At 40.8% G+C, this 144,179-nt stretch overlaps 2 protein-coding genes across 2 annotated transcripts in view; one reads left to right on the top strand and one right to left on the bottom strand.

The window, feature by feature from the left end:
• Positions 1–39,791: 39,791 nt before the first annotated feature.
• CPXM2 (carboxypeptidase X, M14 family member 2) lies at positions 39,792–119,618 on the top strand. The gene is made up of 13 exons (XM_009934612.2): positions 39,792–40,188; positions 66,491–66,600; positions 73,620–73,759; positions 88,080–88,164; positions 88,705–88,855; positions 96,629–96,717; positions 102,772–102,895; positions 104,354–104,550; positions 105,437–105,616; positions 106,598–106,895; positions 111,016–111,155; positions 111,677–111,776; positions 116,730–119,618. Exons 1-13 carry the CDS (start codon positions 39,861–39,863, stop codon positions 116,981–116,983), a joined length of 2,196 nt encoding a protein of 731 aa, XP_009932914.2. The 5' UTR covers positions 39,792–39,860; the 3' UTR covers positions 116,984–119,618.
• A 16,502-nt stretch (positions 119,619–136,120) lies between these two features.
• The window catches only part of GPR26 (G protein-coupled receptor 26), a 22,649-nt gene continuing 14,590 nt past the window's right edge, over positions 136,121–144,179 (bottom strand). The window contains exon 3 of the mRNA XM_009934597.2: positions 136,121–144,132. Coding sequence (XP_009932899.1) covers positions 143,901–144,132 — 232 coding nt within the window. The 3' untranslated portion in view covers positions 136,121–143,900. The remainder of the gene's footprint in view (positions 144,133–144,179) is intronic.

Raw genomic sequence — 144,179 nt, 5'->3', positions numbered from 1 at the left:
AGGACTTTAAGAGGCAGCAATGCTTCTTTCCAGCATCTACTATCTCGTTTTTATAATTTATTGAATATATTTGGGAAAAGAGTAGTTTTCAGGTTGTTCCAATGTGAAAATTAGGTGAAACGCACCCCTGCACAGTGGAGCTGAAGCCATGCACTCTGCTCTGCATTGCAGCGATCTGGTTTGCATGTGAGAGATTTTTGGCTTCTTGCAGTGTCCGAGGCAGTCGAAGAGAAGCACAAAACTATCTTGCATCCTCCCGTGTGATGGGCACCGCGCAAAACGAGGGAAGAGGCATTCCTTTCAGGCTGCTCCTCTAATCTGAACAGTCGCTTTGCTGGGAGTTTTTTCTCAGCGGAGGGAAAATCCATTTGGCTGGTGTCGTTTCCTCAAAGGGCCAGCTATTTGTCGTGCTTTTGCATTTGCAGGCTTTATGGCACTCGTGTAACGGGCGGTTGGGTTTCAAGGCACTCTCACCAGAGGCGGCAGATACAGAGTGCACCACCGGTCGATCCCGTCTTGGATCATAACCTCATTAGCTGCCTCCGTGCAGCCACAGCTGAGGCTTATGCACCTCGAGCTGATTTTATCCTCTCCATTTGCACATGCTGCTCCAGTTAAATGTTTGCCACCCACCACCCCTGCCAGCAGGGAGAAAAGTGGGACCTGGGGACATCCAGTTGGGTCCCCACTGACCTCCGGAGCGCTGAGTGGAGCTGAGGGGCCACACATCAGCCTTCACCTCCCTAGCCTAAACATGAGCTGGTTCTTGCTCTGGTGGTCCCACCCTGGAGGGGAAGAACAGCAAGAAGGTTTCCAACAGAAGCAAGTTGTGGAAATGCTTTGGAGCAGGGCTCTGTGCAGACAAAACAGCAACTCAGGTGGGTGACATCCCCTGCAGTAAGGATTTTGTTGGTTGGTCTGAGGCTGGTATTAGTGGGACTAAATCGAGCAAGGTCCTCTCACTGTTACTCCTCTCTTTAGAGCAATGGAGAAGCAAGCAAAACTAAAGCCAAAGCCTGAGCAGAGTATCTATCCAGAGCTGTCAGGTATCTAGCAAGCAAATCTGCAATTTCTGCTCCGGTACATTTGTCTGCTATCTCTCTGATTATTGTGTGTCCAGATCAACCTGCAGAGAAGCATAGTTCTGCTACTTCAAAGGATTTCTTACTGGCTAAGGATTAAACAAAAAATCAGTCAAAATCACAAGACAGTATTTCAGCTGCAACTGCTTCAAGTTCCACTCTGAAAATAAAAGCTACACAAAATAACACTGCAGACTTTGGAATGAAAAATTAAAAGATGCAATACAGTCCCAGTGAAACAAGGAAAAAGAAGATTCCTCTACATGCCACCCCCACAGACAGAAGCAGCAGTGAAGTGCTGGGGTCTGCAGGGTCTGTTTCTGCCCTCTGATACATTTATGCACGCTGGGACATGCTTTGCGGAGTTGTATCTTCTTGGCCCTGTAATTATTGCTCAGGAAATTATTCCACTGGCAATCCACCAAAAGGAACAAAATCCCCCTCTCTCCCTCCTGAGTGCAGGTTGGTAAAAACCAGCAGGCAGAACCAGAGGGTGGGTTACCAGGGTCTGGGAGTAGAAGCTACGGTGTTCCTCCGTTATGGTCATCCTGGCTGCTACATATGCGCAAATCCCCTGTCGAAATGGGGAGACATGGTGCCATGGCATTGCTTCCCACCAGCAAGGACATACCTCCCATGGATAAACCCCAGATGTGCTCCATGGGGTTTGAGGGGTGGCTGCACAGGGACAGCAGGAGAAGGTGGGTGAGTGCCAAAGACAGCTGTGGAGAGAACAGAAGCTCCTGGGAAGCTCTCCAAGGCTCTGACCTGGGCCCCCTCCGGGTATTTCTTTTGGTAGAAAGAGACTTTCTTTCTTCTCTACCGATGTGCGAGGGTGGGATGGCACGGAGCCCTCTCCCTCAGTCTGCAGGGACCGGGTGCTTGGCAGGAGCAGAACATCCCAGCTGTGGGAGCTGTTTCCCCAGTGGTGGTCCCACCAAGTGCCAAGGGAAGGTCACAGCTCAGCAGGTCCTGAGCAACCAGATGTGCATCCAACAAATCTGCTGGGAGCCGTCTGGTGGGTGGGAAGACGCTTGGCCGCTGCTGGAGGGGCACTTCTTCAGCCAGAAACTTGTTCTTACCAGCCAGCAAATCCAAACAGAAAGCGTGGGTTGCTGTCTCGGCCATGTGAGTCAATAGGCTGAAGTGGCCTAGTTTGAACAGAAGAGGCACTTTCAGGTGAAATGTTGAATCTTCTCACCCCCAGGAGAACATATCTCATCAAAATTTTATATGGCCTTGGGATCTTGGTGCTTTATAAACAAGGTGTTTCCAGATGCATAAATGAGAAAAGACTGTAGTATCACTAATTGCTCATCCAGGGAAAAAAGTAAAGGAAGAAAGAAAAACTCCGGAATTTACTTAAAATATATGGGAATTTATACACACATTTGGGAGCTTTATCCAACAGCACTACTGTTGCTCTTGCAGGGAACTAGAGTAACTGGGAATTTCCTACGTCATTCCTTCTCTCTCCCTGGTGTGCTTTACAGCACCACCTTTGAACAGATGTCCTGAACATATTGCTGGGATAGGTGGTGTAGTCTGCAGGGTGTAGGCCACCTCAGATGGGGCTTTAGGGGTCCTTCTGAACTAAACATTAATTTATGTGACCACCTTGCATTACATGGGAAGGGACCTGATGACCCAGGTGGTCCCTTTCAGCTTCTCATGAAAGAAAACTAGTGAAAGAAAGTTTATAGTTCCAGGGCTCTTTTTAATTGCCATGAGGAAGCTCTCATATAGTAAAGAAAAGTTTATTATCACTTGTAATACTGTAGTGCTACAAGAAGGTTTGATCTCTTTGTACTTATCGTCTGCCTCCCCAGTGAAAATAATATGCTTTTCCTTTACATAAAAAATAAAACAAAACAAAAACTACTATTTGTGCTGGGTTTTTTTTCCAGTCCATCTATACAAAAAGTCATTTTCCAAAACTACAAAAGTATTTTAAGTCTTTAAGGAAAAAATGAGAGATCTTTAGGCTGGTATTGTTAAAGTACTCTAGGGTTTTTAAAACAGTGCATTAATTCCTATGGAATCTTGTCCATCCTTCCCGAATATCCTTGTAATGATTCTGATTGCTTTCTCTACTGTGTATTGCTATTATTCGTAGCCAGGGATGCTAGGGAAGGAGTGAGACCCTGCAGTGGTGGTTGTTGGGCTGACACGCAGTGCGAGAGGCAGTCCCAGCTCCGGGTGTCCCGCAGCCTCGACACACACACTCGTACACACAAACACACACCAGGGCTGATGCTGGCGTTTCCTAACTGCTGAGACTTCTTAATCACAGTGCTGTTTCAGTGTGGGGTTTGGTATGCTGTAGCTGTGTTATCCTTCGCAGGCAGTTGTATAAAGACCCTGATCAAAAGATCATTGCAAGTTCTGGAAGAAGATGTTTTCCTTTTAGAAGAACAAGATCCTTGACTCCCTTGAATAACCCACTGCCAGCACCCACCGGTGAGAGGCTGCTCCCTGCTCTGGCTCAGCTCTGGTAGTATTTAACAGGTACAAATGCTCTTCTAGCAGCAATATTGCAGTTCCTCACAATTTTCAGAGCCTCTGCTATACTGTACTCCACACAGCTATTTAGTGAACCTGGAAGTTATGGAGCGCCAAAAATCAGGGATACGCTTGGAAGTGTGCTTGCTTGGAAAGGCTGGGCGAGGTCTCCATGTCCTGCTTCCTCCACATGCCGCTTGTCATTTGACAAAGTTCTGACCAGGTTGTTCAATCACTCCGATGCTAATGTGGTCCGGGTGGTCCTGCGCTGCTGGGATCTGACATGTGTTTCATCACGGAGAGACACAGCAGTAAGTGCTTACAAAATGGAAACACTGCAGAGGCTGCCAGTTGTCATTTGTTCAACAAGCGAAGGGCCAGTGCTGATTATAATGCACCACCACACCTCCGGTGCAATCCCTGAGCCACAAACGGAACCCCTGCGATAAATACAAATAAAGCCGAGAAAGGGCTGCTGAGATGTAAGTAAATAAAACCATCTGCTAAAAATTGACCTGACCTCCCTTGCAGAAGCCCTCCCTAAAAAGGAGGGTGGCTGCCAATGCATGCGTGCTGCTTGCCTCTGTGCTTAGGGAACCGTGATGAACAGCGTTTACAGGCTCAGAGTGGAACTCTCTGGGGTTGCTGGCTTTGTGAGTGGATCCTTTGTGGTTCTGTGCTTGAGCCTGAGTCGAAGCACCCTTCTGGGTCACCTCTGCTGGACACTGGAAATCAGAAACGGGCAGTGGGATGGCTTGGCTGACAGCAGGCTGTATGCCATGGCCATTGCAGTAGAAAGCCTGATGTGTTAACTTTTCCCTGCAGATGCCTGGTGGTCAGTCCCACTGTCTGATTTCTTTGCAGAAGGCTGTTTTCCATAGTGTGAGTGGATGGGGTGTTACTTACACCTTGGTACCTTGACAGGAGTTATCCCAACATCATTTAAGTCAACAGGAATATCATGTCATAGAATCATAGAATCATAGAATCATAGAATCATAGAATCATAGAATCATAGAATCATAGAATCATAGAATGGTGAGGGTTGGAAGGGACCTAAAAGATCATCTGGTTCAATGAGATTTGTGTGCATTGGACACCCATTGCCTTTTGTGTAGCATGGGATGTTCAGTGCCAGCAAAGGTCTGTATCCTTTGGCAGTCTAAGCCCTTCAGATTTGTAGGAATGTTGTATGGAGCGAGAAGAGTTTAAGAAACTGCTGACCCATCTGGCTCTCCAGAAGGAAACCACAGATATTTGTGATTGAGAAACTCAAGGCCCATTGTTACAAAAGAAGTATTTTTACTCAGAGTCTTTAACTAAGATTTTCAAGGACATGTAGGTTCTGGGGAGGACTTCTAAGATATCCCAAGCAGCATATAGAACTGTGTTTCTTGTGAGTGGACTAGACTTAAGCTGCAAACAGATCCAAAAGAGAACAAAAAGAGCTTTCTGATGGGAGGTGTGAAGTACTTCAACTTTTCTTCTAAATATGACCCTTGGCAGGCAGCTCTGTCTGGTTGAACATTAGCTGGAGGATTAGGACAGGAACAGGCAGCAACTGGGTAGATGTATTCTGCACTTTCCTGGGTCTTTCCCTTTGCAGGGCTGGTGGTTGGTCCTGCAGCCAGAGCACAAGTTATGCCCTGGGGAGGTTCAGACACCTCGTGACCACCTTCCCTTCCTGTTGTCTATCCATACCTCATCTTGGTGTGTGGGATAGATTATACAGCCAGCACGGAGATCCGAGCACTTCCAGTAGGCAAAAAGTATTTCATGGCAATCTCACCACCCAAATGTAAAATCTTTTAACAGAGGAAACAGCCATGAGAATCTGTGTCCAAAGGCTTTTTTAAGATTCAGAATATTCTGAGCTACCCAGTATCAATGAGGGAACAAAAAATATCTGTCCTTTGCCCTGGCCTGATGTTAGTGGATAATTTTAATAAATTTCTTGCTGGAGCTTCTGCACCTCCACAGTGTGCCCATGCCAGCATGGGCTTGGCCATCTGAGTGGTGCATATAGTCATGGCAAATAAATTCCTCCCCCCTCCCATTTTCTGATTCTGGGGTATAGCTCGGCTGACGGGGATATACCACAGCTGAAAGTCTCAGCACCTTAGGGCTGAAAGATGAGGCTAAGCAAAGCTTTCCCTCCCCTCCTTTTTGTGTGGGAGCTTTTCTTTTGTAAAGAAAGATAACAGAACATGGTACACCAACATATCTAGTATCTCGTCCACTTAGCAACAATATGAACAGCGTAATTTTAATGTTGAGTTGATTATAATGGTTCCTCTTCTCTATTAAACCTCATACTGCAGCCCTAAATACTGAGCTACCTTTTCAACCACCGAATTCCCCCCTCCCCTTCTGAAAGTATCAAAAAAGTCTGTTTGAGCGAATGAGCATCCAAATGTTTTCCAACTGTTTCACTGAATTTGTCAGCTTGCTGCTGAAAAATCTTTGAAGCCAGTATTTGTTTCAGTCACACTGGAAGTTCATTTTTCATCAGTTCCTCTCTGCTTATTTCTGGCATTGCAGCTGCTAAATTTAAACTACATTTCTCAGTCTTTTTGTAAGAAGTTCTTTTTTTTGGCTTCAAACTGTTATACTAACTAGCTACTGGAACTAACTGCTATGCAAACTATTGTGCTAAAACTAAAAATGGACCGTTTGTTTATGTCACTGTCTTTAGAATAGGGGATCTGTTGAACCAAGGGATAATTTTCTATTGAAATCTCACCAGTTGGAGAAAGTTGTCACTGTTTCTGTTTTTATAAGCATTACAGCCAGGCTGAAGTTTTCTATTTATAAGGAAGCACCTTTCTCCAGGTCAGTATTTGCTTGTTTAGATTTGGTCTTATTTCTCTTCTACTCAGAATTCTCCTCAGGTTATTTGAGACTCATCATTTTCTTAGCTTAATTTTGATTGAGTACTGTTATTACCATTTCCAAATATTGTTTTCATCATTATAATTATGCCTCTCATCCTCAATGTACTAGTCATTAGTGTGAGGACTTATACATAATTTCTACACTAAACAAGTATTTTTCAGATACTCCTGAAAAAAATTTCAGACCTCTGTGTGTAACCTAACTGAAAGCACTGTGCCAGCTTCTGAGTCTTCTAAGAGGGAAAGAGGAGAGCACTTCCACCAAAACTGTACATGTTCTGCATCTTGAGATATTTATCCGTTCAACTTTCTCCTCTAATAATCCCGTTTTTCATCTACTGAATGTTGTGTCTTTACAGCTGACAAAGAGTCAAGTTCTGCATCTTTTCTTTTTTGGGGTAGCATTACCACTAAGAAAAGAATTGCACTTCTGTTTTCAAGGCCAATTTATCCTACTGTAGCTCCATGCTAAGTGATTAATAAGAAATCCAGTTTAATCCATTGCTTTTGGAAGAAAATCCAACTGGAATTTTAACTAGACAAGGCAAATGTGTATTATTTTGCTGCTTCTAAGTGGACTGCACACAGGTCCAAATTAAACAACACCTTTGAAGGTTGACTTGGGAGTGCTGATACTAGACTGATTCTATCCATCCATTTCGAAATACTGGATTTTATTGTCATTATCAAGTACCAGGCTGATGTTTCTTACTAATCCTCAGCTCTTAGCAATCTTTGCTGTCACACAGCACTCTGGGTTTATGTGTGAAAATCCAGGAAGACATCTTAACTTTTACAAAAGTTGTATTCCGGCCAAAGCACCAGTAGGACATCTCATTTAGCAAAAGGACTGCTTCAGACCTCCAACAGATGTTAGTTTTACTGAGCACTCCGGGATAAGGTTGGGCATTTCCACTCTTGGACCATGGTGTATCTGCAAGAAAATGGAAAAGCTCTAAAAACATTTGGTCACACAAGATCTCCTATACTTTCAGTTAATTCAGGTATAATTAAAAGAAAAAATACTATATATTGCATATGAATTGCTGCTAATCCCATGTGTTGAAAAATGTGAGTCTTATCACACAAAATCCAAGATTAATTAAAGTAAAACATTTGGGCTTTTTCAGAAGCTGGTGTTTCCCTGTTATCCAAGGGTTTCCTATTTCATTTTCATGTTTGCCTTCCCAGCCATGTGGGCTAGAAATGAACGTCTTTTAAAAAGTCAAGACTCTCACACATTAAATAATTTTAGCTGATGGATCTCCAAAGAAAATATTCATTACCAGGCAACTCGTAATAAAATTTCATCAGCGGCATGGTGTGGGCAGTGTTCTTCACTGTGGGGTGGCTTCTTTGAGTGTTTGGTGTGTGATGCTCTTGGGTGGCTGGCTGACCTCCAGCCCTCTTCCAGGGACAAGGTAAACACTGGAAGCCTGCGCAGTGGACGCAAGTCCATGGGTTTGCCTCATTATTGCTGCAGGTGAGTTGGTGACTCTACAGGTAGTGTTCATCTATTTTCACAAGAGTTTCTGCTTCTACTTTTGACCTTAAAACAATGCCTTTCTATGCTTTTACCATGACAAATGCTGTATAAATAAAACACATTTTTTGTTCCAACGCCTGAGACTCTTAGGAAATACCAAATCTATGCTGAGCTGAAGGAGAAGGAACTGCCAACACAAGAAAATAGAGCAGGCCTTGAAGCAATTAGAACCACATGTTTTCATTTAATATATTTATTACTGTTTCTATCAAAAAGTCAGCACTTGCCCAGTTACATAAAGCTATCATTCTGTGGATGGCAGGACTGGAACAATATTTGGCACTGACAACACCAAGCTGTGTGGCGCGGTTGACGCACTGGAGGGATGGGATGCCTTCCAGAGGGACCTGAACAGGCTTGAGAGGTGGGCCCGTGTGAACCTCATGAAGTTCAACAAGGCCAAGTGCAAGGTCCTGTACCTGGGTCAGGGCAATCCCAAGCACAAAGGCAGGCTGGGTGAAGAACGGATTGAGAGCAGCCCTGAGGAGAAAGACTTGGGGGTACTGGTGAATGAAAAGCTGGACATGACCCAGCAGTGTCCATATATATTTCCATATAACATACCACATACATTTCTAAACCTTGACTTGCAAGAAGAATAAAAGGAACAAAGTCAGGTGTTAGATTAAAATTTTCAAAGTTTCATTTAAAAAGTAAAGGAAGAGTACACATATTAAAAAAAAAAAGACTGGAAGAAATTACATTTCAACACATCGTTCTGAAATCACCTGTATCTTTGTCCTGATTCATGGCTGAACAGTTTGTCAAGACCCTCTTCAAAATGGTCTTCTGTAGATCTGCTCTTTTTGCCAAGCTGGCATTTTAGATCTGCAAACAAGCACAGAAACAAGAGTTTGTGCTCCTGTTGAATAGAGGACCAATTCCACTGATTTCCACGGTATTATTTGAGCAATAACAGACTGTTTGATAATATTTTTTTTTAAAAAGGAAAATTTAGATCTAAAATCTGAATTGAGATCTTTTTTTACCTAAAAAATACTTTCAATGTCTGATCTTATTCTGCTTAATGCTTGACAGTGATATAGACTGAGTCCTTATTACGAAGAAATTGTTTATATAAATCACCACAAAACTGCAAATATCTGCAGATAGAGTACTTGAGGTTTTCTGCTGTTCAGGACAAGGACGACATCCGCAATGGCCTGAAATCTGAGTGTATGATTTCTTGGCCGTATCGTTCTAAGTTAGTTAAATAGAACAGTGGGGTTTTGAGGATATCGTCTCTGGGAATTCCTGCAATACTTACTGTGGATTAGCACATAACATAATCACAGTCTTATAAGCGTTAATTTTTCTAAAAAGTAGGATAAAGACTATATCCCTGACACACAGCCAACTAGAAAGTTACCCTCTTATTAATGCTCTAACCTGAGAAGAAAAAAACTGTGACCGAGGACTCATTAGAACCTTAAGAAATATAGTAGGATCTTTTCTTTTTTTGTTCCCTCTTTCTTTCAGTGATAACAATAATAATAATAACAACACAGGCTCTACCATTTATAAAATTAAATAGATTATCTTGGTTGCAACACAATGACTTTGCTTAGCTTGCCTGGACTCAACAGGGCATTTGTTTATGTAAATTTTTATTAGCATTTAAGGTTAATAATTTTTTTAATATATTTTTCGTAATCAGAAAATTGGATCAATTTTTCTTCTTTTCAAATGAAAGCCCTATCCAGATCAAGTCAACAGGACATGTGTCACCGACTACAGCACTAACACCACCAAATTCAGTACCCGTCACCCGTGTTATGTACCACACAGCACAGTTATGGCATGAGGACCTGGTAACTTGAAAAGTGGAGCACCAACCTGTCCCAGGTCCCATGTCTGTGGTGATCCACATCCTTGCCCCAGCAGAAGGAGAGAAGGATGTTGAGTAACACCATGGACTTGTTCCTGCAAAGACGGTGGCCTCTGCTGCTGGGGAATGCAAGGCGATGAGCACAGGGGTCAAGTAGAGGAAGGCTTTGGGTTAGGTCATCACCTTGGCTCCACAAAGCCCTAAGTCTGTGGGTACTGCATTGATCCCTTCTCAAGCAATTTTCACAAAGGCACAGAGTGCATTTCTGCAGCTGGACTAGGGGAATCAACAGCGATCAGGATTCAAAACTGTACAGATTAAGCAGTGCCACTGAAATCTCTCTGCTGGGCTGATCTTGTTGGTTTTGCTTTACTTCACTTAAAGAAGGTATCTGGATGTGCTTTTGTTACTGGAACAACCTCTGGAAAGTGTACGGTGACTGCAAGCACCAAAACATTTTATTAATGTACAGTGGGTGATTACCAAGACATTGTCACAAATTTGGAAAAGTCTGTTCTTATTTAAATATAATAAAAAAGCTGGGTTTGCAGAAACTGTTTAATAATATTTATGCCTCTGAGTGTGCATTTGTTCATGCTGACAGATATGAAGAATAACTTTATGGAAGTTGCACTGGAGAAAAATAAGTGTAGGAGGAGAATTAAGGAAAGGAATCTGAAGCAGAAACCACAGCCTCATAGTATGGGAAAAAAGGAAGTATCTGTTGTAACTTGTAGGGGAAATTTATCTATTGCACTGACATTTTGAGGCTGTAGTTGGAGACGGCTTGACAGTAAATATTATTATACAAAGAAAAAGAGATTGTAGGGTCTTGACAAAACTAGATGCCAGGAATTTGATTCATTACCTCACGTAATTCTTACATGTAAACAGAAGCCCCCAAACCCACTCCTACATACTACTGAAAATGTTCACTGTTTTGTTTTGTCAGCTGGATGAAAGTCATGTCACAGTTTGTTTAAAGAAAAAGCTTTTTATTTCAGAAAACATATTCCCCAAGAAGTCACAAGAGACTAGTCTGTATGGCAGAAAGTGCAACAAACTGAGATCTAGGGTAATCCTCACCCTGAGAATACAAGGCTAAACAAAATACATTTTCTAACCTGAAAAATCCCTGCCTTTCTAGGACTTCTTGCGTGAGCAATCCACAATGGTTCCACCTTCTGAAATATGAACAGAACTCTGTAAGAAAAGAGTGAAAGGCTTCCATTAATGTTCTTTCTCCTGAGTCTGTCCTGGGGATGTTACTTATTCTTCGCCTTGCCTCATCTACACCAGCAGTGTTTGAATTCAGCGATACTTGCACACAAAATGTATCTACCTTTTCTGAGAACTCTAGACGTCTGTCACAAACGCACTGGTGATGTTTTCCCAGGGACTTGTGATATTTTGCTTTTAAGCCCTCTCTCCTCCCAATATTTAAATTCACATGCTCTTTGTGATCTGCTATACACACTTCAGATGCATTCTTTACCACTTATTGTGACCACAAAGAAGAAAAGAGAAATCAGGAAAGTCCAGCTCCTCCAATAGAACGGTAAATAGGACAACTTAACTTCCATTACTCTGTTGTATCTTAGGAATATTTTGAATACTTCTGGCTTGGTATTTTCCCAAAAAGTCAGCATTGTCCAGACATACAAATACAAAAATAGAGAACAATCCATTTCATTTCTAACTGGAGCAGATCAGAAAACACTCCTGCACTTGTTTTTCTTGTCCGAGTCCCAGACAATGTCCCTTAGCTCTGTGTTTTGGTTTTGTGAGACTGAAGACAGACAAAGAATGAAAAGCAGACAAATATTGAATAAACATTTTTCAGGGAAGGTGACTGTGATGGTCAGTCCATGGTAACTCCCTGTCTTGCTCACTTTTTAAATGAAGGGGAAAGCGTTTTGTTACATAGTAATTTTCTACAGATTTTTTATAAAAATAATATACAAAGCCAGTGAACATCAGTCTTTTACATTTCTATCAAAAATCTCTAATTTTAAAGATGTCTTACATACTCTCTGATTAGCTGGAAATAGAATCACGTGAATAATCTTTTTCTCGATTAAGATGTGATTTTTATTAAAAATGGATGCTTCCATTGCAATATTTTCAATTTTCTCTCTTTCCTTTAAGACCAGTTCAATGCCTGTAAAGGTAGATCTGTGCTTGTGGGCTGTGTGGGCTGTGGCCCAAGACAGAGTTCTGCCAGTTTACCATTACAGTAAAGCACTTTTATCAAAATATAAGGTACAGACACACAAAAAGAACTCTATTTTGATGTTTCTGAAAAAAACCCAACAATTAAGATGACAGTTTGTCCAGGCTAAAGAACAATGACCAGACTGAAGACACTAAAATTAGAGCAGGTTTCTCATCTTCTCACCTGGCACAAAGTCTAAGCTGGCAAGGCTTTGCTTTCATCAGTTTGTATTCAAAACACAAGATTGCTTTTTTTGCAAAAAAAGTGGAATGTTTGGCAAATAGTAGATTAAGTCAGCATCTTGCTAAGCCTTTTGCAACAGTCATCTTTGCCACCATGTACTGAGAAGGTGATTGTCATTGCCAGAGAAAGCAGGAGATTGCTGTTCAAACACAGCATTCTCTGAAAAGGAAGCTGCAAATCCTCACCCAACTATTTCTTCCTTTGCTCTGAACCTGAGATTTACTCATTTTCTGCTTATTTACCCACTGGAAAAATCTCCCAACTTCCATAGTTAAAGCATTTTAGCCAGAGAATGGCAGAGACAAGAAAACGGAGACAGAAGAGGAAAAATACTTTGCCCAACCCTAATTCATTAATTGAGATGAAGGCTGTTGATTGCCTCACAAGGTCACACCTTCATGCCAAAATCACAACCTTTCTCTCAAACCCTGTCGAAGCATCAATCAGCTCAAACAACGTCAGCTCTTATGGCCTCCCCCTCCATCATGGCCATCTCCGCAGATCTCCCACGGTTGGACGAGTGGAGGGACATCCTGCGCGGCTTTATCCCCTCCGCTTCCTTACACTTAGTGGGTCAAAAGTGAACACGCCAGAAGTCAGAGAATTGCTCTGAGTGCACGTGGTGAAATCAGTGGGTCTCAGCTCAGCGCCCTGACCCCACGGCACGGGAGAGGCGAGGTTCATCGAGGCACAGCGTGGCACAGCTGGCTGATGTCGACAACCACAGCAGCACAAGGTTGACCGTGGACGTAAAGGAATATTTCCTGCACGTTGCAAAACCTGTGCCGCTTTGACAAAAGTTACCATTTTCTTTCACGCTGGCTGATACTAGAGAGTCCCTGGAGCCTGCTGGCTCTCCAGGCTGGTGAGTTCATGATACTTTTAATAATCAGAAGTTATTCCCATGTGGCTCAGTTGATAGACAGACTGACAGAATCTACCTTCAGGGTAGGAATTGCTCTGAAACAGTGACAGCAGCATAGAGGGATTGAAGTGGAGAGGTGCTGGGGTTTCATGGCTCCCCTGGAATGTGCAGGAGAAGAGGTGGGCAGAGCAACTGGGCTAGAAACAAACCCAGTGTTTCTAATTTTTGCTCTTTTTCCAGGAAGCAAGCACTTCTCAGCTGGGGGCTTTTGCTGGAAGGCATTCAGTGCAAAGAGATTATTTAATTTGGGCTCACAGCAGTGTCTGTTGGGGGATCTTCAAACCACCATGGACTGCTATGGGTACAGGAAAACCATCAGCCCTACTCATTGGGCACCGATTTCGGATGCCGCAAACAGGGAAGTCTGTGATCTGCAGTCAGGGTTGCTCACGGACACAGATTACAAAGCGGGGTGGGATGTTGCTCCCTTCTCCATGCCCTCTGCCTTTGTGCCCAGGCCTGGTTACTGGAAGTGGAAACTTTCCTTTCCTCAATTTGTTCCTTCTATTTTTCACCATTTTCAGCATGTGGATTTTACCATTAATGATAATTTTATTGTTTCTTCAGCTATGCTATTTTCTTCTTATCCCCTGAATTCCCAAAGCTTTACATCCTAGAGGGGTAGCTGTACACTTTGTTTATGCTGGTAAATCTAAATTATATTTCTTAACCTCATTTGTATGGAAGATTAGTAGCAAAGCAGGCTGAAGAGAGGCGGTAAGTCAATCAATGAATTAACCTCCTGGTTAAATGCCATAGCATGTGACAGGACAAATGCATCATGATCCCTCTTTGGTTTAGAAATGTAAATTTCAACAAGGGAGATTAGAGCAGTTTACAATGACCTAGAAAGTTTGCCTTAAAAAATGATACCCCAGATGTTGGCCGGCAGACAAGGATTCAGCCTCTAGAGTCTCAACAATATGCTTGCAACACGAAAAATGTGCTCTTATCAAGGAGTGGAGACTCCAGGCTCAGTATTGATTTAAATTTATGAGCATATTTCAAAGGCAGCAGAGGGTTTATTTAGTGCAGATGACTGGCTGAAAACAATATTTAGCTTGCTTCCCAGGGCCGAGCAGAGAGGTGTATGTGCAAAACTGTACATGTAAAGCTGTTCCCACGATGTACGACGGGGGAACCCAAATCCTTCCATCCAAATGACAGAGAAGACGGATCGCCCATCAGCCGTGAAGGAGCCCCTCTGGCACAGGAGCTTTGATTTGAGTCCACCTGTGGTACTGGGGGATTAGCTGTGGTGACAAGCTGGGGTCTGGGTAACATTTCGGTTTTGGAAGGAGAGAAGATAGCTGATTCCCAGTGGCACCTAGATGAGCTTCTTGCTCATTGATGAGGGCTGAAGGGCATCCTATCCTTTTCCTTGCATTCTTGAAGAAAAGACAGCTTATGGGAATGACTAGTGAGGATCAAAGGTTTACTGTAAATGTTCCTGTTTGCCTGTGAATTAGCCAGCTGTGGCAGGGAACTCTTTCCGAGGAGATGTTCTTCCCTAATTGTCCGTCATGAATTGTCTCACGACACCCTCTGGCAGGCTCACACCACTTACTTTAGCTGCATGTAAACTCTCTCACAGGTCAATATGGCAAGATTTTAGCCTAAGGCAAAACCTTCAGCTTGCAGAAAAGTCCCTCAGCATTTTACTATTCATTGACTGTCCCAGACTTCTTGTTTCTATTTTAAGATGAATGTTATATATATATGTAGGAAGGAATTCTAAACTTGCATGTTGATTGAAGCTTGTACATACTTACACACATTTTTAAAGCTTAAGCAAGAGATTTTAAATTTTCTTAAAATATTAGAACATTTCCTTTTACTTTTCAAGGTCTTCAGCCACTGCTTTCTCCAAACTCTTCAGCTTTCTAGACGTGCCTTATTTCTCTCCATCAGATGACATGTAGGTTTATTAATGATAAAATACTGGAGTTGAGTTCTCAAGGATTAATCTGACTGTTTTTTTCCTTTGAGTTGCATTAGAGAGAGAGAAACATAGAAGACAATGAATGTAACTGAAAGAAAAGAGAGAAACTGTAGAAATAAACTATTAATGAAACAGCCTTGACAAAAATTATGTGGCCCTTTAAAACCGTGAGACAGTTTTCAGGAACAGAATCTTCTTGGCTTTTAGAACGAGATTACTGTAACATTTAAGCGAGATTGAATTTGTCATGTTATAAAACTAGAGATACATAAAAAGGGACAATAATTTAAAGGAATTCAGTTCCTAATGGAGTCTTCCTGGAGAAAAAAAAGTCCAGTCTTGCCCCAGTAAAAGCCCTGGCATCTACTAGGGAAATTGCCTGAAGGAGTTTGAAGCTAGAGCACAATCATCGCTGTACGTCTGCCATTGACATTCCTCAGTATCCAAATAAAGACATCCACCCCAAACCACAGCAAACAGTAACTATATCTATAATATAATTAAAGTTTGAATTTAAAAATGTAGAATTAGAATTTTAAAATAAATTTTAAAACATTTAGGAGGAGATTTAAAGACACAGTTATTTGGTGTGTAGCAGTCACTCACCAGGTTACAAAGTGGTTAAAGAAACAGTAGTGAAAAGTAATACAGTAATAAAAAAATAAAATGTGGTGGATGATGCTGAGGTTGTACATAACTAAATGAAGAATCCCTTATTCCATGCCTTTTGTGAGACCTCTAAAGGTGAAGCTTTTATTTGTAATCACTTTGCCTGTATTTATGTTGCTGCATTTATTATCACAAATTTCTGCCTGAAGCTTTGTAGATTAAATATTTCTCAACCCTTCTGCAAGTCAGAAAGCATCGACTAAAATTTGTCTTCTGGTCTGAGTGGAAATCCATTGCTGCTTTACTAGAGAAGCTGCACTTAAGCTTTCTTGAGGGTTTCTACCTGTCTTCTGCATAAGAAAATTTTCAGTCCCTTTTAGATATGTCAGAGGCAATAAGTGGGAGAAATAACAGGAGAAAATTCATGGTTTGGATCTGCACTTAGATTCAACCTCTGGTAATTTAATCTGAATGAAAGCTTTTGGAAAAACAGAACATTATTATTAGAAGGTCTAATGACTCTTCTAGGTTGCTCTGGATTATTTTAATAATTGTGCAAGTATTTATCTCCATTGCTTACAACTAGGAAAAAAAATCTGGCATCATTTTAAAGGCATATTTTCTTGTCTCAGATCCATCTGCAGTTAATACAAATCAAAACCCCCACAGAATTCTTCGTGGCAATCTAGGTTTAGAGGAGCAGACAAATTGAGATTAAAAACATGGCATAAAAAGTTAAGCTTGTTACTTAACAACTTCATAATAAAGGACTTTGCTGCTCGTGTGATGTTCATAAGCAGGAGAATACACCTCTGTGCAGCAGTAAGTATGAAGTGTCTGTCTTTGAAGTTGGGACCTTTCTCCTAACCTGGGAAGTGTTACAGCATACAGACACTCCAGATTGAGCTATGCAGAGGTATGTACATTATATACTACGTTCTGTTTTGCAGATAGACCCCGAAGAAAGAATTTCTCACTTAGAGGGAGACTAATTATATGACCTTTGTGTTTTGAGAATCTATCTGGAAAATTTTAATCACTCAGACAGCATGAATGATTCAAGTCAGCTCTACTTACAATCAGTTACAACATGTAAGCAGTTTTATCATTAGCACAAGCCAGCAAAAAAGACACCTAGGTAGAAACAATGCTGTTTGCACTGCATGCTGTAATATCTATTAAGATTTATCTTTTTCCTGATATTGATCAGGAAAGCTGGAGCTGGATATCAACCCAGATCAAGAGATGGCAGCAGGGACGTTAGAACAAGTTGGGACTGAGAACCAATGCAACGTATCTTCCAGTTTAAGACCACTGGTTTCTATTGACCATTTTTAAAACCTTTGTGCTCTTTTACACAGCAGTCCAGTGCCATAAACCTCTCCAGCATCCTTAGTAAAATCATCCTGTTACTCAGGCCACAAAAGTCAAAAGAGTACAAAGGAGTCAGCACTGATTAGAGCACCTTGAGAAGGAGGCAAATATGCTCTCTGAGGTTTGCTCTGAAGGAGCTAGAACAAAGAGGTTTTGCAGGGTCATCTGTCAGCGAAGATAGATCTAGGCATCCTCCAGGCTCTGAATTACACAGAAGCACTGCCTGTTGGTCCCTTTTGGACAGAAAAACACAGTCAGGTGAGAAAGGTAAAGAAGGAGATGAGATGCATAGAAGAGAGGCACTGAATGGAGAAATCGCAATTTGGGTGGCAACAGAAAAGGGAGAAGATGAAAGACATTAGTGGAAGTGTTATGCAATGCTTGTGCTACCTTCACTCTATGGAGATTTTATGTGTAGCTGTGCATTTCTCACAGTCATTAATAGTCACCAGACTCAGACAAAAAAGCTTTGTAGGTCTTTTCATAGGCTTTCCGGCTGAAGATACCACTAAGAGCACTTCTCCCTTTTCTAACGTAGAATAGAGATAACTTGATTATCTCTGTAACTTGCAAAGATGGTTTCAATGCAAACAAGAGACTCTCAATCTTCACTTTGTTAAGCAGAACAATGTGGAGTTTCTCATTGTAAGGTAGCTCTCGTGGGCTGTGAATTACGTATTACTTTATAAAAGTTCTGCTTCTTTTCTTTGCTTTGCAGAACTTACATTTTGCTATGGAACAGCTGACTCCCAATTTCCATTAAAATCAGAGCATCAAACTACTTCTGAAGATCCTGGTTTAAGAGCTTACAGGTTTCACCAGTGACTGTTATATTCCGCCTGATTTATTGTTCTCTTCTCATACCTCATGTTTGATACTATCCAGCCACCTCAGCCACATGGTCTGAGATTCATTGAATTATGACTGTTTAGCTTATTAAAAGCTATAACAGATACTGTTATGGCAATTGCTTAACAGTAGGTTATTACGGTTTTTCATTTCTATTGCCCTGTCAATTTTATTTCTTACTAAAACACTATAAACAGTTATGTATAGAAGGCAAAGAGCCTTTTACACCATCAGAAATGCAAAATAGCTGCATTCTTTTGTTCTGGAGCATTTCAGTTAATTTTTTTAAAAGACTAACTTGGCTTCCCTATATTTATAAAGATGAATATATTTTACTGTTCATTATCAGAGAAGCAAATACTGACTCAGTACTGACTCACAGATAAGAGAAGCCCACAAAAGGACAGTTCAAAGCTTTGGCTTTATTGGGAACTTTAGGCATTGAAACTCTTGCATTACTGTTGCATTAATGATGAATATAGGTTTTAAGAAGCACAAGACAGGCAGGAGTGTATGTGCAGCCCGAGTAGATTGCATATTGAAATACAGAAATAGAGCCCAGCTCAGAAATGGCAGTTATCTCACATTCCAGACAAGGCAGATCCTTAGACCTGGGCTCGTGTGATGTCTTTTCTTCCCAGATGAACCTAAGACCAAAAGGAAAGTATAACACAATTCTGAAAAAAAATTTAAAAAAAAAAACATTTTGGAGACATTATTATCATTATTTCAAGAGTTAATTTTGATTCCAGTATCTGAGGTGAACAAAACCATTTCCCCTAATTATAACTCCATGTGAAGATATTTTGCCATCCTGTAGATAAACTGACACAGAGCCAAAGAGTCTCTACCTCTGCATATCTCTTCCATTTTCTGCTTTTCTGCTGAGAACATCATGAGGCAGGACAGGAAGAGGTACAAATACCTACAGATGGTCTCTGAAAATTCCTGTGGTGATCTAAAAGGTTATTACTTTGTCTGTCCATTGTCTCATTTGCTGTAAGAACTTTCCATAGCACATTAGTAGGCTTTTGCCAGCTCTGCTGCAATGACAGTGATCTGCACTGGCTGTAGAGCCAGCACATCTTGGCCCCTGCAGAGTCTGTGGGGTGGAAGTCTCTGGGAATCACCTGGTCTCAGGTATCTGCATAAATATGCAGACACCAGCAGCAAAAATTAGGTGTGAGGATTCCCTGGATCAGGGCATCAAACCTGTTCAGATCCAAAAAGGTATCACTTCTCCTTACTGAATCAGTGACTTTGCTTTGATCCACTTCTACATCCAAACCTAAGACCAGAAATTCTTGCTGTGGTCTTAGGGATATCTATAGTAGTAATAAAAATAGTAGCATGTTGCTAATTCGAAATGTATTATGATTTTATTTCCAGAGACAGACTCTGCTAACCGATGGCGATAGACACGAGTGAAGCCGGCAGGTGGTTAAAAGCAGCATTTGTGGGAGAAGCATTACCTAAGTCTTATGCCCCTATTGCTGATCATGTTGAAAAACATGCTGGTATATAGCGGGGGGCCTTACAGAAATTCGAGTCCTATATTCCTACATGGGAAAATTAAATAAATAATTTTCTGTTTTGGCAGCTGTAGGGAATGCTTAGATGTACCCTTTAATTTCCCTCATCAATCAGTTCAGATTGCTTTTAAATGGGGATCATAGGGGAGCCATATGCTCAGAGCTATTCTTAACACATTGTTCAGTCGAACAGAACTGAACTTGCTCCTTAGGAGGCTAATTTTTCACTGCGATTCTGCATTCTGATTGAATTTCCTAGCAGTTGGTGGTCTGTTACGTTGTACGACAGGGGCCATTTCAATGAACTCAAAAAGAAAGTGGCAGAACAGCTCTTGTCTCACTTTCTTCTAATTGCTTAAAACATCTCCATATGCGAACGGGCAGCACAAAGGTTTTGCAGCGAGCAGTGATAAAGGTAGCTGATCAGATCAAAGCAGGAGATTGTTGTGAGATACTGTATTCGTTATTTGAAGAAAGTCTTTCCTTTGTCACAAAGACTCAGAAACGTGGCTGCATCCTCCTTTCACTCTCAGAGGACGAGTCCTTCTTAGGCGGGTTCTCACCCCACTGAGCACTCAACAAAGTCTGTGAGTTCCCCCCTCTCTTTTCCTTTAATCTGTCAGATCCTCTTCTGTGTGGTACAAGCTCTGCAAAATTCGTAATTTGAAGGGATTGTATGTGCAGGTCCTGCCTCAGATCGCTTTGTGCATGAAAAACTCTCTGCTTCCAAGAGGAGCAGTCAGCTCTCAGAAGCTGCTGTAATTGAAATGCCCACAGTCATTTTGAGAGAGATTTCTTCACAAATTTCCTGTTTTTCCCTCCAAGTCTTTTACTGTTTATGAAGAAGGCCCTCAGGAACAGAGAGCGAAAAATCACTTATCAAATTAATTACAAAGTGTCCATGTCTGTTCACTAAAGCCACCCCCTCATCCTGGGAAGGTTAAAGACCCGGGCAGATCTTCAGCTGCCGCCTGGCTTGGCAGCTCTGGCCGTGGAGGTGGCACACAGGCGGCAGCTCTGCGATGGATCAGGAAGGTGCAAAGTGTGGTGTCAAGTCATCTGCAATGAAATACCACAGAATGGAAAATTTTCAGTCTTCCTGGTATTACTTCTTTGTGTGAAAGCAGAGAAAGTGAGCCCAAGAACATATACCGAAAGAATCAGCAACCAAGGCGAAGCTGGTGTCCCAACTTCAGACCAACGACTGGTTCATTTCTGGAGACGTGCGTTTGCACCCCGTTACCTGGGCAGGGTAGCCCAGGAGGGAAGGACAGCCGTTCACTTGCTCTTGCGAGGGAACAGTTTCTGCCTGAGCATGAGTCCAACGCTGGGAGCAAAAAGGTGACATTACCTCGAAGGAAGAGGAGAACGAACGGTCTTCAAGGCTAATGGAAATGCTGGCACTGGGCATTGCGTAAATATAGCCTGCTGCTTCTTTCAGAAGAATGTAAATCAAGATGGAATCTATTCTGAGTAAGAGCTAAAATGTTCTAAGCTGCTGTACATAGAAGGAAAAAAGGCAAGAACACTGTTTCTTTTGCTAACGGCATGTGCTCTTTGCAGCCTCTAGTAACAGCTCTCAGCATGGGAGATATTTTATATAACAACATCTGGTTACATAGTGCAAACAAAACAACAATTTACACAAGGGCATGTGAAAAGGTTTGACATATGGTATTTATTTATGAATTTCAAAGAGCTGCCTGTATTTAGTTTACATTCAAATATTCCCAAAGTCCCATGAAGAGACCCCACGTATAGGCTGTATACATGATCGGATCATTCTGGCGTATTTACGCATGATGCTGAGCTAAGGTAGCCTCTAATTGACAGACTCAGATTAAACAGAGATTAATCGCAATTTCCACACAGTACAGAGAGGTGTGGCAATGCTTTCTACAATAAATAGCTGCAACAAATTCAGAACTTTCAGAGAAATTCAGAGAAATTTAACCCAATTTGTAGAAAAGGATTATGCACCAAATACATGCTATTCACTTTACTGTAAGAAACTTCTTGACATGACGTTAAGCATGTCACTTCTACCTAATACCAGGTCCTACTAGTAATACTAGATACTAATACCAAATTTTGATCTAGAAATGATGTGGAGTATCCCATTAAGTAGGACCACTTTTTGTTGTTTAGATGGAACACATATCAGAGCACTTCCCTAATGCTTGCCCTGCTGAGAGAAGATGAAATCTGACTAATAATATAGAAATCATATCTATACCAGTCATTGGGTTGAGATCATGATCAGCCACTGCAGGAATATAAACTTTCTGCATGTACACGCACATCTGCTCATTTCTGCTGTGGTCTTCCAAGATCCTGAGTGCATGAAGTGGCCTCAGGAATAAAAAATACATGACTAGGTAACTTTGCTGTTGCTGAATTACACATCTATATGGCCACTTCATGCCCTCATTGGAAAAAAGTATCATTTTCCAGTGACCAGGAACCCTAAGTTATATGATTTCTACTACTTTACCCTAATTTCTCTCCAAATATTAAATTCAAGCCTCAGAAGCTAGCTCCAAACACTTTGCAAACTTACCAGGCTGGTGAACTTCTGTAACTAAAACCTAATCAAATGTGAAAAATTTCTGGACAGTATTTCCATCAAAACATATTGCTAGAATACCAATGTATAAAACTAAAAATTAGAATCATGTTAACCCCCCCATCTTTAGCTTATGATATTTTGCACAGAAGAATGAGAAGCTGTAAATTTGGGATGGATTTTTGTGGTAATCCATTTTGATCCACTACAAAATACTGGCTAGGAAGGGGTTTTGATTAGATTATTTCTACACCAAAATTCATAACTTTTAAACACATTCTCACTTCTCTGTCACATCTGTCATCAGTTAAGTCATTCCAATAAAGTTCACCCTTGCCATTAAAAATTTGCAGCTCATTTCTGTTCTGCATTTTATTTGTTTTATCGGTTGCTTTCAGGTACTGAAGCTGATATTTCCATCATTTGCTGAGCCAGAAGAGCCCTCTGCTGTTGGAAACCTGCTTCCACCCAGGGGACTTCTAGCCCCCAGTCAAGTGTTTGGTTGCACAGCACAGAAAAACAGAGGGCTTTCAGTTTTTGGAAGGCAATATTTCTTATGCTGGCATCTTTCTTGTAGCTCTGTTCTGAAACATTTCTAAAATTGCCAACAGTTGCTTGGGTTGGCATTGCAAACACTGGCATTTCAATTGTGGTGAAATTCAAAAATACTTTCTCTCCTTTCTCCCTTTCTCAAATTTTTTAAGTCTCAGATTTCACCCTGAAATAGTTACTCTTCATAACAGCATTGAGAAAAATGACTTAAGGTGAGATGCTGTCTTTAGTGTAAACCAGGCAGCCGCAAGATGTGGATGAGACACTCTTCACACTTATAGAGAAGGCATCTTTCTGTGGCATGGTTGGTATTGTTTTGGAGTATATGTCATTCCATAACCACTTCATCCAGAGCAGAAGACAGACTTGAAGTTTAAAAAATGTAAGATGATAGTGCCTGCAAATGCCATCCAGGCTAGCAACAGTCCAAAGGCTGAAGTTTTCTAATTTATTTTCATGGCTCTCGTAAAAATATGGCTCTCATTAAAAGTGTGGAAAGGGACCTTTAACAAAAGCTCTGCTTCTGCAAAGTGAAAGCAATTTGCTGGTTGAAACTCCAGGTTTAAGTTCTTTGAATGCTAGCTATGAGAGTTATTTCTGTTCTGGCTGCTGCTACCCTCAACCTGATGGCTGGACCTGGATCCCCTTGGGCTTTCCTTTGCATCACCCAGCTGAATGCTCCCTCCTGCTCTGGGGGCTTCCAGAGGCTGAATCATGCAGAGCAAGCCATGGAGAAGCTTGCAAGGAGGAAGCAAGGACCCTTTCTGACAGGCACAAGGAGTGTCACAGCCTGCCACATCCCTCTGCCTACCACAGTCATGACGGGGCACAGCAAGGAAGAGAAAGGAGGAGTGGACAGGGCAAACAGGCTGCAGACACTTCGTCAAGGACGGTCTTTCTTCCCTCCGACAGCTTGGAGAGTAAATTCACTTAGTGGAAACCAGGACTGGATCATCTGTTCTGGAAATCCTAGGCAGCCATGATGAAATACTGATTTTCTCTGCGCCAGATTTACAGCAATTGATACCTACACGTGCTGCAGTCTTGTACGATCAGTCCAAACCAGCATGCCTGGTGTACATAGCTGTGGCAGCACTGATGGGTCTCAGCATGAGCCGTGCTGGAGGCTGGGTAAATGAACATGTATGGTCCTTGCAGCTGCTTTCATTATTAATTATAGTGGGCATTTATGTACAATCTCATTTAAATGGATCCGTCACATTTGAGATAATTTCAAGGAAATGTTCCAGAAGCTGAAAGTAAATCGGGTCCCTAGAACCATGCAAGCTGACCTGGGTTCAGTCACCACTGGCACTGCAGAGATCTCCATGGATCTTACTTTATAGTGCCTCCTGCATTAATTGCTGCCCTACAGTTGAGCTGAACCATGGCCCGGTCACAAGATCTTCCTCACCTTTTCCTGGTGGTCAATGGAGACTTCAAAGATATAATCTATCGGCTCAAATCTTCACAGTATGTTAATTGTGCACATGTGATCAATTTTATCAGTGCTTTGGATGCTGTTACCAAATCCCAGCTTGATTCTCTAATTAGCCTGTTTTGTTAATTAATTAGGCTTTTATATCCTTACTGTGAGAGTGTTTTCTCTAATGACTTTTGTTCCAGTTGGCCTGGCTCATTGGACTTTGACAGAAAGTATGGAGGCTGCGGAGATTTAAAGTTATTACTGAATTCCTTTCCCACGTGCTTCTTCTTATGAAACAGAGATTAGTGATGCTCTGGGTAAGGAGCAGCCCACAGCTTGAACTGACTTGTTAACAGACATCAGAGAACTTACGTGGGGAGATACACCGCAACTAGCTCCGTCACCACAAAATGGTATCAATCTTAATTTTTATTGCAACAGGTAACTATGCAATGGAAACTGTCATAGTTTCTGTTCTGGTTTTGAGGCAGATATTTGGCCTGATCTTGGAACACAGCTACTTCTTGGTGTTTGCCTGTATGCAGCTTTGCTCAGCATTGCCCATGAATTTCAGGGAAAATCAGCGATGCTAATGCACCTGGGGAGCTCCAAACCACATCTGTCCACGTGATGAACCCCCAGAGAGCAGAGGGCAGTACGTAATAAGATAGTAACAGAAGAGAGAAGTAAAAAGAAAGGAAAAAGAAAGGAAAAAAAAAAATAACTGCATCACAACTCAGTATTCCAACAACACAGGGGAAACGATGGAAACCTGGTGTTTAGCAACACAAACCGTGAGCTGCTGCCATTAATTGCTGTTGGAACAGTCAGGAGTAGTGAAGTGGTCTGAAAGAAGTGACAGTGACTCTGCACAGCACATCTGCCCCAAAACACGTACCGAGGTCCTGTGAAAGCTCGGCATGGTGACGGACAGACAGCACTCTCGGGGAGGCCCTCAAAAGCAGACAGGGTTTCACACTCCTGCAAATATTGTCACATGAAGATGGCTTCTAGGCTGTTCACAGGGCTGATTCACTCCCTGTCTGGGTGATACGGTAGCATTTTCCACTTGTCTTCTAAAAATTCCATTTACAGTTTAAATCAATCCATCAGCTGTGGGCTTGTCACAGGAAACATGCTGGGGGGATCCGGGGTCTCCGACAGGTCTGGACAGGAGGGATTGTTTTTAGAATACAATAAAAAAATCAAGAAACCCGCTGAAACAGCATCTACCTGTACAGGGAGGGACACACACACCCTCTTAGTAATGACCCAGGCTAGCTATATCTATTGAGCTCATTAGCATTTTGTACTTACAGGTTGGCTTGGCCGTTGCTGCTGTTTATTTGGTGTTATGATCTGCTTTTCTTTAGAGATTTAACAGTAGCAATTTGAGATAATCCGTTCTGACCACTATCATGTGACAGAAGTGTTAATCGTTAACTATCCACAGCCACGCGGTAAGAAAAGTTAATTAATACTGTAGGCACCCACACATATGACCCTTTTATTTAGAAAAAGCTGCATGGTGACATCAGCCTTCGAGAATGTCAACAGAGATTTTTAAGAGCTTCTGCCACTTTTGTCCCAGACTGTTCAGCTCCTCTGAGCTTCTGTAAAGGGAGTTAAATCTCCAATTGTAACAATTTTTACCATCCAGATCATGAGTCTATTCTTCAGAATTAGCCTGAATTAATGCTAAGTGTGGAGAAAGGGGAAGTTACACATCATTATCAGCTGCATGTTTTTCTGGACTGAAACAAATCCCTGACCTCATTTTTAAACCCTCATTAGCAGCACTTGCAAAGGAGGTCAGGCTGCTCCGCATCCAGCAGCAGAGCCCGTCCCAGCAGCCAAGGCACAGCACCCAGCCGGCTGCTCTCGCTGCAGCACCAGTTCCTGACGCCGGGCAAAGGCTCAGCAACCTGTCTTACGTCTAAAATGACAGTGATCCATGGCCAGCACCTCTGAGAAAACAGCACTGACAAAGCCAGCTACCCATGAGAAGTCCACAAATGCGGTCGTCTTGTGATAGTGACCCTAAACTCAGGAACCGGAGAGCTTTCAGGAAAATAACTTTTCCCTTTCCCTTTTTTTTATATCCAGCTCTTGCTTCTCCTGAAGTCTATCAAAAAGCCTGTTTTCTGACAGCAGCCTGGATGACGTGATCAGCTGGCGAACACAATCTGTGTGCTCCTACATTCACCCATACCATTTAGTACAGATGTGTTTCCTAATAGCCTATATTATTATGTTATTATATATAGGGCATTCATTATACATTGCAAATAAAAATTTACATATATGTAAATTTCAGCCACCATCATATAATTAAACATTTGAGAACACTACACTTCAGCAACTTTGTAGAAACCTTATAAAGCCACCAAGTAATCCTACACCTTTCCTTAAAAACGTATGCATACAGCACAATTGCTATATGCAGAAAGTTATATTCTGAGTAGAATTCAAAATGTGCATGTGAATTTTCTCCATTAGGGAAATATCCTAGTTTCAGTGAAAGGTATAAACATTCAAGTTTGCTTCATTTCCTTTGGAAAGCACCATTTATACAAATCAACTCTTAATACAGCTGACATCTTACCTGTTCTTTTTTTTTGTGACAAAGGAAAAGCATCATTATGCTTTATCATCATTTTAACCGGGAAATTTGCACTGAGGTGAGACCTCAAAAGTTGTATTAACAGGAGAGAGACTCTTACAATCTCTTTGACAAACAGGAAGCCTGTAAAACTGGTTGGTAGTTTACAAGTAGGTTCTTCAAGAAATAATTTGGAGAACAGACTGAAACCAGGTGACATTGTTTGAACAGATGCCATGGTTTTTCCTGCCTTCTCCTTGTTAGGATGGTGGAGAGCTATTCATAGTCAACTTCTTAATTAAAGTTCCTAATAAAAATTTTTAGAACCAAAATTATCTGGTAATATTCACCCTGTATTCAATATATAACATGCACATGAAATTACAAGTGAATAATGCTAATTGCTCTTATCAGCTCCATAAAAAAATCACTTTTTTTCTGAGGAGGATAAACAGAGAAAGTGAGTTACAGAAAGTTTAAGCGACATGGCCAGGTTCACACAGTGAATCAGTGCCAGAGTCCAAAGCAACACTCAGCTCTGCTATTCCTCAGCTTTCTGTGCTCATGGCTGCACTACATGCTGTTGCAGGTACAAAGAAGTTGGACAAAGGGAAAATATGCAAGAAGCACTTCTGTGCTTGGGGGGAAGAGAGAAACGTAGAGGAAAAAAATGTTTTCCTCTCTCTTGTATCCTAAATCTGATTTTGAAAGAGCATCGCTGCTTATCTGTTTAAAGTAGCTTTTTGGATTTTATTTGCAGAAGCACAAATACAATCTACTCCGAAGAGGACAGAACCACAGCTGTCCCATTTTAAACTTTTCTTTATAGTGCAGACATTTATTTTCTGATATGGAAATGAAAGAGACTGACAGACCAAGCAGATGTGTCTGTCTCTAAGGGCACTATTACCTCCATAGATTGCTGTTGGGCTGACAATAAAACCTTTATGCTATTTTCTTAGCAAAAACAGCTATTGGAAAAATTTGAGGACCTGAGAACACCAACACTGTAATAAATGGAGTAAGGAGCCATGCGAAATGATGGCTCATGCATTAAGGACCAAGCTACAAAATGACTGGGTTGCCTGAAAGTGGATTGAGATAGAGATTTAGGGAATCATTAACTGATGTGGCCTGAAGAAAGTCTCTTTGGCCTGATGGAACCTGGAGCTGGCTGCACGCCTCGGCACCACGGGGCTGCCGGCCAGGCAGGGCTGCACCACCGGCTGCCGGGCTCCCTGACACTGCCGGCGTGCGCAAGCAGGGCTCTGTAAACACCATCTCATTAGAGCTTTTTGGAAAAAAATCATTGTTGTAAATTAAAGCTGGGAGTGATGTTTGCACAGGGTTTGTAGCCAGTGGGCTTCACATTCCCAGCAGGTCGCAGGTGGGATGAGGTTGTGGTTTGCATCAGAACCCTCCTCGCACGTGGTTCACTTATCTGCTGTGGTAGATGAGGAACGGCAATGCTTTTAATGCAGGAGTAAGCACTGAAATACTAGAAAGTTTAAATCAATAACAACCGACACCCTCTTCCAATAATCTTAGAAATCTCCAGGATTTTTTTCCAGCTTAATGATTTTCTGTGGAATTTGGCTGGCTAGCTGGAATTTACTGTGTCTTGCTTTACCTTTTTCTACCCTACTGTTTTGTTCTGAGCTTCTGGTGTTTTCCAGGGCATTTTCAACATTGCCTTTTAAGTATTTTTTCTTTCGTGACGGTCTTAGACAGTAGGCAGGAGGAATTCACACATGGTTGGGTGAAGTAACAAGAAACAAATATTTTCCATTGCAATTACAAGGTTGGCCTCCTCATACAAATTATTTATGGAAAGAGACTCTTAATACCATTACCCAGATTTTCCAAGATAAAGGAAGATGAAGTTAATGTTCCTGCACCATAATCCATCAGTCTGGTATGTATGATGGATCACAGTTAGGAGTGAACCACGCAGAAAGTAGCTGTAAGTGATCCTCCAGCTGACTCGAATGTTTGGAGCTAATTTTCCACTACCAAGGTGAAGATACATCTGCTACAGCAAAAGAAAACTTTCTAGTCACATCACATCCTTCTTCCCTGCTGTGCTGGCCCTCGGGTGGCTCAGATGCAGTTCGCCTTGCAGCCTTGCAGGCAGTAGTTATTTGTGGGTAAGACAAAACTTGTGACACGGAACATTTCATGCAAGGAAGTACAATACTGGAAAACCCTTAATTTGTCTGAGCGGATTCTTGAGTGTCTTGAATAACTAACACTGCCCTGCAGTGAATTGCTGAGATGCGTGAGGAGGTGTACGGGCTTGTAGGGGAGATGACCACCGATGAACCTCACGCCTACCTGATCATTTTCCTCCTTGTGGCTCAGAGCCCTTCACCCCTGTTCACAGACTGCCAAGGGGCTCAGGACAGAGGAGGACTTTCCCACCCTGCTCAAACAGCACTCACTAAGGACTCAAAGCAAAGTGCCTGCTGAATCCAGAACCAAAATAATTGCAACTCTGGGATTAAAGAAAGAAGTGGCTGACAGCTCAGCTTCTCATAAAAATTCAGGCAAGGTGATCTGCTGCCAAAGACTGTGTTCGCATTCATTTATGAAATGAATCATGACGCATACTCACAGCTGTTAGAAAGCTCAGAAGTCCTTAGCTGCAACCTGAATTCCACATACGGCAACTTCATTGGTAGGACAGGTATTATGAGTGAAGTTTCCTTTTTCCTCTGTGCTTAAGATGAGTATATATGATTTAAATTAAATGTGCCTATAAAATTCCCTTCCGTTTGGTGAGGTGCTGCCTACGTGCCTGGAAGCTCACTCAGGAAGAGCTTTCAGCAGTCTGCCCTCCTCCCCCGCCTGATAGCCTGGCAAAGGGTGTGGAAATCACACACCAGAAATGTTGGTGGAGATATGGCAGCTTCAGACCTTCGTTGCCTCTTGCATGCAAAGAGCAGCAGTACCTCCTCTCTACTGATGGTGCGTGCTCCCCCAGGGGAGAAGTACAACACAATGTTTTGACCAGGGGCAGAGGGACTACAAGACCACTGCAGTCTTTGGGAAAAGTGAGGTTGATGTCGAAATAAGAAAAAAATACTTCAGCTTGCAGAGAGTGTCTTGGAGGAATTTGAGACACAGGTAGCAAGTGTAGGCAGAAAAGATGCTGAGCATAATTTCTTCTGTATCTCCATCCGACATTCCCTGTATGGCTCTTCTCTAATAATTTGAGTCCTATGACTGCTCATCACAGCGAGTTCAGTTTTTCTTCATATCTCCTGCTCCCCTATCCTGGTAGAGTACCTTTGGCTCTCTTCGACACCCTCAAATTTTGATCTTGACAAGAGGCTTCATGTGCTTGGGTTGGTCTGAAGCTATCTGTATGTTGAAAAATCAGCTAGCTAAACAGAACAGAAAAGCGTTAAATTCACAGTGCAGTTTTCCATCTCTGGGGTTACTGATTCGGCCATGTTTCACTATTCAGCCAATTTTCTTACTACGTGAAGGGAATTTATTTCCCATTTTGATTTTTCCATTCAGTTCAAGTGAAATCCATCAGGAATTCCAGCATCACTAGCGACGAGGGCCCTGCAGATGGGCAGACATCTGGGAAACTGAGCGGAGAGACAGCTTGGTGACAGTGTAACTCAATGGGGCAGGCCTTTGCAAAGCCCCTACTGAATAAATTATTTTTCATGGGGCTTGAGGGAGTAAGGGAGGAAAAATTATACTCCTGTAACACCCACAGCAGTTTGAATTTGTTGGAGATAATCCAGACTTATAGGAAGGGTGTGACATTTCTGATATAATCACAGTTTTCAGATGAGAGTTTGCAAGTGACTTCTACAATTTATAAAATATCATGACCTCAAATGACTGTAATATCATCTAAAATACATGTAAAGTACCCTTAAAAACCTAGAGCTGTCATTTAGCATTAAATAATCAAAATATATGAGTGCATGATGGAGTTCTCCGGAGAGAGATGAGCTAAGTTTTCATTTTTCCTCATTTACTGGCAAAGAAGCCTTCGGTAGTGTTTCCTGCAAATGATCTGGAGCCTCTTGTGAGTTTCTGCTGGGATTTTGTCTGAAGCAAATAAAATACAGATGATGAATGCATTTGAAAATGCTTGGTTACATTCGGAAGAAGATCATGTTTAATATAGCTTCAAATCACTGGTGAAACTAGATGGGAAAGGTAATTACGGTGCAGTGTTACACCTGTACAAGTATCAGGCCAACATCAAGCCTCTTGTCTGCAGCTGTCCCATTCCCCGGGTTGCCAGCCTTGCAGGAGGCCTTCTGACTTCGTTCTGAAATCACTGCAAATCTTCTAAGATCTCCCGTGAAATGGAGCCCTGAGACTGTGACCACCGAGAAGCAGAAAGGAACGATGAAGCAGAACCCAATCACAAGTGCGAAGGCAGGTCTCAGTAGCAATATTTGTATTAAAACCTGGGAAGGTGACCCTGAAGAATCGGGGAGCCTGCTTGACTATATAATGCTTCACCATCTGGAGAAGCAACATGGTCCTTGCTCTGCCAGCCCTCTGGGCTCAGCCTCTCCCCAGATGCGCTGCGGTCAATGCCATAGAAACGTCATGGCCAAAGAAGAGGACCCCCTTCCCAAGGCAAACGCGTAGGGACCACGAGCAGGAGAGGAAGAGTAGACCATAAGCAGTAACCATACATAACAGAAACCTTAAAATTGCCAGGAGAATTCTGAAATCGCTTTGTCCCAGTTTTGTCATCAATCCGGTTCCAGCAGCAAAAAATAAGTAAGAAACTACTTTGTCTGGATAGCGTTGCAAAGGAGACGGTGGTTCTTCTTACTGTTAGTTACAAGTGATTTCCTTTAAAAAATATTGTTATTATTGTTCTTATCATTATTTCTGAGATAAGCCATTTAAGTCCTGATGGATGCTTCTGGAAATTACTCCCTACTCAGCTGACAAGCTTATCTGGCCTGAAGTGAAGCCGAGGTATTTTACTTGGACTGTGTTTGCCATAATCAGTACAAAGCCAACAAAACCAATCTGAACTGCACTATGGGGTGCATTTGGCGAAGTTTCAATATTTCCAAAACTCCAATTCAGTAACCCAGATGTTAATGATATTCTTTATGATATAACTCTGTTGAAGTTAATAATATCTCTAACAGTGTTGATCCCATTAATGAGTGAGATATGCAACCACTCTGTGAGAAGTAAACTCTGTCTTGGGGGTCTTATAGATTAGGCATATGGAGGGGATTAAAAAGGGAAATGCTCGTCTCCCAGCGGTCCCTTTGAATCTAAGGTACTCTGTGATTTTGGGAAACTAAATACTTAAGAAGAATTTACAAATGCAAGGCAATTTTCACCATCCCTCTTCCTTGGCAGAATTAGTGCCAAGGATCTGTACTGAAAAATATGTTAGTGCATTAGTGCATACAAACTGAAGCAGAGGAAGCTCCAGCTGAACATGAGGAAGAACTTCTTCACTCTGAGGGTGATGGAGCCCTGCCACAGGCTGCCCAGGGAGGTTGTGGAGTCTCCTTCTCTGGAGATATTCAAGACCCGCCTGGACGCGGTGCTGTGCAGCCTGCTGTAGGTGACCCTGCTTCGGCAGGGGGTTGGACTAGATGACCCACAGAGGTCCCTTCCAACCCCCACCATTCTATGATTTCAAACAGTTGGGCATTAGTGACATGAGCTGGCAAAGAAATTCTTTGGAACTTTGTGTTTTACGTTATGTCACATATTAGTGAACATCTGCACAGCCTTAAAGCTTCACTGCATCTGTAGAGCCTAGCACTTCACCTTTCAAACAGCTTTATCCAACATGCTGGCACAAGCCCTTTTTAAATGGATATAAGTCAAGTTCAAACAAGTTTATTACACAGCTGTGAAATCATATTGGCATATCCGGTAATGTAAGTCTGAAATGAATCTTTGATGCCTTTCGTATGACAAGTGAAAACTCATTTAATAATTTTTCTTTCCCCCAGATTCTTGCATTTCTACTGTGTTAATAAGTGCATGCATTGTGGAAGGTACTTACAGTTTATTGTCAAAAACGTGATTATGAAGATAAACAAAATCAGCTCTTGCCACCTTCAAACAAGTACATTAGCTATAAGTAATGAAACTTCACTAAATTACAATGAATCTGTTCAGATTTGGACATAAACTATGCAGAGACTTAGCTATATGAAGTATCACATTATGTATTTATTCACCCAAATGAATCACAGCAATGATACTGGTTGTATACGAAAGGACTAATTCCTTGCTATTCTGTCTTTAAAAAGCAAACCTTGAATACTACTCCCTGATGATGTTGCATTTGCCAGCTCTACTGTGTTTAGCATGACAAAGGCTACTATTATGTGTCACCTTCATTTCCCACCAGACTTTTGTCCATGACTTCTCAGGCTACGTTTAGGCCATCGACTTTGAAGTAATCCTGGGAAAAATGGCCTTCGAGTAGGTTTCAGACAAACTGCACATTGCCTTTCCCTGCTGCTGCCTGGGATATGTTAAACGTACTGCACACACTCTGCATGGCACACGTACAGCGATTTTGGTCCAGGAAATACCAGACTGAAATGCGAGAGTCATTACTTTTTGAAATTCAAATGTTGGCAGGTAGGTGATGTCCATGGGAATTTGCTGGAAGTGGCTCTTTTCATACAAGCAAACCGAAAAGGACGTTCCAGCTGCACATCACCCGCAGCCTGGCTGTGTGCACAGCAGGGGCATTTTGTCCCATGTTCTCCAGCTGTGCCATAAAACTGTTGTCATCCTGTCATCCCTGTTGTCTTAATGCTGCCTCAGTCTTACACTTAAAATAGAACGCATAGAAAATTTGCCCATTTTTGAACAATGCAAAAAACTCTAAGCCATTGACTAATGCAAACCTATAGTTTTTCAAACGCTGATAATCAACAAAAATAAATAACATTAGAAAAAGATATTATTAGTTCTCCTTTTTGTACTGCTAGCATTACAGACTTTTTAACCACAAGGCAGCCTCCTCGGTCCCTTTCCTAGCAGTAATCCTGCTGGCTTTGATCCAGCAGTGGCTGCCAAATGCCAGGGCAACGTGTTGTCAACATAAAATCTACAGGCATTCTGGGGCATGAAGAAATGTAGTTCCCATCATAAAAAAAAAGCACTATTACATTCTTTGCAAAAATGCCAGAAATTCTTTTTGGCTTTGTTTATGTCACTGCTTAACATTGTCCTTCTTAAAATGTTGTTTCTTCCCATCTGTTCAGCATGGAATGAAAAAATGAAGAGAACTCTGGAAAAGAGTACATAGAGATTTTTAATTTCATCAGCAGAAATGGGCTGATGCAGATGTATCTGATCTAAATATCCCTAAATAATAATGATGATGGGTGCAGTCTCTGCTCCACACTCCAACACTTCTGCAATGAACTCAGCAATCACCCAAGATGATGACTTTGGTATGCTCAAATCATGAGAATCCCACATTTCCATTTCTTGCTCGGAAAGGGGTTGATACAGTGAAAATGATATCATAGCACAGGGAAGTAGAAGAGAACAAGGAACTTTTGTTTCCATGGCAATCCGAGCTCCTTCTTCAGACACAAGCACAAAGGCAATATGTTGAATGATTATCTGAAGGTCATGTTGTTCTTCCGAGAAAAGTTAGAGAGAATACGCTAGGCTAATTTCCCCAGTCCGGATGGATGTTGCATTTCTAGCTGGTTAAAATAAACAATTGCTCAAGGAAATAATTGCCTTTATTAATGTCATCAGTTTATTGTAAAATCTGTTTTCCTAAAGGAAACAGCAGCCTGCTCGTGAGGGAGGGGAGTAAAACTGGCTGTTCCTTGCACTTACTCATACTTTGTGTCGTTATTTGACACGTTCAGAGACAAATGCAAAGACCCCGTGTATTTTTGGCATCTCTCACCGGGTAAAATATTGACATGCCCTTTAAAGTCAAATGCTTCTTCAAAATGAGTAGAATGTCTCCATAGGAGAGATTGTTTTCTGTTTCCGGTAATTTTTGCAGTAACAGACACTCTTTCAAGGATCTGCCTTCTCAACAAGTGCAAACAGGCTTTTAAACGCCTGGATGCCCCAGGGATGCATGGAGTGTGCACAGGTAAGCAGAAGGACAGCTAGCTGGCATCTGCCTCTGCTACATGTGTAAGAAACAGGCATCTAAGAGACGCATAAATGTTGAATGCAGTTTAGTTTGTAGTTCCCAATGTCAGTTTTAGGTTTCCATTTCCTCTGAGATGGTTTGACCTTGTTGACTGCACAGGTAAATTCTTTCTGCGGAAAAGAAAATGACTGTTTACAAAGTGTAATTCTATTTTCTTGCTCTATTCTGTGCTCCACGATTTACTACAGATCTGAAGTACGAAGGAACAGAAACTTTACCGGTGTTAGGAGCGAGTTATTTTTAGTGTTGTTTTGTTGCCAAGGCATATAGAAACCTTATGTGCTACCTCAGAAAGTTACCGTGGAATGGCAAGGAGAGAGTGATGCCTATTTCTTAATGTTTTCTTTCCAACCACAAAGCTTTTCTCCAATTAAAAAACGATGCACATGTTCCAAAGGAGAAGTTGCAGGAGTCAGCAAGCAGTTTGAAGTTGAATTAAGCACAAACGTTCCATCATTGATTGTGTAGTATAAATACAAATGAACATCTTGAACCAGGACAGTGCTTACACGTACAACTCTACCTCTCTTCAGTAAAACCACATTCCTGAATCTGAACTTTGCAAAGTTAGGGTTGTTGACAATCAGAGTGGTTTCCCATTGAATAACCCAATGCTCAACCAAGTTCTGCACTTCCCTTCTCTAATGCAGCTGGACCCTCTGTGCTGCACCCATGGGGGTTAAGAACAGTACATGTTCTAGCAGGCATGGTGGTGATGGGTTGACGGTTGGACTTGATGATCTTAGAGGTCTTTTCCAATCTTAATGATTCGATGATAGGGAGAAACAAGGCTGCAGAGGTGTGAGGGGAAGAGCGTGGCAGACAGAGCCTAGCTCTCCCAAATGCCAACCACTAGTTCTGCTAAAGTTGTATATTGTCAAACGGTATATATGAAAGCAGAGCTGGGAAATACCATCTCAAGGCATAGGAAAGGCAAGAAAGGGTGGCTCATGCCTGCCCTCCCACTGCTGGTACCCGAGCATCCCCCGCTCGGGGTGACACAGGGACTGGCCAAGGCTAAAAACAACTTTTTTCCTGGGGCTATGGGCAAGGGGGAGCTGGGAATGCCTCTTTTCCCAGGGGTGTTGTTGAAGCTGGCCCAAAATACACAGCCTGAGAAGTGTCAACTCAGCTTAGAGGGTAAATCATCATCTTTCAAACAAATGCTTCTTGGCAACAGAGGGGGAAAGCCCTGCTCGTTTGTGGATAACAGCATGTTGTGTTTCACTTCAGCAGGACAAAGACTCAAAGCAAAGTGTAGCATGACCTACACCTTTCCACTGGCGTTGGTCCAGGAGGAGAGGATAATGCTAGTTACAGTTGTTCTACAAAAATATTAGTTTACTTTATCTGCTTCCCCATCGACTGCAAGTTTTAAAAAACTATTGTGATACTTCACAGGCAAAAATAAGGAACAGCCCTTAGACCAAAAATATCTGAACCCTCAGTGAACTCGGTACTCCTGTGCCGCTCTATGAAGAAAAACCATCTCCTTTCCTGTAAGTTGTATGTTGCTAGGACGCTGACTAGGAGAAAAAAATGGAGAAAATATGGTGGGGAAGACCAAAAATCTGCCTGGAGGCAGGCTTCTGCATGGTCCCAGGTGATTGGATGCATGCACACCCCAAAACCAGAGGAGGGTCTGGAAGGAGTAGCAGCTCATCCATACCCATACCCACAGAAAGTATTAAAATTCACAAGAAAGAAATACAGGGGAGCTAGCTATTGAGACAGGCTGAGACCCAGGAATTGATAGGTATGTTTGGGTGAATAAACCTTCCTTAAGGCAAGTACACAAGGAGTAAAAAGGGAGAGTTGTTTGTGGTGACTGTGGGAGGTGCAGCAGTGGGTACGGCACTCCTTGATGTTCTGTGAAGTTCTTAACTGCAGAAGTGGAGGTGTGCAAGCCAACCTGCCGCTCCTCAAGTCCCTCACTGTGTCCTGCTGGGTATGTCCACGTGGCAGAACACAAATTCCTCACCAGCTTCTCTTCTGGCTTGGGTGTCCCCAGAGGCACACTTGGCATGGCTTCTCATCTTCCCAGCAATGTGCAAGCTCATGTGGTGGCCCTTCACCTCAGATCACTTGGTGGGGAGGCCCTTGCAGGGACTCTCAGCTAACTGCAATGCATGGAAACTTCACTGAGATCTTCACTGCTTTGATGCATTTTCTTGAAATCTGCCAGCGAATTCCGAAATTGTTAGGGAGGAGATGAAAGAATGGGATGAAACCCTACTGGCACATGATTCGGCCCCTAGTTCTACCACTAACACCTCACTTAAGCAAGATGAACATACAGCAAGGAGTTGTTTGGTACATGAACAGTAAGCTATTGCGATGGGTGATCTGGGTAACGTTTGGATGGGTATTTGTGTCACTTCAATCTATATTTTTGCATATGTTAAACAAATACAGGTCTGATATTGGCAGGAGCAGATTTTTGCCGCTATACTGTATGCAGTTATAGTTATGCACCTACAAGTATACAGCTATTGTACATATTCACCTGTTAAAGAGGCCCAAATCCAATATGACAGGTTGTTACAATATATAGCATAAATTAAAAAAAGGTGCACGCAGTTGTCTCTTTTTAGAAGAAGTATTGTATGGGAGAGAAAATACATGATGTTTGCATACATACATTATTGAAATGTACACACGTAATGTCGCCAAAAGCAGATAATATAAAATTCACCCAAATCATGTTCCTCAGGTCTTTAATTAATGTATGCTTGACTCTGTAGTTTATGAAAATATTTCTTGTTATGCTTGGAAATGTAAATCCTCTTCTGCTTCGGTGTATCCTTCTTCAGCCACTGCAAGGAGTTAAATAATTTGCAGCTAAACCTCCTCTAGTTACCAAAAAACAGGTCATTAATGATGTCATGGAAAAGTCTGTTTTTCTATTACTTCTCTAGGTATGTGAATGTCCACAGTATTTGCAAAAAAAAGTGACTGTGCTGCAAATGGTAACAAAATTATACACACTTTCTGTAGATTGTGCTTTGCCCTCAGAATTAGAACCAAGGGAGGAGAGGGCTGGATACTTTGGAATGGGAAAGGAGAACATCTGTGAAATTGTTAAAATGGGATATCCAGGATGTTCAGCCTGCCACTGAACACAGAGAACAAACAGCCTGTTCCACACACCATATCCAGTGGGTCTTCGCTCCCTCACTTCACCCAGTCACTGCACATGCTGTGTCAAAGGTGACAAAGCCATCCATTCCAGATAAAACTATCTGACAAGTGTCATGGGAAGCAGTTTTTCAGTAAAGGATTATTTAAAAAGCAAATTCTAATTCAGTAAAGCAATGAAAAAACAAAGTATCTTCTATTCTAGTTTTAGAAAATGATAATTCCTATATTTAAAATAGAAAAAGTCATAGTCTTCAGATTTAAAAAAAAATGTAAAACTGAAGAATGAAAATAGAATTGCTACTAAAAAGATATTTTAATTTGTCCGAAAGGAAGGAAAACAGACACAACATAATCACTAAATTACTTTTGAGATAGTCACTAAGAAAGCAAGGATGATCATTACATATGCAGGCCTGGATAACCCACAGTCTGGAAACCAAATATACCAAAAGATATAGGTACTGAGATACGAAATTATGCTTGTTATGGTGTTAAAATTATGAGAAACACACACAAAATGTGATTGCAAAGGCAGAGTAAAGAATGGGGTAACAGATGTAATACTTTCTCCTAACTGACTGGAGAATGGCAAGAAATACAATATACATGATGAAAATCTAAGCTGGTATTCTCAACACGGGAAGAAGGATTCATATTTCACGCGAGCCAACCGCTGCACATTTTCTTCAGTACTGAGTGTTATCTTAGAGATATGAAAAAGATGAAAGATAAGGTTTTATTGGCAGACAAATTGATTCCATTAACAATGCTGGGTTGCATGTGTGCAGCTGCTAGCACAACCCGTCCTAATCTGTTTGGAAGATGTTTCAGAGAGAACAAAAGTCAGGATCATTCCAAAAAGAGTGAGAAAAAGGGCCACTGATGAAACAGGTCCTTCCTGGTTTTCAGCTGGGCTGAGTCCAGGGAGTTCCCATAAACCCTAGGAGAAGCCTTTTATAAACTGGCACATGCTATGTGCTGAGTTATATTAGTTATATGTAAATAACATATAGTTTATATATATATATAATAATATATATCTATAAATATATATATAAAGTAGTATAAGCTATATATCAAATATATGCAAGTTATATATAGATAAACTAATTTAAGCAAGGGAGGCTGAGATCGGTGCTGGAGGGGGATCCTACATTTGAAAAACTAAAAAGAAAATGAAGTGCTATCAAAGGGGATAGCACAACATACATGGAACGAGGATTATTTGCTGCAGACCCACATCACACGCATCTCCCCGTACGCCCAGTGTCGAAGTGCAGGCAGATGGACCCTGCCAGATGCAGGCAGGGAACACCCCCGGCTCCGTGTGCCCACCCCCATCTGCACAGCATCTCCAGGGTGAGGGAAACACTTCTGCACAAAGGCTGGCTGCCAAGTTTACTTTTCTTTGAATAAATGCTCTCTTGGATCAGCTGCGCGCGGGAAGACTAAAGAAACTGTCAGGGGCTTTAGAGGAAACTGTCTCGTAACTCTGTTATTGGAAGAAAGCAGCAGCAACAACAACAAAAAAAATGCAAGGCAGGAGAGGAAAAGCAGCAGGCTGACCGCGCTGGAGATCCCACCTGCCAAACGCCGTCGGAGCGGAGCGCTTGTCCGTCCGTCCGTCTGGCTGGTGAGCCCGGCGATCACATGCAGCCCCGTCCAGCCCCCTCCCTGCGCAGTCCTCCGTCCCGCTGCGCGCCTCGCAACTTTGGCAAAAGTCTCCCAAAGCAGAGGCACTTTCCGCAGGCGGGCTCCTGTGTCCTAGGAGGGGCTCGCCAGCTGCTGAGCCTCGCTGTTTTCCCTGTGTCGAAATAAAGTTCTGGGACTTGCAAAGGAGATTTCTGCAAAAGCAAAGGAGAATGATTGCCCTTAGCAAGAAAGGCTCATGTTCTTCTCAGCTCTGCCTCGCTCTCTGCGCCTTCGGGCTGGCGTTGCTGGGGGATGTGTCCCGGGCTGTACCCATGGACGATCAGGATTATTACCTGCAGGAGATTAGCAACAGAGATCATTATTATTCCTTTCCATATCCCGGTGAAGAGTTTTTTCCTTTCACGGAACAACCTGGAGAGGAAGGACCTATCCGTGCTGCAGAGACTGAGGAGCACCCAGGGTTCAAACCGAGCAGGAAAGAGTTAAAACCGAAGAAAAGCAACAAAAAAGGAAAATCCGTTCTTGAAACTCCACCAGGTAACTTTCCACCTCCTCCTCCAGAGTCTGGAGTCTGCTGAATCTCATGCTGACTGTGACTTTTAGCATTAATGAATATCCAGTTAATGGCAGCCTTGGTAGCAATAACAATAAATGTGCTCGTGGTGATGATGATGACAACACGTTAATTTTTAATGTCCCACAGAACTGACCTACAGAACTTTTATAGGCTTTTTAACCCTTTCCTCATCAAGTAAAGAGATTTCAGAGGGGTAATGTCTTAATTATGCTGCACTCTAGCTAGGATATGGACTTTGCCTTCTTAATTACTCTTGACAATTGGCTTGCTGTTAAAGCTGCTGTTTTATAAGCAGAAGAAGAGAGACAGACGCCGTAGCAAAAGCTGGTTGTATATGGTGACACCTTACTTTATCCCTTGTCATTTTAATCTGAGAGGTTCCTGAACTAATTTTACTTAGAAACCTGTGAATTTCTTTGAGATTTCACTTTAAAACCCTGCAGAGGAAAATATGTAAACAAAGATCTTCTTGTAAAAGACTAAGCCGTAACAAGCTCAATTTAATTGCTGACCTGTAAAACTAAGAAAGTAAACAGCAACAAAAATGCCTTAGAATAAAAAAGGTCACCCTTAATGCCATTATCTATTTTCTGCATTTGAATGGATGAAAATATGCAATTCTTAAACTTTGCAGAAACTTGATTAGCTTTTAACTGTCCAGTTGTTCCCATTAAGAGCTAATTGCACCCCCCTGAAAGAAAAGCAATTTCTTTCTGTGTTTCCCAGATGCATGGCAGGTAGTTTACTGTTTTGGGACACTGAGGCGTGAGTTTGGCCCATGCAAGTTACAGTTGTAGAATATGGGGCCAAATCCCACTCCCCTACATCTGATCTCCCCTCGACTTCAGAAGGAAAGGTTTAATGTGAACAGCTGGGGCATACGGCACAAAGTTTGCGAGTTAGAGCCATTAATACACTCAGTACAGCAAAACAGGATCAAGGGTAGTAGAGCGGTTTTAACTTTTCCCAGTTACTCCTAGCAGATAGTAAACAAAATATTTTCAATTCATGTTAACACTAACAGAAGCTAATTAGCCTTGATTAGCAAAGACATGAGCTTTTATAATAATAAATTGTGATTAAAAAATACAAATTGTGAAAAGTGGAGAATTGTTGGTGGGGCAGGCAGTTTGGATTGCCAGTGCAACTCTAGGCAGAAATTGAGAATGACAGCAAGTACACGTTGTCCGGGGAAGCAGAGACACGAGACATCTGTGCCCGTGGCTCCCTCAGGGGCCAGCAGCTCAGCAGCAGCTTCCCAAGCAGATGATGCTGCCTGGGAAGTCTCAGGGATTGGCTGATTAAGTTTATTATCTAACCATGGGCAACCACATGGGTTTTAGAGGTACCTAACTAGGCACCAGGCTTTTTCTTCTTCAGTGTGGTGGAGAAAATACAGATTTCCAGCCTGTAGTGGGATGTTCTGCAGTTCAGCTCTGCTTTCACTTTCCCCGTTGGCTTCTTCGCAGTTTCCCCAGCACCATGGCTTCACACATACTCCACCAAACATCACAGCAATAAGGATACCATCCAAGCTGTGAGGGCAACATTCATTTATCTTTACAGACAGGCATCTTCCTTGCTCCCCATCCGCTGCACTGAGCACCTTGCAGGTGCAGAGAAGGCAGCAGCCGTACCAAGAATTATGTCCTTCATTGTGGAGCCTTCAAACCTGGCTTGGTTTATGCATTGTAGACACAGCAGTACAAAATTCAAACTGTATTAAACTGCTGACCTACTGGGGAGCATACTGGGGTCTTACAGGCAGTCTGAATTTGGTCGTTTCCTAAGAACGTTTGATTTTACAAATGAAATCACATTCATTTTTCTATACAGGAAATTATGGAATTTGAAAGAGGAAAAAAGGTCCTTCTCAAACCTTCCCCGGAAAACACTCCATTGTGTGCCAACCCATTGACATGTGTAGGATTAATCTTCTGATTTATTGCTTTTTACTTTCTACTTTACCTGAGTCTCTGAGTTGAGGGAGTCATTTTATTTCTGCTTTCAGCCAGGTGAGGTCCTTCCTCAGCCTCCTCCTCTTCTTTGGCACGGCCAAGCACAAGGTCAAGGGCAGCACAGGAGAGGCTTGTGACGCACCATCAAAAGCAGCTGGAAATAGCTCAGCCCCTCCTGCTACAGCAGGCACACGTTCTTTTGACATCGCTGAGCTACCAAGCTCCAAGCTTTCACCAGCCATGTGGAATAAGAGGTTTTAAAGCCTATGAGCTATTAAAAAAACAGACAGAGGCACCACAAATAACTGCTCCCCTCCACCAAACCTTTGCTCCTTGTTCCAGCACAAGGAAGCTTGACACTAACGCAACAAACTGACTGTTAGACTTACTTTAATATGGGAAAATGCAGTGTATTTCCTCAGGAGCAGCTGAACTATTTTAACTGAAATAGGAATAATAAGCCCTAAGGCAAAGGCCCAGCAAAGAGAATGGTTACCATTTGTTCAAGCCATAACTGAAAACAGGAGGTTTTTCCAGGAAGTGTCAGGCACTTTTAACTGCAGAGGGTGTTAAAAGTTCTGGCTACGATATTTGAAATTTCTCCTTTCTCGTCTCCCTGAGGCAGGCAAGGGCCAAGTCGTGCTGGTGTGGTGACTCCAATGCTTAGTGCCATGTCACCATGTTACTGGGGATCGGTTTGAAATGAAGATCTGAACGCCTGGCCCCTCACTGAAGTCTCTAAATTATAACATGTACCTATAATTTCTTGCATTTGGCCTGTTAAGAGGACTGCTAGAAATAATAATAGCCGTTGCCAAACAGATATCCGTGAATAGTGACTATAAATCTGGCTGTGTAAATGTGTGATGTGTACATATGTGTACATTTATGTGTTTATACATATATCCAGAACTGGAATTAATTTAATGGAGATTTAGTAAATACAAAAATTTGCTTTTTGTGAGGCTCACTGGCAGCCGGGCATGCGGGATTAATTAATTGTAACAAACAATAGTCTGGCTAGGAGCTGGGATGAAGAAAGCGGAGGAACGGGAACGTGTGATCTGCCCTTTGGCTGAGCAGCTGGTACTGATCAGCCTCAGCTTTGAATCAACGTTTAAATCAAACACAACCATCTGAAAGACGCGGCACACAGCAGATGACACGGACTCGATTTATTTAAGCTAATTACTGAAGGTGGTGAGAATACAGATATTTTCAGTCTGTGAGATATTAATATCGATAAAAAGCCTATTAATGCCAGTGGGGTTGCTTTTTCTTTTTGTAAAAAAAAGAAGTATTATTAGAATCAGTATTTGCAAATACTTGATTCCGACAACAGTTGAAAATCTCAGCCTGCCTCCTTGCCCTCTAAATGACTCATGAAGGAAGTGGTACTAGGTCATCCTTGGACGATAAGCAGTTGGATTGACAGGTTTCTGTGTATACATACTCTCATTTTCTAATTCCATACTTGTTTGTTTAGGCCTCTATCCAAAGCCCATTCAAATCAGTGGAAAGAGTCTTGTTAATGTCAATGTTTTTATTTTATGAGGACTTTAATAGAGTTCAATATATGCCATCTCAGCTACCATCTGTGGGGCAGACCCCTACAAATGCTTTGGGGGTCTGTCTGCCTGCACGGGAAGGTTTGTGGGTCTGAGGTCCCCACGAACACTGCTCCGTGTTGCACATTGCTCGGGGATGTGACTGAAGAGCTCTCACTGTCAATCCTATTTCACCCAAATCTGCCACGATTAAATCTGTAATTATTTTGGTATTATTTACAAAATTTATACTTGTTGTAGTAGTTCTTGTTCTGGCTCTACCTCAATCCTGACTGCCTTTAGAAAATCAAGGAGTAATGTCTATTTATATGGCAGTGATCAGCATAGGTTTTAATGCACATTTATTTTGCAATTCACAGGTCTTCCAGCATTAGATCTCTCCGCGATCCAACATATGTGTGTGTGTAGTAATCATGATTTCCTTTGTCTTGTCCTATCTGTTTCTTCCCCCAGGCTTGATGAAACTCTTCAGATGCATCACTGTTTACTTGCCCCGTATTTATGTATTTTTGCGTAGTGTTGCCACCTGTTCAATAACGTAATTCTTAAGGTTTTTGGTTTGTGGTTTTTTTTCTTTTTTAATTTGTGTAGTGCATAGGAATCTCTTGGATGGGTCAGGATCTCAGACTGGACCACTTGTCTGAGGAGAAATCAGTAAGGGAAGGCAAAAAGAGGACAAAATGGCCAGTGCAAGCAAGCAAGCATGAAAATTACCTTGCAGAAAGAATTTGAATGTATAAATATAGACTGGCGTATATGAAGATATGAGATAATGAAGGCTTGGAGAGAGATCAATGAGTGAATAAGGTGGAAAAGCTGAATCATAGAGATGTTATTCAGGAAAAACTGGAAAGCTTTTCATGCAAAATGGTGATGAAGACCTGAAGAAGGCATGAAGTTAAAAACATGACAAGTTTACAGTGTTACTGGCATTTGAATAGTGAATTTGTTCTCTAGGAACAAGATATGAGAGAGTGAGATGTAAGGCATTGAACAGAAAGCTGAAAGCACTTAAGAAGAGGTCACCAAGATACGCCAGGTTTCCAGCTAGAGCAGAAGGAAATAGAGAAGGAAAAGGTAGCCTGCAAATCTGCGTTGCTTGCCAAAATTGTGGTTTTGGACAGGATTATCTAAAGGCGGAAAGGTGGGAGGCTGAAAACAGATGGGCAGGCTGAAGGCGTACCTCGAGAGTTAGGAGGAAGTCTGGGAGCAAAGAGAATGATCAAAGTCAAAGTTTTCCAAAGACATTTGAAGTCCAGCATGTTGAACTTTGCTGGCACGTTGAAGATGGGGTAATGCCTCAGAGCTCTGGCTAGGAAGAAGCCATTAGAAACATTGGCAAGGTGCCTCTGAGGGGGACGTAAGGAGGGGGCGGGCAGCTGGCGTGGTTCTGGCAGGGAGCAGAGCCAGCAGTGGCTTTCGGCAGCTTGTCAGGGAGTTTAGAGGGAAAGGTGTGAAGGGAAAAGGGGCAGGAGTTGGAAATACAGAAGAGATTGGGGGGTAACAGGAAACAGGCTTTTGGATTAGACAATTGGATCAGAAGATAAAATGAAGGTTGGGCACGACTGCATACATGGGCTGGTATTTAAGTGGAGGCTATTCAGTGGTAAATAACTCATATAAGAACGAATAAGAAATAAGCACAGAACTAACCGTATGCTGGGCAATTACCAGTGCTTCTGTTTTCTAACCCATTGGTATCCTCTCTCTTAAGCCTTGTAGCTGGCTTCCATTCCTGAGAAGCCCAGAGAAAGCGGAGCACTCCTGTGACCTAGAATGTAGATTGTCATTTTAAAGCTTTTGCTTAAACTTCTTATACTTGCAACTTTTAGGAATGAACTCCTTGGCCCTAGATGTAGATCCTGGGAATTTTAATATGACCTGTATCACATCCTAATTGCCAGATGTGACAAGCAAAGATGACAACGTGTGGCTTTTAATGAGCTTTCTTTCATCTACCAGCTTCTATTTTCTCCTCGGCACTTTTACAAATATGTAGAATAAGGAAATGTAACATAGCCATTCCATTTAAGAGCCCATCCTTCAAAGAATGTCACAACAAAAGAGGACAAAGGATGACTAAGAGGGAATAATGAGCCATGCCCTCAAAACTGGCCAGACCATTTGATTAACATCTTTCCTTACCCATGGCTTCAATGAATAAGGTAACATGAGAAAAAAGAATTAGAATAAACACATTTGATTATGCTAGAGAAAACCGTTTTCTACAATAATTCTCCTAGCAACCTTCTCTGAATTGAAACTAATTTTTAAGGTGAGAAAAACATCACTTTAAAATAAGGATGGTTTCAATGAATAGATTTTAATAGTATGAACCTGAGTCTAGATTTGTTCCTGAAATGTCAGCATATTAAAAGTCCCTCATTATTTGAATTCATTCTTGGTTTTTCATGTTATTCTCTGTTCAGTGAGCTGGCTAAGCAGGTCAATCTGATGGTTCACAATCATATTTCACTTCTTTTTGGTTTTGGGATGAGAACAACTTTCAGCTATGTGAACTTAGAATCTGTCTAAAAGATGAATTAGTGGCAGGTATGGTGCAGAAGAAGCAATTTCCTGAATATTCATCATCTAAGTCTTTTCTTCCTGGGATTTTCTAGCCTTACCCAATTCATTGTCTATGTAAAAAGCAGACTGCCAAAAGTTTTGCTGTCTGGGAACAAAGTTGAGATTTGATGGTCATATTCACACACAGTGGTTCTTTGCGCTTGTATCATTCTTATGCAAAGGATGCATCAGATCTGATCTTCTTGTCAGGCCGCTGGTGAGGTTCTGTCTCGTGGTACTGCTTGTTTTATAAAGCAAGGCTTTTTGAAATGAATGTGTAAACATACGCTTGTAACACTAGTTGTTTGGGTACTCAGGGAAAATGGGAACAAGCAAAGCTCCGATGTAGCCAAAATTATTTGCGTTTTAGAATCCAGTGACTGCACTTGCAAAACACTCCATAGCCTTTACTCAGCTCAAACAAATGTTCTTCAAGAGAAAACAGACGTGATGGGAATAATCACTCATGTTAGAAACAGACTATCACCTTTAAACTTTCTGTCCCTAGGAGATACCCTAACAGACAGTTTGGGCCTATTTAGTTCAACAGACCATGAATCAAAGACGGAATGTGAGTTTCCTTCATGTTTACATTGGATTTCATTCAGGGATGGTCACAGTTACATCTCCAGTGTAGAAGTTACTCCTCGGTAACCTGCCTGAACACACCACCTGTGTCCAAGCAAGAATAAAGGGCATGGACAATAGAATAAGGGTATTTAGAGGACACTGTGGCCAGTCCTGAGACAGGTATCTAACACTGTTGCTATCTGATTATTTTCCTGATGGGGACTTCTTTTTCTGAGCCACAGATGATGCTGATCACTAAACACCACAGAGTTACCTCTTTCAGGAGCTTCCCTAGCTCCTCTGGAAGCCTTTCTCTGGCTATTTCTGTTGACTTCAAAAGGTGTTGGGGTTTTTCCATATCTGATCAAATAATGAAAAACACCTACATTAAACCCTTAGTGAAATACGCTGCGATGCTAATTTGTTACTTCTGATGCAAACACATTTCTAATTTCCTTGTAGCACAGCAAAAGGAGCATTTATGATTCCTTTCCCCTGTGGTTTTATCATCCCAATGTGGGGAAAAACAGGGTGCTCTGGGTGTCTGCTGTGTGCTGGAAGGGGTGGAGCACCATCAGAGAGGAGTAAAGCGCTTTATTCTTCTTGCAGTCACCAGGCAGTGCTAAATCAACTTGACAGGTGTAAAAGGAAAACTGTTTCTCTTTTCTACCCATAGCTAAAAATGGCAACAAAAAAAAGGGTGAGAAAAACAAGAGGGGGAATGAAGAGATGCCAGATGGTGACTCTGAGAGTCAGAGTGCCTATGAAGACGTCAGAGGAAGTGTGAGGGGATCATTTAAAGCATCTTTGGAGTGCTTGGGTTTAGCTGTTAATCTCTTTAGCCCTGTTTCAATTAAATTACAAAGGATAGTCTGGAGGATCTGCTGATGGATACCTAAGTCCTCTTTTGGACATAAAATGATGAGTAACATAATGGAATTGGCAAGCAAGGATTTGCACCATGTTATTGGGAGTTGGACTCGAAGACCCTTTCGAGTCCCTTCCAACAGGAGGTATTCCATGATTCTCTGATTACAGGTAAAATGGAAATGAGGAAAGATAAAGATTTCCTTCCTTATTTCCAGAGTAATCTACATCATTTTTCTAAACAACAAGTGGCTTTGAAGTGACTTTCTCGTTCTGGAGGGGTGTTTAAAGGAGCTGTCTTATAAATGGGACTCAGGCCCAATATGCTGTGCAGCGTATTTTACAAGAATGTCTCAGAAAAAATTGTACGAGGCACTACTAGGTCAGAGCTGGAGAAACGCATTTGAGTCTTGGATTAGGTAGAGCGAATGATTTCCTATTCTGACACGAGTGAGCCCCATACCTGCAGTGCATGGTCTGTGTGGGTCACAGTGGGTCCACTGGGGTTTGACATTGTAGAAAATCACAGAAAAGCTGTCAAGCTTCAGCGGACCAGAATGACTTCCAGTAACTATTGCTCATGGGTGAGGATGAGCATCTGATTTAGTAGTGAAAGCACCCAAATACAGTATTAATCTTCTGTTTGCTTGTGGTTACTTACAGTATTGGCATTAGCAGGGTGCTGCTTTTGCAGATTTGCTGCTGCATCCAATTGTCCAAACAAGGAATATAATAAAGGTTTTTGTATACAGAAGTTAAACATAGTTCATGTACTGGCAGCTTACACTTTGCTATTTTCTGCTACACAGTGTATCTACTCTATAGTTTCTAGCTACTGACATAGAAAACATTACTCTTAAAGTGAGTAGTGTACTTGATTAATGTAGCTCTTTTTTTTTTGTTAATCATTTAAAGACATGTTTTCGGATTTTTTTTTTCCTATTAACAGGAGTTGCCTGACAGACGTTTTGTATGACTATGTGTCAGCCTTGGGCTGCTAGTGAATTATGTGAGGTGTGTACCTGGCAATAGCGTTGTTCTGCTGTGATCAACACGATTCCCAAGGACCAAGTTCACCTAAGAACACAACTTAAACCTTCATGAAGTAGATATTAAAGGGTTATGTGCATTTTTATAGTTGTAAACTTCTAAAAATAGGGGAGTTTTGAAAGAGGTATGGTCTCGTGCTTGAGATGACAGATTAAAATCTAAGAGAGAAGCTCCTGTCCTTAGAAATATGGCCCCAGGTAATGGTCATTTTGGTAGTCATGATTGAAACTGTAGTCCATCTTTCTCTGTTTCATTCATTGTGGGTTAATACATATACCAAATAATCATCAGGACAGGAGTTCTCATCTCCTAGCCCTTAGGCTGGAGAAGCATGCCCATCTGTGTTCTCCAAACCCTCTCCTGAGCTTTATGAAAAGAGGAGTATCTCCTGCAGCATGGGCGGAGAGCAACTGTGTACCTCAGTAGCTTGATGTTCAGCAACTTTCCCTGCGAGATGTCTTCGTGTCAGTAGGGAGTGTGCCTTAGCCATCTGGGCAATCGTTTGAAGTCAGATAAGGTGAAGCATCCTGTTCTGTTGCCACGTCTGGTGGCCACGTTTTACCCAGAGCCTGGAATGTTGGATGAGTTTGCAGTGTACTGATCTGTTCAGGAGATGTGGACAGACAAATGCTTAATTTTGAATGCTAGTACGTGGCAGACAGATCTTCGCCATCCAGAAGGAGACACTACTAGATATGCCCCAAAGCTGAACCTTCAGCATTCATCTGTTCTATTACAGGACTCAGCTGGCCTTAAGCACAAAAGTCCTGTGGACACCTTATTCCTTCGGACCTCAAGAGCTCATCCAGACAATGGCTAACAGAGCTTTTTTAATCTGATTTGTTTGCCTTGACTATGGGACTTGAGAGCTTCCTGTAGATGATTTCTTCCTCATGCTCCCACATAGCACAAATTTAGTAGTTTTTTGTCATTCCTCCTTTTTGTTTTTTGGCTCTACAAGATTTATCCTTCTGGTTGGGAACTGAAAGAGAACTTGAGGGGGAACTGCAAATGACCCTGCTTGACTTCCAGAGTTTTCTTTGGCCTATGGAGGTGCTTAGGAGGTCTGCCTTCTCCATTGTCCCCGGTTTTGTCTTTTACCTGTTTCCTCACATGAACTTTAGAAAGCAAAGCAGTCTCCCATTTCAGTGGGAGTTATGTTTGATAGGAGAGTGCAGAGCAAGGCCAAGTATCTCCTTCCTCTGACACATCCAAGATTTACTGTAAACTGCCCGAGTGCATTAATCTTTGCGGTGTGCTGGGAGATGGTGTTGTTTGCAATGGGAGCAACTGAAAAACCTCTTCCTCATTCTTTCCCAGAAATTAGAGTATTTTTAGGTTCTCCTTTTCAGAGATACAGTCTTTTATGGTGACAGGTTTATGGCTCCTCTCTGATGTCGGGGTCCTCCTAAAACATCTGTCACATGAAGGGAACAGTTCAAACTATCTTTGAAGAGCTGATCTCAAATCTGGATGTAAGCACTCGCTACCACCACCATTATGACCACCCCTTATGCCAGATTTGGCTTTAACACACTTTTTTTTCCCCAAGACAATTTTCTATACTGTAATGAATTTGCCCTATGCGGAGAGGGAGAGGGAGAGGGAGAGGGAGAGGGAGAGGGAGAGGGAGAGGGAGAGGGAGAGGAGAGGAGAGGAGAGGAGAGGAGAGGAGAGGAGAGGAGAGGAGAGGAGAGGAGAGGAGAGGAGAGGAGAGGAGAGGAGAGGAGAGGAGAGAGGAGAGGAGAGGAGAGGAGAGAGGAGAGGAGAGGAGAGGAGAGGAGAGGAGAGGAGAGGAGAGGAGAGAGGAGAGGAGAGGAGAGGAGAGGAGAGGAGAGGAGAGGAGAGGAGAGGAGAGGAGAGGAGAGGAGAGGAGAGGAGAGGAGAGGAGAGGAGAGGAGAGGAGAGGAGAGGAGAGGAGAGGAGAGGAGAGGAGAGGAGGAGTAGTCAAGGCCAGTCATAGCCAGGTCCAGCACACACCCCAGCTAAGACAAAGAGAAAAACAGCTCTTTTGGCAGATATTTTTTCCTCAGGCTCCTCTGGATGCTTTTGGATCCCAGCAGAGGACTGTAGTCCAAAACTCTTGCAGGCAACTCACATGAGTGTCTGACGTGGTCCAGTTCCTTTGCATCAGGTGTTTCATTAGATACAAGTGAGTGACAAAAAGAGGTCCCAAGAAAACTAGTTTCCATCTTGTAGTGGAATAGATGATTGGGGGATTGTAAATAGAGACAGAAAGCTATGAGTCTGCTTCCAAAGACCTTTGAAAATGCTGACAAAGTGAGCCCAGGTACTCCAGAAGCCCAGAGATGGATGGGATGCACGAGGCCCAGAGAAGAAGATGGATAAATTTCTCAGCTGCCAAACTTGCAGCCCAGGAGGAATGAGGGTTGAGGTATCTGGTCACCAAAATCACAAGGTATAGCATTTGTTCTCCGAGTTCTTTATTTAAAAAGAGAGTAAAACATGAAGGTAATATACACTTGACTCATTTTTTCTGTAAAATCACTGCTCGTTGATTAGGGTCTGAAAACACTTCCACAAAAAATAAGGGGGGGAGGGGGAAGTCTCATAGGTCTGCTTTCTAAATAATCCATATCCATGATGAATATCCATGATGAAGGCTAGTAACCTGACAAATGTGAAATAATTGCAGACACTTCTGAATTGTTTGACTTTGCTAATATGTGAACATCAAACATGTAGTTGGGGTTTTCTGACAGTTGAATGCTAGTCAAATGGCAATCATACTGACTGACTGAGAGGGAGCCCCTACACTGTGACAAGAGGAATAAAAAGGGAAACTTTTCAAAATATGATAAAAAAGTGTTAGGATGGAGCTATGGCTAAAATGCCACAGAGCTCTTTGAAAAAATGTGGGGAGAAAATAGCACAGAACTATTCCTCTTCAAAACCATTCCATATTTCTGTTCATTAATCCCAAATCAGATTTTTTTCTCCTAATCAGCAAGTTGAAAAATGGGGATTTTTTTACATTCAGGGAAGCTTGCCTCTGAGCTTTCTCTGTTCCACCTCTTTTTAAGTGCAGAATATCTGTGCTTGCCAAATACTTCCAGCTCCTGTGGGTGGGAAGGAGGACTGGCTCTGCAAGGCAGCAGCTGAATTAATGAATAGTCCCAAATCCTGGCCAGCACTTTTCGTATGAGCACGTTGAAGTTTTGCAGTGGAGACAAGGGCTCTGTTGGTGCAACATGGGCTATTGCTAGCACGACACTGTGCTCCAGGGAAAGGATGTCAAACCCCACTGGGCAAGTAGTACCACTTAGGTTTTATTTTAATGTTTTCCTGAGAAGTCCTCATGAAGTCCACAGGCTGGTAAGTGCGTTGCCTTCAGTTTGGATCTTTGGGCTTTCAGGGTTGATCAAGCAGACCTGCATGCACACAATTTTGAACTCCCTAGTAACTCACATTTCATCTCATTTGGAACTCCTGGCAGGCTTAGCTTTGAATCAGTGAAACCTCCTATGTGCTAAATGTTTAGCCTGTGAGTGTGAGCCTTTGCTGGACCAGGGCTGAGTTGTGAAACAAAGCAGAATGGATGTTTAGACAGAATGAATTTTGGGAATCTTTTGCGGGCTGCATAAACCTTCAAGACTGCAGGAAGCTGGAATAAGGAGGAAGGACCTCTGAGCACTCAGCCATTTGAGTTGGAGAGGTGCCCACCCTTTGAGATATTTGTCTGAACCTTGCTTGAACTGTTGCAGCTCCTTCGCTCTGTAGCATGGAGCTGGAGCTTCATAAGAGTTTCCCTGCTGAACCTCCAGCTCTTCCTTCCGATCGGCTCGGAAATATCAAGAGCCATGTCTTTCTCACGGTATTTTGAACATTTCTCTTTCTGCAGCCTGGAAGATCAGAGAGTTGTGAAAATGCTGAGTACTCAAAATTTAAAAGATATTCACCAAGTGTTTAAAACCATGGAATCCTGGTGCTTGCTTGGGCTAGGGGCATTTTAAAAATTTTTTATTATTATTATTATTATTATTATTATCTTTTAATTTTTTTTTTTTTAGTTCCCTAAACTGGCTTTCCCATAACTAGCTTGAGGGCAGGTAGAGAGTGGGAAGTAAAAACGGACGGACTGTGGTATGTGCCATTGCTATTTTGACAATGAACATCTGAAAGCTCAGAAGTCATCTGGAAGCTGAAGTCCTTTGGGAAGATGAGCAAAAGCTTTTTCTTTTTTCTTTTTTCCTTTTTCTTTTTTCTTTTTCTTTTTCTTTTTTCTTTTTTTCCTTTTCTTTTTTTTTTTTTCAAGTGGGTGTAGTCTCATTTCAATTCAGGCCTGGATATGATTTTCTCAGATCTTCAAGATTTAATTGTTTTTTTAAAGGTTTGCTTCCTTTTGCTTTGAAGTCTTAAACACTCTGCTTTCAGGGTGCTTCTCAAGGGTGCAACAGCTTGGACATAGGATGCTTTACAGGAAAGAGGAAAGCTCTGTTATATGAGTGCCTAAATCTTTTGCCTTTCAGGACTTCTGGGTATAGCCAAAGAAAGTCTGGTTATTTTTTATGTGTGCTTGGCCATTTTTTTATCCCTTCACTAAAACAGTTATCCACAGTTTGGGACTTTAAATATATTACCCGCTTCTAACTTTTTAGTACTGTCTTAGAGATGAGCTTGAATCAGTCATGAAATTAAAAAAAAAAAAAAGTCCATTAAAAAGAACAATTAAGTGAAAAATAAAAAAGTCAACTAAACTTATTTCTTCTGTGCTTTAGAAAATAAAAACTGATTCCTTTTTCAGGGTTGGGAAAGAGCACAAAGTTTGAGTTCAGATTAATGGTAACAACTTTCTTCTGAAATCGTTGTCTGAGCAATAGCTCCAGGCACTACAGTGACTTCTACTCTTTATGAAAAGTGTTTGTTTTTGTTCATTCCTCTTAATATTTCAAATGAAATAATAACAGCAGATGTGATTTTAGAAAAAAACTTATAAATGTCTAAACTCACTGCTAGAGAAGACACTCCAGGTCTCCATAAAACCGAGACTTACACTTTATAAAAGGTTTTAAAACCAAGTTGGATTGATTTTAGGTATTTCCTGTCACAGGCTGTCTATATAGGTCAAGTATTTAGCCCAGATGTGCAACCTGGAGGAGGGCTCAGCAGCAACTGGGACCAGCCTGTGCAGGGTGAGGACTCACAAACAGACTCTGAGGCTTGAGCAGCCGTTCCCACCCACTCAGTGATGCTCCCTCGTAGTGGGCAGCACAGTTACTGCTGCCAGAGGAGGATGGATATTAATTGCAAGGGGTATAAGCACAGATGGGTGCTGGGGTGTGACTCCTGGCTTGGCAATCTCTGCTGAAGTGGTTAGCCTGCCTTTGAGGGTCTTCTTGCTTGTGCATGAAGGTGTGTTTGCAACTATGTGTTTGTCTACAAGCGGAGGAGGCAAATTTGGATGTCACTTCTGATTACCAGCATATTCTTTGGAGAGATTTAAAACTGGCAAAGATTAATTTTTCACAACCCAGCAGGTGAAGAATGAATCTCAGAAAGATGATCCTGTACTATTCATCTAGGTCTAACTGCGGATGCAGACTACTTCTATTCTACATTCTGTTTGTAAATGTGTATTTTTAGTTTTAAAAAGGAAAGGTGATATTTCAACTCACAGCTAAGATGACTAATGACTGTCTGCTGCCTAAAGGCAGAACTCACACTAGATCATGCTGGCTCTGAAGTTAGCTGGCTCCCATCAAGGGCTAAGTCAGAAAGCTAAACTGGTAGAAAACAGCCTACTATGAAACCCAAAACCAAATAGCAAAATAATTCTGTCTTCATCCCTGAATTAATTGTTTTAGGCTTTGCACTGCTTCATGAAAGGAAGCTCATGCATCTCTTTCGCTGTCACTTTCAGCATATTTTCCACCTTACAGAAAAGTGAAAGAAATATAGTTTGATGTATGCTAGAGCTTAGCTTGATTGAAAGTTGAATAACATTAAGCAGTACTGACCGGGAAGTGGCTGATTTCAGTCTTTCTCCAGTGTAAACTTAGTACTTGGGAATGGATTTAGCTATAGTAGTGGCGATAAAATTTAATGGCTCATCACTGCTAATGAGACCTCCTTTACTCTCTCAAGCTTTTCCTGCTTTATGTGTGTGGGCTTCGTGAGTGTGCTAGGAAGAGTGAGAAGGTGAAAACTGGGTGATACCTGAGCAGTGCCACCTATTTCAGTGAAATTAGGTGTTTTTAGAGAACCACCGAGGCTGTTCATGTATTTAGCCCCAGATGCATAATCCTGATCCTCGTGATGGAGGACACACCACCCCTTTCCTACATCCTCCCACTTGGATACTTCCCTTGTGCCACCTGGGATCCCTGTTTTCCTCCAAAAGAGTGACTCTGCTGCAAAATCCTTAAAGCTGGCAGAACTCTTGGTAGATGTATATTTCCAGGACCCAAAGTTATGGACGTTTTCCAGGTTATTTATGTTCAAGAAATTCCTGACTATGCTGTCACTCTGTATAACTGCATAGTATAAGTGCTATACCTAACTGTGGATATATTTGCTTCTGTATAATGTTGCTACTACAGCTTTCGGGAAGGTGGGGGGACGAAAATCATTAGATCATAAGCCAATTTTATACAACTGGTTTTATGCAGTTCTACTATTTTTGGTAAAATACACTCAAATGGAGTTGTTAAAGTGGTTAAACTTTAGCACTTTTAAGGTGTCTCGTTTGTTGGGCCAAGGTAGTGTTTTAAGACAGTAGCTATTTTTTGTACTTTTTAATGGTATTTCAAGTTTCAACATTTATTTTTTATGGCTAGACTTAATGTTCTTATTGTAGAATCTTTGATCTTGCAGTATGCCTCAGTGATTTGATATTTTAAGGTATTTCTGGCATGAAGACATTGGCCAGATATGCTTTTTTAATGATCATTTTAGTCCTACATCCAGCTATTGTGCGAGCGCTTTGTCTCATTTTTTTTCTCCATTGTTTGGCTAAGTCTATTTGTTTGGCTCTGGAAAAAAAAAGATGGTTCTCATTTTTGATTGCTGTACTCAGTTTTGTGGCTTTAGATGGAATTACAGAAAGTCTTCATCCTGTGCTTCAGAAAAACATCAGAAGAGACATTTTAAAATTAATAGCACAGAAGTCAGACTTAGTCAAAGCTCATAATAAAAAGTTAAGAACTGATATGATATTTTTCAGGCTTTATATTTTTGGCCATTAAAGGGAATAATATGTCTTCTTCAGAGTGACTAAATACACAAATTCCTTTGTAGAGAAAGTGGAGGACTTGTCAGGTTTGGATACAAATGAGAGGGTACCTTCTATTGCCAGCATCTGGAAATTCTTCCTGGGGCCATGCCTACAGCGATACTCAATGCTGCTGTATGCTGATGGTCAGCACTGAATACAGCTTGTCCTCGATGGATTCTTTGGTTAATGGCCTGGATGCCATGACCAGGTTTGCACTATGATTTCCATCCTTGTCCTTTCCCATGTCAGGTCAGCAAGGTGGCATTCCCATGGGTAGTAAGGAAGCAACTCTGGGGTGCCTGCCTGCACCCCCCTTTCCTCTGCCTTGCTCTTCTCCTAAAGAGATGTGGGGAAAGAGACATGAAGCTGGTTGAAGACATGCAGGAGCTATGGGCAGTGTTTCCATACCTACCCACCTCCCAAGTGGAGAAGGCTGATGCCTGCAGGCACATAGGGGTATGGTTGCTTCTTCCCCCTGGGCAGCAATAACCAGAGCCAGGAGGAAAAATGGGAAAAGTCTGTTGTGCTCAAGCATGCTGACTTCGTGCATGTGGGGTTGGGCTCCTGTATTGTCACAGAATCACAGAATCACAGAATAGTAGGGGTTGGAAGGGACCTCTGTGGGTCATCTAGTCCAACCCTCCTGCCGAAGCAGGGTCACCTTCAGTAGGCTGCACAGGACCTTGTCCAGGCGGGTCTGGAATATCTCCAGAGAAGGAGACGAGGTCCCAGGTCCCTCTCCGCAGAGCTGCTCTCCAGCAGGTCTACCCCAAACCTGTAGTCATGCATGGGGTTGTTCCTCCCCAGGTGCAGGACCCTGCATTTGCCTTTGTTGAACCTCATCATGTTCCTCTCTGCCCAACTTTCCAGCTTGTCCAGGTCACCCTGAATGGCAGCACAGCCTTCCGGTGTATCTACCACTCCTCCCAGTTTTGTGTTGTGAGCAAACTTGCTGAGGGTACATTCTAACTCTTCATCCAGGTCGTTGATGAAGAAGTTAAACAAGACTGGGCCCAGTACTGACCCCTGAGGGGCACCACTAGTTACCAGCCTCCAACTAGACTCAGTGCCGCTGATGACAGCCCTCTGAGTTCTGCCATTCAGCCAGTTCTCAATCCACCCCACCGACCACTCATCTAGCCCATACTTCCTGAGCTTCCCTAGGAGGATATTATGGGAGACTGTGTCGAAAGCCTTGCTGAAGTCTAGGTAGACAACATCCACGGCTCTCCCTTCTTCTACCCAGCCAGTCATGTCATCGTAGAAAGCTATTAGATTGGTCAGGCATGATTTCCCCTTGGTGAATCCATGCTGACTACTCCTGATAACCTGCCTTTCCTCCATTTGCTTGATGATGGCCTCTAGGATAAGCTGCTCCGTCACCTTTCCTGGGATGAAGGTGAGGCTGACTGGCCTGTAGTTTCCTGGGTCCTCCTTCTTGCCCTTTTTGAAGACTGGCGTGACATTGGCCTTTCTCCAGTCCTCGGGCACCTCTCCTGTCCTCCAGGACCTCTCAAAGATGATGGAGAGTGGCTCAGCAATGACATCCGCCAGCTCCCTCAGCACTCGTGGGTGCATTCCATCATGGCCCATGGATTTGTGTACATCCAGATCGCTTAAGTGATCCCTCACACAGTCCTCCTCGACCAAGGGAAAGTCGTCCTCTCTGTAGGCTTCCTCTCTTACCTCCGGGGCCTGGGATTCCTGAGGGCCAGTCTTAGCACTGAAGACTGAAGCAAAGAAGACATTCAGTAGCTCTGCCTTCTCTGTATCCTCCGTCATAAATCACATCGTCTAGGCAGGCTGTATGATGGCAGCAGTAGGCAGCTCAGGGAACGTCATACGGTGTCTAGAGTTTAGATGAGCCTCTTGAGTCTGAAATCTTGGCCAGGGAACTCCCAGAGAACAGGCTTTCAGGAAATTCCTGCTTCCAGCTCTGCCAGGAGTAATAGAAGCTTTTCCTGCTAAATGTGCATCTAGAACCAGCCACAACCTGGGTTTGTGAGGGAGCAAAACGGTGAAAAGTAATGAAAGAAAAAAAAGTACACTTTCTGAATCTCAGTGATGTTTAGATTCATGTCAGACCTGACCTAAAGGATCAAGATAATTTTTAATTTATTCCTTATTTGCCTTTAATTGCTGAATTTTCCCTCAACCCTGAAAGCAGAAGAAAAGACATTTTTACCCTTGCATAGAGTTTGTACCCTGCAACTTTTCAGGTTGTGCCTAATCCTGTCAGATGGTGAAGAACGTTTAGGTGGCATACAGAAAGCATGGAAGCATTCAGTGTATTTGCACCATGGGAGGGATCTGTGTGTCACTGGTATCGGATGTGGTCAGGACACACCTTTTGTGGCCTTGGAACTGTCTCAGGGCTTTCACTCTTGTCGGCTGTCTCTGACTCCAGTGGACACCTTCCCCATCCAGGACTGGCTTTGTGCCATCAGGCAGGAGCTATTTGCAACCTCTCTGCAACTACCTCCTTTCCTAAAGATCTGGTTCAGTTTTTGAAGCAAGGGTAGTGTGGGACACATGAAAGGCCATTGCAGCAAATCTTTGCTGAGAGTCCTAGCAGGGAAAGGCGTGAGTTTACATGGAAGACAAAGTGGTGCCTGGCAAGCGAGCTACAAGTAAAAAGCACCTCCACAAGCCAAGAGGCTGTGAAAACAAAACTCCTTGGCCTGGAGGCCACCCCTGGAGAAGATGGTTGCAAAGAAGAGGCATTTCTGGTCATCAAAAGCAGCTCTTAGATATCAGATGGGTAACATTTGTGGGAGCCTTACTTAGGCTTCGACCTCACCTAGAGCCCATGAAAGTGTTCCTCCAGGTTTAAGGAGGCTTTGGATTAGACCTGTAACAGACCTGACTTTTGTAGCTTTTAACCAAAAGTATATGGGGCCTAATTTCTTTAATCTTCAACAGGAACCATAAAGATAAGTATATGTTTCAGTGCTGCAATAAATATTGCCCTTTCCTTCTGAAAGAAGACCCCAATGTCTTAAACCTCTGTGCAGTATTTATTGCTCGTCCTAGACAAATATACAGTTTTAATGCAACATTAAAGAACAATTAATTTTGTCTTAGGATATAAAATTTTGGCATATATTTAATCCTTTATTTGATCGTTGTTCTGGGACTATAATTCAGTATTTTATCTTTTATATAGGGGATTTATTGTAAGTGCACATTTCTTGCTTTGTTCTTTTACTGCCCTGCGAATGGGTTTATAAGAAAAAGCAAAGAAAAACAAACAGTATGTGCTTGAAAAATCTTCATCTTCCTGTACTGCTTCAATTAATCTGGGGTGCATGGAGGCTGGTGGCCTGAATTCAGGCCAACAAATAAACTCATAAGCATTGCTAGCAACACTTTGGATGTGAACAAAGTCAGAAAACCGCTCTGAGTGAAATCCATGGACCTGTTTCCAGGGAGAATCTGGACTGTACCAAGTATAGAGTGTGACTCATGAACATCTGTGGAAATTTCACACTTCCATGATCACATCGTCAAAACAGCAAAATTTAGCTAGACCATCATTCCCCCCACAAATGCCCTGAGACTGTAAATATAACAAATTATTTAGAAAATGAAGAATCTTGTTCTGTTTAATTCAGCCCCCTTAAAGGCTGTCCATCATAGAAAAGCAATCAAAAGATATTTTCAGCAAGTAACAGGTCAGCAGAAATGTGTTTTTACTGTTATTTCACCTTTCAGGTGCACCGCAGTATTAAAATTCTTTGCATACCTGTGACCTAATCATTACTTGAGACACAGGAATTGCGCTGTCGGAGTTTCCACTGAAAGTTTCTGCAGTTGGAATATGAATTATCAACCACAGTTTTTAAAGGAAAAGCTCTATATTTATTAAAATGTATTATATTGAACTCATTAAGATTTTTTTGTCCAAGACCATAAATATCTAAGAATAGTATGAATAGTATATTAAGCGTTAAAGTCTTCACCCCAAAAAATAGATGGTTAATTGTGTGCTTAACCTACTTATATGAGCAGCTTCACAGATTTGCATCTTCTTCAATAACTATACGTTTAAGTGTTTTGTTTAAACAAGGCCCACATTCTGCATCTGCCCTGGGATGGCCCAGAAAATGGAGCAGGGAATCAAAACCTCTTACTAAATCTGTCTTACTACACGGGATTTTGCCACGGGGTACCTGACCATACTGTGTTGGCAAGATGTGTGTTGAGTCCCCAGAGAACAACAATGTCTCCAGAGAAGGGATGAGTCTATAGCCAAGTTTGATGGGCAAATGACTTTACAGAAAGAAGAAACTGGTATTAATTAAAACAATAGACTGTTACTGGAAATAGAAATAACATCCTAGAACACATCACACTGGCACCATACCTGCTTCCCTTCTGACAGTGACAGATCATCTCTGTTACTGTAGGTGCCTGCTGGCCACTGTCATCTCCTGACCTGCACAAACTCTGGCCACACTAAGGCCATGGTGCGCAAAGTGGTTTTGACCCTTTAAACTGACCAGTATCGCTTTTAAAGATATGTCAGGGTCTGTTGTTGCTGCTGAATGCATTGATAACTTGGGGTGTGTTGCATTCCTGAAAATCGTACTGGCAGCGTATGTTTTGATGGAAAATGCATGACTTAAATCAGTTACTCCAGAAGGGTGATGAGATCTGCATATTTATTATAGGGATGTTCTTCTGTTAACTTCGATCATGCAAGCTCCACCCCCAAATGCAAAAGCTACAGATATCTACAGCAACTACAAATGACCCTGGCACTAAAACCATTCTTTGTGTAGAGAAACGTCTGTGTTAACTCACCATCAGTGCTGCCTTGACCTCCTCTTCTGAACTTCTATATCTCTGTAGTGTAACATCCTTTCTCCTCAAACAAAAGTTTTGAAGTGCAAGGGGATTCTTACGTATTTAAAAATGACAAAGCTCCTGGAGCTAAAACACATTTAGAATCATAAAAAATAATTAGTCAGAGTACATTCTGCCTCCAAATGTTGAGGAGACTGTCAGACTGCACAAGGCTGATATTTCCCCATTTCTAGATCTAAGTATCACTGTGCATGAGGAGTCAGACAAGCACAGACTTGTGGGTATTGAAAAGGATTATAGGTATGGCTCTTAAAAATAGAAGTGAAGAGGAAATATGACGCTTCTTCTTTTTTTTCATTTGAAAAATCTGAACATATTCCTAAATTGATGGAAAATATTCTTTAAATAAAACAATCCTGTCTGCTGTGCCTCCAAAAGAACAGCACAGCATGATTTCATAAATGCATCCTTCTTAGACACAATAGCTATAAAGACAATTTGTGCTTATCTGACAATCTTTAGTTAGACCAGAAGAAAATAAAAGAAATGAATAATTTAGGCAATAAAGATGAAGAGAAGAGTTTTCCTTGCCCTGCGCATACATATATCTTCTATTTATGGAATTAATATATTTCTAAGAATGCCTGCTAATACAGTTTTATCATAAAGAACAGCTCATGTTGCAGCAGAGCAGCTGTAATTATACTGCAGGTGTAAAGACAACCAAGCTGGCTCTGCAGAAGGTGTTTTTTTTGACCAGAGTTTCAGTGGAAGATGCTGCATCAGTAGGACACAGCCATTATGAGGCTGAAACTGCTTTCAAACCTGGGCTCATCTCCTTGCACAGAGCCACGTTGAGATTGCGAGTGGAGTTGGTGCTGGCTTGAGACGGGAGCTCAGTAGCTCCTTCTTTCAGGTAGCACTGTCAGTATAGGCAAGCCCTAAATTATAACTGGTATATTCAGATTTCAGGAGACGAGGTTGTGACTAAAGTAATTTTCAAGTGTTTTGCTCTTCTGACTTCAAGGGACAGGTGATTGCTAACAGTGCCGAAGTATTGGCAGCGCCTTGCTGCCCTTAACTGGGATGCAATCATCTGTCTGGCTAGCAGAGCATAATTGGACATGGACACAGAGATATTGCCATTTATCACAGCTAATAGGAAAGCTCTTTTGAAATGAAAACCTCACAAGAACATTGTTCAAGATACAAATGTTATTAAGCCTGAATCCAAGCCCCGTCTCTTTTTAGGTCTTGGAATTAATTAATTTGATCCAGACATCTTATTAATGGCTTGTTTCTAAAGTGAATACCTATTCATGATTGCAAATCACAAACAAAATCGTGGTTGGATATGGGCCAGGAAGAGAGAAATGTCCATAACTCAGCCTCTTCCCTGCACCTGCAAGCTTAATGCTTGCTTTTTGGTCACTTTAAAACATAAATGCTCTAGTTGCATTTTGTTAATGAGTCTTTATGTGCATGGTATGTGGATTTAAATGTCTTGTGAAGCCATAGATGAATTTCCTGTATTTTATAATGGTTATTTTTTCAACCAGCTAAAGAAATGACCAAATAACTAGGTCATTTCCAGTTGAATCTATAAGGCATGAACTGCTTTGATTGATTATTCATGCTACCCAGTTTCTGTCACTTGTGCAAGTGTTTGTCAAACTAGCATGAAGAATACAAAATCATTAAGACAGTCTTGTTGATTGTGTGGTAATTTCCAGTGTTCTACAGAAGATTTCTTAAAGTTAAATAAAGCATATTAAAGCAATACTTTAAAAAGTACAGTCTTCATGAATGCCATATATCAGGTTTTTTTCCTGTATGTTTTTCAAAAATAGCTTGCCCTGGTTATCTCTGGTAGCTTTAAGAAGTGGTGACACACACACCTACAAAATAATTTATCTAAAATAAAATCCGCAGTATGACTCAGGATATTTTTTTTCCCCATTAGTGAAATGGCAACTTTAGGTGGATGGTGTTGCATTATAAAGAGTAATCTGGAGTTAATCAGATGAGGCCATACTAAAAAAACTGCCCCCACCATCTCTGTACATCACAGATTGATGTTTTGTTCTAATATACTCCTCTTTATCCCTTTATTGATGGATGGTGGAATTCATATGCATGTGGAAAAGATTAATATTCCTAAAGTGTTAGTAGTCAAATACTATGGATATGGAAGACATAATTTTGTTTAAAAGTAAAATCAAAGGTCTTCTTTTGTGGGAAACAGCACAAATTCCATAAAACAAAGCTACTGCAAACAACAGGCTTGATGACTCCAAGAACATCATCCCCATGCAGAGCTGCACAGATGGAAACATCTAAAGGTCAATGGTCTTTTATGGAGAATCCTGCTGCTCTGTTCCTGGTTTGGGACGGTCACCGGAGAAAGAGGGGCCAACACTGAAAAGAATGTTTTTTGTTAATTTTGAGTGAAGTATTGGAGCAAGATACTTGACTTTTCTAAACAAGTTAAAAGAAAAAACATCTTTGTGTGATTTTGCAAGTTAGTGAAGTGACAGTTTAAAGTTTAGTTCACTTCCTGGGAAAGTAAGTGGGATGCTTTTCTGCTAATTTATATAAATAACAACAAAAAAATAAATTCCTGGATACTGTTGAATGGATGGCAAAGATCCTAAAGATTTCACTTGAAACATTGTGATGCTTAAGAAGACTGAGAAAGGACAGTGTACTATTAACACCTTATTGCTCAGTTTTCATCAAAGGTATCTGTACCACACATCGTAGATATCTCCTGCCCGCTCCTAAAGCCTAATCTCTCTGTCATTGAAAACTCCCATCAAACGGAGCATTTCGTAATATTGCCCTGTTAATCTGATGCGTTCACTGACAACACAAATAATTTATCCTTGAAAAATGAAGAACAGTCAGGCCAGTTTAACTGACATCCATATGAACATTTTGGAGTCTGTTATAAGGTTTCAGTTTCTCTAGAAACAGAGATAATACACACAAATATATGCAGGCAATTTCTTCACCCTGTAAATACCCAGCCTGCAGTTTAAGAAACCGTCCCTGAAATCCACTGACAACCCATGAATATTGCAGTTTTATGATAAATTAGTAACATTTCAATCTGAATAAAACCAAATCAACTTCTTGTACATGCCCTGTCAGGAGGTGCCTGTCACTCCAGGTAACTTCAGCCACGTCTGACAGGCAGATACCAGGCTCAAAAATAGTGCATTTCCTACAGGTTTCATGAAAATAGGTTTCATGAAAATAGGAGAAGAGAGAAAGGGTGAGGAGGGGGACAGCAGATCGCGTGGGTGTGCTTCCTATGGAGCACCGATGTCCTGAAGGCCCCCGTGGCAGGTCTGTAAGCCCTTGCTCCTGTTCCATAGTGAAGAATGGGCTGTGAAACACAAGCTGAAAGAGACTGAGCTTCAGCGGGCAATTGCTGATGGAGCTGGCTCTTCACTGTTCAGGACATTTTCTACTTTTTTATTAACTCCTAATCATACCTGTAGATTGCCCTTTAGCCTTGTTAGGTGCTGCATAAACACTGAATTAAACGATATTTGATGAAATGAATATGTAAAAGTAGCTTGCTTTTATTTTCAGCTCAGGCCTCGCACAAGTAATTCTGGGTAGCTTTTGAGTGCCTGGGAATGGTGAGACTGTTCACGGAGCAAAGTACACCGAGGTGCAAAAGAGTTTGCGGGGTTACACCACGAGACTGATTTCCAGACCTATCTGGAGGACTGAACTTGTAAAAGGCAGGCTGTTCCCAGCCATACAATTTACTCCCAGCAGAGATCTGTCAGAGCCTAAGACTTCTCCCTGTCAGACTATGGTGAAAGATGAAACACTCTATAAAGAAATGCAATTAAAACAATCAGCCAATGAAACAAAAATCCTCTGAGCTACTCTTTCCTCTGGCTTTCCTTGTACATCCTATCTCTTCTCTGTTTTGGATAATTAAACTGAAAGCTCTTTGAAATGAGGAACTGTCTACATTTTGTCTCATGTGTAAGACAAATATCACTGTTGGTACTTTAGAAAATACATTAATATTTAGCATTTGTCTCTATTGCCTCTGATGGAGACGTAGAATTTTGGCCCTGGATTTCTGTGAGAACTTTCATAAGGATGAACAAAGAAATACTAGCGTGAATTGACAGCATGTGATACCTTTTCTGAGGGATTTTAGGTTTTCATGAGCTATGGAGGAGCGTAGGAAATCTCATACATGTTGCCAGTTTGCGCACGGTAATGCAAAACTACATGGGAAAGTTAGACACAGCCAGGATGAACTTCTCAGGTACATGCTCTCATGACATTTTGGCAAGTGATTAAAATATATATGTACTAGGGATACAGGGGTAGAGCACTTGAGCCAGCTGTCCGACAACTCTCCAGCAACTGCGGCACAAGCGAGATCGTGATCCCGGTTGTCAGGCAGGCAGTGAGGAGGGATGGTTTGGGGACTGGAGGGCTGGCCTGGGGACTGGAAATGTGGTCTGGGCTTCACAACTGGTGCTCGGCTCTTGTCTCTGTCACAGCCCATGGCACAAGTTACAGCAAACCTCCCACACTCAACTGCAGAAAAAATCTGTCCTCTATCCAAAAGCAGAAGTGATATGGCCATGGCAGCGCACACCCTAGTCTAACCTAACAAGTACCCAAGCTAAATAAGAAGTGTGACACTGCTCTCCACCTCTGCCCCATGCAGACTGTCCAGTTCCAGCTGACGCTGACTTCAGGGTCTCTAAATCATTCTCCAATGTACAATTTAGATGCTCCCAAAGTCTCTCTCTGTGGTTTTGTTCACCTCCTGTGAAACACTGAGAGTGGGTCTTCCCCACCTGGCCATGGTATTTTGAAGATAAATACGCTCAGCATTGTGTGGGGCTTACATACCATGGTGGCTGGGGTCATTTTAAAGCAGACTATTTTTCTGATGGTCGTGAAGCAGACTCTTTCCAAAGCTGTATCTTCAAAGCCAGAGCTCCAGGCTGTAGTCTGCTGCGTTACTGGGTAGCTGCTAAAGTAATGGCATCTGCTTTTCTTTCTTCAAGGCTTTGGAGCTTAGAGAGATGGCCCCTTGTTTCAAAATTACCTGCTTTGTGCTTAGTCATTACGTCTGCAGAGCTCGGCTCTCTGGCCTCCCGGACCTCTGTAACAGATGCTGTTGTGCAATGTGAGGGACTGTGATTGAAGTTTCCAGAAAGGATTTTAATTAGAAACATAACTTCGTACAGTAGCTTGGAACAAGTACAGGGGGAAAAAAAATCAAAACAAGAGATGAAAATGCCAAAAAAGAGAAAAACAAAAGGCCATTTTGCTGGTATTTTGTACTGAAAAGCGCTTGACAGGAAATAGTGTGCATATCCATAAAAAACCAAAGCATATAGCAAGCAGTAATAACTATATGAGACCCTCAAAAAGCCAGATCCTCAGCTGGTGTAAATCAGCATTGCTTCAATGATTATATGAGAGCTGCCATTTCTCATTGACTTCAGCTGTGCTGTGCTCACTTACACCAGCCGAGGACCCCAGCCAGTTTGGCACAAGTGAAGTCCAGCAACTTTGAATACTTGTTTGTTTGGTGTTGTTTATTTAGTTTTAATTAAGTTTTAATCAATTTTTTGTTTTGTAGATTGCCCTCCACTTGGTCTAGAGACATTAAAAATTACTGACTTCCAGCTCCACGCCTCTACAGCAAAGCGGTATGGCCTTGGGGCCCACAGAGGAAGGCTTAATATTCAGGTAACATCAATTTTGCTCCTAAGTGGGAGAATGGCTTAAGGTTGTACGGTTGTATAAAGAGAACCAAAGGATGGTTATCGGTTCTGACTCCTTTGTCAGCTCATGTAATTCAAATGAAGGGGAAACACTGGAATTATGGACGTGAATAAGGTTGATGGATAACCTCTAGATTCGTGGGGCTGAGGCAGGAAAAAAACCTTCAACCTTCGTGTGCTGAGAGTGCAAACCCGAACAGACCTCTGTGAGTAAAGCAAGGGTGGAGGCAGCCCAGAGCTGCTCCCTTCCCAGCTGCGGGGAATGGTCCCAGCTCCCTCAGCGATCAGCCTGGAAGGAAGCTCGCACAGCAAGTTGCTTTCCTGTTGTTTGCTTGGAGTTAATGACAACGGTTCATTGAAAGCCTGGTTTTAAGTCAAGCACTTGCCCTAAGGCAGCTTTTCAGAGGCAATGATTATGCTACCAAGAAATGCTTCAATTCAGAAGTCACTAGTATATAATCTGGTTTAGTTTATTTTAGTTAATATTACAGATGTGCTTTGCAGGACAAAGTTCTGTTTTTCCATTTCTTGTGGTTTTGTTTTCCATTTTATTAGTGCTGTTTTCTGAATTACAGTCTTTCCAAGTGTAAAAAATGTTACTTTTGCATAATAAAGTACAACATTTAAAACTCAAAGTCATAAACAGAATACTAGCAATAAGCCAACAGTGAAAAATCTCTAAAGTTTATTTCATTTATTGATTGCCTTTCATTATTAAACCCTTCGTTAGATTTTTTTTTTTTTTTTTTTTCTCCAGCTGAAGGGGTTTAGTTCTTAATGAACTAAGATTGGGGCTAGGAAGGACGAGCTCTAATCCACAGTGTGATTTCACATGGTGCTCACTGCGGTGTCATGGTGGGCAGCTGCTGGAAGGAGGGACCACTCTTGGTTAAAACCCCATGGTCCAGCTTCCTGCCTTTACTTCTTCTAGTGCCTTTGCACAAACAACTCTGAGAGTTTCTCTACTAAGGAAAAAAATGCCTTTTTTTTAATTCATTGTTTGTTTAAATGAATTAATTTGGGTCCAAAAGCTCTGTGAAACACTTTGCTGTGCAGGCACGTGGCCAGCAGAGCCAGCGGGCAGCAGGGAGCTGCGAATGAGCTCTTGGGCGCTTCTCTTCCAAGCCAGTGTGCAGGTACAGCAGGTTGGGTGCAATGTAAGGACTCACCCCCAGCCTTCATAGTTAACCCCTGTTAAGAGTGAGGTGATTTGCTTCTTTACTTTGTATTCTCTGCTAGGGGAAAAAACTCCCTCAAGAACACGAAAACTGTATGCAGATGTAAATCAGATGGGTTCTGTAGGAATGTTTCATTATATTGCAGTTTTGTTTATATAGTGGCATAAAACCAAGGCCTGTGATACAAACCTCTGAATTTGTTGATTGTGGTTCCTCATTTTTTATGCTGGTGTTGAAGTCTAGTTTATCTAAACACTAGAATGACCATACTGGTTTAGACCAGGAGTCCATCTAGTCCAACGTCATGTCATCACCAGTAACATTGCATTAAAATAAATAGAGAAGTGAAAGAGTCTTACCTATGGATGATGTTCCCCCTAAATACAGTTCTGAGCCTCCAGCAGCAGCCAAGTGGACAGCCTCTTGCTGGGAGGCAAGTAGAAGTGAGGTGTCACTCATCTCTTCCTTCCCAAAAGCTTCCGGGCCTTGGATCAGACCAAGTGCAAATCTTCTGGCGTCCTGTCCCCTAGGACCTCAGAGCATAAGCTTCTCCCACCTCACCTTCACCTCTTGGGGAGCAGCCATGCCTGGGCCTTGTTGGTTGTAACTGTAATGCTCCTGCCAGTTCTGCAGCAGCCGTTGCTTTTGCATTTATTGTGGCAATATGGTCCCCTCCTCTGCAGTGCAAGGGCTGTTATCTCTTCCGTGGAGTGCACGTGGAGATGTGGGTGAGTGGACCTTGTGTCCTTTATATAAATAACCCAAAAATTTGGGGTTTCACTCTTCTTTGTTCAAAAGTTTGTGGGCTTTTTTCCCCCTGTGAACGAAGGCTTCACAATGTCACCCTTTTTCTTGATACAGACTTTCATGTTGTTATTCTCTTGAGGTGTACGCATTCTACATGCATCCGTTCTCCTTAGTACCCAAAAGCTGGTTCTACTCTCTTTCTGATATAGGCACTTACCTGATCCCGTAACCATGGGAGGATCATATACCAATAACCCAGCAACACCCAGCTTATAGCAAAGTCTGATTTCAGTGACTTCTCTGGCTTACTTTTCTTTTTTAAATATAGACCTTTTTTCTACTACGTCTTTACCTCTAATAGAGATTTCTAGCAATACTCCAATCAAAAGATTTCACTGTTACTGAAAGCTTATGTGTATACCATAGATAGAATAATGCTCTAAACTCCTTGACCACTGAGAGTTATCACCACGACTGGCAGTGTCAAAAGTATGGGTTTGCATTTATTTTTCTTTTGATACTGCTTCCTTTGGGATTAGCTTAAAATTAGTAGCACTTCATAATTTTTCAAAACCACTTAAAATTTGCAGATCTCTTCCCTGTCACCCGATTTTCAGTGCTTAATTTTACTTTGCATGAAGATTTCTGAATTTCAGTAGTACTAAGATATATGCTTATAACCAAGAGTAGGTACTACAGGGGGCTGACTTGTCCTAAGGGTCGTGAGGACCCCGGTGATTTCTGTTCACCACTCAAAAGGACTGGTTGTGGCATGCTGGGGAGAGGTAAAAGGCACTTGTGTTTCAGCAGCGGTGTTTTCATGCTGTTTAGTACTGTATGTGAAGAAAAACACTTGTCCTAAGTCAGGGAGAGTCTGAGGGGCCGCGGTGCCACTCAGATTTCACCAGAGCACTATGCTAAATGTACAGTGATCAGCAATTTTATGGGCTGCTGTTCTCGTGGCATGGTCTGGGTATCACCACAGTGCAATCGCAATATTCATATGACTATTGTATTCCTCACCAAAATAAAACAAAATCCACTATCTACTCAACCTCATCATCTGATGCGTAGTCAGCTGAGAAGCTGAGGGCTCACCCCAGGTGACTGGCACTCCCTGAGTTCACAGGGAAGTCAGAGTAATGAAGTTTTTCAAAGGCTTCTGAGGGTTATTTTTTTCTGTTTAGATTATTTGAAGTGTATTCAATTAATCAGGCAGTGTATGCTTTATTCCTAAGAAGGACAGGCTTAGCAGGGCTGGATAAGATCTTCTAGGATCTGCTTCTTTTGTGACCTTGTGTTGCGAAGGACCTGGTTTTTCTCCCAGTCCTGTATGAATGTGGTGATTAATCTGGGACTTCTAGAGAGCAGGAGTTACTCACATTGTGGAGCCGCATATATTGGAGATCTCACCTGCAACTAGAATAGAGGCACAACCAGTAGTAATTTAACATCCTCAGCAAAAATCATAGCATGAGATAATATTCAGTGAGGCGCTCTGCCTTCAGGGATATAAGTCATTAGTATATGTCACTTGTAAAACAATTAGCAGTGGTTAAAATTTGAAATAATTAGTCAAATCATGTTTCTTCCTCTTCCTCATTTTCCTGGTTGGAAAAATCCAAATAACACTGAAGATAAACCACTTAATGCAATTGTGTATGCAAATAAGCAGGATGTATTACTTTTTGTGTTTTCAGTTCTTTGTTTCATTAGTTCCTTTTGAAAAGCTTTATTATCAAAACCCAAGCAAAAGACAAGATTATTGAAATTCTCCTTTCAGCCTGTGTCCTTTAATTCTTCTCTTTCCTGCTGGCAGTCGTTGCTATAAATACCTGTGATGAGTAATGCTTTTTTATTTTTTCCTCCCAAACATCCCATGGTAAGATAATGTTTCTGATCACACTGCTGGGAACAGAGAAGAATTTAAGCTGAAATGGTTTGATATTGGGTGTATTTTTACTGCTTTTCTAGCTGACTTGTGACAGAAGACTGAAATTTTTTCTTCATTCGTATACATTTAGGCAATAATACAGCTCTCCTCATTACAAAATAAGGCTTTTAGAACAGTCATAATGTGAGCAAGTGTTTATTCTGTCTTGCACTTGTCTAACTAGGAAGAGAAACATGAATTGAAATCAGTCATAGAATTTGTAAATAATTTCCCTTCATCTTAGCTTCTGGATACATATTAAGCAGTTAATTTGTTTTATTTGAATTACAATTTTCAACATTTCCATGTATAGATAACTTAGGGGAAAAAAAATTCCATTTTCCTATATCAAAAAGGTATTTATTCATAAGACACTGCATATCGAGAAATTTTTTTGCATTTGCCTGCAAGTGAAATACAAGCTGGGTTCTTGAAATTTCAGCGAAAGAAAGAAGGGTTTGCTTAAGACCTAGTCTTTACTCCCAGTTCTCATTAGGTCTTTCACCCTCTTATGAAGATAAGGTAGGGGTTTAAAATGTATAGCTTAAAATTATGTATGTCATAATTTGAATCCATTATCTCTGATAAGTCAATACACAATTTTTAAATTCAGGTAAGCGTCATACTGAGAGTATTTTGATCTATATTGTTTGAATTATTTGATCACTTGTTCTCATCTTTCAGGGATTAAAATATTTCCGAAGACATTTAATAACAATTTTAACTACTAAATATATGACTGATTTTATAAGTTGTTTTTTTTTTTTTATAGAAGCCATGTTGTTGATTGGCCGTAGGGCAAATTGAAAACCTCAGGCACCTTAAGAAAAAAATACAGGCTTGAAGCTTGAAAAAAGAAGTTTTAACATAAAATTATTGGTATTCTTTTCCTTTGCAACTATTTCTAATAAGAAGTTCTCATTGTATAGCTAGCACAGAGTGCTATTTGAAAAAGACAAGTTTAGTCATAGACACCTGCTTTGTTTTGCCTGGTAAAAATATCCTTTTAGCTTCAGAGAAGCTGATGTCAGGACCCAAGAGTAGGAAGAAGTAGCAGCACAGTTTCTTTTCTCTTTTAGGCTCTCTTTGTCCTGATTTAAGGCCACAGCATTTAAAGGTGTGCGTAGCTGTAAGCATGTCCTTTAGACTCCTACTATTTTATATACAACTGAAACACATGCTTAGCTGAAGTCCAGCTGAAACCATAGAGACCTGAGTAGGTAACTTATGGGTCTTTTACAAGTAAGCTCTTTTTTTCCTCTCTCTGCTTCCCTCTTCTCACTGTAATGTAGAAGAGAGCTTTACACCCTGGTGAGCATCACCCTAATGGGTCGTATCCCCAGTCTGAATGAGGACCCAGGATCCCAGCTGGAGCAATGAGAGATATGGGTACTTGGTCTGCAGACATTGGTGGAATTTCATCAGCGTGAAGGGGATTAGCACGATGCTGGTTCAAGGTGCTCTCCAGATCTTAACACTTTCTGGCAAGAGTTGGTTTTAAACCCTAAGGCTACTTCAAATTCGATCTTATTCTAAAATGCATTGAAACCTTTCCTTGAAAAAGGTTATAACTCAGGTCAGTGACCATGTTTATGTTCTCATGTTTCCCCATTGTTCGGTTCTCCTTGAAGAATTCATCTTCCATTGTTAATAGAGTTTTTCTCTGTATCTTGAACTTTGACTTTTATACAAACTGCACTTTAAAATATCAGTGTTAATACACAGAAGCTGGTGGCTTAATGTAATTATGGTAGAGGCAGGAAAACAAGTAACTTTTAAGCTGCCCTAACTTGCACTCGAATACCTGAGAAAGCGAGAAGTTTTAGGAATTGGTGTCTACGTTTTGCAGCACTTCCTTCAGATGCCACCAGACTCCCACTGGGAAAAGGGATGAACAGCAGCACCCTCTTTCTTTGAGAGGTAGACCCACCCAATGCCCATTTTGGTAGAAATGGTCTCTAAAAATGGAGGTAGACAGGCCTGTCAGTCTCTGCCATTGCAACCCGGCTATGACTGCGTAATATCTGCTAATACCACTCAGTGGGGAGCTGAGGGACAAGTCCGGAAATTTAATTGACAGTTATGTTCTTGAAGTGCTTCATTTATGTTTTACGTATACACACGCGCTAACTGAAAATATACCACTCAACAGACAGTAGCTGTATACAAGTGCTGTAAGATCTGTCTCTAATATAAACTGACAAAGTTTTCCAGACTCTTCATTTATATTTGGGAAATATTTAAGGATATCCATTCTTGCAGTTGCATGGATGGCAATGATAAATACACACTAAACACAGATGAAATATCATAAAAATATGTGTAACCTCAGAGTACCATATGGAAAAGCTGCTGTGCTCTCTATGGCAGTAGCCAGCTTGGTGCCAAACATTTCCTGGGCTTTAATATGATAAAAATCTAATCACCTCAAGTACTATTTTTCTTTAAATGCTGTTCCAGATGTGTTTGGAATACAGCTTACTCAAAATACCTTGCAGCTATTTGTTGAGAAGGCTGTTTGTGATGGTTTTGCCAGCGTAAATTGGTATATAGACTGGTACACAAGTTGGAGTGCAGTTGGACATTTCAAAATTTTTAACCTTTGACACTGTAGTTATGGAAATTAATAATTCTGAGACAGAAAATTGGTGGGAAATAGTATTACTGTTTCCATATGCCCTACACGCTGCTTTGCTGCTTTTAGGGGAAAGGAGATCACTCCAACATTGACCATTATTTACATGGGCTGGAGCAGTCTTCAGAGTTATGAAAGTATTAAAAATCCTATGTGAATAATTTATTCTGGATAAAGGTTCTGTCAGGCCACAGGCACAGCCAGGTGGACTGAACTGAAGCACTGTTTATGCTTTTGAATCCTAATTTAAATTTATCTGTAATGGTTCTTAGCTATTAAAGGGACTTTGAAGAAATTCCTTCCCCGCTTTGAGTATGAAAATATTTTGGTCACTCCATATAGCTGTTGAGAATAACAGTCTCAGGGGTTTTAAACTGGAGCCAAAGGAGTAAGTGGAATGAATGACTACTTCGCGCGTTCTTTTCTTTTTCCCATGAAAGACCTTCAGTTTCTTGGTTCTGATTTATGAAGACACTTTACCTTCTTTTCAGGCAGGTGTTAACGAAAATGATTTTTATGATGGTGCTTGGTGTGCAGGAAGAAATGACCCGTATCAGTGGATTGAAGTAGATGCTCGAAGGCTAACAAAATTCACTGGAGTCATCACACAAGGAAGAAACTCTCTCTGGTCGTAAGTACATGTTTACTCTTCTCCATGAGATTCTGAGCTTTCAGAGCAGCGAATTCATGTTGTATTGTGTTTTGGTTCTTTAAGGAAAAAAGAAAGAATGGAAGTGCTTTGTGACATCAAGTAATTGGAAGGAGGAATTGCAAAAGGCAAAGTGATTTTATATGGCATAAAATACAAGTTTAACGGTAGTAAACTTCTATACTCACTATCTACATCTGGCAAAGGAATTAACACGATTCCCTCAGATTATATGCCTTTATACTCCCATTGTAAAATTTGTTTGTGTTAAAATTCCTCATTCTTTTCTGATATTTAACTTGGTTAGCTTTAGATGCTAGTTTTTTTAGATATTAGTTTAGAATAACTACTCATCTTTGAAATTTCCTAGTATACAGGCAACCACCAAATAACTGGTAAAATTCCAAAGCAACATAATTTTTAAATGAGCAGTTAAAAAAAAAAAATTACATCTATACTTTTTTGTTCTAAAGAGGAATTTATAATATAACCAGAGTTTGTGCTGACCAGGACTACCGTCTTTGGTAGCAGGCATGTTGTACTGTGTTTATGGATGCTAGGAAGACTGCATGCAGTTTAAGCCTGCTTGCTAAAAAGCTTTTAGGAAGGAGTGTTTGCCACGAATAAGGCAGCTGCCTTGCTGCATTGGCCTAAGGAGGCAATCCAGTCATGTGTACCCCAGGAACTCAACTTTGGTCTGATAGTGCTGCCCACTTCCAATACTGAAAGCATTCCTGAGCTTTCTGGTTGCTGCTTCTGTTACAGAACGAGTAAATTACATTGGGAAATCAGTTTTGCACAGGCTTGTGTGCGTTTTCTCATTTGTGAATTGCTTCTGAGTGTAGGTGCCCAGATTGCTCTATAATACAACCGGTGTGAAAGAGGTGAGCATTGCATACCAGGAATACAGCAATCGGCTGGCATAAACGGGAACTGGAAATGATGGTTGATCTTTTTCCTGATCTTTACAGTGTTTGTTCACTCACTTGATTTCTTGTTGAGTCTCACTGCTGTTAGACCTTCTGACCAAGTATGCAGGAGATGCGCAGCCTTAGAGCCATTCTGGTCAGATCTCTCACTTGAGAAAATGAATGTGCTGTACAATAAAAAGAAAACCAGAAAAATACCACTATATCTAAGAAAAAAGAAAAAGTCTTTTTCATCCTTCTAAGGTTTAATTTTCTGGGTCTTTTTTATATCTTTTAACAATGCTGTGGGAGTAGGAGCCTTTTTGGCAATAATGTTTCTATATTTATTCCACATTGTTCTGTGTTGGGTAGATAATTGCTGTAGCAAAGTCTTATTCTTTTCTGTAGTCATACTCTTGACATTGCTGTTCCTATCAACACCAGTGCTTCATTGCTTTGTCTTGTTGTACTGCTATTTTTAAATCAACTCTGTCGCAGGTTTACAGCAGAACTTGAAGCTCTATTTATAGTTGGTATTCACAGTCATTTTTTTTTTTTGTTTTGGTTTTTAAACCAGTGAATCTTGCTTTTTTCCCTGTTTCCCCACAACAAGTTGGTGGGCAGAACCCTGAGGGTCAGCAGGAAGAGCAGGGTTGGTACCAGGAGAGCAGGTCCAGGCTTCTCCTGGATTGTTACTCGGATTTGTGGAGAAACAGGCATGTTTCTGCTTCATAGGAGCAAAGATGATTTCAGCTGGACCAGCTGCACTGTGGGGCAGACCAATGTCTCCTGGAAAACATATCCTGTAAGACTGAGCACTGCCCCATGATGGGGCCAGGGGAGTGTCCCAGAAAAGGATGACATCCTTCCCCACCTGCAGCTGTGCAAAAGGGACTGCAGTTGAGGTGGCTTTTCTTATCCAGGCATGATGGCCTCCATCTCACTTGATGCCTCCTGATACGGCCTTGGCTGTGGGACTGCCTTCCCTGGAGTCCACCTTGTTTTTCTCTCCCGTCGTCAGACTGAACAGATAAAATCAGTTTAGCTGACATTTGTATGCTCTGCTGCTGCATGTGTAAATCCTTAGATTTTAAAAATAACTTGGTACTCCCCAAGGTATCAAAGTACACGTTCATGTTTTCAAAAGAGTTTAGACTGATGTATGCAGCTCTCATCTGGGCCAAGAGTGGTATCCTGGGGTTTACAGAGTCTCAGCACCTGGGAACATTGTACCCAGGAAGATGGCAGGTGCTGCTTTCTGAATAAATTATGTTGTTGCATCTGAAAGATGATCTCAGTACAACTTTCTACCCCATTTCCTCCAGCAGTCAAGAAAGTGAGAGGAAAGGAAAAAACTTGAAATGCTAGTGTAGTGAAGAGCTACACAAAGGGAAATGGAATCCAGACAACAGTAGAGACTCAAGTCAACACTCCTGCCCGACTTGGTGTCGCTTACAAACTTACTGAGGGTGCACTTGATCCCCTCATCCAGATCATTGATAAAGATGCTAAACAAGACTGAGCACTGGGGAATACCACTCGTGACCGGCTGACAACTGGATTTAATTCCATTCACCACTACTCTTCGGGCCTGGCCATCCAGCCAGCTCTTTATGCACCGAAGAGTATGCCCATCCAAGCCATGAGCAGCCAGTTTCTCCAGGAGAATGCTGTAGGAAACAGTGTCAAAGGTTTTACTGAAGTCTAGGTAGACAATGTCCACAGCCTTTCCCTCACCCACCAAGCTTCCTTCTCTTGCACTGGGCTACTGACTGTGATGGTATCAAAAGGACTATTTATGATATGAATGTTTGTACAAAAAGATGTCATTTTGTTACCTGAGGCACCTTCACAACTTCGTGAAGTGATGTGACTAAAATACGGTGCTTTCAAAACTAACAGAAACATATCTTGGAGAGTAAGCTTATTACAGGTAGGAGAGCCAAAAACCACCCCTCTGATCTATGTTGTATTAGAAGCAAAAGCCTGCCAAGCTTGAGACCTAGGGTAAGAATTTTATTTAAGACTTGGAGGCTTTCCCAGCATTATATAAAAAAGTCAAGACACTAGGATACATGCTAATTTCACCAATGTTCCTATGTGATAGTGACAAAGAATCAGAAAAGCAACCTTTCTGGGGTTTCTTCCGCTCTTTGTATTGAACAAGTAACTTCAAGTGAAGAATTTACTTAACTGAAAGTCCTCTCTGAGCTTGTACCTAGAACAAATTTGTACCTGTCCTGGTCCCTTTAGCTTCCTGCTGCTGACTCAACAAGCACGTGTAAAATGACAAGGGAGGGCAGGCAAGGACACCCCAATGAATCCTGCAGCAAGTAACTTTGCCCCTCATCGCAGGGCCCCGACTTCTGAGTTACGAGCAGTCTGGCCTTTGATTCTGCTTGTATTTCTGATGCTGTAGCCAGAGCTCACATACTGGTGGTGGAAGCAACCCTTTACTCCTTTATAGCAGCACTAGCAGTCTGGTTTTGCTGGTGGCCCACTCCACCCAGAGACAGTCTATTCAAATTAGCCTTGCTTACTGGTTTTTTCAAGCTTAACAGGCAACGGATGAATTGAAGTTTACACTTGACACAATGCAAAGAACACAAAAATTCTTGGGGTTGTCACTTTCTGTATGCTGCCAGGAACAGCTTCACCTCAGTTATTCCTCTCCCAATCTCAATAGCAAATTTGCTGTTTCTTGTCTGTCTGCCCCTGTGGGCTGTGGGTCTGCTTGCCTGTCCAGGACTCTGGTGACTGAGATGTGAGAGCCGGGGGGAGGAAGAGGCTAAGCTGCAGAAACAGCTCTCGAGTGCACACAGACCAGAGAAAGAAGGAAGCCACGCTTGGTTAGTAATGAATACTTTAATTGTTTAATCATTTCCTTTCTAAGGAAAAACATATCTGAGTCAAAGTTTGTGCTCAAATGGCCCAACTGTGAATTCCATGACAGTCACATGGAATCTAATCTTTCTGCTTTTCTTTCTGTAACAAGCAAAAACAGGCATTGAAGAAAAAAAAAAAAATCCAAACCCAAAGCAATCCTGAAGATGAGAAGTCCTTCCTTTTACCAGTCAAATTAAGCAGGTAGACACAGTGGCTGTTGCTGTCCTGGCACCTGAGGCATTCTTGGGAAACCTGAAATCGTGGCAAAGTGCTCTTTTACCATCATAAGTCACGCACTATGTTTCGATTATCCGGAAGATCTGCAGATCTTGAATTTCACAGATAGAGGGGCACAGTTGCAAGCATCAGGACTTCTTTTTGATTTTTACACTGAAGATATCCAAAACTCAGAAGTGCCACAAATGTTGGTTGAGACACCTTGAGAGTGGGCGGAATATCAATTCCTTTGCACAAACTCAGAGCATCTGGAGATCAGTGTCTCTGTTCAGTTACCACACTGTTTCAGTAAGATATCCAGCAGTCAATAGATGGACATCAGTGACTTCTCTTTGCAGAGCTGTTTTGTTTGCCTTCTCAGGCTAGAGAAAGTGATGTGAGTGATGCAACACTTCAGAAAGGCATGGGACATCCTCCTCCAAGAGGTGGATGGTGCCATAGCTGGGCTACAAGAGGGTTTATGGCTGAATATTGTGGGGAGAAAGACAGGATGTCATTCTTTATATTGCTGTCAATACATCTTTCAGTTTTATCAACCAGATATCTTTAACCACTGTTCAAGGCTGTTGCGTGGGACACTGGAAGCATCGCTGTGGAATTGTGCCATATATTTAAAGCAATGATGTGATAGTTGAAAATATGCACTCTTGACAGAGAGAAAGAAAATATTAATCACTCTTAGCAGTTTGGCAAGAATCTAAAAAACATGGGAAACATGTTTCCCACAACCCAAACAATCTTTTGATAACTCAGTACCATCTTTTGTAACAAGGGAAAACCCACATGTCTAAATAGGCACTGTGTGTACTGAGCTTCAGACTGTTTCAGCACAGAGGATGTTTTGATTTTTAGAAGAGGCTGCGATGTTTCAGGGAGTAAATATATTGGTGACCACGCATTTCGTTAAAATGAATCTTTCAACCATGTTACATTATGCCCTATCACGGTGTGTTATGAAATAACAAAATGACAACAAAGAGAAAAAGCAGAGATGAAATAATCTGTGCAGAATGTTAAAATTCCAAAGCAAAATTCTGAAATTTTTAGAAAAAAATCAAAATAGACTTATTTCCAGCTATGATTTTTTTAAGACCTTTCAGCCTCATGAAAATATTGAAGAAGTTTTTACTTTTATGCAAGATATTTGTCTTTAAGGAAAAAAAAGAGGGGAGTGATCGCAATTTGCAAAGTCTGCTTTGGGTAGATGTTAGTCTGCGTGCCTTGCAAGCCTGCACCAGGGCTTAAAATGCTGGTTGCTTGGAGGAGACAATAAATCAATGGTGTTGCTGGCTGGAAGGAATAATTACAGTGAGTTACAGGTAATGCTTGTTTTTAAACCGATCCACATTTAAACTGGCCAATTTTGTTCATTGCTGTTGAAACTGTGTTTTAACTAAAAGCTAGCGTAGACACCACTACATGTTCCCTGTTGTGTCGCTTCTTCAGATTCATTGCGCTACTCTGTGGGGATAGCAAATAATACACATCTAGCAGATTTGATATTTTGTCTGATCATGATTTTGCTAGGCATTTGTAATTGAATAGGGGGATAATTTTGCTATTTCTTTAGAGTACACCCTTATCTTCAGCCTTCTCTGTGTGCAGTGTAGCCCTTCATAATCCCCAAGCATCCCTTTTGACAAAATGTCCTTAGGGAGTTGTAGGTCTGTAGAAAGCTGGGTACCTTCCAGAGATGTAGTTGAGGATAAATTTAGGTCAGTGCAGTCTACTTGCTTCTAACTTTGGTGGCACAGCATTCTGTTCTTTCTTTAGTCACAATATGCATGTTATTGTTATACTCACAGTCAGTTCCTCAGGAGCTGAGATTTGCATTATGGACAGTCTACAGGTGAAGGCTGCAAGCTGGTAAACTTCTTGCTTGCAAGAGGATAAAAATCCTTACTTCCTCCTCAGTTTATCAGCCATTCGTGGCATCAAGACCATGGTCTCAATAGTAAGGCTGGCTTCATGAAGAGATAATCACATCAACATCGTCAGCATTCCAATAATAAGAGTCCAAAGAGTGATTATCTGTTCAGCGTAACTGTGTTAACATTTGGGACAGTGAAGCAGTTACTCATAGGTACATGAATTGTTTCTACTGATACATAAGAAAACAGAATTTTTCACTGTACACACAAAGAAGGGGTGAAATACAACAGCAGCGCAATGCTGCTTTTGCAAGCAAAGTAGAACAAACTCTAAATCCTGTCCAGCTCACGAGGACACATGGCATTGACTTTCAAACAAGTGATCCCAGGGAGAGACACTGAAAACACACCCTGATGAAAATTCAGCAAATTTGATGAAAATGTCTCAAAGTCTTATCCAAATCATGTAATAAAATACACAGCTGCTCTGTACTGACCTGAATCGTTACAGTGCATGAAATCAGTGCAAACTGTGATTTGTCCTGACAGGGTGACAGGAATACAGAGATTGCGAAGTCAGACTCTCATAGACTGAATTGTTCCAAATCCACTGAAATCATATCAAGTTTATTGATGGGATTTACAAAACAACCTGAATTCAGTGTAGAAAAAGCTCCCTTGACATATGAATGTCACTAGTTACATATTATACTTGTGTTTATGATTGGTTTTCTTAATTTGTATTTCCTGTTAGTTCTGACTTGGAGCTGTCTCATGGGCTTTCAGTTGTTGCAGCACTGGCAGTCGGCCTTTGGCAGCTTGAGCCTTGAGTTCTTTCCATCTATTTACTTAACTTCAGTTCACGTGCTCCGTTCATCCTCCACCTCAGTTCTCGTGCCCTACACAGGATTTCGGTACAGCGTTCATCGCTGCAGATGAACACTTGCTGTCTGCTCCTGGTGTTGGAGAGCTGGGTTTGTGACCAGCTCAGATGATCCAGTGTAGGTGGAGCTCTGACAGCACACCCAGAAATGTGTTTATCCTTTCACAAGTTTGTTTGACAAAAATGTCAAAATAGATGATGTTCTGCTGCGGGTACGACTTGTCATGATGCTCTTGCTCCAGTTACTACTCTTGCTGAAGACGCAAGAGACTCACTGTGCTGGGTTGGAGCAGGTCACTGCCATCCCCATGAGGACAGCTCCTGCCTGGCTAACCTCCGCTTTGCACTGGCAAAGGGTGGTGTTGAGTGAAGAGAACCTGCCTTGCACAGTGAGGCTTGCTGGAGATGATCAGAAGATGAAGGAAAGCTTTTTAACCTCTGCGGAATGGACTACAGTGGGCAGTTTGAAATCAAATGAGCTGAAGCCTTTAGGAAAAGGATACATCAAAAGAATACAGGCATCTGCTGCAATAGGTTACTCACACTTCTTCATTACAGCCTTGATCTGTGTATTTTGCACGTGCATTGTGACTCGCTGCAATAATGAGAGTGTGTGGTGTACCTAGAGGACACCAGACAGCTGCACCTTTCCCCTCCACCCAAGCCCTGAGCAGCCTTCCTGAGCCAGCATGCCATCAGAGAATCATAGGTTGGAATAGACCTCTAAGGTCATCGAGGCCAACCATCCACCCAACACCACCATTCCTACTAAACCATATCCTGAAGTGCCACATCTACATGTTTTTTAAATACCTCCAGGGATGGGGACTCACTCACCTCCCTGGGCAGCCTGGTCCAATGCCTGACCACTCCATACATAGTCCAGATTCAGTGCTTGCTTGCCAATTCCATTTAAACTTGCGTCCCTCTGGTTCAGCTTCTTCCCTCCTTCCCTCTCTTCACGGTCTCTGCTGTTCTGTGCCCCCTGCCCCTCAGCATGTCAGTGGTGAGATGATATTCCTCTCTCCAGCACACAGCACCGAGCGGCACTTGGCCACATCGTCGTGTGCGCTTGGTAGATGTGAGCCACTTCAGCATAGCTCCAAATCTGCTCACAGCCGTGCACACAAAGGGAGGTATTTGCTGGGTACTGTCAGAGCTTTTCATTTTCCATTACTTTAATATTCACGGGAAGGAGACAGAAAGGCATAGGGAGGCAGTGCCTATGTAGTTCAGATTCTTCTTTTCAAATACATGATGGATTTCCAAAAGTATGATCGATACAAACAAGAATGGAAAATTAGAAACATTACAAAAGGAGGTTTAGGAGAAAAAGAATCGCAGCTCTGTTGTGCTTAGCAGAAATAGGAGATGTGAAAAGGGGAACGTCTGGTGTAGGAAGAACTTCAAGCACATGCAGATCTCTTTGCAAAATGTGACCTGAAATGACAGTTTTTAAGACCATAAAAATCATTGGGGCGGAGGATGTCTTTGACCACATGCGGGAGGCCTGGCACCTTCAGGTGTTACTATCTGACTCTACAACAGCAAAAGGAAACACCCACAGCTGACACCAGATTTTCCAGAAAGATCAGAAAGTCAGAGATGAAAATCTTGTAAAAATCTGGCTGCAAGTGGCAGTTGTTGGGTGGGAAATGCATTTGCAACCCCAACTCCTCCTCACTAGGGTGAGAGCTTTGAAAAATCTGTGCTTAATTCTTTCTGAGCCACTGAAACTCTGGCCCTGAGCTTTTCTTCTTTGGGCCTCTGAAGAGCAAGATTTCACAGCAGTGTATTCATTTAAGTCAGCTAGAAGCAATTTTAAAAATTAAACATTCAAAGATTTCAATTATTAAAAAAAAATACCCTTGCTTGCTAGTCAAGCTTCATCTCTTAATCATACTAATTTTAATTAGTTTGTAAAACTTGCTGGGCTACCTGCGGTTAGCCTGAGTGTTTTTTGACTTGGCTTGTTTTTGAAACTGCTGGGCAGTGGGTGATTTAAAATTTTATCAGCATAAATATTATTATATGATATTAATATTAATGGGGTTAGGTTTGATTGCATGAGACTACAAATTACCGTTTTCAAGCAGAAAGCCATTTACTTTCTGGTATGCTGATTCAGTTGCGTGATTAGAGATTAATCTAAGCTTTGCCTAGCATCTTTTGATATAGAGATTCTACTATTTCAAATATTTTGGCTTGTCAGTTTTTGTATTATGGGAAGATACACATTTGTGTGCCTGTCTATTTCTATTTTCTATCAATTTGGGAGTTTTGTAATGCAGAAAAATCAGATTAGCATGACAGCAGAAGAATGATATGGTCAGCTGGAGCAAGGTTCCTTTCTAGATGATGCTAACATGAACTGTGCCAATGTTTGCTAGTCTCATCTCCACCATCTCTGCCACTGGGGGCCTGAGCTTCTGCTCACCAGCACCTGCCAGCCTTCCTTGTTTATCTCAAATCATGTGGTGTTTTAGAGATGCAGAAAAGGTTCCTTAGAGACTAGGATTAGAGTATCAGGTTTATTTCACTTGTTGCTTATTCTGCTTTCCATAATTGCGAAGCTTGGCCTTAAAATATTACACGCAGCAGACGCTGTTCAAACAAAATAAACCCATGTCCAGATAGTCAGGAGTCTCAGCGATGTACTCGCCTGCTGGAGGCTGGGCAGCCAAACGCATGACATCTCTCCACTGCTTCTCGTTTAGTACTCACTGTGTGTTGTGCTGAGCTGGGCTTTGTCTGTGTGTCTGATACACATAAAGAAAAGTGAGCTAATTATACTGGCACAGGCAAGGCAGAAAGATGTCTTGTTGTTCTGGTGCTGTCATGGTGTCTTTCCCTATGCTCAGTAGCCTGATGGTTTGGTTAGATAAGGAGAAGCTGATCCTCTGGACAGGAACCTGCCCAGGCTGTAGGAGATCTCCTTTTAATTCTTCACTTTGGTTCAGGTTTCCTCTCTGTCCCTGGGCAAGTCACTTAATCCCTCAGCTTGTCTTTTTTTGGATGGAAATGGACAAACTGGACATTTTCATGCATCACAAGAAACTGAATTTAAAATTGAAGATGTTCAGACAAGCCCTGTCTAAAGCTAATGCATAAAACCCAGCTAATTAATAATAATAAAAAAAATCCACCACATTAGGTGAATTTGAATCATATTTTGAATTTTGTGTTTACTTTCTGTGAAATAAATTGGTTAATGTTGGCAGCAGATACTGAGATTTTTCAGATAGGTTCCTCCTGAAGAGAGAAGGCTGGCATAAATTTTAGAAAGGATTATTAATGGGAAGCACAGGAATCTAAATGATTCCTCTCAAATCTGTATCTCATGATCCTTTTCTAGCATTGATGAAATTTGAGAGGCAGTTGTGTAAGTAACACTTCATGCTAGAGCATGATGAACCAGAGGTGACCTTGAACACTTCTGAAGATGTCACGCGATAACTTCTGTATTGCCTAGCTTCCTGCCAAGAAACAACTCCATAATTAACGCACTCTTTTCTGAATGCTGGCATAGTACTTCCCCTGAATTGTTTCTCTTTGACTCTATAAAACCAACAAATATCTGACGAGTATAACAGTAAGCCCAGGGAGATCTTATAGCGTTAATTCAGAACAGCTTCTTTCAAACAATGGTGGGGACATCTTAAGTACTGTAAAGCTTTATAGCTTTCTTTCAGCTTTCCTTAGACAGCTTTATTGTTCAGTGCTGATGAGCCCCGAAAAGATGCAATATGATGTGCTGCAGAAATTAATGTCTGCGGATCCCAAACCCAATGAGATGGATCTTCCTGTCATCAGGTAACAACACAACACACGTGATATTCCCCAGCACCTCTTCTAGCACAAGACTTTGCTTTAGCTGTCCTGTTTCCGTGATGGATTTCCCTGAAAGCTTTAGGTTTCTGTGTCTCCATGAGTAAACCGAGCACCATGTACGTATTCAACTCTTCAATTCCAGGAAGCACTGTGCTGACTGTAAACAGACTGGCTGTTGTTTCGAGCATGTGTAGCACATCCATCTGCTTCCTGGAAGCACCAGACCTCCTGTGCCGCACATGTGCAGAAAATCCGCAGATTTCCAGAAGATTTAGTATGTGAATGCTCTTCTGCTGGTCTGTATCTGTAGACGTATCTGGGATTTAAAGATACTCAGCTGTCCGGTCTGAAGCCCTGTGCATTAGCTTCTCCTAGTTTTCCCGATATTCCAAACACATGAATGCGTGTGGTGTTCCCCTTCCTCACCATGGGGAATGTGGTTTCAAGGCAGAAGATGCCATTTCTGAGGGGAAGGTGAATTTACAGTAGCCTTCTTAATTTTTTTTCTTATGACATTTGAAAAAAGGAGGAAGAATTTAAGCCCCTAGAGGCGGTTTTGCTTTTAAGGCCAGTGGGAGGAGGATCTTTATTCTGCATCTCAACAAATGTAAAGTGGATGCTTATTCTTTACAGGCAAGCACAGTTAATAAGCTGTGGTGTGCAACCTAATACATTACGCTGATTTATCTCCTCCCATGACCCTCTGTAATCCTTCTATACTGCAACCGTACAAGGCTGGATGTAGTCCCATTTGTATTTTAATTGGCAGACTGGCTGTGAAAAGCATGTTGCTTGTTGTCACTCAGGATGGAATATGTGTAGGACTGACTGGTATACATATTCCTCTGGGAGAAGTTTGAACCTTTGTAACTATAGGGAGTGAGAAAATTAAAATATGGTAAATAAAAGTCACAGCTGGGAAATATTAGTGTAGCAGCAACATTTTCTCATGCCAGTAAAGTGAGTTGGTTCTTTTAAAAGCTTTCTCTGTATGCTATGATTTCCTTACAAAATTCTCAATGATGCAGAATGTCCACTGTTATCTTGTTTTCATGTGGTTGTGTTATTCTGTTTGAAAAATTTTTTTCAGGTGTAGAGTAATGAATATGGATGCATTATGTTTGTCCTCCTAATCTTGTTCGTGCAGCTGAAGCGAAAAAAAATTCTGTAATACTTCAGACTCAACGATGTGTTTTCAGTTCATAACATTGCATCTTTTGGTCATTTGTCTTGATTCAGAAAAACAGCCGAGAATATGAAAAAATAACCACAAAAAACTAACAAAACAAAAAACCACCAAAACCCCCCACACCACCATTTTATGTGCACTGAATATGCACACCGACACCCCCATGGAAAGAATTTTGTTCTGAAACTTGGTTTCTTTTTCACTCAGAAAATGTTATTTTTCCTCTTCCTGGAGTTTAGATGTTGGCCATTTCTGAAATTCCTAGCTTCCATCTTAACTAGATGTAATTCTGCCATCCTCAAACTTAGGATCACTGTGAAATCTGCCGGTGCAACTGCCAGCTTATTGCAGAAGCTGAGGGAAGAAAGTCAAGCTCTTTACAGGAGTTAGTAACAACTTCTATACCAGGCTGTAGTCACTGTCTGGTTGTACTTCGTTTTACAGCCACGAAGAGCTGAGATGCCAGCATGGTGCTCCGCAGATCTCTGGCAAATTCCCTGCCCCAGGAGATCTTCCACTGGCAGGCAGACAAGGAGTATTTTTAGGCTGCTAACTTGTTGAAGTTGTTTAACAAATGTTGAAGTACTGTGTGTGTTCCAGGCGATAGATGTATTCATCTATTCAATGCAATAACAAAACGTTCAGCCTGCTTGGCAATAGTCAAGATTTTTCTATTTAAAAAAACATGAATGGCAAAATCTATTCATTTAAGAAAGCTGGTGAAAGGTTTTCAAGGGACTGGTTTAGTGTGTGAAACAGAGCTGGGTCTGTTCAGTCATTTTTTCAAAAACATATCTTACCATTGACTTTTGGGGGAATTAGTAGGCTACGTGTAGAAGTGCTTTGCTAAATCCTACGAAACACCTAACCTTTGGGTTTAGGTGTCAGCGTAAGTCTGGACATCAGTTTGAATCTTTTGTATAAGTGGGACAACTGTTACTCAGAATATGAAATAGCAGATGGAGATGTAGAGGTATAGATTTTCTGCTGCCACACATTGATTGAGGCATTATTTGAAGGTCGCTATTTTGTAAAAGATGAAGCTGGGTGAACTTGTGCTGATCTTGTGGCTGATCAATTTGCTCTCTTTTCACCCCTACCCCTTTTTTGGTCTTCACTAGAAGCCTGAATCTCTTTTAGTGAACACGTAAAATCTAGTTTGTCCCTTTAAACATAAGCACAGTGAAGTCAGTGTTTGTGTTCACAGGTAGTTTGCTACTGTTGATTGTTGATTTTAAAGGAAAGAAAAGCAAAAAAAGTTGCATTTGTCAGGGTGCAGTATAAGGGGAAGCTTTTCTTAGGTGTGTCTTCCTTCCAGGTACTCCCTTATCTCCAATCCATAGGCTCTGCTGCTTCTCCCATAACCACCCAAAGTGCCCCTGTTCTTCTTCCTAGTCCCAAGAGTTTTCCTTACCCCGGTTTTGCTCCCAGCAATCTGACTTTGTAGCTTAGCTAAAACCCATGCTCAGGAACGACTGCTCTAGAGGACCGATGGTTACACACAATCAGTTTGTATAAAGGAAAGCAGAATTTAATCATCCTGGACTGGCTTTACAGTACAAAGATACCTCCAAGACACAGCTCTCCTCCGTTGCTGCCTCTTGAAACCAGGAAGGTGTTAGGGAAAAAAATAACTTACTGCTGCCCTTTCAGACCTACAAATATGAGGGAAGAGTCAGAGCTTTACCTTCTCCATAGCTGTATATGCATTACCTTGGGGAATGCCTAGACAGTGTGAAAGCTATATACCTTTAACTCCTCTGGGAATATAGGAAGCAGCTTTTTATTTCTCCTCATACTGTTCTTTAGCTGAATAAAGACAAGGCACAATTGAAGTACAAATGAAGATTCTGGTTTTTTAGATTAAATGAGATTTTGCTGAAAATCAGATAACACGCCACTAGAAAGCTCACCTACTGAAAATTGATTTAGATATTGTAGCAGTGCACTAGTACTGTGATCAATTGGACAGTGGTGTGCAGAGACAGAATTGTCTCTTTGTTCCTATCTATTGCTAATAAATACAGGCACTTCAGGCTCCAGTCATTCTTGTATCGAAAGTAATGGAAATTTTGCTGGTTGAAATTTGTGGACTTTTCGTTCTAGAGGATTTTTTTTTCCCCGTCCTCTCTGATAATAACAGCAGAAATAATAAATGTTCTGTAGCTGAAAAGGTAAAATTTTTGAACACTGGATCAATCTGCTCTAGATAAGCCATTTATCCCCAAATTTGCATGTAAAAGGAAAGGAGAGCAATAATCCCTCACCTCCTGGAATCCCAGAATATCATCTTGATTCTTTGCTTCTATGTGTTAGGCTTTTTTAATTATCTGTTGAATCTAGATTTGCATGTCAGTTTTTCAGCCAAGACTTGTCATGGCTTTACCAACCGGGATTTCCGTTGCTAGCAGTCTTACAAGCTGTATTACATTAAACACAATTTGCAGTCATTCTCAGTTATGAAAAAATAACTTAGATACTCTTTGTCTTTTTCAAGGAGTAACTGGGTGACCTCTTACAGAGTATTGGTGAGCAATGACAGTCATGCATGGACTGCTGTCAGAAATGAATCTGGAGATGTGGTGAGTATCGAGAAACAGATGTTTTACAGAGAAAAGCAGAGGCGGGAAAGCAGGGGCTGTCCATGCGGAGTTTTCTTTTGCCAGGTTAGTTATTGTAGGGCTACAAGGCAACGTCTCTCAGAGATCCCACTTATTTTAAGAGCAAATAGCATAATGTAGAGAGGGACCCAGAATATCCTATATGACAAATATGCATGTCTGCCTATGGAGATGAACGCCCACTCTGGCAGTAGACTTGCCTGTGATGAGACAAGTTTCTCGTTGCATGGCCCAAGCAAGGGTCAGAGTCAGTCTGCTGGTCCCTGGGGACATCTCATGCCCACGAGGTGCCTTTTGTTGGCAAGAAAGTGTGGAGCGTGGGCTTCTTTGCCGCTCTCTGAGGGACATGGGGAGATCGTGCTCTTTAAAGAGCGGTGCTGGCCTAGATCACCATCAACGTAGGACTGTGCCAGGTGACTTTGTTTGTTTCTAATACAAAGAGTGCTTGTAGATCTTTTTGAAGAACTTATCTTCCCGTTTCTGTATGTTTGGCATACATAGATTTTTGAAGGAAACAGTGAGAAAGAGATCCCCGTTCTTAATATGTTGCCGGTGCCACTGGTTGCACGCTATATCCGTATAAACCCTCGGTCCTGGTTCGAAGAAGGTAGCATCTGTATGAGACTGGAAATCTTAGGGTGTCCTTTGCCAGGTAAGAGTCTTTCTCAGATGATGTTGATATGGCTGCCTGTGCTGAGACTCAGAAATTTTATTTCCTGGGGACAGCTTTGCTTTTGATGTAATGCCTGTATTTGGTGAGTAGAGTTATGCAAAAAGAAATAAAAATATCTGTCTGGATACACAGACAGTATCAGGACAACTCTTCAAATGCAAACTCATATTATGTATAAGTGGCTTTATTAATAAAACAAAATTGCATGGATGATCTAACAAGAATTTCTCTGTTGTTTATGCTAAAGTGCAGTGCAATTAATCTTACTGAGTGCACATATACTAGGGAGGCAATAGAATTACGTATCAGAACAGTCACTCGCAAAAATCTAAGCTTCTAAGGCAAGAAAGAACCATTATAGTTATGTAGACTGTTTTGGTTTTTTTAATGATTGTTTCATCGTACGGGGAATAAGATATCCCTGAAATAATTTGAAGGCAATTACTGTGACTGAACTAGTGCTTATCTTGTAGGGGGAGGGAGAGGAGTTGGGGATGTAAAGAATTTCTAGCAGATTTCAAGTGTTATTAAATCCAACCTGGTCACTGGTAATTCTCAGGTGAAGGTAAATGGTCCTGTCCCTGGCAAAGACTGTGTAAAAGACACAACCTGATGCTTACCACAAGCTTCAGATGTTAGCTGTTTCTCTTATTATATGTCTGCAAAATACTATTAGGGTTTTGCTAAACAGTGTACACAAAGTGAGACCTTATATAACGCCACTTTAAAAAGGGACATTCAATACCGCACATTATGGCAAAGCCATGTTTCTCTCAAGCACGTTGTAAATAGCCTTATGTTGGATTTGTGCCCACATATGTATGTATACAAATATTTGAAAAACTGTTCAAACCTTTTGTAAGTTGCCCACTATTCATTCCACAGCTCTCGTCTGCTTGTTTTCTTTTGATCTTAAATTCTGGCGCTTTGGGGATAGCGCTCTCTTTTTTTTTGCATGCTGCTATGAATAGTAATTTCCGAAATACTAGAGTCAGAAAGAGAACTGCCTTTCCAGAGCCTATCATTACTGCTTTAGCTGTTCCTGCTGCTGTTCAGAGACTTGCTGCTTCCAATTCCAATGCTGATGTAGGGTCTTCACATGCCAAACAGAGGTAGCCTGATTTTTGTCCTTTAGATGTTTAAATACTCACGGAAAAAAAAAAACAATCTGCATAATTTTCTGACGAATAGAAGTATGGGGCAAGTACTGTCATAAAACTTAGTCTGAAGGTGTATTACCATGAGGCAGTGAAAGTTAGCAGCACTGTGTTTCTATGGGTAACAAATACCTCCTGGTCTTGAATGGCACTGACCAGTGGTGTCCTGTGTATGTGAATATTCATGTTTTCTGCAGGATTCTGATTTATTTCAACCACAAGTTTAGAAAACTCCAGCTCTGAGGGTTGCTCGTTTCACGCTGTACCTTTTACTCTGGATGGACAATTCCAGATCCAGTAACTTCCCTCAGCTCTGGAGAGGACTGGTGGGCTGTCAGAGAGCAGCTATCTATCCCAAATTCCTGTGTGGGTTTGCAGAGGATCCACTCTCTATAACACAGGCTGAGAGGCCGAAGGAAAAGCACCGTGACTTTACTGGCATGTGGGACGTGCATGGAGGTCTCCAGGGAAGAACAGAGATGACACTCTAACCATTTTGGAGAGCAATTTGTAAGGAAAATCTCATGATCCTTTTCTATTCCACAAACCTGTACTTAAAGAGGAAAGAGCAAAACTGTCGATATTTGGAAAGGTGATTTTTATTCAGTGCAACAGTTACTTAGACTAGATTCTTGTTGGGTATACACCCATACAGGGCCAAATTCTGCTTTGCAGTGTTAGCGTTTGTCACCATTCAGCTTTATGGGGCTATGTCGGTGGGAGAAGGTGCTGCTGGGGTACGAACCTATGTGCACTTCCACCACTGTTGCAGCGAGGGCTGTTACAGCTTGTTGCAGGTCTTGGATTAGCATGGAAACAACATCAGTGCTTCTTCCTGGTAATCATTTATTGAGTTAATTGCCTGCAGTGGCTGATTCAGTTTGTTCCTGAAAGAAAATACCAGAATCATTCATTGAGAAACACAATGGGAATAGGGTGTGTTTATTCAAAATGTAATTGGACTGAAAGAACTAATAGGTTTTGATAAGCTGCTGACCCATCTTTTTAGCTCAGAAAGAACTGACATTTCTTTCTTCTAGCTCATTTTATTCATCGCACGCAAGGGTCTCCAAACAAAGCTCTTCCCTAGGTTGCAGAGGCCTTTCCATGTGCATTTTCTTCTTGTGAGACATGATTTATTTTTGCAGTTCCCTGTAAATTGCTTCTTCACCCTTTGTTTGGTGTTATCTTACTTGTTCCAATTTAGATAACCGACTGGTTAGGCCATGGGTCCAGTTTCTTTGATAGTGCTGCTGTAGTACACAGTATTGACTGTGGGACCAGAAATTGAGGGTTCTTTTCTGACAGAGGTTTCCTCCTTAAAACTGCAAGTCTCCTAAATTCATAAAAATCAGGAGGTGGAGGTCTGTCAGTTCACACAACTCTATCCTTTCCAAAGTCCACAGACCCACAAGAGAAGTTATGTGATGCCCAGTTCCCTTGAATACCTGGTATGTTTTTGATTATATTTGCACCCTAAGTGTGAATGTTCAAGAAATCAAGTTGTCGGAAGGAGGACTTTAGTCGGATTTTATTGCTCCCACGCACCTTGTCCTCCTGAGGCAATGACAATGCACGGGCAGATGGGGCGTTGGGAGGTACCCCAAGAAAAGAAGAAGGGCACAAGGGAAGTAAGACTTTTTCATGACTGAATTTCTTCTCATGTGTTTTAAACTTGCAGTGTTAGGTTTTATGTCTTTATTAATCCCTGAATAAATTAAGTGATTTGCATTCTGTCTGTACTGTATATCATTTTTCCTTCATGTAGGCTCACAACGGAGGGTAAGAAAGGAATACTAGAGAAAGAAAAAACCTGAATAAGATATTAATATTCTAAGAAAGATTATTAGCACTGACAGAATGTGATGGAAACAGTTAAAGACAGCTAGGACCCATTCATGTGGGTAGGACTCTTTAACAAACCCTGCTACATATGCTAGGTGCATGTTGGACAAATTGTGAGAAAACACTATTTAGATAATTGGAACAGAGTAGTTACTGATTATCTAATCAGTATTGTATAAGATGCTTGTAATTTTTATCAGTGTAATGCTTATATATTATTCATAACATATATTTTTGGTGTATTGTAGGCTAATTTTGACAAACAACCTTTTCTAGACTATCATAATAGCTCTACAAAAAGCTATGTTATCCAAATTTATCAGTACCGTCTTTCAGGCAACAGAAGTGATTTGCTGTTTCAGCAAGGGAAAAGCATTTAGCTGTGGAGGAAAGATGCCAGAAAATCCTACCTATAACAGAAGATCAGAGCTGCCACTTCTCACTGGGGAAAAAGAGGACAAAAGCACCAGCATTTAATTCTCTCTCCAGTTTCCAAAAATGTTGGTATTTACATAGATGTAGACTGACATGCACAGTCTTTTGCAAGTGCCTCAGAGGGATGGATGTACCTTTCATGCCTGCTCTTTCTCAAACCTAAGGAAAACCAAAAAGAAACTGCATATGATCAAAAGTACTCAGAGATAGGAGTCAGAAAATCAGCTGAGATCTTCACGCATTTATTTATACTGTAGAGTACTCAAGGCAATAGTCATTTATTTTAATAAAATACATTTGTGATTAATTTTAATTTTTAATAATTCTTATATAGAAAACTATCATTAGTATCATGACTGCGCCCCACTTTCCACCCAAGATAAAAGACAAACTACTCTGTAATAGTGTACCGTGTTTTACAGTGGATGCATCGTTCAGTCTTATTTTCACTGCTTGTCTCTTCTTGCCAGGCTTCCTGGTCAAGTCTAGGAATGCACTCACTTTTTATAAAACCGTGACTTTCTACTAATATCTTTCATTATAATTGAATGTGTATACAGTGGGACTAAATTCAGCAGATTGCTCGTGAGAGTGAATTTTTACTTAGAGTCACAGTGTGTCCTTGTGTTCTGCTTTTACCTTTTCAAAGCTAAAGCTTAATCTTGGGCAAGTGAAAACTTTTTTGGAAGTTTGTCTGAGCACAGACTAAATAAAAATGACACCAAACTCAATAACTCTGCGGGGAAAAGCTTGTATATTGTGTTTCTCCATACTCATCAAGACAGAAGTGTAACATCTCTCAGCAATGCAGTGGGTGTCATTAAAAGGTTTTCGTTCATATTTTATTTGTACAACGAAGTGCATACTATTCTGGAACAGTATTACCAACCCTCAGAATTATCATTATTATTAGAATCGAACTGTAGGAAATTATTAGAAACATCACACATCGGTAGAAAATCTTTAAGAAACAACTACCACAGGTTAAGAGTTAGTTTTTTCTCTTACACATTATTATCATTCATGATACTTCATTAGAATTAGTTGTGCAGTATTTGAGTATACATCAACATATATAGAAAAGAATCTATATATAGTTGCAGAAGACTATTTCACTGCTGATTTAACGTGTGATGTTAATGCTCATGACTGCCATGAAATAGATCATGAGGAATAAAATTGACATCTGATAAGTCTGCCAGTGGATTTTTTCAAGATTACACATGCACTGTCTGTGACATGTTCATTTTTGCCAAGACAAGTCAAATTCACTTATATAACACGGAAGGGAAAAAAGCCAGTCATTTGCAAAACTGGTATGCTGAGGTTTTCAAGGCACTCTAAAGGATTTAGACTAGACTATTCTTTTTATTAAAAACTTATCTAAATCACTTGGGATGACTTAATTACCTCATCCATTTGGAGTACCAGATGAGCACCACTTCTGAGCTTGCAGGCTCCATCTGTACGATACCATACAGCTCACTGCAAGACTTCCATGAGAACGAAGCATGGAAGTGCTTGAGGTGCTGTGTAGGGCTGCAATAGAACAGAAAATCCCTTCTATACGTCAAACTGCTGAGCAGTCAGTCCTCTCTGGTACTTTTTATGGGCAGTCCCCAGAGCTCTCATGCTGGAAAGGCATTGGGTGTTTTAGAACTGAACGTTTCCTGCATGGAAATGAAGATAGAAAAGGCTTCCTAGTCATTTGTCCATCTTTACAAAGAATAGATGTATGAAGGTAACAAGCTCCCTTTACCTTCAAACTTAATTAATTCTGATTATCATGTAAAAATTGTTTAGTGGTAGAAAAAAATAATATGTTCTGCTATATAAATGGGAGTGTCAGTTTTTTGCAGGATATTCTTTGCTTGGAAGCGAGACTGTCTGAAGTAGTGCCATGAATAAACGAGTATATTTGAATTCTAATTCTTCTGTGGTTTGAGTTTCTTAGTCTCTTATCCTCTGTTTTATAAGAATATAATTTTTGCCAAAGAGGACCTAACCAGCTGTGTACAAATCTTCTACGCCTTTCTGCACTTTAGCTTTTAATTTTCTAATCTGTATTCCAGCAGAAATCCAGTGGTCTAAGCAGACTCACAGTAAAGCCTGGCAAAATATGAGGGTGAATTCTCCAGGGAGCTGTCAAATTGTGCACTGTTTTTAAGGGCGGACCAGAGATACAACCATTCTCACTGTGTGTTTTTTTAAGTTTCCACCAACTCTACAGCATTCACAGTCATTCCCATGATATTAATGTTTGATGTATGGAAAATGTGCCAGACTTTGAAAGGAATGGGATTAAAGTATTAGGAAAAAAATCAGTTGCTGTGTATTTTGGCTCGTGGTGACAAAGAAAGCCTTCAATATCCTGTCAGTTTTATGATGTTTATTTTTATATTTTTATAACACAGAGATATTCTTACAATGGCAAAGATATTTTGTGTGGCATTAAACACATTGTGTTTATCTCAAAGAAGTGGGTTTTTATGATTTCCATTTCTCAGTCGTCAGCATATTAATCTATAATTTCTATGAATTAACATGGATTGACCTTCCAGAGTCGTCTGCAGGCTCACTGCAGCATCGCTGCTGTCAGTGGTCTGCCATCAATTTTGCGTGCAGTTAGGTTGTAAAGAAGACCTAAAAATGCAGGTGAATTGTGTGAAACTCTTGATACTTCAAAACTTTTTTTATTTTTTTAATTAAGCAAAGAAATCTTGCCTTCCTCCTAGGCTCTAATTAAAATCGTTTTCCAGGTGGTATTGTTACAGAATAAGTTTTCCCTGGAAAGGACAGACTGCATTCAACAACCAGATTTTGCTGAAGCAAGATGTTTTTTCGACATTTTTCAGCCATATTTCTAGAGCAAATACTGACCTTCCAGTATTTCTGTTGTCGATCAGGGAATAGCAGTGGAGACAAGCATGCGAATGAAGAGTAAATAAGTGGTAGGCAATGAGTAATGCTACTGTGAAGCTTAATGGAACTTGCATGTTCCATTTCATAAATAACTTAAATAGTTCAAATTTTGCTTTCCTTCCACATGAGAAAAAAACCCCAAATACTTAGAGAATTTTATGGGAAGAACGAGAGACTTTGTGTTTTAATGTCAGAAATACAAAGCTTAAAAATGTTAAGTTATAAGATATTTTTAAGCATTATGAGTTTTCCATAATTTGATGAAGTGTTGTTGCAGAATAGTATCTATTTATTCTTCCTACTAATAATTATGCTTTTTATCCCCCAAAAAGAAATAATAATCGAGAGGTGATACTGTTTAAAAAAATAATTTTTCTTCTCTAGTGAGGGAGTCTTTAGGCTGTGTCACAATAAGTCAGGATGTTATTTAAGCTTTCATATTTGGGGATTTTCACCAATAATTTTAAACCAAATGAAGATGATTTTGTGCAAAGGGAAACAATTTTCCGTAATAGCCTGACAACCTCTGGTTTGACAATTACTCAAAATTCCAGGCATCCCAGATATGGCAAAGGAAGGCATGTGTCTGACATTTTCCAAATACACTTGTTTATTTCTAAAAATGAATCATAGTAGATTAGGCTAGGAGCACATATATCAGCAAATATAAAGCTGAGTCCTAGCAGTCTTGGCCTGGTTTTTTTTTCCAGGTGAATGGCCTGGAAAGTCAAGGAAACAAAGGTTTTTGTTCTATCCACATATACTTCTTTGATATGTCAAAGCAGATGAACTGTAAATCATATCCATATAGAAACAAATGTGCTAATTTTAAAGTAACAGAGACCTCCCGCTTCCACAAAAAATATCTAGGAAAATAATCAGGAACATTCAATGTGCAGAGTAGATTCTTTCTATATTTTGCAAGCAGTGCATAGACTCTGAAAATACTCATCAAGAAAATGAAAAGGTAATACCTTGTAACAGTAAATTAACCATATAGACACAAAATATTCACTGGGGCTTTTTCCTCTGATGTGATTTTCATTCCTCTTGCAGCTGACTCCTATTTTCCGGTGTCTTTTGCCCTTCCCACTAGCCTAAGGATGCCCTTCTGCTTTTCTGTTGGAGTTCAGATGTTCATGCAGAGTAGCTGTCTTGCAAGCTGATGCCTGCTGCCTCCTTGCTTCTGCTCGGACCTATGGGAGCTGATTTGTGTAGTGCTTAGAAGTATTTCAAATTTGTTGTTTCTTTGAATTTTGCTTTTGAAAACCTGTTTTACATACATATAGGACAGTGGAATTCAGATTTCCATCTTCCTTGCGTGCATTATGGCTAAGCATATCTATATTTAAAATTTATTAGCACATGACACTTCTTTCATTTCTTTTCTCAGACCCAAATAATTATTACCACAGAAGAAATGAAATGACAACCACGGATAACCTTGACTTTAAGCATCACAACTACAAAGAAATGAGGCAGGTAGGCGAAGACGCTGTTGTTTGACCTCCTGGATAGAAGGTGGAGGAGTGCAGGCTTTTGAGTTCTTATGGATTCTGAAGTCTACCTGTTAAAAAATATTATTAAATGTTATGTGTAATCTTTTATATTTTTTTTCGGTCTGTTTTAATCTATTAGTAAAAGCGGCAATCCATTAGCCTTAAACAGGTGACACTACATGACAGAGGGAGTGTTTACACATAAAGTGCCATCATGTTTCTTCCATGTGTTTTTGAAAGGTGAATGTTACCATGGTTTCTCCTTTCAGATTTGACCCTGACTTAGCCATCAGAATTCCCTATATTTTAGTGGGTTTGGATAATCCAAATAAACTATGGAGAGTCCAATTCTGTATTCATATTTGTGAAAATTGATAATAACTCAACAGAAACCACTGGAATTAGTTTACTGGCCAGGAGAAAGGAGTAAAAAAACCATCCTGTTAGCATAGTTTTAAGTCTACCAGCCTTGTTAATCTTGTTCCTTTAACTTCAAATAGGCAACCTTTTTGTTGGTTTTGTTGTTGTTTTTAATCTTGCTTCATATCACCACAGATATAGGTGTGGGTTGTGCTAAAGAAATATTTCTGCCCGCTTCCTCTTCAAATATAAAGATAATATGTTTGGACTTGAAGTGTGTGAATCATTTGCTGTGTGCTGAATTTTCAGTGTATTTGTACCGCATGAATCACCATTTATTTTTATTGAGCAATTGACTACTGAGTCACACATTTATTTTGGTAGAGTTTTCATGGCTGGTATTTCTTAGCACAAAGATTAGAAAAGTAGAAACTCAATTGGCATAATTACTGTAAAGAACAATAAAATAAAGTGTCTTTTCATTTCGCATTGCAGAAAGACAGGTTGGTCAGGTTAGAAATATCTTTGGGAAAAAGCCGCAGCTTTAGAATAGAGTGCTTTTGCACTTTTCGTACAAGAAGAAAATTTTAAACTGTGGCTGAGAGTTGGTCAGTTGTGAACTGTCTTTGACTGTGCTCTCCCAAGTGCTGGTTTTCCGAGTGTCAAAATAGTTAATTTATTTAAAGGTTAATGGATTCTAATCAGGTTCTGCTGCTAGTAGGCAGAAGATTTTGGGGTGGGTTTGCAATAAGTCTTACATCCCCCAAAACTATTATTAGAACTTCATAATTTCTTTCCTGAGTGTAAAATGGAAAAATAACTCAGTTTCCAGAGTCAGCTTATATTTTTTTTTAAATACTGTACTTTATTTGTCAGTTTTGTTAGCTACTTCACTGCCAACCATCTTAGAAAAACACTGTTCTTTGAAATTCTTTGTCATAAACACTGAAGAAGGAGGAGAAGAGAGTGTTCCCAGGGCCATGCTTTGGAAGCATTAAGTTACATTGCAATATGTCAAGTATTTGTGAGAAGGAGGGATTTTCTCAGTGTCAGATTATTTTAATAGAACTCTCTGTTTAGGAATATGAAATTTATAGTACCAAATTTTTCTCTTAAAAGAGCATTCAAGATGCTTCTTTCAGTCAATGGGAGCACACGCTGCAGCTCACATGCAGAAGTCAGGATTGTCTTACAGTACAAAGTATTTACATGATGTATTCACGCTGTATAGAAAGCTGTTAACGTGGTTGATAGATATCCCCAGAAATAATTTGAGACAGACAGTTTAGTACACCTTTGTCTTTGAAATAGATAACCTGATCATATCTTTCTTAGGAAACAGGAGCGTTAATTGTGAAATGTATTTAACTGGATGTGAGTCATATCTTTGGGCAAGAAGGACTCCAAGCACCCCTGAAGTCTTGTGTCACTCCTCATGCCCAGCTGTGTTTATTAATGACGTAGTGATAATGCAGAAAATTGAAGAGTACTGTGCATATTAGCAATCAAACAGGTTTATTAGAGGGTGAAGCAAGCAAATGTAGAACACTAGACCAATATCCAGCAAACATCCTCAGTGGCATTTAATGCCATATTGACAGTCTCTGTCTGAAGGTCTCCAAGCTCAAGGACAAGGTAGTTTCTGGTTTGGCCTGCAGCAGAGCAAGAAACACGAGTATCTCCACAGAGGATAAAGAATAGCCCTAACCCGAAAGACATTTACTGGGAGGCCTTTTGCCACCTTGAAGTGTAGATGGCACTTAGACCTATGTTTAATACATCTTTTCAGCAAAAGGAAGGAATTAGACCTCAAAGAAATCAGTTTTGCAGGGCTTCTTCCTGTGTGCTAATAGGGTAAATAATTGGTAGTGGCAAACAAACAGGAACTGTCAAATAAGAACTGTTAGTGAACATAATTTTGGAAGTATTTTACAGTCCTGCTGGTTGTTAATAAAGCCCTGTCTGACTGTTATCATCGATTGTCTTTGACAGTTTGTACAAAGCCCAAAGAAAACACTGTGACATTTCAGGTGACCTATTGTGCCATTTGTAGGAAATGGGTATGAGAAAATCAAATACGAAATATGTCCATTTTCAGAGTTGTATTTACACATAAACATTTAACTACATTACTGTATCCATACAATTATCAAAAGACCCACAGTGAAGTCTATTCCAGAGTCCCTAATGCAGAGAAGGTTCTTTGTTTGACTCAGAAAATAATCACATGCTTCCAATTAAAGAGATGATGGGGAGTTCACTGAGGCAAATACAAATATTTCTACTGATTGTAATATACTTTAAACTTGATTCCAGACATTCTTCTCACTAGTAATGTACTTTTGACATACTTTTAACTGCTTTCCTAAATCGATGTCTTGGGTATCCTGTGCCCACTGCAGTGCCAGGTATTTTAGGAAAGCTGCTTCTCTGCAGCTTCATTTCAGAGACAGAGGCTCATCTTCCCTACTTCACATCTTGTGGAGCTGCCTGGATGCAGTGACACATCAGCCAGGAGGGACTTTCCTGCAGCTTGAAGAAGGTGTAAGGAGAGGAACTGGTAAACACAGAGCTGAGACAAAAATGTTATTTATACAGTAAGAAAGAGAGTTTTAGTCTTCTAAAATAGACCCCCTGTTAATTCAATATCTGTACTCATAGACAGAGTGAAAAAAAAATTTATCTCTACTAGAGAAAAATGCTTTATCTGATCCTATAATTATCCTCTTGTCAGTACAACCTAAACTAATAATCCCCACACAGTAGACCTTGGATAAGTTTTGATCTGTGAAGCTCTCGCAAGAGTCCCATGGCTTCATATCCATTGATAGTTTTCCTGATTCATCATGAGCAGGTTGACCATGAGAATTTGGTCCCAAAAAGCTAGTAATTGACTCATTTAAATCAACACTCTAAAATGTAAAACTGTGTCCTCTGACTTCACTGATGTGTTTCAGCAGGAACTACAAATGATGACGCACTTACCCACTTTTGTATGCCCAGAACATTGCAAAGAGTTGCATGGAACTAGCTGGGTACCCCTGATACCAGCACACTGGTAATGATGACAGTGGTGAAAAAAAGTAAATATGAAACTAGACAATACACTGAAAGAGCATATCTGACTTTTTCAGACAAGTGTTGAGTTTAGATTTGCAAAAGAAATTGATTCTCATAGGTATAAAGCCAACGCGAGATGAACAAACATACAGAAATAGCATCTTTTCAGTCTCTTTGCAACATGATTATAAATAGAAGTGAAGCCTTTTATGAGAGGAATTTTAATGATGTTCTTCCCAATGTGAATTTTGTTTCCACTTAGATTTGGTAAATGGTGGCATGGGAATCGGGCACGTTTAATTATTGCATTTTTTTAATTCATCAGCCTTGTTTGTTATCTTCCAGTGTTGTTTCTTAACACTGTATGAGCAAAGAGTTTTGTTATGCTACAATATTTCTTCAATAACGTATCCACCCTTGTTTGTGAAAAGAATGTCTAATTAATAGTCCCTAGGGTTCCAATTTACAGTAAAGTCCTTCTTTCTTTCTTTAATGCCTTCCAATGATACAAAATGAACAGATAAACTCTTGTCGCTTAAAGCTACTTGCAATAACTTATTATTAACACATAAATTTTCAGTCTTGTTTGTAAATTTTCACATTCACCTGAAACATCACAGTAAAGTGTTTGTGGGACAATTTAGACTCCAGATATCCTTATCTGGATGACATTTGTGTAGTTCGATTGAAAGAGAACTCTACTCTTAACCACGGTCTTAATATCTTCGTCAATGACCTAGACACCAGGATCGAGTGCACCCTCAGCAAGTTTGCAGATGACACCAAGCTGAGTGGTGCAGTCGACATGCTGAATGGATGCAATGCCATCCAGAGGGACCTGGACAAGCTCGAGAAGTGGGCCTGTGTGAAACTCATGAGATTCAACAAGGGTAATGTCCTTGCACCTCGGTCGGGGCAATACCCAGTATCAATATAGGCTGGGGGATGAAGGGATTGAGAGCAGCCCTGCTGAGAAGGGCTTGGTGTTGTTGGTTTATGAAAAGCTGGGCGTGACCCAGCAATGTCTGCTCACAGCCCAGAAGGCCGACCATGCCCTGGGCTGCATCCCCAGCAGTGTGACCAGCAGGGTGAGGGCGGAGGGGGGAATTCTGCCCCTCTGCTCCACTCTGATAAGAATCCCCGGGAGTCCTGTGTCCAGCTCTGAAGCCCTCAGCACAGGACAGACCTGGAGCTGCTGGAGCAGGGCTGGAGGAGGCCACAGCAATGATCCAAGGGCTGGAACCCCTTTGCTGTGAGGAAATATTGGGAGAGTTGTGGCTGTTCAGCATGGAGAGGAGAAGGGTCCAGAGAGACCTTATTGTGGCCTTTCAATGCTTAAAGGGGGCTTGTAAGAAAGATGGGGACAAACTTTTAGCAGGGCCTGTTGTGACAGGACAAGGGGTAATGGTTTTAAACTAAAAGAGGGTAGATATAGACTGGGTATAAGGAAGATATTTTTTACAATGAGGGTGGTGAAAGATTGGCACAGGTTGCCAAGAGATGTGGTCGATGCCCCATCCCTCAAAACATTCAAACCAAGTTGAACAGGACTCTGACCATCTTGGTTAAGTTGAAGACATCCCTGCTCATTGCAGGGGGGTTGGACTAGATGACCTTTAAAGGTCCCTTCCAGCCCAAACTACTCTATGGTTCTGTGATCTTCCCTATGTAATTTCATAAGCACTAAGGCTATTTGATATTATTTTGACTATGTCATGCAGTATCTGTAGAAATAATGAATAGGATAGACTTCGACAACAGGAATGTCATTAGACCATCTTTTGGAATTTCCATTAATAATTCTGGTTTTTACTGAAACTTGGTAAGCAAATTCTGAGAATCAGTTATTTGCTGAAGGAGTGTATCCTGCTGTGTTTATAGAGTCATTCAGATTACATCTGTCTCTCTTTGGTGGCTACATCAGCATTGACTTATATAATGAATTTTCCATATGAGATTTCACACTGTAATACAAGGAGGGTAGTCTTGGTTTCTACCTCAATGGAGGTAGCAGCTGTAATCAGAGTTCACTGGGGAAATTGTATTTAAATGAATGATATCCTCCTCTCTTAGTTATTTTTGAATTAAGTCTGCATAGGGCGAAGGAGCAAGAAATATCTTTTACTGGGCAAAGTGTATCTGTGGGAACCCATAATGTATGTACATTGCCGTGCCACTAACGCCCTGGGTCATCTCAAATCACTGAGTGTGTAGAAGGAAGTGTTAAGTTGGCTAATTACCCTCCATTGCATGACGTTTTGAAAATGCGTTTGGTTGTGTAGTACTGATATTTTTATTTGTTTTTTTCCTATTGGACTTCCCCTTCAAGTCCTTAATTTTGTGTTAATTGTACAAATACATCTCATGTAAGAAAGATCTTGAATCTCACCTATGCTGTAGTGTTTCAGCAGACAGTATTCAGCTTGCTCTAGATGAACAAACGTCATGTTGTGTGATACTGACGCCATAGTTCATGAAGTAAACACAGAGCTTTTATGACTAAGAAATAATCAGAATAGAAAATGAAGTTTTTGCCGCGACCAATTTGGGATGAAATAATAGTGGATCTATTTTGATGCTGCATTGTCTAACTATATGTCATTTTTTTTGTTGGCAGTTGATGAAAACTGTGAATAAAATGTGCCCAAATATCACAAGAATTTACAACATTGGAAAAAGCAACCAAGGACTAAAGCTGTATGCCGTTGAGATTTCTGACAACCCAGGAGAACACGAAGTTGGTTAGGATTTAGTGTAACTAAATCTGCCAAAGGGTGTTGGGATGTGGCTTTTTTTTCCTCCTCATTCTCTGTATCTGCAGTAATTATCACTGATGGAATTATATTCACGGCAGCAAAGATTTCAATGTATGTAGGAGGAACGTCAGCGCTGTATTTCTAAATTGGGAAGAGGAGGGTGAGCACAAATAGAAGGCATTTTGAATGTGGGATTAAATTTTTTTACAACAATGAGTTTTATTCTTTACAATAACAAAATAAAACTGAATTTTAGTACTGGGGAATGGATTTTAGTTGTTAGGATTTATGTAGTTTTGGATAGATGTTTACCTTTTTTATATGGGGTGAATTCATTGCAAGCAAGGACAGGTCAAATCTCGCAAATCATCACTGGTAAGTGCTGGGGTACAATTTCCTACAGTGACGTAAGTCTCCAGAATAGAAAGTCTTTCACCCTTTGGTCCTTCTGTAGAGAAAAATAAAGATCTCACTAGGACAGTGCCTGGGGAAGCAGTCGGAATACAGATGTCTTGCACTTTACCGTGTCCATAAATACAGTGACATGTGTTCGTCCCACCCAAGGAAGAATGCTGCGACGTGCTCCTGAGACATCTCTCTACTTTGCCGTAAGGGATGGAGCACAGTACATCTAATCTCTCAGTAGACTTGGGGCTGATCTTAGACCGCAGTCTCTGAATCTCAGGTGTTAACACCAGAATAATTTATCTAATCTGCCTTGCCCAATTACCTATTTTTGCAAGTCTTACAGGAAATATGCAAGCAGTGTATTACAGGCCAGACAAGCTGGGGGAAGGATCCATGCACAAGGCATAGCTTGGTCAGTTTGGATCTGTCCTGTTGACGTTTGCAAGTGTCATTCACACAAAGGACAACTGAATTATGGGGCTTTTTTAATAGCTGGCACCATTGCTAATCATCTCTGAAGTGTTTTGTAGTTGAGTGCAAGTATAGCGGCATGCAATATAACCTTGAAAATTATATGTGAACCTGTTTTTTAATTAGTGAAGAAAAAGGAGTGTGGGAAGTCAGACATCAGTTATGTATAGCTGCTGACTGTTATATTTAAGAGGCTTAACATCTGTCCAAAAGAACTACCAACAGTGTATTTTTCAGGTTATTTTTAGACTGTCAGAGCTTTTAAAATCTACCTGTAACATGATGAAATTGTGAGTATAACTAAAAATCTATTTAATGGAAAATGGGTTTCGGAAGTTTTTCACAGTGGCTTTAGATATCACAGATATATAAGCATGTTCTTCTAAAACATGAACAGAAAGCAATTATTTGTTTCTCTGAAGTTACATTTTCACCTGCAGTTTGTGCAGGTATGCATTTCTTCAACTCTCCTTAAGTGAAGTGTTGCTGATTGACATCGATGAAATTTGGTTAGATATTTGGCTTGCTGCTCTGACTACACTTTGCTGCATCTGTTTTAAACAGGTGAACCAGAATTTCGGTACATTGCAGGAGCTCACGGGAATGAAGTGCTTGGACGTGAGCTAATCCTTTTGTTAATGCAGTTCATGTGCCAGGAGTACCTGGCTGGGAACCCGCGCATTGTACATCTCATTGAGGACACCAGAATCCACCTCCTGCCCTCGGTCAACCCAGATGGATATGACAAGGCATATAAAGCGGTAATATGATTATGAACATATCAAGGAATTATTTTAGTTGTATTAGGTTAACGAAACGTCCTCCTCTTGTCATTATTTTTTTTCAAAGATTGTATTTTACAAGCAATGAAAATAAAAAAAAAAATAAACACATCAAAAATAAACACTTCAAAGCAAGTGTAAACCACGGAAACATCTTAGAAAAAAAGCTGAAAGAAACAGTATTCTATGTGACATTGGCCAGTAGGAAGATGTGTATGGAAAGTAGGGTCACAAAGACTGCCAGAATAAACCATACTGAGTGTATAGATCAGTGGGAACACCATCATGGAAAATGGAAAATTCAAGCAGTCTGTTTCTCACGAGAAACCAAGCTAAGCACGTGAAAATTTGCATTCCCCTGCAGCTGAAATTTAATAGTGTGTCTTTAAGGAGAGCACAATGTGTTGGGCATCATAATAATTCAGTCTGGAAGAAGCCAGACACCAGGAGGAAAAATTGTATGGGCTGGTCAAATGCACTGGAAAATCTTCCAGGGCAGTCTGTAGAAGACTGAAACACAAAAGTCGCACTCGCAGCCATGGAAGGGAGTATGTGCCATCTCCATTGCAACCCAAGGGAACACCATCTTAAGTAGAAACCTTGAAAACAGACCAGAACATTTTGGCTAACCTCTAGTAATTTTTCATGGGTTTTACTTCACCTCATTCAAGGTCTCATTCAAAATGAAAAAAAGCCAATTATTAATTTCAGTTAATTAAATATTTCTTCCTTCCCTTTCTCTGTAGAGAATTATCTCTGACACATCTCCAAACATTTTGTTGAGGGCTCACAGGTTGTTGTACTCTGAATGAACATTTATCTTTTTTTTCTTCTGTTTTTTCATTTTTTGTTTTTTAAATCTAAGGGTTCAGAATTAGGGGGCTGGTCTTTAGGACGATGGACTCAGGATGGCATTGACATCAACAATAATTTCCCTGACTTAAACTCTTTGCTCTGGGAGTCAGAAGACCAGAAGAAGAGTAAAAGAAAAGTTCCAAACCATCACATCCCAATCCCTGACTGGTACCTGTCTGAAAACGCCACCGTGAGTAAGGCCAGAGAGAGGGGAACACGAAGGCTGGGGTAGGCTGAAAAAGCGAGCTTTACATTTCTCAAGAATTTAGTAACTTGTAGGTGAAGTTACACACCTGACCTAAGCTACTTGCCTGGGCTTTCGTGTTAGTGAAGGCAAATAACAAGTCACTGCAAATGTACCGTTCACCCCCGTGTTTTAGAGGCAGCCCTTGGGAAGTGAACTGCTTTCCGGAGCATCCTGCTATTGGGAGAACCTGGAGGACTTGATACCCAACTTTCAGGCAGACAACAGGCAGACAAAGAGAAACCCACCACAAAGCTCAGTTCTGTGAACGGGGCTTCTCTCTCATTTTGCAGCGTAGATGAGATTTTTGCATACTTGGTCACCATACAGATTTCTCCCAGGATTTTCTCGATGCTCTTACTTGAAATAACACAGCAAACACTGAGGCATATGCAAAACCAGTGCAGTGGCTTATGCTAAAGTCATTTATTGGATTGTAGTGCCAAAAATTTAACTTATTTTTACGTGGCCTTTTAAGTATAATGGCAACTATTTATAGTGGCTGAGATTCCCCTAGTTTGAGGGGGAGGAACAGAACTGTGGCAGTTGTGTGGGCTTTAGAAATATTTGTGTGTTTAAAATCCCTCATTTTGAAAACTCCTTGCAGCCAATGGCAGGGGGAGCAGTGTCATGGTCTGACATCTTTGGCAGTTGCTGCTCTTGGCCTCGTTGTTGAAAGACGTTCCTGCTGCATAAATTGCAAACATTAATGTTTTGTTAGTTTTTATGGGTTGTCACTGACCTCCAAAGCATGGTTGGCAAGCACTGTGATTTAAAGAAGCCCTTCTCCTCGGCCATGTCTGCTGTGCTGGCTAATCACTACTTGCTGAGAAACTCACAGCAGGACTCCTGCATCTGGTCTACCTTTGAAAGAAGATTATCAGATGTCACAGGTTGAATCAAAACTGCTGTTTCTTTTTCTCACAGGTGGCCGTTGAGACGCGGGCAATAATAGCTTGGATGGAAAAAATTCCTTTTGTGCTGGGTGGCAATTTGCAGGGAGGAGAGCTGGTGGTGGCGTACCCCTATGACATGGTGCGATCAATGTGGAAAACCCAGGACTACACCCCTACCCCAGACGACCACGTCTTTCGCTGGCTGGCATACTCCTATGCCTCCACTCACCGCCTGATGACGGATGCGAGAAGGAGAGCGTGTCACACAGAAGATTTCCAAAAGGAGGATGGCACCGTTAACGGAGCCTCCTGGCATACCGTGGCTGGAAGTAAGTGTCAGTAGAAACCGCAATTACCATTACATTGCTAAGCATGCTAATGCCATCTCTGCCTGGTCTACATTGCAGAGGCAATGGTGGTAAAACCTCTGCACTAAGGGAAGTATTTCCCCGTCTGAAAGCCTGTTCATTGCACTTCATCAGGTATCAGGGGATGAAGCAGACCGTGTCACTAATACCTTCTTCTGGCCGTTTCATTTACTAACGAGGTTTCCAAAAGTGCACTTGCAATATTGTAGTGTTGTGGATTCTGTACATTCAAGAGAGCTTGTCAGGAGAAAACCAACCCAGTCTAAACCCACTAGCAGGGGGGAACCTGTCAGCCTTTGACATCTCGCAGGGTGCCAACAGAAATCTGCAGCTGAACAGGAAAGGTACCCAGTGTCCGAGCCGAAGCAGCGACTCCAGGGTCAGATCCCAGTGGCCCTCAGAGAAGAAAATCATGATTTCAGCCTCCTGCTCACTGAACTCAGTCACAACTCAGCCCTCCCTCACATTCACTTTGAGTTGTAAAAACATACCACAAAAATCTGCTGCTTGCCTGCTACCGTCTTATTTTTAAAAGACCTGGACGTCCTTACCCTTAAACTTTACATGGACTCCACAGGCATTTCTGCTGCCAGAATAAACTGCAGACTGAATCATTCACCGTATGCCCAAGCCTGTTCAGAAGCATGAAGGGGAAGCTGTGTCCTGGAGTGCAGACAAAGCATCGATTTCCAGGAAAGCCCAATTAGAAGCAGATTTTTAACAGAAATAGGCGCGGTTGTCTCTATGGGTGTACACCTCGTAGAGGCTCGAAATCAGGGACTGTGCTGATTCATCACAATTCTGCCCAGAATTTTTGTTGTTTACAAGTGCATCAGTGACACAACATATTCTATGATATTAAGAAATGAGCTGTGCTTCTGCCACCATGTGAATGACAGCAGGAGTGACTGCAGCGGTAACGGCAAACAGATGCAAGCGAGCATCTGCGCAGATGGCGTTTTGTCGGAGCTGGCTTGTGTTTGTAACTTGCAGGTAGTTTCACTGCATAAACATTTCTAAGTTTTGGACACAACTTTTATGACTTTCATATTGGCCCATGTAAAGTTAATGCTGGCCAGGAATTAACTTTTCAAATACTTTTTGGGGAGGTTAAAAAATGCTGGGTGAGAACTCAGGGGGAAAGACTGAACTCTTAGATCACAAGGCCAAGGCCTGACAATACATTTCTATGCAGTTCTGCAAATTATAAAAAAAACCTCTGAATGCTAACCTGACTGCTTAATTATGTAATTTATGAGTTTAATTTCCTTAAGTGCCAGAAGAAACATGATTATGAATCGATCCAGAAAAGATGACATTGGCCATGTGACTAACAGCTGTCGCACTAAGTCACATTAAGTAATGATGTACTATATAGATGCTGAATAGTATCTCGATTTCTTGGTAATAATTGCATATTGGATTTGGATCATCTGGTTTGTTTTATTGCTTTACGATGTTTCTCATTATACTTTGCATCCTGCTTTCTTACATTATAGTAAGACTTCCAAGACTGTCTTTGAGAAAAATGCTGGAATACTTCTTTGATTTCCAATTCTTTACGCCTTGGACTCCAGACTAAGCCTCAAAAGATGTGGATTCCATTTGAGCTCAGCCTTCAACCTGCAGGATGGTTTTAGACGACTTCTGTACTTAGACAAAAGGAAGAGAGTGATTTGTGTTGCAGATATATATATGCATACATGCATATGTATCTCAGCTGCTAGTCAACCAATGGCACCTTGTGTTGCGAAGGGCTGTGCAAATATGATTCCAAATTTGAAGATAAATTTCTCACTCTATAATTCCATGGCTTTATAGGTGCAGTTGTGTAGCTCACTGCACTTTTTCTGTTTCTTTACCTTTTAGATCAACATGTAACGCTTTCGTCTCTTAAGCCACTGCTTGCTTACTCTCTGACCTGAAGGTGATGCCCCAATATATTGCTTGCAGGATGCTGCCCCACCTGACCTTTGGCATGGGTGGCATCTCCTTGCTGTACCGCAAGTTGCAGCTGCCCATCCTCTCTCATCCACCCGCTGTCTGCCCTTACAATGATCGTCCATATAAACCTTTCACTGCTCTTGCCATGGGAAAATTTGTAAGGGATTTTCTAATTCCTCTTCAGCAGTAGGGAGTCCCTAGAGAAGTATGTGCATCACAGGTATCTTGCACAGATATCAAACACCTCCCTATGCCTTTGAAACCCAGCCGCACTATTTCCTGCACATATTTTGGACAGCAATGAATTCAGGTTCTTCAGCAGTTTTGCACACAATGTTTCTGCACAGGGTGAACCACACAACGGCAGAGAACAGATTCATTTATTTTTATTTCCAGTGTTTTCAAGGCTGGATTTGCATGTTTCAGGCACAACATGGAGAGGTGCTCTTGGCAACGTGAAGCCATTTTCTTAAACACATATATTAAAACTGAGCAATTACTGTGTATTGCAAAATATTTCACAACAGATTAATCAGGACGCGATACAGTATGTGAGGGGAAAATAATTGTGGCTGTTTCTCAGACAGAGGGGAAACATGTTTCTGCAGAGCAGCATATGCTGCTGTCTGATATTTAGGCTTTCCCCATCAACAAAAGGGAAAAGCTTAACATCTGTATTATATAATCCTCCTGCTCTGCATCCAGCAGGCACAGAGGGCTCATTAAATACTTGAATACTGCTCTGTGGTAATTGGACAGGACTGGGGGTTTCTTTAGCTCTTTTCAATCAGAAGCACTCGGTGAATCCATTTCCTGCTAATCTTTGCCATATAAAGTATAGCAATTAATGATCATTAATAACAGTTTTTAAAAATATATTTTATTATAAATGCAGGTGGATAACAAGAAAAGAAGCCCCCATTATTTCTTTCTCTAGTGTTCATGTACAGTATCCTGTTGTCTGTGTGATCATGGAGAACTAATAAATGGAATTTCCCAAAGGAACAATAATTGTGAGAAATAGGAGAGAAACCTGGAGAATGAAAATGTTGGAGACCTGTGTCTAAATATAGTCTTCCTTAGTGCTCAGGACCTTTGTGAATATCACAGTGCTTGCTGTAATGTAGGCTTAAACTACAGCTCCTCAGAGGTCAGAGGTCCTGAGGTTCCTGGGTTTTGATTAGGACATATTTCTAATGGAAATCCATATTGCAGAGCAGCAGTACAGATTCCAGTTCACTGCAAAGCCATAACAGGGAGAAAACAGAATAGATCCGCTCATTCCTTAGAAGCTAACAGACACCCTATATAACTTAAAGGAATTATTACTACCTTGATTATTCTGGCTCTCCTATCATTTAGATTACTTACGTGGGAAAATATTTAGACTGAGAAACTATTTCATCAACTGCTCTTTCAAATCATTTTCACATAAAAATCATGGAGTGCCCATTGCTCTGTGTCCTGGCATTTAGGGTTGTATGAATTTGGTTAATGGCTGCACATCTATGGGAGCTAATGTAGACCATCCCACTTCTACCCAGGGCAGTCATAAATGAATGCTGCTTCATGGGAAAATGTCCAGAATTAGTGAAGCTTAGTGCTTTCTTAAAAGCAAAGCACAAGTTTTTTGCTTTAAAAGGAGACCTTTCCTAAAATCTTCCTGGTGTGCCCCCATCTTCTCTATCAATATCACAGAAACTTCATCTGGAATGAGTTTAATATGTCCGTGTGTTTATTTTCCATTAAATCTCTATTTCCTTTCAGTCCTGTGATAGCAGAAGGGTGCTGCTTTTTGCAGCAAAGGAGTTGGGGATGTGGTGCTGGGCTGGGCTGACACAGTGGCCCTTGATGTCATGGTGCAATCTTGTGTCCTCTGGTTTGAATGTGTTGATGGGCCACTGTCTTTAGAAAGTCTTGTTTTGTTAAATGTACATCTCTGGTGTTACTTTGGTGCTTTGTTACAGGAGAAGTAGCATTTTTGAAAATCTTTTGCCCTGCCAGATCTGCAGACTAAGCCAGCTAGAAAAATACCCAGTCTGTGTTTAAATAAGTTCTGTAACATCGCATAAAATAATCAGATCTGATCAATACATTGAAAGAGGATATAAAATTGTTTCTTACCTCCTATTGACAGGCATAAATGACTTCAGTTACCTGCACACAAACTGCTTTGAGCTATCCATCTATGTGGGCTGTGACAAGTATCCCCACGAGAGCGAGCTGCCCGAAGAATGGGAAAACAACCGCGAGTCCCTGATTGTTTTTATGGAACAGGTATTCAACCGAAGAACAACTTCTGAATAACCTGATGACTCCTTTCAGATTGAAAGGGAGTTTAAGGTTTCAGACATTTTTCTAGCATGACTACTTACATGATTATTGCCATTTGTGATAGAAAGCTTACCTATAAGCAATATTGGCATACCATGTCAGCCAGGCTGTTGTAACTTAGCAGGACAAAATAATGAAGCTCGTTAATGTTTGTGAGTGCAGAGCTTGCTAGAAATGACTGCCAGGAAAAATATCCCTTATGTCTGCTGCTTTATCTGTTTGTTTCATCTCTCTCTTGAATTTGGTGCCTCAGGAATCCTAATAAAATTCGTAAGCTGGTTCAGTAACTAATGCCTTGAAAGCTGATACTGGGTTGATAATGATATTCCAAAATTGCATGAACCATAAAATAGGAATAGAATACACTTAATTCATATACAGAATTAATGATTTATTGTATCTTCCTAACAATAGAGCTGTTCATTGCTGTGCCATATTTATGTGTTTGTTTATTTTTGTAATAGGTCCATCGAGGCATCAAAGGCATAGTAAGAGATGTACATGGAAAAGGAATCCCAAATGCTGTTATTTCAGTAGAAGGTGTTAACCATGACATTCGCACAGGTAAAAAAACAGATACAACAAAAAAAATCAGTGCAAATGAACAGATTTATGGTTTAAAACCAAAATACAGAACCTCATTGCAACTTTGAACTCTTCTGAGAAAAGCCTGCAGGTAGCATACAGTCCAAGGAGGGTGTTGCAGAAGGAGTGGCACAAGATTTGGGAGTCACTTTCCATGGTGCAGCTGCATAGACAAGGACAGGACTATGCCTGCTCTCTGCCCCTCTTCCTCTTTCCACCTCTTTTAAAGTATTGAGCAAATAGGCTTTTCTCTGCCCCAAATCAATAGCCTGAGTAAGGCTCTGTCTAAAGAACGCCTGTCTAAAGAACTCCTGTTGCTCCAGTACCATGTAAAGGTACTGCAAACCTAACCCAAAAAATGATAGTGCTGAGAAACAAGAGTGTAGGTAATGCCTTGGTGGGCAAAGAGTGTTTCTCTGGCTGTTAACAGTTACAGGACTGTGAATGTGTTGGAGATGTAATTTCGAGCTGTGTCCAGAGGAGGAACAGCTGCTGCAGGGAAGGGGGAATTTCACAACCTGAAAAGTCTGCTGCAAAACATCACAGCTGTGTAAAAGAGAATTTAACAGGTCTCAGTAGAGACACTGCTTTGCAAGGGTGAATTTCACCCTGGAGGATGACTTTTCAATATGCGCCTTTTGAAAAAAATGCACAAATGGCTATTTGCCTTGTTAGTGCAGTCTTGATCTATACCCTGACACAGAGATGTATACTCAGAGTAAACTCTAAGCCAATTTAATGGCCTGGAAAGTAGTTATGGCACTAAATAAACAACGGCTTTAAATAGACACTGACAATTATGAGATTAATAGCAACACCTGAAAATTGTTGTTGGCAAGTAGCGGGCAGGATAGTGGCCCTTGTGTATGTGTCGGTGCTGTACCGTGATTAGGACAAACAGTCATCTTAAATAGAGAAACAACAGAGGGGATATAGCAAGGACAGGAGCAAGCAGAAAGAAATAGCCAAAGAAGATTTTAGCAGGAATCTTTAGTGATTGCGGCGCAGCTGCCTGGCACTCAGAGTGCTGGCTGCAAGATGTTAACAAGGTTTCTGCTGGACATTCATGGAAAAGTAGCATCATGGGGAATAATCAGACAAATCACATTGCTGCATACTCTAGATTTGGTTCAATATTAGAAACAGGAACACTAATTTTACGTATTTTTTACATCCTCATTGGCATTCTGGGTCTTTCACATGCTTTGCCACTGAGGTGGGGCTGAGTAAATGCAACAGGTGATTAATCTCCAGCTCTGAGTACACTGGATTGCCACATGAAAGAATAATCAACAGTTTGAAGACAGCAAACACGCATATGGAAAGGAGTGCCAGTGGCATGTGTAATAAATGTGCAAGATCCCAGAATCCACCTGGTAATGCTGGGGGAATCTTACAGCTATTTACATCTAGACTTAGAGCTGAGCTTCTACAGCTCAAGGCCATCTGCAACAGTTAGTAAAATGAAAGTACTCATTTCATTCTTTTTAATTCCTCTTTTTAATGAGACATGTTTAAGCTGACACTCTATTTGAGAATCACTTTGTAGATGGGAACATAAAAGTGCTATCTTGTCTTATATTATACAGATAACAATGTATGTCTCATTAGTCTTTGAAACTAGAGAATTTTGTTGGATCCAAAAAGCTAAAATGACATGTATAATTCCAGAGGAAGACGGCAAATTGTCAGCAGTCTTCTTTCGTTTATACCTTTTTAAATGAAAAATGTATCCATTTAAACCTCAGAGTTGCCTTGATGTAAAAATAGGCCAAGCAGGAGAGGAATTATGGCCATTATCTCTATTCATGTAACATGTTTAAAGTGAGCTAGGCTGTAAGGTATCTACTATTTCTTTGGTACATTAATGTGGTCAATCACCCTGCAGAGCCAGACAAAGACTGTCTGTACAGACCTTCTAATAACATTTACTTGTTCAAGAAAATTTCTCTGCTTCTTCCTGTGGACAAGCAGCAGAATTTGCTTCAGTCCTCAAGTCACTTTTGTAGCTTTTGTTAGTCCTTTCTCTTGGATGCACAAGGCATCTTATGGGAAGAGAAGTTTGCTGACACTAAGCTAACACGATTAATAGGCTGATTGAAGTCATCGATTCTGAGAGTAAGAGCTTTGTGGAAAATTATTCCATTTTCTCTTGATGTAGATGTAACTATTGATTAAGTCTGAGTGACTACATAGCATTACAGTTATATGTGGGCTGGACTCTGTGAGATAACCTTTGGAAAAGAGTTCAGCAACTGGATGACCAGGCGCACTTGGATAGCATTTTTGTGGGTTGCTTCCTGTAATTGCACATTTTGGAAATCTCAGAGCAAATCTTGGTGAAGAAATGTACCGTTTCCTTCTACTGAAACACTTCTGTATCACAGCCTCTGCTAGAGTCCAAAGACAGATGCACATTTCTGTGTGATTTTTGAAATAAGGCATAATTAATTTAAATTCGCACAAAGTTCAGAGACATTTTTATTTATCATTTTGGTCAGTTCTGTATGATTTCATTACATAACCAAATCAGAAGATTTTAAAGTGAGATTTGGTAACATTTGATAACACTGGTTTAGGCTGAGCATAATTCTGGTACTGTAACTCTCCAGCTGCATTCCTAGCTGCTTGTTCTGTAGAGAAAATTTAAGTTTTAGCTGTTACACGCATTGGGTGTGCAGCACTATGGCCAGCTTTCCTGGAGAGTCTTTTGTAGGTAACAGAGCATTAGGACAGATTTCTATAATCTATGTAAATTAGTGAAATTTGGTAATTTATGTAGTTTAAAGTAAATATGTAGTAAAGTAAGGAAAATAGGACACTTAATCATAACAAAGGTCTGTCTTATCAGGCTTAAAGAGTGTTCCCCTTAACTGAAGTGCTTATGGAGTCATCAGACACGTTTAGTTTACAATAATACTATCTTCATATTTTTATGCATTATTATTTTATCTAAGCAGACAAGGCAATTCTTTTCCAGACCCAAAAGCAGGAGATGTAGTCTGCCTCCAGCCTGCTCCCACTGGAGCCTATTCTTTTAACAAACCTATTATTTACTAAATGTATCTGTAATTTTAATTGTGTATCTACCTCTTACCATCTGCTCTGGAGTTTTTTACCTACTGTATTTAATCTGATTTCCAAAAAATCCTCTTTTAGTCTGGTAGTAAATTCTGGGCAGTGACAGCTGATAGAAATATTAATGTCTACTTACGTGTAAATGGAAAGGAGGTAAAGTGCATCCTTCTAATAGTTTAATATCCAGCTTTGTAACAATTTCCTAGTGGTGTGTGAATGCTTGGGGTTTTTTTTTCTGGCTTTGTGTCCAGGGTTGTAAAGAACTGCCTGTTAAATGTGTCAGAAAAATTTGGGTCAGTTTTGAAGTCCAGGGGCTAAAGCCAACCTCTGAGCAGGGATGCGTTCACGGCCACGCATGGGGTGATCCATAGCCTTTTGCCAGCCCTGTAGTATCACCGGAGCATTTACGGCTAAAAATGTGCTCTTGGAGATAAATTCAAGAAACCTGGGTGGCTTTATGTTTTGTGTTTTGGTTAAGGTGCCAACAGACCCAACAGTAACGGAGAACTGAATAAAGAGCATCTCAGAAAGCCCTTCCTAAAAATGCCTGAGTCCTGAGAAACAGAAAATCTGGACCTTGATCATCATCCCAGGCAGGCTCAAAGTGGCCAGACAAACAAGAACTAACCTGATCGGGTGTGCTTCTTGCACACAGTTTCACACCAATATTCAGAGACTGCAGTATCAGAGTATAGTTCACATTGCCTTTATGCTAACAATTGCTGTTTGTAAACATATTCACTACATTACCAAGCCCTAAATTAAAATCGTATTTCTCTAAACAGAGGCTAGCTAGTCTGATCTTTTCCCAAACGTAGTATCTTCATTGAAATAATCTTTAGTTTGTGCAACACACTGCATTTCAAGTGACTCAAGACTTATGGTAGTAAGGTTGTCGGTTCTCATCAGTGTTAAAAAAAACCCAACACCCTCTTCATACAAGAGATGTTGCATTTCTATTTATATATAGAATTGCATGTTTGAATATGCAGCTTCATTCCACAGTGGGTTTTCCCAGATGGAGTGCAGAATTAATTTTAGATATTAGTGTTTCACCTTTTTCAGTCCACAGCTAAGCATACTTGCTAGTTAAAACAATATTTAAAAAGAAGTCTAAAACCATCCTTACATATGTATGGGTAAGTGAGATGATACATGGGAAAAAAGAAGAAAACAGAAAGTCCTGATTCAATGAAGTGTTAAAATATGTCTTGCTTTATGCATGAGTAGTTTACTTGATTACAGGAGCTCTGTTCATGCATTTACAGGTAAGCAACTGGTTAAGTACCCTGATGAATTATTGTTTGTAGGAAAATTAGTGTAATAAAACTCAATGTAGGATTTTATAGAAGGGGATATTTACTGAGATCTCTAAGTGAGTTGACATTATGCATTCACATGCTTGCATACTAAATAGCACCGCACGTGTCCAGGTTGTCTGGCCAGGATCCACGTGCCTCCCTTGGTGGAGCTTCTCTTGATTGGCAATGACAAACTAGTTTGGGGTAGGTCTTTTATACCCTTCAGGAATCACCAGCCATTACAAGGTGACCCTTTGCCTCAGGATCTTTTTGACTTCAACTGACAGAAATCTTTGGCCAAATTGAAGCCCATTGTCTTTTATTCATCATTTGGAATGTATGTTTGAGGTGTGTTTTCCTGTAGGGTTGGCAGGACAAGGAGGGGTATGTGTAATGGGGCACAGCCTTGTTGACACCCTCCTGGTGTGAAGATATAGGGTTGCTGCTTGTGCTCTCGTCTTATCCATGTGCAAGCATTTCTATATTTTCATAAACAACAAATTCCTCAAGAAGAAAAGGCCACTGCACTGAAAACCATCTCTTTTCCTACCAGGAGCTGATGGGGATTACTGGCGTCTTCTCAACCCAGGGGAATACATGGTAGGTGTGAAGGCAGAAGGCTATACCACTGCCACCAAGACCTGCGAAGTCGGCTACGACATGGGAGCTACCCAGTGCGACTTCACCATCTCCAAAACCAACCTGGCAAGAATCAAGGAGATCATGAAGAAGTTTGGGAAGCAGCCGATCAGCCTGTCCATGCGGCGGCTCAGGCAGAGGGCTCGGCAGTGGCGGCAGCGGCGATAGACCTCAGCCCGGCAGCCCACGGCATCCACGAGCTCTGCTTCTGTCAGCCTGGCTGTAGTCGTAGTGAGAGTTACATAGCCTGTCTCTTCATAAATATTTCTCTGCACGAGGCCTTTCTGTTAGTGGAGCTGGATGAATAGTGGAGGTTTTCAGCTTGGCGAAAAATCACAAACAGTATTCAAGGTGAACTAAAATAAGCCCCAGGTTTGGGGGAGAGGCAGGAAAAATGTAGAATGACATTCTGAGTTAGCCTGGAAGGAAATTTTTTGCTTGTTGGGTTATTTAATCCTTTGTAAATCTGTTTTCTTTAAAAATAGATAAAATAGATAAAAGAAAAAAAAGAGATACTTATAAAGAAGAAGTGTTGTTTTGAATGAAAAACTGAAAAATGTTACTTCTAAAGTGTAAAATTGGTATATTTTTGCAATTCATTTAACTTTTGACACTCTATGTTTTATTCTCATATGGGAAGAAACCAGAGAGGGGGCAATTTCTGTTGAATATCATTAAAATTTGTATCAAAATTTCAGTTCCCCTTCCCCTGAAAGTCGCCTTTTGACAAGCACCGTAATATCTGGGGAAAAAACCTGAAGCAAAGAACCCACCTCAGCTTTCCTGCCTGGGTTGTTTGCATTTATGGATGTCTTGTGATTCCAGAGTTTAATGCCAGGACTGTTTTCTCCTCTGGCTTTTTAAGGCTGCGTTTTTACTCCTTGAACTAAACCTAGCAAAAAGATCATGGGATAAGGGCCGCTGCAGCACTGTGGCATGGCACCCCTTCTCTAACGTAGGAGAAGGACTGGAAACAAAGCTTTTCTTGTGGATACAGCCCGTTGCATCGTGTATGAGAGGAGAGGCTTGGTCACTGATGTGTGCATAGTTCACAAATCCACCGATATCACCTTTTTTCTTGATTTTCGGCCTGCTTAGAAGTGCCTTTAGTGCCCATGCACACCTTGTGCCACTATCTTCTATGACATGTAAGGGATTTTGTATTCCTCCCTGTGGTCTGCTCACCTTGCCACTGCAGCTGCTGCTGCTTTTCTGGGCTTACGCCTCTATGGGAGCAGAATATGTGCTTTATTATATGTTAAGCAACAAAATTGTACAGCAGGATAGGATGGAGGTTCAGGAAAAGTGCAGATCAGACCTAGCAAAGAATGAACTAAATAAACACTGGACAAAGTATCAGCTGGTGAAAATAAAGTTTATTCCGTTAGCTTCAATGTTATGACCTTAATTGTACCAAGTGAAGGGCCAGCTGTCTGATTTTAGCCAGTCAAAAGTCTGTGGCTAAATAAGTATCTCAATATGCTTGGTAGAAGACTGCGGCATACACTTCCAAATACAGTTCTCTTTAAAACATTTTAAGTGCTATTACAGTTTTTGATTATTTGATATGGTTCTTGGAAAAGACATTCACCACAGTATCATTCAAAACTGAAGAAAAATAAAGTGCAAGTAGGAAACTTACTGTAAAAATACCATGTGCTGTCTGTATTAAATCTTTTTTCTTGTCAAAGAATCTTTTAAAAGCATAAAAGGCAAAAAGATTGCAGAATGAATAATATATTCATGAACTCTTGCATTATAAATAGTCGTATTCTTAAATTTCTTAGACAATTCCAGCCCATGCTTGTGCTGCAGATACCATTACACAAAAGCAACCTATTTGGGAGCAAGGTCTCAAAGAAAACAGAAGAGTGCATGCATAATTTTCTATAACTGAAATTACTGAACTCCAGCTCTCATTCAGCATCATTTAAATTAAGTAACAGAGGTAAACAAATAATTAGATCATTACATTAGCATTTGGATTTACATTTTACTTATTTCACTCTGTTTACCATATTACCATATTCTATATGTCATATATTTTTGTAAAGCAAATACAACAGCAACTTGTCAAGAAAGGTTTTTCAGCAGCTGAGAAGGGCTTAATGATGTCTTTGTGCAGGCAGGGATGTGAAATAATTTTGGCATGTGGAGTAATGACAGCAGACCATTTCCCAGCAGTTTAATTTGCCTTGTTCATTGGCGTACGCAGATTTTGTTACCACCGCAATAGATCAGGGTCATACACGATTTTTTGTGTTATGAACGGATGGAGTTTCCTATGTGGCTTCTCTCTACAGTCCCACGAAGGCTGCCCAGTCCTCATGCTGGTGGTGGTTGGCATGCACAGGCAAACGAGGAACTAACCAGCCAAATCTAAATCACTCTGGTAATCAGATTGAAGTTGGAAACCACTATCTTAGTGCTGGCAGGTCAGTTCTTTCTACCTTGAAATAGTGTTTCTGGCTGGTTTGATATTTACTTTACGAACCTAGAGGTCCCTATGTCTTGTTCCCAGGTATGAGGTCATCTCAAAGAGAAGTTCTTTTTTATTTGATAGCAAGAAGTGGATTTGATGGGAAGTTCTTTGATGTCTATTACCTAAAATTAGATGGACTCTGATTGCTGAAGACATCAAATGGTGAAGGCAGTGGCCTTGGTGCTCTTTACTGGCCTTGAGCAGTGCTTATACATACTTGGGTACAGCAGAACTATGACTAATGCAGGTGACCTTACTCTATTTTAGTCCAGGCATTACTAAATAAATGGCCTAACAGCTGTCAAGTGTACTTGTCTGTGTGATTATTTTTTGATTGTCCAGCACCTTTACACTGGAAAACTCTTGTGTTCAAAGGAATTTTACTAGGAACTTCAGGTGTGCAAATATCTTGTGCTGAGATAAGATGCTTATGCCTGCCCTGAATATAATAATTCTGAACTGATATATGCCCTATCTACTGCCATAGTTATGCACTCAGGAATTTAGATGTGCATTTAGTTTGAAATACACTGCACCATTATTTAACCTTTAGATAGATCCAAACCACAAATAAATCTGGATACCAGTGTTTTCTATTTACATAGTTTTTCCATGTCTTTAAAACAGGTAATTTCTTCTCAGTTCTGTGCTTTTAATCTCTATTCCTTTTAGTATTGTAGGAAAACAGGCAACCCTGCAGAAAAGGCAGGAAATAAAATTTGAGGATGGATACAATCCTTTTATAATTACAGATCCATTTTAACAGCTACTTACATGAGGACTTTGCTAAACTTGATCATCCCTGACATAAAAGAAAAAAAATACAATTCGTTCCAAGTAATAAGAAATTCAGCTGTACAATCTCACCCACACATTAAAGGTTAAACAAATGAAAGGTAAAACAAGACATGTTCCTCTCGCCTTGATAATACCAGCCATCAGTCACCTGCTCCCTTGTCAAGACCTCCTCTTGTCAAGAGCCTTGACAATCATAAAATACAGTGGGAACTGGCTGGCTTCTCCTTGACTATTCATGTCATACTATCCACCTATTCCTTTCATATCTCCTTAATTATCATAATTTTTATTACCTTGTATCTCAGTTTTTTCTCATCCATCTTAGTACCTGCAAATGCACTAACCTCTCAAAGACAGGTCTCAGTATCTGCAAATCAGCTTGGGAATGCTGAAGCCAATAAAACTCTACCTACTAAAACTATGTCTACTTACACACATTGGTAAAAGTGAAGTGAATCTTGGTAATCTGTAACTCAAATCTAATCTGCTGGCACCAGAAGACTGTTAAGAGTATCGGAGTATTGCTTTTACCAGGAGGTTGAGCTCTGTGTGGGTAAAACACACTGATAAAAATGAATGCGAATTTAGTTTTTGATCATGCTGGTGAAGAAATGCAATTTTCTGTTGCATATTTTAAGCCTGTCACATATATTCAGCTTGTGCCACCAACTACTTTCCCTTCTTTTATCCATGTATAGTTGTATTTTTTTCCTCTAACTTCAGCTCATTATTGTTAGTGAATTTGGGACATCTTCCCAAAGTGTGGATTTCAGCAGTCAGTGACAAAGTTATACAGCCAGATGTACTCGCCTCTTCTATCACGCTGTGGTAGGTGGTTGACCTTTTTCAGAAACACCGGAACTGAGATGAGTTAACTTGAAATGAGTACAAGTGGTTCCACACTAACGACTTTCACTAGTTAACCTTTAATAATTGGCATATAATATATTTGCCATGGGTCTGAAATTGCCCAAGTTTGGAGACAAAAATGCCTCTCTACCATTTATCTTTGTAATCAGTCTCTGTGAATTCAGTCATAACACCCTAAGCCTGAGGGAGGAAGTATAAAAGCACCTAGAAGTCGTATAAATTGTGGTAGCATCACCTTCTGGTGCAGTACACTGCAATGCTGGCAGGAGCCCAAAGAAGCTCTATTTCAGACTCACAAAGATGATCCAGCTTTCCAAACATCTTTTTTCTTTCTTACTGGAGCAGTTGCAGACATGGAAAGAGGGTCAGTGATTTTTGCAGTTGATTTCATGGATAATTTTAGTACCACTTTTGCCTCTGCTTCTTTGTGCTATCGTAGTGACAAGCAGTTTTGTCAGTCCATTGCAGTCTTTAATAAACAGCTATAGATGCTTTTTGGCTTCAGGTGATTAATTTGCCAGAATAAAGACCTAAAGCTTCTGTATTTCCTTAATTTTACAAGTATAAATCACATCTATACACTTAGACTGGTGTGCTTACTAGTCTTTACTTTATTTTTGAAGGTTATTTAGCCTAAGATGACGTTATTGTATTTCACTGTAACACTATAATATGATCTTTTAGAAGCAAAATTTGTGTTCAATGAAACCATCATGGTGAATGCCATCTTGTGCCTGGAACAGCAAGACACTAAATAACCATTCACAGCCATCTTCCACCATTCTACAACATATATAGCCAGTTTATATCTAGGTGAGACTTACAGTCCCACCAAGTCCACATTTAGATTTGCAGGACGATTTGTTGATCAGTTGTTGTGGTGGCTTCTCTGTCTTCTTAACCTGACAAGTTACTCAATTTTCTTTTGATGGAGATTTGGATTACTGCTTCACACATAAATTTTAAATGGTGTTTAAACATATCTGTTCCTTGCTCATTAGGCAGAAAAAGGACATTTTTATGCCTTTCATAAATTTCAGAGGGGTTCTATTGACCAGACAATCTTTGGTATAACATTTCAACTCATAACTACCTGAAATGAATACATTCATCAGTAAAAAATGCCAAGAATGGGATTTTGGAAAGCCTGTGAAAAAAGTTCAGGCAGTGAACACAAATGTACTTTATAGCTGCATGCTCACATGCTTAATCTGCCTTTTCAGTTATATGAGTGCCTTTAACCATCTGTTATAGTGCCAGGGTCTGAGAGGTTAAATCCTTCTTGCCCTCCCCTGTTTCTGGTGGTCTGCACAAGTTGAATTAAACAATATCCCACACAGTTTTCTGCTCAGGCTGCATTACTTGACTCTCTTTACTAAACTGATCTTCAGAGACGTTTCAAACACATATATCTCCCTGTTAGCCAGGCTCCCAGATGAGTGTCCAGCCTTCATCTGTGAAGGTCATCGGAGCATGATTGGAGCGCCAACATCGCATCTGGAAAGAACACTTGGGCTCTCAAGGTACATCAGCACTTCGGAAAGTAGTGTTTTTTCAGCAAAATACTACAAAGGACCAATGCACTCTTCCTCAAACGGCTACTCTTTTATCTTAATGCTATTCTAAGAGAAGGTACGGGCAATTGAGAGAGCTCCATTTTCCTTATCAGGACATAGGTAAAGAAAAAGCTGAAGGACCGAAGAGCAGCGAATATGGAAAAAAAAAGATGAAATGATAGCTCCTTAAGGAATCCTTTGCATTCAGATTTTATAATTTCTGCAAGACTTTATGAAGGAGTTCTAGATGTATTTAAAGTTGTATTGCAACATCTACAAGTTTCATATGAAAATGAGTATTTTTCCCCAGTGGCTTAAATAATAAATCATCCTGCCTTTCACTCCATACTGAGAAATTGCAATGTCCGGTGTAGACTGGGGCTGAGAGCAGCTGAAAGATGCTGTCTCAGAGAGTGAATCATCAGTGTGCACAGTGGGTTTCAAAGCCAGAAAAAGGCACATAGAATAGGACATATACAGATCTAAAGGAATTTATAAATATAAAGACCTAGGATGTAGCTTCAAGCATGGCAGCTCGGTAAGTGCACATATGGGGGAAGACCAACAAAGTTTGCAATAAAAAAATATATATACAGAATGGGCTGTTCCGTGAGAATGAGATAGATACAAAAAAAACCCCTATCAACCAAAAAAAAACCCCAACCCAAAACCACACTTTGGTTTTTCTAAGTGAAACAAGCAAGCAAAAAACCCCCTCTGCATGTTTGCAGTATTTATGAATAGAAATACCAGATCACAATTATGAACACAAAGCTTTCTCTTTTCTTTTGAAATCTATTCCATTCTGAATCTGTATTGTATATTCTGAAAAAGTAGTAACACTTCCTACCTAGTGTTATATGAAGTAATATCAACCACCTGATATTTTAATTATTCTAGACATTAACTCTCACTTAATTTGCAGCAGCTGCTTTTTAGAATTCAATACACCACTTCTGTCAACAGCACTATCACTCTTCTTAACTCTGTACTATCCCAAGAACAACAAAAAAGAGCGTTCAAAGTCATCATTTAAAGATCTAACAAAATTCAGCCAGACTTACTGTCAGCAAGTAAAAATATGAAAAATGGAATTACTTTTTGTGGTTTAGATGTGGCAGAAACTCAATACCTTGGTTAATAAGGATCAATGGCAGCATAATCTCTCTTGAATAGACCAGGGGGATTTAAATGTGAGATCTATTTCTTACCACAAGGATCTGGATCTGATTACATCGCTTCAGTGTAAAAGGCGTTAAAATCTCATTCTTATTTATTATGGCTTGGTGAGCCCGCTAACTCACAGATGAATGGAATCACTACTCTGGTTGTCTCCTAGTGGCATGCCACAGCTCTGACCTAGCTCACTGATCAGCTCCTGGTGACTCCAAGGCTGGATCAGGCTCTCCCAAGCAGAACTGCTAGCTTTACAGTATAATCTGGAAAGGACTGGGAAGTGCATGGAAAAGGATGCTATGATTTACCCTCTGTCTGCCTAAATGCAAACGTTTGTTTTTCTATATTTGGCTAACGAATGGCATCTGGAGCCGCTGTAATGAGCATAATGGTTTGTGGGAATGTTTCAGCCCTCTATGGTCACACTGAAAGACCAAGAACATCAAGTCCACAGCTCCACCAGAAACAAAGTGTAAGCTGTTAAATCTACCTATTCTGTTTAATTCTAAATGGTTTTGCTATTGCCTGTTGCTATATCATCATTTTAAAATGCTAAAATAAGTTCCTTGAGTGTTAAAACTTTGAGATGTATGGTATATGGTATTATTGAAATTTCACAGCAGTGTTTCATCACACGCTTTGTACCATTTTTGCCGTAAGAAGTTTGTCAAGGATCAGTTTGATGACTCTGAGTCACTTTAAATTTGAGCACTGAAGGTACTACATTGTCCATAACCATGCTACCTTCAGCATTGTGATGTGCAGAAGGTACATGACCTGGAGAAATTCCAGCATCATAAAATCAGTTTCTCACTAAGGAAAGCATTCATACATATTAAGTGATGAATTTCCATCTTGGCTTTGGAACCACTCTATCATTCTTAAAGCAGCATGAGTCTCCAGAGAGTACTTTTCAGATTATCACATTCTTCAGATGTATTATTAATTCCTTGACTGCTGGATGATGACTGAAAATCTAATGTAGTAATTGCTTGAGAATGTTTGGCTTTCACCTGGCCACTTGCTTGTTGACTTACTGCTATTAACTCGGGACAGTAATGAAGAGGAAACTTTCCTGATTTTTGAAAATGCATCCTTAATTCTAGTTGAGAAGAAATACTATGGCCAGTTCTGCATGAAATATAAATCAATAGAGCTTCCCTGGAACTTCCTTGTAATCTGCAGGGAACTTGTTAGCTTCTTAGGCCTAGCATTCAGGAAATGAGGACAGAGAAAGCACGAGATTGGGGCAGGGATAAAGACAACCACTTTTTCAGAGAAAAACTGAAAGGAGAATTCAAGTTGTCTGTTCAGGAATTTTAAAATAGTCCTTATTCTTGAAGCAGTCAGTGAGATGACCAACAAGGAACAGCCTAGGTGGTGGCATTTGAAGATTTCCAGTCCAAACCAGAGAGTTCAGGAGGAGACGCTGGCATGTTTTAGTTTTCACCAAAGGCTGATAACTGTAATTTTTCAAATAACAGAAAATGATGCTGAATTTTAGGATCTGGCAGGAAGAAGACTGAGTATTTTTCACATCAAGGGACCAGGAAAAGTGCTGGTAAAAACTCAGGGTAGGAAATGGGATGGCCAAAGAAGCGTTCCTTCAATGAGTGTGTGATTTAACACAAGTTTCATGTTTGGTGTGAAGGATGAAATGGTGTTACATCCTTTCCACGGCAGGAGGTAGGACAGTCAGAGGAGCACGCCTGAAATAAGCCATGCCAATGCTCCGTTCACCTACTGTTGTCCAGGGTGTTTGTCCCATACCAGGCACAGCTTCGAATCATCACTGTCCCATAACAGAGAATCTGGAGAGAGGTGATGAGTTTCTAAAAAGAAATTAAAGAAGTCTCATGAACTGCTGAGAATGTTGAAATGATCCATTCCCAGTTTAAAATAAAATGTCTGTTATTAGAGGGAAAAAAAATAAACTCTGGAGGAGGAGGAAGGAGCAAATAAGGGTGTTAAAACTGATAGAGTAGAAATGAGTCTTTGCGACCCACAATACCGGTGTGTATGTGTTTATGTGCCTTGTGTGGGCATGTTGTGTACACTTCATATGTTTACTTTCATTAGACAGAAGCAATTACGAGGACAGGCAGCCCTCAGGGGGCATCAACACTGCAGAGCTGCCAATTGCTTGACATTAGAAAAACCAAACTGTACGAATGTAGCCTTACTGTGGTAACAATCAGAGCAGAGTGTAGGAGTCTGTAGTATTTATCAGCTTTCCTGATTATAACTCGTTGAATGTGTTTCAGTGCTGAAGCCACAGCCTAAGAACTCAAGATATACAACAGCGGTTTTAGCTCCCCTCCCATCCTCCAAAAAAGAAAAACAAAACAAAACCCCCGAAAAACTTAAACAAAAACCCCAAAGTCTTCTGTGACTTCTGCATCTGAAAATGCTATCTTGAAATACTTAGGAATTTGACCATGCTTTTGTTAAAGCTTGTTTATACCATGATTCAAGAGAGGGAACAAGAACAAATGCTCCTCTGCTGAAGCCATACAAGACATACTGACAACAAGATAAACTTGCCCAGCCATTTTGTCACTGCATTAGATAAACTCCATTATCAGTAATTCAAATACAGCGGTCGTGGCTCACCAACAGTTAATTTTTATTGGATCCCTACTGTGAAATGATGATGATATTCTACCTCAATATTTGTGACCCATCCCCACTTAAACGTTTATAAAAGGCCCAGCACATTGTGGGGGCTTCTGTAAAAAAACTACTAATAAAATACATCATTTGAGCTCTGGTAAATTCTGCCAATCCTTGTATTTATAGTACAGATGTCCCTCAAAGAATCTCAGCTTCTGTGTTTTTTGAAAGAAATAAATTTCTAGCCTTCAGAGTTGCAGAAGAAAACCAAAGATCAGAAGTTTGCAAGCATCTGGAGAAACCATGGCCAAATACCAGTGTCCTCAATTATGTTTTTCTGTTAATTTCAGTATTTTTAAGCTGAACTCATGACTTTCCATGAGCCAGACTAGAACTGGTACTGTTATAAGGCTATTTGGTTTTTCATTTTTTGCTTCCCAAGACTGCTTTTCTTACAGGAATTTTGTGTTTAACTTTAACTTTGAGCTTATAACAACATTTTCTGTACTTTGGAGATCACTTTAATCATGGTACCCAAGGTAGTCTATTGCTTTTGCCCCTTCTTCCCTCTCTTAGTTGTATGCACAATATCTTATGCAATAAACATTAGTCTCCCTGAGACAGATCCATAGACCAAGTCGTTGCTGAAAATCACTCTGTTTCTGAGAAAAAAAGGTATTGTACTGTCATTCTGCTGGCAAAAGGGAGAAATGGAGAACAGCAACAGTCCCAATAGGGATAGCTGTCACACCAAGGGGACAGGGGGACTGATGTGGATATCTGGTGTCCACATGGTACATTTATTATGGATTGTACAGAAAACTCCCTGAAATTCAGCTGTAGCTGCCTCTCTTCATCAGCTAGCCATCTCTCAAAAGCTGATCGCTTGCTTGTGATGGTGTAGATAACTGTGAGAGAAACAGTGTTATTGGGCAAGAAAATAACAAGAGAAAGCCTGGAAGAAACTCACTGGCAGTATGCTTGTGGAAAACATCCCAGAGGGAGAGGAGGCAAGAGAGAAGAGACCTGGGAGCAAGAAAATGGAGTCCTTGTTTTTCATTCCTTCAGGCAAACAGTACTTCATGTACAAATAAACTGAGTAGCGTCACCAGTGCTTGTCTCTATAGGATTTTTTTTCTTGTGAATGCAAAGTGGGAAGAGAGGGGACGGTGGCAGCAGTATTCACAGCAGTGTTTGGTAGTTTTTTTCATTTCACTGCTATGTTGCTCTAAAGGTAAAGACACAGTTTTCAAACTTCTGCAAGCTAAATTAGCTTTAAGAATACACATATCTGCATATTATACACAAATGCCTTTTTGAAAAGCTAAGAGACTACTTTTACAACAGCACTGTATTTCTTGAGTAGAAGTTCACAAGAAGCATTCCTAAATAGGAGATGTCTTCTTAAATTTATGGAGCCTTTCAAACACCCCATATGCACATATCTTGCTGCAAGGTTAAAAACAGGGTTCTTGAAATCCTGATATAAAAACGTGTAAAACAATTTAAAAAACAAACAGCAGAGCAGGAGAGGTCTTCATGGTCATTGTGGTAGCTAATATCTTTTTCTTCTCTCTGATTCTTCAGAAGTACCTCAAGATGTCCAAGGTCATGGTCTTTATCCCTTTGCTCCAAGGCAGGAGCAATGCACGCATGTACCCGCTCTGTCCCATCAAGCAAGATATTTAAAGCAAGCAGCTACACCACATCAAGTGACATTAAAGGGCTGCCTAGAAGCTCCCTTGTTTTATGGACGTCAGCCACTTGGGCCAGCAGACTGAAGAAGGTAGTATGAAAATCCAAAACTGTGCAGGCTCTACGTAAACAGTAGTCAGGACATCTATCTGTTTTGATGGCTTCATGCTTCAGTGGCCTATCCAGAGAGGCTGCTGCTGCCAAGCTGGCGCTGAGGCTGTTTCTATTATGCTGCTGCTGTAGGAAGACTCCATGCACACTTGCATCAATGATGAGAAAAACTCTGATAGCCTGCTGAAGACCAGGCATGCCACCAGGCTAGGTGCTGGTCCGCATGGTGCCCCATGGAGATCCAGAAACTGTGTGCTCAGATCAGCTCACAGTAACCAATAGAGTTCATGCCCTGCTAGCCCAAAATATCTGAAATATCAGGAACAACTTCAGTGACTCAGCAGCTCCCTAAAGCTGACGACAAGCAGGGGACAATTTGTAAACCACAAAACAGAGCTAAATTCAATCAGCTGTTCACAACAAATAATTTGAACAGCTCTGTGTGTGCAGTTAAAGTAGATAAATTTAATGTGAAAATTATGGGAAATACACTATCACTTTAATAGGATGATTAAGAACTGCAGGCTCCTGGGGAAAACATTTCAGCAGCGTGTGCACCTGCATCTATTAACAGAAGCAAAATATACTGAATAACAAGCAGTAACTCGTCAGCCCATCTGCGGATCATGGCACGGGCTGGTAGGAACTGAGATGGAAAAGGGAAAGAGAAAATACTTTGTAAGGCAGCCTGGGATGATGTAAGGTCATGAGCATGAAGCAAAACATAGTAGGATGTGGATGGTTGAGGCCATGGCGTGGAAGCTCATGGGTGGTGCGGGTGAGCCGAGCAAGGAGCGTGAGACTGGGAAGCCACGTGGGCCACGCTGGGTCTTTATCTCCCTCAGGGAACTCTTTAAAATCACTGAAGACTTTGGAACACACACGGAATTTGGGTTATGGAGGAAGAAAAAGTAAAATTAGAAAGGCACAGCTAGTATCTTCACCACCTGATCAACTCAATCGAATCTGCTCATTTTTACCATATATGGAAATATGCCTCAGTCTCTGGAAAAAATCTGATACAACCTGGCCAAAAAATACAGGAGGAAATAATAGAAAGTAATCAGAAGTTCTTCTGAGACCATGATCTCACTGCCTATGTATATCCACTTTTTGCTGGTAGGCAGCAATATTCTTTGGGTCCGCTTGATATAAGGGAAGTGAAAATAATTTTAATTTCAAAATACTAATATTTTTTATAAAAATAATTACCTCATTTTTAACAGATAATAGATTGTATTGCCTTTGTAGTATTCCTTTGGAGGAATACATTTGTAAAACATACATATTTATATGTGATATAAACATAGAAGCTATAAATATGAAAAATGCATAGAGATATATTCCCTTCCTCTTCTTGCTTTTGCATTGCAAAGGAGGAACAAAGTATGAGTAAAAATATCTTCAGACAAATACTGCCCGGCTTTACAGAGTGGACATACATTGCTGGTTCCAAAATTATAGCAACATGAGAAAAACAAGGCCCAGGAAACTTATTAACTCTGTTTGTACGCACCCAATAATTCATAGCTGGGAAGAGGCTTTTAAGCAGCTGGCTGGTGCTTCAGCCAGAACTTTATGAGACCTGACACACAGGCTTTTGCTGATGAAAGATTTGGACTGCACACACACCCTGCTTTCTGCTCTCTTTTTAAAAAAACTCTGTTGCAAGCCAGCACTTTGCTGGCTGGACCTCCTGCCCGGGTCCTCTTGGCCTTTCAGGTTCTGTCGCAGGGACAGACATGGGAAACTGGGGAGACCTGATTTTTCCACTGCATTTACTCATGTGACACTTCTACTACGACGCTGAACAGCCTTCCTGGGAACATGTCCAAAAATGCTGCTGATAATTTTTGTTGGCTTTTGGCCTTATGTTTATTTTCCCCACTGAACTAGAGGCCAGCTACTACTGACGCAGGCTACATTGCAAATAGCCGTGGTAAGGTGACCAAGCTCACAGAAGAAGGTGGTGTTTCGTGTGCTCACCAGTGACAAATATTAAATGTAATGTAAGTTTATGGATAAGCAACATTGTAGGCATGGCCAGGAAAGTGAGGTGAAGGCCCTGCAGCACATAGAAACTGATAAAGTAATTTCTCATCCAAATAAAGCAGACCAGTATGTCCCCTCTATATCCGATGTATGTCCTTGAAGTACCAGGCAGCTTTCCTTTAGGTAGAACATCTACCTGCTGTTAAATACACCATTATTTAGAGAACTGTCTGTGTTCAGCATCATTTACATTTTCCTTTAGATTTAGGTACCATCTGCTGCTCTGTTTTCTTTTGCCTACTGTCACAGGCATAAGCATATAATTACCATACTCCTACTCATTTTTTTCTTGTTCTTTTTCATTACAAGCTTAATTTCAGTCAGTTTTTGTCTTTCGCTTTCTTAAAACCCGCAATTATTAGAAGACACTTAATGAGATCAAAGGCAATGTTTCGTGCTGCACAGATATTTTTGAAATGGATTAAATGAGGACAGATGATCAAGCGCTGAAAGCAAGCTTTATATAAGAAAAATGGAAGGAAAAAGTAGCCTTGTAAAAATTAAAATATCATGAAAAACTTTAAATGAATTTTTTTTTTTCCCTCACAGTGGTAAAAGAAGAATTCGCAATCCTGAGAGAGAAGATAATCAGTGCAGCAAAGTGCCACCCTGGCTCTTGCTCTTCTGTCAGAGTTCAGGGAAGACTCAATGGATCACCCCTCAGCCTCAGCGTACTGCCAGGTTTGCTGTTAGCTTCTGGTTTATCCTGCTGCTGGCATTTTTACAGGGTTGACCACTGAATTCTGTGGCATCCTGCCTCTCCGAATCCACAGCGTGCAGGTGGATCTTTTTTCTGGCAAATCACCTTGTGATAATGATTGCGGTAATTGTCGACATTTAAATATTTTTGAAAAGCACCTGTTTTTCACAACTACTGTTTCGATCTCCAGAATATCCTGGAATTTTCAGGATCTGAAACTGCCAAGAGGCTGATCTGACAAGCAAAGCCAGCATGAGAGCTGTGCTTCGCCAAGAGCAGGAATTGACTGGATTGGGATTGAACATAGAGCAATGGCTGCTTAGAGGGTGATTCTGCAGCAGCTCTGTCCTGGGGACTGTGGCGTGCAGGCTGGCCTGGGGGAGCAGCAGCCTTGTCCTCATTCCCCTTAAAGGTATGTGGGGTAGAGCCTGACAGACTTGTGTCTCCTGTAGGACTTTGGGATGGAAGACTTTGAGACGGTTTCTGGTTGAAGGCTCAGAGATGCTGCTACTCACACATCTTATAAAACAAAGGGAGATGTAGAAGTTCTAAAAAAAATGTGAGGAGGGGAGAAGATATCCCTTTAGGATACATTCAGTGCATTTAGACAAGAGTATCCACCCAAGAGCAACATGGGAGCTCTCACAATGGTGTTCAGAGAAAGGAAAAGGACATTGATTATCAAAGCGCACTACAGGATTTCAGGACCAACATGGCAGCCCGAGCAGCTGGCACCATTCAAAGGATGCAAACCCTGGTCCTAGCTGCTGGCAACTGCAGAGGAGCTCTTAGGTGGTGTCAAGTGGAATATTTAACCCCTGTGTTCCCTGTCTACCTCATTTTGGTAGTGGGTGCTTGTGTGTGTGGTAGAATGCACCGGAGGTGTTCCAGCATGGAGAGAAGCAAAGAGGAACATGCCGGTGCTGCCCCTGTTTGTATCTTATCAAGATTTACATATAAATGTTGTAGGTTATGTGTATTTTATGTGTAAAATAGCAGCAAGAACTTTCATCTACAGGGCATTGGGTTTCGACTAAGTTTTTTGTAACCAAAAGAATAATCTCCCTGGCAGAGGTAAAGCCAGAGAAGAAAAGCTCGCTGGTGAAAACCAGCCTACAATGTAGACTCTTCTAAATAGTGTTGCAGTCTCTCATGCAAGTGCATGCTTTGTAGGCCAGACTACTTTAATTTGTTGAGAAGTGTTAAATTTCCTAAAGGTAGAATGAAAAATTACTTCCTAAATTACCAAGGCACTGGACTTCCTAAAAGTATCTGATACGTTTATGTTTATTGGCAACTCCTACACTGAATGAGAAAATGAAAATGAATTTAACATGCTGTCTCTTTTCTCATGTGCATTTGAACGACGATGACATCAGAGTGGTGGGTTGGGGACTTGATGACGTAGATGATAATGTGGAGAAATGTTCCCTGCAAAAGCAGAGGTGCCGAAGGAGACACTGACCTGGAGCCCAGACGTGCATGAGCGTCCCGAATGCTGGGTCCTCACCCTACACAGACCCTGAGACATAACATGAGTGGTCCTGTGGTGAATGCGGGAACACTGAGGATGTCTGACAGCCCTTGAGGGAGAAAATACAGGTTCACTTTCTGAAATGCAATAGTTTAAGTATGGTTTGTGTAAAAGGTGATGGTAAACCAGACTAGAGCAAGTTAGGATGCTGTCACTTTGCTGGGCTGGCTGTTCATATCACATTTATTTTTATGAGTATGAAGTTGTTTGGATTCCAAAGAAACCTACTTTTAAATGGAACAACTTGATTTTGACAGTTTGCCTGTGGGGACTGGAGGGTTTACAACAGAAAGAAGTAGGAATGATAAGGTAACACTACAAAAATTTTTGGCTGGATCCTGCCCCAGTGGGTCTTTTCCTCAAACACTTGTAGAATGCGAGGTTTGCCCTAAGATGTCAGTGAAATCCTGTGATGGTCAGTTTGGAGAAACAGTAAATTTAAGATTTTGGGAGCATTCTGTTCAAGCACACGACTTCAGACACAGAGGTAGAACAGAATAAATCAAGCCAACATCATTTTTTCCCATATGCCATAAAAGTCAGCATATTTAACACAGAGCAACAGGAATTACTGCTGTGTGGTAAAGGTATATTATCATTTATTTTACAGTTTAGGAAGCTTACAGAACTAATGAAAGCAAAAGTGACATCACATATAGGCAGATATAGGAAAATGCTATGTAGCTGCAGTTAGTAAAATTGGAATTAAATGTGATACCTGGACAGCTAAGGTGCAGTATTAATTTTTAAGTGATTCAATCGGATGTAATGATGAAACCATTAGCAAAGGTGTCAGAACATCACTTGTCATCTTGGAAATAGGTTCTCTAAAGCACTTGCAGGAAGTGCTGAAAAGAAAAAGAAATCTGAAAAGAAGTATTGACAACTTCAAGTGCTAAAACTCCTTACCAAAACCCAAAGGCAAATGGCATTAGCTATGTCCAACCTCAGCTGGAAAGCTGAATCATTTAGACTGCTTAAACTTAGAATGATGTGCAGTGTTTCATCCTAGTGTTTCCTTCAGATGAAGCCTCTGTGCATGTTTGAAATTACCATCAAAGTAAATTGATCCTAATTATCAAATATAATGGTTCAGCATATGCATATTCAGATATGGGGCTTAAAGATTAATGCAAGCAATTACCTGGAAAACGCTGTGCTGCAATGATCTGAATTTGTACAGTTTAATTAATAAAAAAAAAGCACCCAACCCAAGTGTTTCCTTGCTTCAGTGTCAAGGTGAGCTCGCTGCGAGGGGCTCCAGTGCCACGCGTATGCTAGCCGGAGTACGGGCAGGGCAGGCATGGCTGGAGCTGCTGCTTGCTCTTGTCTCTTGCTTAACTGGAGGAGCATCTCCTGAGCTGTATCTCCTCCCAAAAGCACTTTTCCTGTGTTGAAGAGTAGTCATCTAATCTCTTCTTCCTCTGGAACAGTTTTTCTTTCTGTTGACACAATGCTAAATATGAACAGCCGCTTCTTTACTGCCAGATAATTGTGTTTGGTTAACTCTCTTTAATTCTGTCTTTCATTACAGTCCTTCTGTTAATAAATACATTAGGAATTTTCTAGGAGAAACAGTAACACAAATAATTTGAGTAAATGGCATTCAGATGGGTATTTCTGCATTGCTTGCATGGCATACCTGCACACATCCATTTGAAAATGGTCCGTACAGTCACACTCAGGGATGTAATATCAGTTTAGGTCATCTTTTTGATATCTAATGGATCATAAACTACCAAATAGCTCACAACCTTTCTCCTTCAGAGGCCCTTTGGCCACCTGGCGATGTGTTGATATTCACCTTCTCATGTACTGCTCCGTTGTGCGGGGACCAGACGGACTCAAGGGATGGGCCACAACCCTAGCAGCCAACATACAGCTCCTTACTTTGTGCTGGGGCTCCTACAGCTTTGGCCGGGCCCCTTTTCTACATTGTGCATGCCACTAAATAAAAAAGAATAAATAAGTAGTTTTATTGTTTGAGGTGTCTTGCCATGCTGGATGCATGTCTACCCTGTTGCTGATATTGCAGTTTGTTTCTTCAAAATTCTGGGTAGCAGAAGTTGGCATGAGCCTTCTAACTGAATTCTAACATGATGCTGGCAAAAGAAAAAAGTTTTTTAACCATGTGGATGGCAAGTCTTTTGAAATTACTTTTCCTTGCATTTTCCAGGATAATTATTCTGCCTCTATTAAATCGCCAAGCAAAACTTTCCAGGAATTAATAATCCTTTGCATCAGCCTTTGTAATATGAAAGGCAATATTTAGGTCCTTCCTAAGGGATGAAAAGAAGCAGATGTAATGGAGCCCAGAGCAAAATAAAACCTCCCACAGATTCAGAGGGAACAGCCTCCCAGAACCTCTCACAGTGTGTTAGTAGGTTTCCTTTGGGTGTTTTTTTTTTGAGCCTGCAGCCCAGGATGGATCCGTGATGCAGGGAAATGTCTTCCCCCCGTGCAAAGACGTTACTGTGGCATTGAGGGTTTGCAGAGCCAGCGTGTCTCCAGCTCGTTCTTCCCAAGACAACAGTGAAAGCTTTGCATCTGGAGCCTGGTTTGTGCACTGCCCTCAGTACAAATTGAAAGTGGCTATGAGCTGAACATGAGTAAATTATTTACCTCGTCCAGCCCTGCCAGCCTTGCTGAGAGCACTGTGTTCATCCGTAGAGACCGTCTGTGTGTATGTTACAAGCAGGGAGGGCGTGCACAGAGAAAGATGGAAAACAGAAACTTATTCGCTGAGCTGTTTAAAATAAAGGGGGGAAGTGGGAACCAAAGACAAAGCACAAAGTAATCATGTTGGTTAAATCAGAAATTATTCGATATCTGAGAATTTTGAGCTCTTCTGGGGTCTCGTCTGCTTTTCTACAGCAGAGACAGAACACCTGTAAGGGAAGCAAAAGAGCCCTTAAGAGGCCTAATCTGTGCACTGGAGTGGAATTTAATCTTCAACTCAGATCTCTGTCTAGAGATCACAGGGAAAAGACTAGAGATATTGCTGCTGATTTCAATGAGTGCTTATCCACATCTGAGTCTTGAAGTTATGGTGCTGTTATTAAAGCACAGTTAATGATTAAACCCTGTGAATTAGCAGAAGAACACATATGGGGACCAAGAGTTTGGAGTTTACGTAGACAGTAAAAGAATCCTGCTCTGTGAGGACTACCGGCCGTTCCCTCTGCAGGGTGTGCCTCTTGGGGGGTGTTCAGGATGAGTCTGAAACCTCCAGAGACCTTTCTGTGGGAACTCCAGGTGGGCAGGGATGCTCAGTGAGCAGGAAGAGGGAGCCCCACACTACCAGCTCCCCCCAAACCGGTTTCACACCAACTGTGTAACCTGCTCAAGATGTCAAGCAAGAGCTAAATTTAAGTTGGACCATGTGTATTAAGACTAGACCCATGCATTAAGACTAGACATAAGCATTATGTATTAAGGTTCTCCAATTATTTCACTCATGTGGCTCATAACTGCAGTGAAGTAATATTCTATTGCAGTTGACTTTGTAGCTGTTTTCCAAAAATGAGCAGGACTGGTCAGGTCACCTCATCGCAGTGACATCGCAGGCTTGACTTTTGCAACAACAAAGTGAAACAGACTTTTTAAAATGTTAACTTTTATATGAAAAAATAGCTCACACCAAGTCATTTATCATAATCACATTTCATTAATGGTAAATTTAACAAAATCACAATATACATATATAGTATTTATTTATTTATATATGTCACTTTGTACCAGCCATTAACTCTATGTAATAAAAATATATTACAACATCTGATGTGTATTCACAAAGCACAAGCCATTGTAAACAGGATAGACAGCACAGGCCCCATTATTAAAAATTTGAAGTCAGGATGAAAATGTACTTTATTGTATTCTTTTAAACCGTAGGTATCTATGTAACAGAATTTTGTGTATCTGCCTTTACGTGAAAGAATCTGTATCTCTGAAATACCTGATGGGAGACTATTGAAGTTTAGCTTAGCTGGGACCCTGAAGCCCATGTTAACCTATAGCACTCTTGAGCATGTTGTCATTACAACTTGGTCTGTGCATCTGTTTTTCCATGCAATTCAGAAAGGTTTTCATTATATTGCCATTTTTTTCATAAACAAATAGCCCCTGCAATTACATCCCATTGTTATACAAAAAAGTAAAATGTAATAAATTATAAGGGTATATTTATAATAATATAATCAAAACATGCCCTATCTACAGCAGCTATTGTTAATGTTATTCCAGAACTATTTTTCTTTAGACTGGCTAGGTGCTTTTAGGAATAGGAAACCATCTATTTTCATTATTTGCAAAATAAAGTAAAATGTTTAAATACACAGGCCAGACCTTTCACACCTCTCGTATGACTGGTCCTTACTCATCCAAGCAACTCCACTGTCCTTACAGCAAGGATTTGTAAAACCAGCCCATAACATACTTTTTATAAAGCAAATAATCAGCTAATAATCTAATCCAGGGGAAAACCTTTACATCTAATTGTATCTGGAAAGACTGGTAATACATTACATTCCTGCAAGAATTCAGAAGGGAATGATTAGTGACTGCCAAATAAGTGGGATTTTTTTACCCTAAAATGATCCTAAGAAAATAAAAACACTGTGAAAAAAAAAATCCAAGGTTTAGAAAAATGCCCTGTGTATAAGCAAAGGTAAATCAAGGCACCTTTTAGTTATCTATTTCTATTTTCCAAGGCAATCTGTGATAATGATGTTTTAAACGTCTTATTTGGGAAGCCCTATGGTTTCTGTTATAAAAAGACCCATTCTGTACTCTAGCCGATGCAGGTAGCTTTATTTCACTTGAGCGAGGTTGGGCTGGAAGGCAGGGCGTGAAGAACTGGTCCCCAGCCTTATCATGTGTTTGCTGTGTGACTCTAAGGTCACAAAGTATTTTACTGACTTTTTTTTTTTTAATAACAGAAGTCATTCAGTTCATGAGACTTTTTTTTTTTTCTGTCTGTAGCTCATTGAACACATTAGAAAAACAGGAGGAGTAGAAATTATCTGCCCTTGCATAAGGATTTAATGGTTAGAAGACAATGTAAACCACTTTGATATACATCAGGTATTATTTTTTTGTTTTTATTCAAGAACTCAAACTAGTGTAAGTGCAACACGACAAAACGGGACTACCTGTGATGGTCAAAAACAGGAAGCCTACAGCCACCTTTGCCCTCTGAGCCACGTTGCGTTCCCACTAGTATTTCACTGGGATGGACTGGCATTTCATTCAAAAGCACTGGTTCTCTTTTTCCTTGGGAGCTCTTGCTGGATTAAATCCCAGGAGGATGGAAGTTTTCAATTTTTTGCTGTTTGTATGATTTTAAAAAATGTTTTGCTTTAAAGCTTTAATTGTAGAACTACAGTGACTAGAAAACAGTTTCTTATTATTCAGTAATAACTCCAAATACGATTCTTTGCTTAATGCATCTTTGTAGATTATTGATCAACCGCAGACTCTTTCCTTTGGATGGATTAAAACCTTGTGCAATAGTATTTCTTGAACAAAAAAATCATATTTTACGACACAATTAGCACACATGCATGCTGTCATACACCTGATGCATTTGCTTCTCAATACACGCATTTCTGAAGTGCACTTGCAGTCTGTAGGGTTAAACATCTTTCTTATAAATATAGACAGATATGATAAACTATAGCAACCTCTCCAGTTCATTAGATCAGCATTATTTGCTTAAAAACAAACAATCCTAAATACATATTTACATGATACACACCAGGACTACAGGTAAGAAGTGGACATTTTACAAAGGCTGCAGCAGCTCTTTTCTCCGTGTAAACTTCTGTACCCCCCCAACAGGGACAGCTGCCTTTTTGAGCAGGATGGTTTTCATAAAGAAACTTCACCCATTAAAGATTTTTAATGTGCTGAACGCTGAAAGCATAAAAAGAAAATTTAAAAACACAATAGATATAAGGCTGAAATGTTATTGTTCTTAATTATTCAGACTCGGGTAAATTACAAACGTATAATCCCTGACAGCAAACACAGAAGCCTGTACTTAGTCCTAGCTATCCAGGACTGAAGCAAACACAGAGTGACCACAGGATCAGGATCTAACTGAGCTTTCTGTGCTGAATGTGCTGTGCTGAAATATTCATGATTTTTAAGGTCAAGTAACAAAGAGCTGACAGAGGTGTGAAGTTTCTGGCTTTGCTTTTAGGCTTCGATTAATCACAAGAACATTTGATGTGGGAGAAGACAGCTCTGACAGTAGTGAAAATCAAGAAATTTCCAAACAGTTGTTTCAAAGGTATTCACTACACACATAAAAATGTATAGGACAAGATATTCAGAGACCTCAGAGCCTTCTTCATTTTTAAGAAATGAAGATTTAGAATTAAGGATTAATTAATTAAGAAGGATAAGGAAACTACAAAATGGGCATGTAGATCCAGAAAAAAAATTACTTTCTGCAAGCTCGCTAAACCTCCTAGGCTTTAAGAATTAGATTGTCTGCTAAGATTAGGCTCATCCAGGTGTAGGTGGTTTCTGGTCATTCAAACAATGTGAGTAGTTTCCATATAGCCCGTCTGAAAATCATTTGAGTCTTCCCAACCCAACGAGGATCCTCCTATGGAGACTGTGCTGCTCTTGTAGCCTCAGCCCACCGTATGGTAGCTACCAGGCTTTGACAGAAATTTTACCTTTCTCTTTGGGGTAAATGGATGCCTGAGAGATCTGGAGAGCTCTCAGTGTGAAAACAGGTCACTAGGAAAAGCCCACTGCAGCCAGGGCAACACAAATCACTGCAATGGCAGCAAAGCCATTCCCAGACTTCCTGACTCTCAGCCTCCCATTCACATCTATTTCTGCTCCAGTTTTATAACCTGTGAAGCTGTTCTGATGCAACTGTTTGTGAAGTTAACTCTAAGATGTCTTCCCAAAAATTATTTTTTAAAAAGAATTATTTCCAGGAAGACTTTATTGTTGACCGGAAGTGGACTAGGACAATTTCCCAGCACCGTTGCAGAGCAAACAGGTGCATTGGCAAAACTGAGATGTTAACTACAAGAGGCAGTGATGTGCCTCTTTGGGGCTGGATGAGCTGACCTCCAGAGGTTCCTTACAACCTCAGCTGGTCTGTGATCCTGTGACATGCACTGCTACTGCTGCAGCAGTCATCAAGCTTCATAAGGATTTGCCAGGAACATTTTTAATATCTAAATTTTGTATTTGTCAGAATTAAGGGAGGTTAAAAACTCTGATTAAGGGCCACTGATTAGGGTTTGCTGTGGTCTTGTACTCAAAGAGTAAAAACAGGGGTAGAACCTGTTTAGAGAAGAGTCATGTGGTTACCTGACATTGCGGGTGGGCATGTAGGCACATGAGGAACTCACTAAATCCTGTTTACATCTTACAATTTGTAAATATCCTGACAACAGAGCCCTACACGTTCAGAAGACAGATCTATAAAACCTGGGTATAGCCATCTAACAGGGTATGATCCTCAGGTGCATCAACCAACTATTATGTTGGTTTATGTCAGAAGAGGGCCTGATACTAATTATCTATTCAATAAACTCTTATCAGTCTCTCATAGTTTTTGCCAAGTGCAATTACCCAGATCTTCATATTCAAACTGACTCAAAAAGGTAACAGAACACAGGATACTGGTTCACAGTTAGGGTTCTGAGATTACAGAACTAACTGTAAAATGAACAGAGGAAAAAGCTCAGAATCTGCAAAAAGAAGCAGTGGACTAAATTCTCTTCATTGTCTGCCGGTAGTCTGCCTGCCAGATTTACAAGATATGAAGAAAATGTTAATTGAACATGCATGTCCAAAATAGTTATTGCATATGGATCGCAGATACCATCAAACAGAAAACTGCATATTGCCTAAGCAGCTGCACAGTTTTTGCACATGCAGTTCCATATTTTGGGTACACATGGTAGCCATACTTTACAAACTATTTCAAAAACATTTAAATAACAAATGGAAAATTCCCCATGCACACACGCGCATTTGTGTTAGACAAGAGAACAGTTCTGCTTTGTGATCACAGATAATAAAGTATGGTGCATTACATTTACCATCATTATTCTAACTCACTCGAATGAGTGTTGTATAGTATATATAATACTCAGCAGACAGATAGTTACTCATATCTACATTCGTCACTTAGACATACGTTTTAGAATATTTTGCCAGTTGTCTATAAGAATTCAGCTGAATATCTAGCACTTAACGAGCCACAGTATCATATTTCTGGTATCTTATAAAATGTCATCAGGAAATGTTAGGGTGTTACTTTTCTTTTGTATACTGACTCAGTTTGTCAAGCACCAGCATTTACAACTCTCGCTTGCTTCAGATGTTAGAAATATGACAATGTGTCAGAAAGCTGATAGAAGTATGGGGAAATTATATTTATTCTCTGTTATAAGATTAATTCTGTAAGAAAGGCACCGTGAAAGAAAGACAAATTTTTAAACACAGACAAGCGGAGAGATTTATTGCTCATGGTGACACATAAATCAACCAGTGACTGACTGTGATACACAAGCAGAATGAGACAAGTCCAACGCTCTATTTTCCTCTGCCTTTTACTAGCCATCCTAAATCTATAATTTTTTTTATATGAAATTATCTTACTCTATTTGAATCATTGATTTAAATTTTGAAATCCTTCTGGGGCTAAATTTATCGATGCACAAATCTCCCATTGACTTCAGCAGCAGCCCCACGCATAGGTTGACAACAGCTGTGGACTTCAACCATCATCCTGTTGCAACTTACTAAAGTAAAAGTGGTCTTAGTAAAATGTATAAGAATCTGATACAGAGCTTTCTATATTTTTAAACTCACTAATAATCAACTTTCTAATATAATGTATTATGATAAAATCAAGTCATCAAAATGACTTGAATTTCTTAAGAAACAAGTATTGAACTGGGTGTTTTTATCTATTGCACCTGAGAAAATTATGTTAAGCTTAAGTAGTAAAATGATTAAGATGAGGTAGACTATTTAATGTAGCTAAGGGCTAATTTTGAACTGCATGTTGTAAAAACTTACTTAAATTCTGTGACTACATTTATGTGTATGTTTTATTGTAATTTTGTTATTTTTCTAGAACTAAAAAGAAAGTTAAGCTGCAGATTTTTGTTTACATGATAGCTGATGATCTTCGTTATATTAATTCTTCCATTTATTAAGCAGGTGACAAAGCAGGTTTATGGATTAACATGGTTCCTTGCAGCTGTGGCACCACGCCAGAGCAAGGGCTAAGGCAAGGCTCTCCAGACCAAAAACAGATGTTACCCAATGTTCACTGACTTTGGTGTGAAGACCCTCACTGAGTCACCTGTCTGGGCTTTGAACCACCAGTCAGAAACTTCAGCAGTGGACTCTTCTTGCAAGGTATGAAGAAAATTGTAGTTCCCATAATGTCTGTTCTATCAAAGACAGATATTCTTGATGGAGCTTGCAAAATGGAGCACCCTAATGTTTGCAAAATGATTTATATTAATCATTTAGGGAATATAATATTTTAGCTCATTAACCTTTGCTGTCAGGGATTCTGCAGAGCTATAGCCACCAAGGAGTGCCCTCCCTCTTCTTAAGGGACACAAGGAGGTAGTAACTGAAAAGTAATTCCATGCTTTTTATCCCTTGGGGCCTTATTTTCCCAATATGGTCCTGATTTCTGTATTGACAGTGAGAATATGAGCAAGGATAGGTGGTGATATAGCCAGCTATGTCAGCTGTTAAGCTGTTGCTGCACGCATGAAACCTAATTAACTAAGACTATTCAAAATCTGGGCTTGTATTTGCCATTCACCCTCGCAAAAGTAATTGTGTACTTTACAGCTACTGGACAGAAGCTTTCTTGATCAACCCAGCAAAAATGAATTTAGCGTCTGATGTTAACTCACTGTTGTCTTATGGACTTTCATTTGCTGGAGAAAAATGTGTGCAGAGTCAAGGTCAGAATTGGTAGTAAGTCCTTTGCCCGTCAAAGCATAGATATGAAACATTTGAAACCAATAGTTCTTCACCAGTAAATAATTTTAAGAGATTATGAGAACGACACACTTTGTCGATGCAAGTTGGTTTAGAAATTGGTTGTTCCTAAAAATCATCAGAAATGACAGCTGATTAATTATTGCTCTTGATATTCTACAACTTAATTAATAAGAAAACACCTGCAACACTGTCTCATTTCATAGTGTTCTTACTGAATTGAGAGAGAAGTCACTGAAAATTACCCAGACTCTTCATGAGTTACTGGAGGATTGCTTCAGCGTCACGTGTCTACGTGACAGTTATGAAGCCATCTACCAGCTGTAGTTGTATTGCAATGAACTAAATATTATTTACAAAAATTAAGATACTGTGGTGGTGTCTGAGGAAACGTGACAAGTAGGATTATCCTGGTTTTGGAAATTTTACTGGTATTTATGTCTACATTAGCTGCAGGCTGAACTGAATGCACGGTAAATGTTAATAACATTACTACGCCGAGCTACAATCTAGTGCTATAAAGCTCTATACTGAATCCTCCTGAGATCTGCACATTCGCATGTGGATTCAGACTATTGGCTGCCCTTTCATGGTGGGGAGGGGATCTAATATTTTTGCTCCACTTGTTTTGAAAATGGTGTTTTAAAATCAGCTTTGGGCTCATTTTTCCTTCGAAAAACGTATCTGTAGGAAAAAAGCATGATTAATAACACTTCATAAAAAGATTTTTTATTTTTATCTGACCTTTCCATCCTGTCTACCATCTTCACTTTTCTGAAATTTAATGGGGAGAAAACTAATTGCATTCTGTGAAAGTTACTTAGAAAACTTGGAGAAGACATGGGTGACTCCAGCCTGTAGTGTACTTCAAAACTATTTTTCTCTTCATTCAGTTCTACAGGATTGTTCAAGAAATACTCATCAGAAGAGGCTGAAATCTTTTGCGTGCTGTATGAGTATCTAGGTAAAGATTTTTCTATTAAGTTTTTCCTATTGAGAGATTTTCTATACGGGACTTACTCAAACAACTAGGTTTGGCTGGTTTTGTAGAGCCAGGTTGGCAGCTCCATCAGAGGGACCTTCGCATGCAGCCAGTGAAAAACACAGCACAAATCTCCCCGTGCAGCTTTTTAGAACAACGTTATGATGGCGCTGGTTAGCTCCCACTACTTTCACGAGTCCTCCTTCTGAGGACTAGGTTTTTACCCTGTGTGTACATGTAACTGCTGATGGAAATCAATGGGAGATTTGTATTTGCGAAGCCTGCAGGACCACAGATCAACAGCACTCTTTTAAAAGTCAGAGGCAGGAGGTACAGCCTCCCTTAGGTGTTACATGGGCTACTGGAGGGACACGGGCTGGGCTTCAACCTGTCCGTGACTGCCTCCCGAAACCTTGACAGCTGAGGATAGCTACTAGGGATAGGCCAGTTACTTTTGTTTCCCATATATCATTTTACTTGTCTTGAAGGTCCCAGACCAGGCTCCTCATTCGTTCAGCTGCAGTATATTCCGATTGTGCGATTCGCTCGTGAGGGCAGAGGAGTTGATGGAGCTTCTTTTGAGGATCTTGTTTATGATGTCTTTCCATGTCTTCTTGTACTGATGCCGTAGCAAAGAGTACACAAAAGGGTCTGAAACAACTTTGCTGTAAGCTAAGCACTTGGAAATGATTCCCCAGTGGGAATTGATGTTGACCACAGAGGATAGTTCAACAAGTCTGTGGAAAGAGGAACATTGAAAGAGTGAATATTCATGTTAAAAACA

Source organism: Opisthocomus hoazin, chromosome 6 (genome assembly GCF_030867145.1).
Source record: "Opisthocomus hoazin isolate bOpiHoa1 chromosome 6, bOpiHoa1.hap1, whole genome shotgun sequence".
In the NCBI taxonomy this organism is placed as follows: domain Eukaryota; kingdom Metazoa; phylum Chordata; class Aves; order Opisthocomiformes; family Opisthocomidae; genus Opisthocomus; species Opisthocomus hoazin.
Note: the sequence above shows the minus strand (reverse complement) of the source record. Positions and strands in the feature narration are given on the sequence as shown.

Coding starts and splice junctions, on each gene's coding strand:
- CPXM2 (XM_009934612.2), top strand. CDS start 39,861: ATGATTGCCCTTAGCAAGAAAGGCTCATGTTCTTCTCAGCTCTGCCTC. Junction 66,601..73,619: donor GAGGAAGGCTTAATATTCAG/GTAACATCAATT, acceptor CCTTCTTTTCAG/GCAGGTGTTAACGAAAATGA. Junction 105,617..106,597: donor ACCTGTCTGAAAACGCCACC/GTGAGTAAGGCC, acceptor TTTTTCTCACAG/GTGGCCGTTGAGACGCGGGC.